This window comes from Thermobia domestica, chromosome 18, assembly GCF_964235325.1.
Source record: "Thermobia domestica chromosome 18, izTheDome1.hap1.1, whole genome shotgun sequence".
NCBI lineage: Eukaryota > Metazoa > Arthropoda > Insecta > Zygentoma > Lepismatidae > Thermobia > Thermobia domestica.
Genome location: NC_137471.1, coordinates 77462161 through 77606339, shown reverse-complemented (window position 1 = coordinate 77606339; position 144179 = coordinate 77462161). Strand labels below are relative to the sequence as shown.

General features: G+C 35.4%; 3 protein-coding genes across 5 annotated transcripts in view; 1 reads left to right on the top strand and 2 right to left on the bottom strand.

Annotated features, from left to right (window-relative positions):
• The window catches only part of cue (Low-density lipoprotein receptor repeat domain-containing protein cueball), a 65565-nt gene extending 33062 nt beyond the window's left edge, over window positions 1-32503 (top strand). The window contains exons 2-6 of the mRNA XM_081745188.1: window positions 10044-10253; window positions 13452-13635; window positions 16317-17399; window positions 20822-21152; window positions 25983-32503. Coding sequence (XP_081601314.1) covers window positions 10044-10253; window positions 13452-13635; window positions 16317-17399; window positions 20822-21152; window positions 25983-26102 — 1928 coding nt within the window. The 3' untranslated portion in view covers window positions 26103-32503. The remainder of the gene's footprint in view (window positions 1-10043; window positions 10254-13451; window positions 13636-16316; window positions 17400-20821; window positions 21153-25982) is intronic.
• Window positions 32504-41002: 8499 nt separating this feature from the next.
• Tgs1 (Trimethylguanosine synthase 1) lies at window positions 41003-143977 on the bottom strand. 3 transcript variants are annotated; one of them, XM_081747075.1, is made up of 10 exons: window positions 143848-143977; window positions 134432-134570; window positions 101410-101590; window positions 89623-90626; window positions 76503-76838; window positions 74192-74444; window positions 66820-67384; window positions 60167-60298; window positions 58645-58940; window positions 41003-52497 (listed from the first exon to the last, which is right to left on the bottom strand). In XM_081747075.1, exons 2-10 carry the CDS (start codon window positions 134539-134541, stop codon window positions 52390-52392), a joined length of 2985 nt encoding a protein of 994 aa, XP_081603201.1. In that variant the 5' UTR covers window positions 134542-134570; window positions 143848-143977; the 3' UTR covers window positions 41003-52389. The 3 variants fall into 3 exon arrangements, with proteins under 3 accessions (XP_081603201.1, XP_081603202.1, XP_081603203.1); XM_081747076.1 differs by lacking the exon at window positions 143848-143977 and adding an exon at window positions 143549-143841; XM_081747077.1 differs by lacking the exon at window positions 143848-143977 and adding an exon at window positions 143799-143822.
• Window positions 123578-127924, bottom strand: LOC145674877 (uncharacterized). The gene is made up of 2 exons (XM_081745119.1): window positions 127648-127924; window positions 123578-125962 (listed from the first exon to the last, which is right to left on the bottom strand). Exon 2 carries the CDS (start codon window positions 125945-125947, stop codon window positions 123683-123685), a length of 2265 nt encoding a protein of 754 aa, XP_081601245.1. The 5' UTR covers window positions 125948-125962; window positions 127648-127924; the 3' UTR covers window positions 123578-123682.
• Window positions 143978-144179: the final 202 nt, after the last annotated feature.

Sequence of the window (144179 nt, the reverse complement as noted above, 5' to 3'; positions counted from 1 at the left end):
GGAATAATGATGCTGAAAACAATGCGATCATTACTTATTATGCAATGGAAATTGCGCCATATATATATATATATATATATATATATATAATATGTATAACAATCATATGCATATCTAGGATGTGTAATTAATCTGTACCGGTCGTTTTTATGCTGTGTAATTATGCTTTTCGTTGAAAAATACAATAAAGATAAAGATGAAAAAAAGAGCCATTACGAAGTACTAAAACTACATGGTGGTCCAAAAGTAGGTATACAGCACCGTACTGATGTGCATATGCCATTTTATATAGTTTCTTATTGTTATCCATACAGATGTTGATTTCATTCCTTTTATTGTTTGTTCTTAACTTCTTTTCACTTACATCTTAATCTCGGAACAGACCTAAGAAAATAAAATTCATATTTTAAGAAATTATAATGTTGTTCTAGATCAATGCAGGGCTGTCCTGGGCCACCCTGTAGCATAATTAGAGAAGTTTTTTTTCTGTTACTGTCCAGAAATATGTTGATGCTGAGGTATTTTGTCTCAATGGCAGATTACTTGCCGAAATCTGAAGTTTCCATGCATTCAGTTAACCACCTCCTCTTGACGCAAGGGTTTGTTTTAATATCATCCATAACTGTGGCTCCTTTTACTTCCTTCCTCCTTATCCTTCCACCATTTTAACACGTTCCTTATGATACAGTTCCTTCTGTCCCAACCAGTTTTTTCCCCTACGCTTTCCAATTACATCTAAAATGACTGTTTTTCTCTCCTACTATTTCTAACATTTCTTGATTCGTTGTCCGTTCGACCCCGTTTATTTCATCCATTCTTCTCTACACCTAAATTTCGAAAAAATATTTTAAAATAACGTTTGCGTAGGATGATCATTGTCACATTTTTAATGGTATTGTCACATTTTTTTTTCCAGAAAGTTGTCCGGTGTCCCGAGAAAAATACAAACGGGACGCAAAATGTATTTTTTTAAAGTAAACGTCCCGTTTTTGGCTCGTAGTTGCCATTTTGACTTTTTTTGTATAGACTTTCATAGCTTTTTTTTTCTCCAAGAAGGTTTGATCTATCCTTTAAATTATCAAAAACACTAAGTGTTAGTCGATGCCTCTAATCCTGCTAAAGATAATGTAAAAATTAAAATTCGAATAAGATTAAATAAGTAAATCGGGTTGTTTTGAAAAGCTAGCCTTCTTCGTTACTGACATGAATAAGTCAGAATAATAATTATAAGTGGATTGTCAAATTATGTCAGTTTGCAGAGTGTCAAGATTTTTTACTTATTTATTTATTTTCTAACTGTGGTCATCCTACTTTGGCGTAAGGTGTATGTTTCTCATAGTGTATAATACTCCATACGACGCATCAAAAGAAGAAAAAAATTACCACCTAAGTGCTTGTTTCACCATCCCTAGCCTTGCGTTTACTTGAGTGTGACATTGGCAGGTGATGGGGATCTGACTCGTCCTCCACTTTTAGTAGGGTCTGCGGTTTCTTCCCATTTTTTTTTTTTTTTTTACTCTGCCACTTCTTTCATTGTCTTTCACTTCATTTATTCATTTTTTTTTTTTAGCAGGATTTATATATTTATCTGGGTAATGAAAGAAAATGTGTACAAGAAATCAGTCAAATTTTTATTTGTTTCTTATTTCTTTATTTCATTTATCTTATTTCATTTTATGTTTCTGAGATATTAATCAACATATTTTATCGTGTTTTATTATCGACCTTAGGGAACAGTTAAACTGAATACTAACAGTTTACGTAATCATAGTATAGAAAAATAAATATTTTACATATCTGCGTTGTTTTAATTTTTAATTGTGATCCAGTATTTCCCTTTCTTAACTGGAAGTTTCAGGAAGCGGAGGGGATTTCTGAACGAAGTATACTGCAATTACAATAATTTTTCGCTAAATATTAGGAAGAACTTTTGGTTTTAAAATTGAGTTTTTAAATATAAGGAAGAACACAGCGTGGGAATTATGCAAATTGCATCTTGACATTGTCTTCGGAAGTCCTCCCCGAATTAAAGATTCCAGTGTAAGAAAAGGAAATATCAACTCATTAAAAGGTAAAACAACCCATTTATTATGTGAAGTAACTTCTATACTGCATACTAACTTGTTTTATGTTGGCATAGTTCTTATCGAACAATAAAAAACGCTGTTTTTGCGAGATTAAAAAAAACAAATGTGTTAAAATACTCTCACGTGAAGGACTCACTTACGTTAAAACTAATAATTGTCATAATTATGTAGCATAGTGCTTGATGTGTTTGTGTGCTCCTCCGATATGACAATTATCAGATTCCTTTTTTTTTTTTCCTTTTCCGATGAATTTTATAGTTGTTACAGCTCCTTTTTCTTCCAACTACCATTGCTTTCGTCACTTTAGTATTTATCCTCGACTTTTATGTTCATCAGATATTTATTTATTGGCAAGGTTTCTAACTTTGTTAAATATATCGGTTCAGTTCCGACAATAAGACGTCGTATCATCCGCAAACGAGAACACTTTACTCGTCTACAACCTAAGGGAATATCTTCATTAAATTGCACTTTACCATATACCTAGGTGCAGTGGCTTATCCAGAAAAGCATGGGAGAGATTAATAATGACCATGTCAGGACACACATGTATACACATACATACCATATATATATATATATATATATATATATATATATATATATATATATATCTCGAGTAGGAGTAAAAGTAAGGGGATACGCCGAGGGACGCCGTCTTCCACAGGGGACATCGTGACGTCATGCGTCCCTCCACCTTTTCAGATCCATTTTTATCCCTAATCCCAAGCATTATGTAACAAAGCTGCGCTTTCCACATGAGACGTTAATCGGTTTTGAATAATTAAGATCAACAGATTGATTAAAGAGCTTGAAAATTGGGCGATTTTCGCTGCTGTGTAACTTTCCCGATATGAAACAAGTTATTCATTTTAATTATTTCTTACAGTCGATAATGAACACTATAAAATATCTAATAAAGCTAAAATAATTTAGACAATTATGTCGAAAAATCTGATTTGCGTCTTGTGCAGTACTCTTCTTTCAATTCTCTGATAAAACTTGAAAATAACAAATTAAATTCAAGATTCCAAAGATGACATCCTTGTTGCAAAGGCGATTATGATGAGTAAAAGAAAATTAACCATAACGGATAAAATGGTAGAATAAATTGTTGTAGGAAACTAGACAAAAAGGAAGAGGGATTAAGCCAGCCAGTCCCCCTTGCTTACGCCACTCCCTACATAGTATTATAAAAGCTAGTGGTAGTATTTTTTAAAATTCTTATTTTAATAGTACGAAATATGTTCATGGAGTCAATAAGTTTTGTTTCACAATTTAAAGTAACATGGGGAAAACTTGCTATTTTATGATCTACATCCAAAGACGCTATTTTCTTTATGGTGGTTTTGGTAAAAGTTACATTAAAAGAAGGAAAAGCAATGGCGTGCATTATACATTGAAAGGTTCCAACCTTCAATGAACATTACTCAATCAGAATACATTTTATTGGAAGGAGTTTATCAATCTTCGTGCTTACGTTGATGCAACATCCACAGTTCACCATCGAACTCAGGAGTACACCTACGCATGCTAATCTAATTAACTGCACGGAATCAACTGATGAATCCTAATGTCGCAAACCTGATGAACATAATTTCTCTCTCTACAACAGGTTGCAAATAATCCACGAGGGATATTCCTAAGGTTAATATTTCTCTTTCTATATATATAAATGAAAGTGACTGTTTGTGACTTCATATCTCTTGTACCACCCGATCAAATTTTCAACATAGATTAGGTTCGTGCCTGGGGTTGTTTTTATCATTTCACTTTAACGGTGCAACTTAGGAGAGGGGGGTACATATTTAAAAATGATCGAAAATGACCGATATTAGTGTCGAATCTGTGGTTTTCGGGGTCGCTATAATGAACAGTGACACTTCCGACGCCGTTTAAGTCCAAATTCAACCTTGCAACTTTGGGGAGAGGAAGAGAGGAGACAGGCACGTAGCCAGAATTTTATAACAGGGGGGATTTTATAACAGGGGGGGATTTTGTAACAGGGGGGGCGTGACGAAATTCTGTGGTTATCAGGAGCTCAACCATTCTAAACTATTTTACTGGCAACATATATTGGTTCGTTTAGTCAGTATTTCGTAAGGGGCGGAAGGGGGCGTGACATGAAATATTGTGGTTATCCACAAGAGGCTCGATCAATCTATTTTACTGGCAACACACCCATATTGGTTTGTTAGGACAGTATTTAGTAACACGCTATGAAGAACTCCCCAGAAGAATACAAAAAGGAATTGAAAAAGATATAATCCTCCGAGGTCATTCGAACGCGGTTCTTCTTGTCTTCTTTTTTCTTTTTCTTAGTTTAATATCGTCAAGGATAGCAACAAGATGTCTTTCGGCAGGATCCTATAAAATGGATTAGTGTTGAAGCGAAATTGAAAATTTCTTTAACAAGTTTAACTGATATTATGTTGCCATGCTTAGGCTATATTATTGGTGATTGTGGGCATTTAAGTTCTACCTGAGTCTATCTAATCGAATCGGTCGTCATTTGTAGTCCATAGGATTAGCATGGAACTACATGGAATTCGGAATGCTCTATCACAATAATATCCATTTTTAATTTCCCCCCTCCCCCTGTTTCCTCCATACAAAGATCCTCATAAGAAAGAGTAACCAAACGCTTGCTGTAGCTTTTTATTTTTATCACTAATTCTTCTTTTTCTAGTTTCTTTTTGTTTTATCCTTATTTTTGTTAATTTCTGGTTTCGAAGGGGGATTCTGACCCCCTGGACCCACCCTTTGGCTATGACCGATATTAGTGTCGAATCCATAGCTTTCGGGGTTGCTGAGACGAACAATTAAACTTTCGATTATGTTTAAATCCAGATTCATCCCTTTATGTCCAAAATGAAACTTATTTTCCCCTGCGAAGAACGGGCATACTACTAGTATGCAATAAATAATCACGGATGTTCCTGTTCTGCAATCAACCTTTCTTTTCCTGGAAGCAAAGGATACTTTATGCATTGTGCGTTTTTGGGAACTTTAACATTGGGAAGTTGAAATGTTTTCGAAAGACTGGTTTCCTAACTTGTATACAAAATCAAATAACAAGGAATTTTTTTTTTAAAAAAAAAGTAAATAGCAAATTACATTAAAAGTTAAGTAAAATAGCTGTATTTCGTAAAGTTACTGGATCAAAAGATCCAATATATTTCAATCAAAAATTTTCTTGTAGGCCTGGAGAATTACATATAGTGTGGCCAAACCCAAACTAAACTCAGTATGATGTGCTTATTTCGTAGAAAATACGATAATTCGATTTAGGGGCTGTTCAAAAATTTTGTGGCCCCTGATCTAAAAACTAATTCTTGGCCAAGATCACAATCTTTTGATACTTTTTTTTTATTGTTCCTAAAATTCATGTTTTGCTGATTTTGTTCGCGAATTGAACTAAAGCGAATTTTAGACTAACAGATCTTTTAAATTGGTACTTACACTTGCTTGTATAAGAACTTTCTCTCAGAATCTGTAAGCGACATTCAAACTGTTTTCGATTTGATGGCAGTTTCCAAAATCGTTAGCCGTGATCACTTCGCTGTTTCACCACTGAGCACTGAATTATTATTAAGTTCTACAAGGATGGCATTTCACTCGTAGTGTTTTCGGGAACTTCCCTCGTGAAGCATTCAGACTTCCTGCATCATTAAACCGTACTTTCCTGTTCTTGTAACGCTACCGAAAACTTGTATGGCGTCATCATGATCTAAATTCATCCGTACGTAGATATATGTTCCACTCGTTTTCTTACTCATTGCGAGAGTATCGCGAAAATAATATAATAATTATACTCAAGCTGATGTAATTATGCCTTCGTCTCATACCATATTTTCAGTTCTTCTATTTGCTAAAAGATAGCTTCGTTCAGTCACGCTACCTCCTGTAATGTTATGCAAACCGCAGTGCATTTAAGAATTCGGATTGCATAAACACTTGGGCGAAATAGTCTTAATAGACTAGTCGAAGATTTAAGGGAAATTGAGTAATGCTTCGTGAGCGCATAGACTCCTGTTAATCCTTATTATAAATCAAAGTTTGTGAGTAAGTTTAAAATGCAAACTTCAAAACATTTAAAAGTTGCATAACTATCTGGCCGAAAATATTTATATATTCTTGGTCCTTATTTAAGATAAACAAGACACTTCACCGTCAGCCACGCCAATTAATAATAGTTCAGCCAAGTTAATAGTGTCGCCATTTGCGCTGCCTCGTACCTGATACCAGGAAATGTTGCTGGCATAATTCCAAAATGAGCCTGAGGTTTTAGGGTAGGGTGGGGGAGAAATAGTTAGGGTAATTCCAGCTTTCATCATAATGCTGGACTAACGTAGTTCTGTCTGTGTCTACGCTAACTATTCAGGTACAAGGAGGCATCATTTTAATCGGGCACTCTGCTAGTACGTATTCAAAGAATGACTGCAAAACAAGATCATTAAAATAGACGGCGTTTTGTAGAAACAAAACAACTCACGAAAGTTGAAAAATAAAGTTAGCGTAGTTGTTAGATGGAAGAAATTTTTTATTATTATTATTATTATTATTATTATTATTATTATTATTATTATTATTATTATTATTATTATTATTATTAATCATAAATTAATATTTCTTCCATAATTTTTGAGTGAATCAAAGTAAAAAAAAAAAGTTTATTGTGCTCAGTAATGACGTACGCAATGGAAGTTTCGGGGTTTAAACCCTCCTTAAGCAAGATATGGAAATTATATATAGTGTTCGAAGTGGAAAAAAGACAGAGACTGTATGTTTTATTACGATTTTGACTCGACATACTGGCTATCTAAATGTTAAAATACAGTGATGGTATGTTGCCTAAAAGATTGCATTTCTATTTCTATGACTGAAAGCCATTCGAGAGCTTCTCTGTAGTTTCAGGGGGGACATGAAGAGACTGATCCCCTGTCAACAACTTTCTGAAGAAAAGAATCTCCCTATGTTCTATTATAGAGAATAATACACGAAAATGCTCAAGAACCAAGTTTTTATATTAACTATTTCCTGCGGGAAAAGTCTCGGATACCCCACTTCATTGATGGGTATTCCAAACCTCCGGAAGATCCGCCCCCACAGGAGACAACCGCTAAATCCGCCCATGCTCAGAACATGACATTTATATGCGTTAAAGCAAGAAGACAATACACACACACACACACACACATAAGAAAGAAACAATTCAATATTGCACATCAAAATATAAACTTGATGAACTTCTTTGAAGACACCACTTTTTAAAAACAAAAGGTAGGAAAAAGATAAGAAAAATGTCGGTGTTGTCAACTTAGAAATTATTTCTACATAAGAAATAAAATATTTTTACGTGGAAAGCTATTCTTTTCGTTAATTACTGTGTATAAAAATGGATTTATTAAAGGTATTTTATCTATCTCCAGTGACGGCATGTCTTGATCACCAGAGGTGGTATGCTTTCATCACTGATAAACCAGAGGCGGTATGGCATACCAGCGCATACAGTCTCACTTCGACGGTCAAGAAATTTTGTACCATGTGAATTTCTGCAAGATATTGTTTGTCATACTCCAATATATCACCACATTATCAGTGTTGCCAACATACCATAGTTACATTTTTTCAGATTCCACTATCAAGTTATTACACATTTCAAGTCCACATGTTAGACGAATACTTACATCATCACATTTGTTATTCAATAATCCAAACGAAGGATGCTACAGAATCACAAACATACAACTTTCGATTACAGCAGTAATAATGCAACTGAGACGGACGGGGCAATACACATCTAAAGTAATTTAGTGGTCAGTATTATGATTAAAACTGTGGACTTCGAATTAATAGGAACAAAGTTACAAGAGATTTGAAGTTTGACTTTTTTCAAAAGCCTTTGTGTCGAGGAATTGCTTGAATAAGTAACTCTTCTAATCCTAGAGATGTGTTTCAGTAGATACAAAGATAATAAATTCCGTTTACAGGAATTTGATATCTGAAATCGTTCTGCGAGATACGACAAATAATGATAAAGTTTGCAACACAGCTCAGAATTGCGTAATTCCGAGAACTTGATTACACCTGCCAAAAACTCGTGTTAGGATATTATAAGAGCAGAAGCAAAGGCAAACAACAACGGTTTTAAAAAGCTCCCACAAATACGCCATTTTAAACAATATAGCAATTTTACTTTTTTTTTTTATCTCGAGAACGGTTTGAGATACTAAATTGGTATAAACGACATTATGATTCTTTGTTTATTCAAAACTATCTACATAATTGGAAGCACGGGCGTCTCTGGCGAAGGGGGGAAGAGGGGGACGCGTCCCCCCAATATTTTGAAGTACAAAATATTCAATATTTTATTCTAACTTAATTTATTTACTAACAATAGAATAACGTATAAATGATAATAATTGTACTTATTTGGTATATAATATTCAGGCTGTGAAACGATTATAACAGAGTACAGAGTTCTCAAGGGGTCCGTGGAGGTAAGCAAAGTGGTAATAAACGGAATCGAAGAAAACTGGGACTAAAGAAATGAATGAACCTACACTTGATACTATATTTCATGTAGTGTAGGCTGGGTTAGGTAGTACCATTTAAATCACTTTCTTTGATGCCCCCCAAATTTACGTGCCAGAGACGCCAGTGATTGGATGTGATACTTATCTCAGCACTTTCTTGAAATTGTCATTCGAAGAAAGTCAAATTGTCAATTTCTTGTAACTTGTTTCTACTTGTTCGAAGTAAATCATACGACGATCATAATATACGACACTAAAGTATTTTGGATATATATATTAAAGTGCCCGTCTGTCTCGCTTGCGTTATTACTTTTGTTAGAAGCCTCCAAAATGAAGTTGTTTCAGGACGTTTGTAGTACTGTAGCGTCTTCGTTTGCTACACTGCATAACAATTATGCTATTTTTAAGTTTTTATTTAATATGTAGATTTGAAATATGCAAAAACCTAACGTAATGCAATCTAAAAAAATAGAGTTGGCACAGTGTAATCTGATTGTATTGCAGGTATGTGAAACAATGCCCCCTGTCGATATTTGCATGGTACGAAATTTCAAGTTTATTTTATACATTAGCTTAAATGTTAAGGTCGTAAAAAAAAAAAAAAAAAAACACCTGTCTCCAGTTACAAGTCTTTTTTTTTCTTTTTTTTTTTTTTTTGCACCTACACTGATACCATCTGTGGATTTGGAGGGGGACATAATTATTCATTGAAAATAGTTTATTCAAAATGGAGAGTGTAAATTTGGAAGGAGAGAGGTTAGTTTGGGAGGAAGAATGGTAAATTTGGAAGGAGAAAGGTTCGTTTGGGAGGAAGAATGATAAATTTGTAGGGAGAAATGTTTATTTGGGGGGGAAATGGTAAATTTGGAGGGATAAAGGTTCATTTGGGGGGAAGAAGGATAAATTTGGAGGGGAGAAGTTTATTTGGGGAAAAGAATGGTAAATTTGGAGGGAGAAAGGTTCATTTGGAGGAAGAAAGGGTCATTTGAGGAGAAGAGTGATAAATTTGGAGGGAAAAGGTTCATTTCAGGGAAAGAATGGTAAATTTGTGAGGAGAATTGCACAGCAGTTGTTCGTCTGTTTTGTTATTCTGATCTCCTAAATAACCGAACAAGTCAACACTTTATATAGGAAACTGTAATACCTTTATTCAAAGTAACAACAGTGAACATGTGATATACCAGTTCCTCAAGCGAGGACTAACCATTAAATCAATTCAAATGCAGGGTGCTGCACAAGTCACTGAGTCGTATGCCGTCCTGTATATCTGTGGAAGATCTGTGAATACTTGTCTATCCAATGTTTTCTAAATATTGGTGATTCTAATCTAATTCATTCATAACCTGAGGTTTAACTATGTTTGACACGACGAACAATATAACATATTTTTTAGAAATAAAAATCTCTTTCATTTCAGATATTCTTCTTGCGAATGAAGATCAGCTTTCCTTCTTGGATAAGGAAGGGGACCTCATGTACAATGTCAAAGAAGAATTCAATGAGCTCACGGGCATTACCTTTGATTCTATGAATCAGCAAGTATTTGTTAGTGATGTGAAGAGTGAGAATGCGAGTGTGTTCAGTGTGTCATTGGACAAAAGCCATCAAATCAAACATATAGTTCAAAGTAAGTATTATCTAATTTATTTATCTCAGTAACCAGAAAAAAAATATAGGTACTCTTGTCAATAAGTTTACAAGACGAGTGGTGGAGTAACTTAGTTTATTTTGGGGTGAATTTAACATAGTGTGCAAATAAAAACGGTCTGTTGATTGTTAATGGAAGCATAGGGTTGGTTCGAAGTTCGGATGCCATGTTAATGATAGACCCACGTCCTCGATGGTGAAAAGGGACTTTACAAACTAGATTGATTCGGACGGAAGATAGTAAATAAATAATTTGTATTGTTTGAGTAAAGGCTTGAATGCATTTAAATCGATTACTTAAACTGTGATACTACGTGTATTTACAATTTAATGTTGCTGCAGCCGAACCATGTATATTCCCTAGCAACTGAATATATGAACAACAGTTAGCTGGACGACAATCAGAGCGTCAAACTATTGTAGATCAAGTGTTTAAGTATAATCAAACCAAAACCATTCGATAAAACACTCGAAGTACTTCAGATCATAGTTTGAGTGAAGATTGGAATCGTACCAGTGTAGACGTTAAGTAGAATTTATAAAAGGCGACTCAAGTCAAATAAGATGACTAACGTACACTGTATTCATTATAAAGAACATAAATGAAATAATGTTTCAGGTTACTGTAGAATTTCAATTATCTGAACTCCAGTTATCTGAATAGATACCACGAAATAATAATAATAATAATAATAATAATAATAATAATAATAATAATAATAGAAAATATTAAATAAACTTAAATCTGAACTGTGTATTCGTTAGTAAAATGTAATTTCCGCGAAATTCCTATTTAAACCAACGTTGAAATGTATATTTAATTGGAATTTTCTGTATTTTTAATCCTTTGTAGTAAAAGTGATTTTTTCAACACACATTAGGTCTACTTTTTCATTAACCCCTTCCTGCGATTTATTTTCTGAATTCTGATAATTGAAGTAGAAGTGATCAAAATGTATGATACATAGCTTATTATTATATAACTTTCAAAACATCAATATAGTAACCCTACGTGATGCTACAATAGTTTAAATTTTATGTCGAATGTAGCTCGTCATTGTGCAATTTGGCGCCGGGAGGCCATGACGAGCTACACTCATTTCAGTGCAAGGGGTTAAACAAAAGCTATTTTAGGATTTTCTCACATCATAACCTGTGACTTTTCTCAGTTATCCGGATTTCTGTATATCCGATTACTTTCAGAAGTCATTAATCTGGATAATTGAAGTTTAGATGTATTGATTTACTCGATCGAGTATCGTAACGTAATGATTAAATATTACATTCTGTGAAACTTAATTACCTGAATCATTCCTGATGTAGATGCATAACTGAAGGTTACTATTACTGAAGAAAGATACAACAAAAATCAATATTTCAGGTTAATGTGTGTGTAATTTTAAAGTTTGGGTTTTTAATCCATGTGTGACTTTAGGATTGAAATTAAATACGATAGATTTCATGTTTACACCGAATATTGCAGTTTCTTCTTTGTTCATAGCCGTTATTGTTGACAATAATAATACTCTATTTCATTACTTACAATAATGTAAAGCCCTCACTAGCACTTGTGCGTTTGGCTTACGTTAGGGTTGCCATATTTTAAAATTAGAAAAGAAGGTGACTCTAAACCTTAAGTACTGATGTGAACTTGTGTATTACAAATACTGATCTGGGATCCTTTGGACCATTTTTTTAAAAGTGATTTCTTTAAGTTACACTTCCAATGTACTTTTCTAACGAAACTAAAGTAAAGTAAATTTAGTTTTTCCCTTTAATGTTTTATTAAGTTCAACAAATGTGAGTCTGGAATTGTAAAGTAAATACTAAGTAAGTATTATGATAAAATATCCGTAATTGTAAGGAGATATGTAAGGCAAGTTTTCCCAAAGCGATATATGACAGACATTGTTCATACGGTTTTCTCTCTAGGAAACACAAAACAATTTTTAATTTTTTATCATAAGAAAGGTAAAAGATATTTAAGAGTCTTGGTCCATCTCTTATAAAATTTCACATAACTTTTGAAGATCGCTACTTCAAATCGTACTAAATACAAAATTACCACGGTTTCACAATATATGAAATATGTACAGCATAAACATTTTAAAAGAAAAAAAAATATTAATCATGAATCTAATCTAAACAAAATGCTTAGGACAAATGGATCACAGCCTGAACCTGAGCGAGAGTCCAAATTTAACTCAATCGCGATTGAGGTTGATACAGAGATGTAGCGGTTTGCGTTGAATGTAACAACACTTAATCAACGAAGTCGTCTTAGATTTTTCTCCAATAAAAAAAGCGGGTGGTTTTTGGTGATTAAGAGATGATTAAGCGGGGATGATTATAGGATTCGAAAATCGGGTGGACCCCGCTAAAATCGGTAATATGGCAACCCTAGCTTACGTGGTCCTGGGCTCGATTCCCGGTGGAAGAGAATTAAAATTTCAACTCATGACAGTGGTTTGGATTTCACTGTAAATTGTAGGTCCACGTACTCATATAGCTGAAAAGGGACGCTAAAACTTCAGCTACAACAATAGTATTCTGTGCAAATATTAAGTTTATTCTAAATTACTTCGTAATGTAGTAACATACGAGTGAAATTACTTGCCGGAGTTGGAAGGTATTCTCTTGGAATGAATTAAGATATGTATTTAAAAAAATAAGAAAAGAAAAACTTAGTAATTTATTGTTACTTTTTTAAAAGTACTTAGACCAATTATTGCGACCTTCATTTCTGTATTTTTTTTTAAAAAATAAGCTAGAACTTACGTAAATAAAGCTAACAATACAGCAATAATAAGGAAATAAAATGACAAGTAATGTTACTCTTGTCATCAGATACCCAAGAGTGTAAAATCAGTGAATTTCAATATATTCTGGATCCTTTTAAATTCTTTTCATTGCTTATTTTACATTATGTTAACCTTTTATCTTCGATAAAGGTTATAGGAAGTGAACGAGAAAATTTGAAGCTAGCTTTTCTTCCATTATTTAGCTTCAGTACACTGCGACATAAAGATAAGATAGATGTTCAGATTAAGAATATAATCATATAAAGAATCTTAAGTTTTGACTTTAAGCATTTGTTTAACTAGGAGTTTTTATTGTTTGTGTTCGTGGCTCAAGAAGTGTAGCTCAAGAAGTATTTAAAAACCAATTTCCTCCACAGGCAATGGAACCATTCAAGATATTGCATTTGATACCGTCACTAATACACTATATTGGACGGATCATGGTCAAAATGCTATAATGTTTTTTAAATTAGACGGTGACCAACAGAATAAGACGGGTAGCATTCTATTAAAATTGAAAGATGAAATTCCACAGGGTATAGCAATTGATAGCTGCGAAAGGTGAGTAGATGTAAATTTATATTTGATATTGTTAAAGTTGATGTTAATTTATGAAATCTTCAGAATATATTTTCTATCTCATAATCTTTGCAGATTATCCATATACCGGTACCTTTACTATTTCATAGTGTTTGTAATTACTCACTTCATTACTTAAGAACCTTGAAGATTCATCACCACTTAAGTGAATTCTTCTTTGCTGTGCCAAACAAATGTGATTAGTATAACTACGCATTACCCCGAGATTCTGTATTGTCATCGTCCAAACTTCTTGTTTACTCACTTTTTCTCTTTCTTTCCTTTCCTTTTCTTTCTTTCTTTCTTTGATTACTTTCAAACTAAAATTTAGTAAGCCTTGCAACATTTTCATTCTTAATTTGATTTTACCCTTTCTGTGATAGTAAATCTTTACGTGCTATACAAGCTCATGAAATATGGTTTTCAGACTTTCGGTTCGTAAGTTGTGTGAGATAAAATAAAAATCGTATGAAATATATATGTGTATATATATATATATATATATATTTTTTTTTTTCACGACTATTCATAAGTTTTAAGTAACGCTATAAGAGCATTGTCTCTCATATCCTAGGGGTCTTTAACTATCCGTAATACATTAGATCAATTCTGAAACGTATACAATTCACCTATTTGTTCACCTTTTTGGTCTCGAAACATTGCTCCATAAACTTGTATTCGAAAATCCACAGGCAGGGTTTTTTTTTTTATCACTCTGAGTTAAAACCAAACATTTTGAATATCTGTGTATACACAATATGATGGACAAAAATATATTTCCACTTCAAATTTCTACATAGTTGCCTTGTAGCTTACAGTTAATATTGGTATACTTTACAGACGTTAACCTAGTTCGTAGTAGGTAATTTTTCATATTTGTTACTCCATGACAGGCTAAATCTTACATTTTGTTTATGTTCCTTCGTTTCTAAACAATTCGGAAAAAGTTCGAAGTGATCAAAACCAAAGAAAGCATATGTGTAAGTTGGTATTACCAAACACGTTTCTGTGTTGTTAGTTAGTATATTATTTCACACATATTTAGAAGTAATACTCATGCATTAACTTCATATAGAACTCGATTTTAAATGTGTAATTCTGTTATAGGTTAATCTTACTAAGTTGATCATACTATTTTGGGACTAGGAAAATACAATTAGATTGGGATTTCTTTATTCTGAGTATTTCACCCGAAATCAGATCTAGCACATTTATCCCTAATGAAAGTTAACATTTAAAGCAGTATCTAATATAATTTTCTTTTTTTGTATCTAAGGAACGCAACTTTTTCGATTTTCTATGAAGGAAACTTCTATAGAAATGGATAATTTTGCTTATGTATTGACGTTCGAAAGTGTTTCACTTCTTATGTATTCAGGAAGACCATACGTAAGTACGAGGGGCGTCCAGAAACTAAGCTTTCCTAGGGCGGGAAACAAAGAAGACACAGGGATTTTGAAACATTTATTTTCACAAATACAGCTCAGGAATAAAAAAAAAATAAAGATACCTGAGTATAACAAGTGTCTGAATTCCGGCGTAAACATATCCGAGGGAAGCTTACTTTCTGGACGCGCCTCGTATTTTAAATACAATGGTCATTAATACTTTTTTTTGGCTTCATACAATTAACAACACTGTTCTAAAACTCATATTATTCTGAGTAAGTTCTCTGGTAATTATTCATCAAAGAATTTTTAGCTGCACAGAAAGCTTGGATTAATGTAGTATGGTAGGTTTATGTGGGAGCTAGAAAGTAAAGGTTGGAGTGTCAATAATGCTTGAATCTATCTTCTATGCCATTTGATCCATTGTGACTAGATGATCATTTTTTAAACAAATTAGAGTTGAAAGCCAATGGTAGCCATTCCCACTTCCTACGAGAACTGAGAAGTCAGAAATTGCTTCCATATAGTGTATTTATGTATTAACATTGAAATGAAAATTTTAAGGAGACGAGACTTTAATATGGTCGGTTTAAAGTTACAGTGGTGCAAGCCAGTTTGCTATTTAAAAAAAAAAAAAAAAAAAAAAGTAAGACTTAGATGCAGAAACCAAATCTAGATAAATCAATCTGTTAGCAGAAAACGTAAGTCAGAGAGCTTCAGTCAACTACCAACAGATGACAGAAGTAGTTCTACTGATAATAGAAACAGCTGTTTTGTTCTCGAATATATTACAGTACAATTTGCGTTTATTTCTGGCAGAAATAAAAGAAAAAATGTGACTTTATCATTCTCACTTTAACCCGTCCATATGCAACAGACATGTCGAACGTCCATATGTGACACATGTCCAAAAGCCAACATTACTTCAGCCTTGGTTGCAAGTACAGACTACCCATTTTAGCTTTCAAGCTATCTATAATTATTTTCCTGTATAAAATTTTCAGAGTGAAATAGATGCAAAATGTATGTTGAGTTCCGTTCCAATATTGAAAGATGCTGTTCCATGATGAATTTCGTTCCAATTGAGGAAAACACGTGTCTTAGCAGCTATTGTGTGAAGGTGAATATAAAAAAGTGAACGGCGTTCTCACTTGTAAATGTTATTTAGGGTACGCTGACATATTTAAACATATTTGTGTGTATAATTATGGGGTAATGTGTTTTTTTTTATTTTTGTATAGGTGTAATAAATATATTTCGATCTTGTCTTTGTAGGCATTTGTATTGGACAAATTGTAACCACCTGAAACCAACGGTCGAGAGGTTGAATCTTGATGGATCTGGGAGGAAGGCCATTGTAAATACTGATCTGTTTCAGCCTCTAGGATTAACTCTAGATTATGAAGAGAGAAAAATGTATTGGACGGACGACAGAGAGGGTATCTATTTTCGAATTGAGAGAAGTAATTTTGATGGCAGTGCTCGAGAACTGGTAGTCCAAGGGCGACACCATCAGCCTTTCGCTATAGCCATCGATCAAGACTTTGTTTATTGGTCCGATTGGATTAACAGAGCTGTGTGGAAGTTACCAAAACATAAGACTGATGTAGATTTTCATTTAATGTACAAATCTGAAATGAATCCAATGGGACTAATAACGCCGATACCAACAGACTTCCGAATATGTGAATTCTTAGGTGATAAAGCTGTTGAAGTGGTTACATTGGATAATGTATCTGACAAAACAAAAACGGTGTATTTAGTGAAAGAAGAAACAAGTGCCGATTCGCAGACTGCTGCCGCAGTCACAACGCGAACAAAATCTAACTCTAGTTCAATGATTAGTCAGACAGATAGCACTGAAAATTTATCAGTTAGTATAAGTGCTAATGTGCAAAATATGGGAAACCAAAGAAAAGAGGTTGAAGTGTCCAGTAGTACAAGGGGACCAATTGAGGAAAACACGTGTCTTAGCAGCTATTGTGTGAATGGTGAACATAAAAAAGTGAACGGCATTCTCACTTGTAAATGTTATTTAGGGTACTCTGGACATAGGTGTGAAACTAGTTTGTGCCACAATTATTGCCTCCACAATGGTATTTGTAAAATCAGTAATGGCAGACCAGTGTGTACGTGTGACGGTAGTTATAATGGCGATCGCTGTGAACGGAGTGTGTGCGACGAATATTGTTTGAACGATGGTATATGTCGAATTAGACAGGGTAAACCAGTGTGCAGTTGCCCAACGAACTACCACGGGAAAAGATGTGAAAAGCTGAATGTGGAGCACCTTTGTAAGATCTATTGCCAGAATGGTGATGTGTATGTTCCACCTGATGTAGTGGTTCCTGTGTGTATGTGAGTATATTTTAAAATATTTAAAAATTTTGTATAGATAATTAAAAAATTGTAGTCGCTCTACAGTAATGTTTAATTGTATTGAAGAAATAATATGGCGCTTGTTGTAGAATCTGAAGATAAAATCAATAAGATGTTAGAAAACTTGAAGTGTTGTGGAGAATATGAGATGGAAATAAACATTAGAAAGACAAAAGCCATGGTGATTGGAACGAAGGGGTCGTGTCAGATATAGAAGTAGGAGGGGAGAAAATAGAATAGGTGACTAGTTTTCGATATTTGATACTTGGGTAGTATTATTAGTAATGATATGAAATGTGAACTTGAAATAAACACAACGATAGGAATGAAAAAGTAAGCCTTTAGGAGGAAGAAAATACTATTTTGTAGGATCTTGAATAAAGAGTTGAGAAAAAACTCATAAAATGTTTTGTGTGGAGTATTGTACTCTCTTGGTCAGTAATATGGACATTACGCAAAAATGATGAAAAACGACTCAAAGCTTTCGAAATGTTGGTGTGAAGAAGAATGGATAATTAGCTGGGTCGAGCGGAAAACGAATGAGAGGGTGTTTGAAATGGTGGGGGAGGGGGGAGAGAGAGAACAATTTTAAATATTATTACAAAGAGGAAGAAAAACTGGTTGGTACATCGGCTAAGAAGGAAATTTATCGTGAGGTACACTCATGTCCAAAATTATTGTCGCATGTCTATAAATATTTTTGTAGAAATATAATTTTATAACGGAGTTGTCCGATATTTCTTATAATGTTAGTATGTGTATAATCTGCAAAAATATGTATGTGGTAAATTGCATGTTAAAAGCAACATGTTTAATATCTTATTACGTTGTAAATAAATAAATAATAAAAAAAAAACAGATTGATTACAACGAAATAAAAAAAAATTGTACAAGTTAAAAGAACAGTAAATAAGAACAATAAAACGAAAATAAAACTTTCTTGTCCATTTAGGAACATTTTGTTTTACTCATTCTAATTTTCGTACTTATGAAATTTACAACAAATATACATTTCCCGATTATACATATAATATCGGTATTAAAAGTACCCTGCAAAATCATTATCAAATTATATTCTTACAAAAAGACAGTTATAGATATGCGACAATCATTCTGGACATGAGTGTACGTTGTAGAGGGTATGGTAGCTAGAAAGAGAGGGAGGGAACGAAGGAGACTACAATTAATGGACTATATCAACATAGAAAAATCGTACATGAAGACGAAAAGGTTGGGGGAAGATCGTGAAGCATGGAAGCTTGTCAATTGCAACAAGTGACCTGCCAATAATGGCGGAATATCTAGCGATGACCTTGAAGAAACACTCTTTTAAGAAAGGCGTAAGTAGCTGCTAGTTAACTTAGGTCAGACTTAAATATGGGTTGGTACTATTAGAGTTGTCATATCTTGAAAGAATTTATGGCTGGAAAAGGTAATTTTATTGCATGATTGTTTTATTACTAACTTGTTAAGAAACTGACATGTCATATATATTTGGAAACACTAATGAAAAGTGTAATGAATCAAAATTAAAATTTTAAGGTTAAGAAAAAATAAAAAAAATAATACCAGAAAAAAGTAACGGTTAAAATTAACATTAATATTAAAAATGTCAATTTTTACTATTATGCAATGAAAACTCTTTTCAGTAGTGAAAGTTAATGTAAAATTTGTTAGATAATTATTAAGGCCATGGGGAAATTAATGAATTATTATGAAGAGTTATGATTTTCAAACAAAACATAGTTTAATGTCGTAGAATTGAGGAAAAATCTTGACGAAATTTCGTATTTTTAATATATTTTTTGCAAATTTGTTATAAGAGGAACACAATTATATAATATTAAATTAAACACACAATAACACAATTATATAATATTAATTAAATAATAAATTATTAAATATTAAATTAAATTAATATTATAATATTAAAATGTAGTAATAATAGTAAGAGTAACATGTCCAAGTTATATCAAATATCAGATGTATATGGAAATATTAATAGCCTTCAATAATGGCGATTTCATTGTTACAAAGACCGAGTTCATGACCCAGACTTTAAGCCAAGTTGAGCCATTTTGTGAGAGATTTGGATTAATCTATTTTTCTAATGGAACCGCTTGTGAAGTTTTTCGAAATAAACCACAAAGAAGTTCTTGCAGAATATCTAGTTCACATTGTTTTCGAAAAAAAAAAAAAAAAAAACTAATTAAGATTTTTTTGAACAATTTTGATTAGAAAGTAACTTATATAAAATTTAATTGATTAAATTAAAACTAATATTTTGTTAACAGATTAATTGCAAGCCTCTATATATAGACACAGCCGATGGTTGCGTTGGGAATGGGCAATATATAAAAGTGTCTGAACGGAAAGGACAGGTGTGGTATGTAAACTTTATTTGTCAAATAAGTTATTCTGTGTATAGCAATATAATAAAAATTCATTTTGAAAATTTTTTTTTTCTCTCTTTGAAGAAAGATCGATTTAAAACAGCCGCCCCTAAAGAATTAATAATATTGAAGCGGATTTTTTCCTTTAAAAATCTCAGAAGTTTTTTTTTTTTTTTTTTTAAAAAAAAAAAGCTTCCAATGACGACTGTAGTAACATCTAGTGAAAGTTCGCAAAGTCTTGCAGAGAAACGACACCACCAGTACATTCAGAGGCACGTAATGGTCCTATAAATAAACTTATAGATATGTTTCTTCGAACTCAAGTACTTTCTTTGTGGGTTTGCTTTCAGTATTCTGTGAACTTAAATTCAAATCTTGACTTTAGTTTATTATTACATTTTGTCTTAATTTTAAAGGAAAATTTTAAAATAAACAGAACAATTTCGTTAATAATAATAATAATAATAATAATAATAATAATAATAATAATAATAATAATAATAATAATAATGGGAACCATGAAAATACCAAAGGCTATGGATTAACCCAGTCATCTTCAAACAGCATTAGTCTTTGTCATTTCAGGAAAGAGGAACCTTAGATTTTTGTTTGCATCTCGGGAAAGGCCGATTGGTTGATACATTTTCATGTAGGTCAAATATGAAATAGCATTGTACAGTTTGCCTTTTAGGGCAATATTTATTAATACTATTGTAATTTTACATCAGACCGGTAAAAAGCTGGCATCAACAAGATACCAAAAGCATTTAAATAACGATAATTCATATTAATGGTGTATTTGCAACGTAAGAATAATTCGCAATTTGCAGAGGAGAGCTGCTTAAAATTTTTAAGAACACATATACATTGGTATTGCAGACCGTGATTAGCTTAATCATGTAGCCATTAAAATAAGTTATCAGTTACATTTGCGAGTGATGTTTCTAGATGTTAACATATTTTTATTTAATATTAAATACGATTTGTAATTTCTCTATTCTGTTTCAGGTGTTCTCAATCTTCGACCAGTTCTGAACACTATGAGGTACTACTTAATAAAGAGAACGTAACAGCGGACAGCTATTTTACAAGGGGGCCTTGTATTCAACCAGATTCTAATGAGGTGTTGGCAATTATTTTGGGAGGTGTAATCATAACCCTGGTAGTAGTGATAGTGGTCCTAAGCTGTCACATATGCAAGCTTAGGAAGCGACCAAAGTGGAAGAAAAGATATGTGGTGAACAAAGTCAAAGGAAAAGTGGATTTAACTAGTCGTCCAAAGCCGGATCATTGTGAAATAGCAATTGAAGATTGTTGTAATATGAATATTTGTGAAACGGTAAGCATTCATTTGTATATTTTTGGAATTACTTTTTAAGACAGCGGTACAGTATATACTTCTAAGAGAAAAAGTTTGAATCAAATGGTAAAAATTAAAGAAAAGGGTGTAAACATTGTTTCCTTACTTGTCGAAGATAAGCTGAAAGAAATCAGGGCCGGATTGACATTTGCAGCATAGACTATTGCAAGACCGCTCTCAAAAATATATATAATGTAATTTCAGATATTTATCTGCTTTCCCGTATTAGAAGGTGGTGCTGTTGAAACCGTTGCCTATTTTGTCTTATTGTAGCAAGGAAAATACATATTTTGGACTTAGTATGCCCAATGCCCTAGCCGCGCTGGAATATCATTGGATATCGTGATAACAGCAAAGTCAGCTAGTGTCGGATTTGATCCGAGGAAAGGTTGAGTGACCGTTCGCACTCATCAGATGTGTTGGTACTGCGGCGTCCACCCAGCATCGTGAGGACAAATTGGGAAGCTACTTGAAAGAAGTAGCGAACTGTAGTCTGGAAAGAAAGCATTAACCTTTAACTTACCGCGTGACACGATTGTACCAAAAGAGTGTATTCGTTGGTTATCGTGTGTCACATTTGTGACACATGCGATGGGATCTTGTGTTTCATGGTACACTGCGTTATAACTCTCCTATTTGAACTTTTTCGTCCGGTTTTGTTTTTTAAGTCCAGATGCATTGTAGAAGACGTTACGTATGGTTTCACACCTTCCTGCGTCGAGACATAGGAGGTGATGACGTCATAACTTTAAACAAACTTTTTATTTTCTTTTATTAAGCCTATGTTCATTATTTTTGGAGAGCTTACTTTTGCACCTAGAAGATTGAAATTGTGCACAAACATTCAGTCCACCGAGTAGTATTTAACAGATCTCTGCGTTAAAACAGGGGGGGGGGGGAGTACAGAGGGGCAAAAAGTTGAAAAAAGGGATATTTTAACCCAAAAAATTCCTTCGGGATTTTTCCGCCTTAGATACATGGAGACATGTGAATGGTACCGCCTGAAAGGCAGTTCTATTCTGAAGAGAATGATTGGCGGATTATAATCCTAGGGTAAATAGAGATGTCTCAGGATTTTTTTTTTTTTTTTTTTTTTTACCTGAGATCAGGGTCTTTTGCAGTAATTTGGGGCATTGTGGGGATTCTTGATAAAATTTCTCCCGCCCTTACTATTCAAGATAGAAACTTGAAATTTGGTACACACATTCAGTCTACCGAGTAGTATTTATCAGATTTTTTTGAGATCTATACGTTCACACAGGGCCGTTCCAAAGGGGCCCAAAGTGTAAAAAAAAAAAAAAAAAAGTTTTCCCCCCGTAATTTTCCCTTTGACATCACTTTTCCCCTCTCCTGGTATATGGTATGGGCATATAAGTGATACCATTTGAAAGCCTGCTTGACGATGCAGTAGCTGCTTACTGAAAGTCTAAAAATATCCCAAAAACCCAAGATCCTAAAAGAGTATGACCCGTGGTATGGGGAAGATTACAGCCTGCTGGCCGGCGGTAAGTTAAAGGTCAACGGCAAGAGAAACCGATGTGGTGACCATATATCATCCCAAAGGCACGAATGGTAGAAGCTGACCAGTAGGCCCTGGCCCCTGAAGGCTGTTACGCCAAGTGTCCAATTTTAGACTTAGTTTTAGGTTACATCGACCAAACTGTCGGCGATAATGGATCCAGCACTGTCACCGCGAGGTTCATAGCCAGAACACTGTCAGCGGGCAGAGATAATTTTTCTAGGGGGTAACTCGAGTTCATCCTTGTATTCATACACATATAGCAACTAATAACTGAAATTTCAGGTCCTATCTACGGTCCTGGTCACGACTTCACAAGTTTTATTGTTCCATACAAATTTATACAACAGAATCACTCAAAGCGAGAAAACCAGATTATAATCTGTAATGCAGAAACGCTCATATGGGAAATTTCTAGTACAAAGAATTAATTTATTCCTTAATATGTGAGGAGGAGCCAAATATATCGCCCTAGGCTCTAGTAGTTTATTTAGCCCAGGATCTATCCTACTCAGCTTAGTCATTAATCGGGGATGCTGACTCTTCTATTAACCCCCATTCATTCATTCATTGATCGCCCCGGTAGGAGGACATTTTGCAGTCGGACTCAGGCTCACTTCCCTAAAGGGGATCACGCTTATTAATTTCAATGAGGCTCACACTAGCTCACTCTTATTTGATCGAGCTCAGGCCCATTTACCTCTTTCGGGTTACGCTTACTAAGAGCTCAATTTCACTCTCCTCAATAGGGCTTGCATCTGCATCTCTCTCGCTCTCTTTTCATTTACAGTACCTGTGCTCATATGTGCGTAGACTCAGTTACACAATTCGAAAAAAATGAAATGAAATCTTTAAGTTTTACGTCCCACGGTTATGCCGGTTAGGCTAAAGGAGACGGTGGTGATGAGTAATGAAGAAATGGTGGAATGAAGAAAGTGGGAAGAAACGGGAGAACCCCAAGAAAACCCACGCACATGGTGTTTGTCCACCACAAAGTTTACTTGGCGGGGGCTGGGATCGAACCCGGAACCCCAAGCACCAGAGGTGAACGCTCTACCACTGAGCCACCGCGACCCCTACACAATTCGAGGCTGAGATTAGTGCTTGCGAGTTTTGATATCTTTTACCTTTAGAATTAAGTACCGTTTAGTATATGATCGTTTTCGATCATACTTTTGCAAAGTTCTTTGAACAAATAAACGATTGCAAGCTTATTTAAACTTTTTTTCCCTCTTGGATTGGTGTTCAAGTCCGGAATATGCTGATCAATAGATAATCGAAACTACACAATTCATCATCTTGGTTCAGCGTACGACTTCAAAAAAAAGTGGTAGTTTCAAATTTTTAAGAAATTATATATTATGCCAGTTTAAGGGGAAAGTACATACTACTCTGAGAATACACCAGAAATCACACATAGGTAGATCTCTTATAAAAGGATTGAATTATTCATTCATTATAGTGAGCGAAACTTCAACTCTGCTGAAAAATATAATATAAAGATCACTACAGGGTGATTCTTGTTTCCGTGAATTTTATGGTTTTGATTTCCCACGTCTGTCGCGTAATCGGTTTGCATGCATGGGGGATGGCTTCAAGAGATTGCTTCTTCAAAGACTTGGAAAAATAATTGAAGTAAGAACAGACGCATTTTAAGACTACAAGAATATAATAATAATAATAATAATAATAATAATAATAATAATAATAATAATAATAATAATAATAATAATAATAATAATAATAATAATAAAATGATGATGAACACTGGGCTCCTTCATTGCTATGTTGTTAATATCCGCGCCTTCAGTGGAAATCGGGTTTGGTTCAAGGTGGGAGTTTACGTGATTCTGATCCTACTTTAAGCTTTAGATCCCAAGCTTCATATAGCCTCAGTAATGGAAAGACATCAAGGAACAAAGCTAAAGTGAATTCATTTCTTCACTAACTTTATCACCGTTGTTACATTCATTTTCATGGTCCTGAACATCTTCAGACAACATGTAACGATAAAATTTGAAAACGGGAAAGTATAAAAGTGTCGAATGTTACATATTTATTTTGTTGTTTGTACCCACTCATGAAACGTAGCATATACACATCATTAATACTTATTGGATCACGATAGAATTAGGATTTCTATGGGTAAGGTCTCATTTCAGAAAAAATAAATCATTTGTTTTTAACCTGTATTACTCCACATATTTCCAAAAATATATTTATTTTCGGTTTTAAATATAGAGATTGATTTATTTCCCATATATTTTTGATAGTCTTTAAGTTCAAGTTACGTTAAACTAAACTCATTATAGCAGTGCTGCCAGTGCCTTTTATCCAGCCTTTGTAGCTGTCAGTTTTACAAATTTGTCTGGTGTATATGACCTTTTTTGTCTTTATTTTTTTATTTTTATATAAAGTTAGTGACGTTGTACACAACTCTTCGGATCTTGACCAAAATTGTCTTGTAGGTAGACCTCGACTAGCGGAGTACGCATATTAAATATTTTTGTGTGTAGATCTTGGATTCTAGTTATTGGCTATCACAACTAGGGTTTGAATTCGTCAAAATTCCAGTAGGGAGGGGATTCCTAATGCTATTTAGACTAAGACTTGGAGCATAATACATTAAACAAACCTTGTGAAGTGATAAGTAAATAATAAGTAATAAAGATTGACTAAAATTAATCATCAAAGACTAAATTACTAAAGTAGTAGGATTAGTGTTAATAAAGTTAAAATTGTACTTACATAAACATCCAAATGGCAGAACTACGTTTCAGTGACCAATTGTACTTTTTTTTTTTTTTTTTTAAAAAAAAAAAGTAAGAAATTATGTTGCTTGTAGAACTTTCATCAATTTCCTCTATGGTAGAGAAAATGTTAGTGTTCCTTGAATCAGTGTATTGAAATTTGTTGTTAAAAACGACTCTTTCCTCTTATCTTTTCTCCCTAAGAACAAATCATATTAAATCACTTGACAAGAATGCTTTTTATTCTGGCCTTGTTTTTCGTGTAAAATCTCTAATATTCAACAAGAACTGACAAACAAGTGTATCTGTGCTCCAATCTAAATCAAATCACTTCACTGTGCAATATAAAACTGAATTTCAGTTTCAGTTTTTACCTTTTTATATATATAAAAAAAAAAAAAAAAAAAAAAAAAAAAAAATTGCATGTTTACGTAAGTACAGTTTTAACAATGGAGGAGGAATGTTTTCATTACTTGTTTCTTTGACAACTACTATGTGTATTATTAAGCGTTTATATGTTGTTTCTTTTTTCTTCTACAGCCTTGCTTCGAACCTCAGTTCCGTCAGTCCGGTATATTGTCCAAAAAAGAAGAAAGAAAACTGTTAATTAACAGCATGGAACAGACATCATGTCTTCCATGCACCACAGACGAACAATAGGTGCCTGTCAATTCCAGGATTGAGATGAACTTTTTTCGTAGCTGCCATCTTGTGCACAAGATGACATAGAACATTGTTGGTAGAAACTTTATAATATATATTTAAAGACTGGTCCCAAATCAGCCGTTGAAAATGTTTCCTATTGATTCAGGAAAGGATGTTGTGACAGTCTTCCTCACAATGCTGTGTTCAAAATGGTACATACTTCCCGTGCCAGAAGGCAGCACAATGGTGAAGTGAGGTATTAAAAAAATGGGTGCTTTAACAGTATTACTAGAATAATTTTGTTTTTTGTATCTTTTTGTTTCCAAAAAAACAGTTGTTTTTACTTGTTCCTTAAATTGGTATAAAAGAAGTTCTCGATTGTTTGGTTTTGAGGAAAACATAATACAGCAGTGAGCAATAGAAGGAAAATATTCGTGTGATAAATAAAAAAGTTTGTAATAATTTTAGGTAAAAATTTTAAGAACTTTTATTTTTATCAGTAAGCATGAAATTGATTATGGATTAGTCAATGTATCCGTCAACCCTGTTACAGTTTCTAGGTTTAATATCTTGAATTGTTCACGTAAAGTATGAAATTCTCTTTACGTTACAAAAATTATTCGTTTCGATCCATCCATTTCGAAATTATAACAGGGAGAAGGTTTTTAAGTTGACTGCAATGATTTCTTCGATAATGTGCTGTCTATTTGAACTGTATGTCTTTAACATTTCATGATCTAAGAGAAAGGCACCGCACAACAATTTATGATTGAAGATGCTTGTTTTTATGAATTTATCGTGTAATTAATGATAACGTTACAATAAGTACTTTAACCATATTAGCTACAATTGGTCTGATTGTTTTAAGTCTTCCTACTATATAAAATAGATTTTATATAAAATAGATTTTTCGGAATGGATTATCTAAATAGAAACAAATAACTAAAAGGAGTAAGCGATACGCATGAAATAATAAAGTAGGCAATTTTAATAGATCAAACTTTTTATTAAAATCTTTCGTTTAGGATTTATAAAATTAACATTTTATTTTTAAAAGGTATTCAATGATTGCTTGTATATGAAGTGATTTAAAAAAAATATATAAACAAATTTTTGAAATACAATTTTTATTGTAAATTCTTCCGATACTCAGCAGCCTTCTTCTATAAAGTTCATTGTTTGGGTATCGCCTTATTTAGAAACCTGGGAACTTACCCATAGGGAAATATTAGGTGATTCCTGAATGAATCCTCAAGTTGCTTTGTCTGGCTCCCATAGTTACCTTCCGATGCCTTGCCTGTAACAGCTTGTATAATCTTTGTCATATTTTTTGTAGAAATGTCTAAAAACCTCTGATAAGTTAATAATTTCCGAAGTTTCGTAAAACTAATTTCGAATTTATTTCTGTGTATCGGTAAAATTTTAATTTTAGTTTGACTTAGTGCAAATTGTTTAAGGGAAAACCAAATTTAAATTTGTGATAATACGATTCCAAATAAACCAGTTTTAATTGTGTGTGTGTGTGTGTGTATGTAGCACATGATGGAAGTTGAATACTTTTGCGTTCTTTTTATTGCCCACTGTTGTATTTTCTAATTTATTACGTTTCCTAACTTGTTGCTCAAGTGATTTCTTTCTTTTGTAAATAAATACTATCTATTAATCGACATTCATTATGAATAAAAGTGAAAAGATGTATACGCGCGCGGAAGTACCATAAGAATGTATATTACTTAAAAGTTGTTGAAGAGATTGTCCTTGGTCAAGTGAAGCATGTGTTAGCTCTGTGTTTTCACGGTTGTGAAAGAAAGTATCCTTGATCTCAGATGTAATTATTAAGGTGGATTTATCCTTTATGATGTTGAATTGAGACAGAAGGTTCGAAGACTGAATTTCGAATTAACATTTTATTATGTCAAACGAAATGTATATATAGCCCATACCAGGCAATGCGCAAGTAGTTGTAAGGAACTCCCTCGGTATTTCTCTACTTTTTAAAAATTAAAAACTGAATTCGAAAGCTAGTAATATTTTAGATTGAAGAAATGACAGTTATAGAAGGGTTTTTGAAATAAAACTGAATCCTTACAATGCATACAGTTTGTAAAGTGTGTCTTTTAGTGTAGAGCTAATGAGTTGTTAATAAGTGACAATTGTTATTTTTAACATAATAGAGATATATAGGTATTTAAGAATCCATATTTCTTCCCGCAACTTAGATACCTTTTGATCTTTATGATCGTATCATTTATTCTCATAATTACAGTTAATTTTCATGCTTCATTTACATTCTTCAACTTTTTTTCTATTTCACTTTTTTGCTTCTTTGTTTTGCTCTTTATGGTCATGTTATTCTTCATTCTTTAGTTTACCCTTAATATTCATTTTCTTTACTTTTTTTGTTTCCCTTGCTTCCAGTCACTGTTTTACCGATTATCTTTCATTTGCTTTGTTTACATTCTTCAGTCTCTTTACTTTTGTCTGTGTGCTTCCGTTCTTCTTTTTTTGTTAATATTTTCATTTCAAATTGTCCTGCCTTTTGTCAAAATTTTTGATGTTTTACTTTAACTATTAATGTTTCGTACGTAACTTCATCTTCCTTACCTCATTATCTCAGTATAGTTGTCATATTACGCAATAATAATAAATTTATTCCATCAAGGAAAAGCCACTTTACATGATGAAAATTAGTTGGAGGGGACAGTCATCATATGAGTTATAACTGAGTCAATTCCAAGCAACTACTGCGATGACGAGCCTAATTTTTTTCTGACCTGACACAAGGAAATACGTACACTAAACTCGAAAGTAAATTATAAATCGATTCATATGCTTGTTTAATGGGTGAGTTGAGTAGTTTCATCACTTCCAGTGATAGCAAGATGCAAATTTTCAAAAGTTCTATTTTTGGTTCAAACGGTATGGCTGCTAGGTACTTAACCTTTAATTTACGTATCCTTTAAAGTTTCGGAAATTCGGACAAAATACAGTTTTCGCTTTCATTATAATGTTGAGGCCAACGAAGAACAACCATTGTAAGTTCCATATGTAGCACATTTTCTTTGAAACTCACCGGAAATAATATTAGAAGTACGCCAGGCTTGTGACCTATCCATTACAATATCATTTTTTATTATTATTATTATTATTATTTTTAAGTACAAACTATCGTATATAAGTACGGTTTGCGCTAATTTATCACTTCTTTTAGCACTTGATCGTTAAGCAAAAATCTCATTTAATTACTGCCAGAAAGATAATTTCATTAAACTTTATCTCAATGCCTGAACAGCTTTACTTCCTGTAAAGCAAATCTATTTAGAAAATTACGGGAATGACAGACACTCACAAAGGTAGCTGTTTTTTTTTAAATTACCATTCTGTAGAACTCATTAATTTTGATTGTAGAATATAATAGTTAATGTAATTTAAACATAAATCCATTTTTTGTCTAAGATAAAACTCCCAAATAAAAAGGATGTCTAGGAAATCAGCGTCAAGATTTTAATTTGCACACTTGACAACTTTGTTGATTAGATAATCGTACCCCAAATGTACCACGTTATCTACTTCTAGTTGATCGTGCACTTCCTGAGTCGGCACAAGTAATAATATAACCGAGAAATTTGATTTTTCAAAGTGTAATTTACCCTTTACTTCACACTCGAAAATAATGTTAAAATGTTTAGATTGACACTTTTTATTAATAGGTAGGAAATAAACTCACAATAACGCTATTTCTATAAAAGTTGTTACCAGGGTTTACATTCGTTATTTGAAAAAAACAGTTGACCGAAGTTCAGTTCAGTGGAGGTCAGCGAAAGAAAATATTAGAATAGGGATTGCCTCACTTTTCTTAAGCGAGAGCAGAGTACGGAAAGTGTTACTATATACTGTTTAAGGATAAATGGACCGTTCCTCTCTGGATATACACTTATTTAAACTAGGAATAAGGTGAAGTATCTGATTATCTACTTGAATTACTGGAGAACAGATCAATTTCAGCTGCTTTTCAAAAATCTGTATATTCCTAATTTCAAATCTGAGAATTCATAGTGAAAACTTCAATATCCAAGATATGATAATAATATTTTATAAACATATAAAATAAGTTCTTACTAATTTTTCGATTTTTCTCGACTTGCAGAGGAATTCTAGTTTTTTTCGAACTTATTCGGAGTTAATTCCCAACTGCTAGATACCCTATTTCATTCTCGACCTTGAGAAGTTCTTATGGTCAATTGATTATTTTCTGAAAGTCATACTATCTTGTTATATGTACAAAAGTCTTAAGTATTTTAAAAACTCGTACTTATTGACGTGAATTGTATCTCTGTGAATGGTATGATGAACGGTGTTTTAATAAGTCAGAATATTACATATTCTCTCTCCATATAGAGGAAAGATTTTTTATAAACAACCTATTGGACAGATCAGCAACTTGACCATGTTTCTGATTAGGTAGTGAAAGAAACTGTACATCAAAATATTTGAATTACGTGTAAAACATTCTCGTTTAACAACAGTTTAAGAAAGTCGATTTGTTATTTGTCAATTAAAAACAGCAACACTGCAATTTTGAAAGGTACTAAAATACAAAAAGAGAGAGACTTCAATTCGTGAATATCATTTTAATGCAAGTTAAATTTGTTCAATCACATTTTAACGATAGTAACAATATAGTAGAATACAGAAATTCAGATTATTCTTGTTACTTGTCAATGAAATGTTAACGACGATGTAAAAAAAATAATGTTTTAAGAAATGCAGAAATGTAAATCGTAACTATTACGGTATCTACTTTAAAGGAATTCTTGACATTAACGTGAGCATGTAAAAGACAGTTGTAATTTAAATTGTATATAATATTTTGTCACAAATTTAATTTATGGTTCTTTACTGATGTTTTCAGTTATGAGAAGGAGTATAACTTTTACAACTTGACGCTTCCTCCTCCCCCTCCAAAAAAAAAAAAAAAAAAAAAAAAGCGCAAATGGTTCTCTTTGAAAATTTAGACTTAATTTTGAAGCTGTAAAGTAAATCTTGAATTTGTGTACTTTCTTGTACGGTGAGTATTATATAACTCTTAATATGTAACAATAAGCTGATGCAATATGATGGTGTGATTATTGACTATATTGTAACTATTTACACAGATTTATGAGAGAGAAGAAAAGGTACGCAAAGAATAGGCTATCATTCTAGTATTAACAAGGTTTCAACCGCTGTTATTGTTCAGTTTGAAAAATTAACGGTTTTCAAAACCATTGGATATGTATTTTTTAAAAAATAATACAAATAGTTTTATGCGATTATTCGTTGTGCTTAGCACAGAAAGCTGGATACTAAGCATACATGTAAACTAGTTCGAATGAGAAATAATGTTCTAGTATGTGGGGACCGTGCAAATTTGCTACTGACGTTTTCCTCGTGGAGAAATATGTTTATACAAAATCTCGAACTGCAACTTCGTTTGAAGTGCATTTATAAGAAAGAAAAAATGGTGCTTTAATCAACAGTAAAACTCATGAAACGGACGTGCAGAGTAAAAATAACTTACAAGTTGAAAAAAATATGGTAGTTTTTGTTTGTTTCTGTTAGTGATCTAAAATATTCTTCGCAGCTTATTCCAGAAACACATATATGTAAGTTGGAGTGAAGATAAAATTGAGAGTTAGAAGAAGTTTTATAATGAAATCCTCTTATCTCGTAAAATTTATTAGATTTATTTTGTTGGTGTTTAGGAATATAGGAGCTCAATTTTAAGGAAGAAATGAATAACGACCACCACGATAGGAATTTAAATATGGGATTTACAAAAAACTATGGAAAAGTTTAGCTTCCGAATACCATATTCATAATTAATCTTCCAGTATTTCACTTAACCCTTTCAGTTTTTTTGTCCATTCCAATTAACATGCAGTTTATCGTAGTAGTACTTATTCTCATCTTGGAATGCTTTTGTTGATAACGTTTTGTATCTTAGATGAATATCAGATTATATTACTAATAAGATTAACGTTTCATCTAACCATTTTCTTTAGGATTCTCTGAAATACATATTTTTTGTAACGATTATAATATAATCAGGTTTGAAAGGGTTAAATTGAAGTTTTCTTCTTCAATAGTATAATCACCTGTTTTGCGATATTTACGATTTCTTATTCATCAGTTTGCTTTCATATATATATATATATAATATGCCAGAAACTATCTAGTTATAGGAGCACAGGACCGCAAGAGGCGGATCAGATCGTCCTGTTAAAAGCTAAATGCCATCTTTGTTTCAAAAGCCGTATAATCATAAGTAGGAGTTGTATTTTGCAGATAATGACTATTGAAACTCGCAACCTACGCAAATACCAGTTTATTTATTTAAACGCATTAAAAATGTATACATATTAGAAAAAAAAAAACAGACTATTAAATTATAGAAAATTGTTCAGTTAATTTTGAAAATTAGCTTCATACCTCCGAAGATAACAACAAAATAATCTTTCTAAAGATGTTAAGAGGAATGTGAATGTATATTTGTACTTCTTCTACAGCGCCATTCAAATTCGTTGTTTAAACTTAAACCAAAAGTCATTTTTCATAAAAAAAAATATTTTTTGTGTTATTTTTGTAAGAAAAAGAAGTTATTATGATTGTAAAAGCAGCTTTCTCCCGCACACTCATTCTGAGAAGGAATAGTGGATTTATGGTGGAAAAGCTGTTTTTCTCTAAGTGATGTGTTCCTCGTGTTTACAAGGTGATCTGCAGAACATTTATACACACTAAAATCCATGTTTGAAAGAAAAAATAATAATAATAAACTGAAAACAAAATGTATAATAACATAAATCAGTGTAAATACATAGTTCTGTAATATTTTGAGAGTATAGGCGGTCCCAGAATTTTGGAATAGGAGGCACAAAGCCTCTGACTCAATATTAAACTGAAATCTCATAAAGACCAGCAGTTGTGGCAAAATAAAACACAAAAGATTGCGAAATAAAATTTAAATATAGCAGTTTATATTGTAGAAAGGAATATATTCCTTGTGTTTTTATTAATTTACCGAAAGCTCCTGTTAAATGCGTCAATCCACATTAAAGGTTGTAAATAGGACTAGTTAATAAGTATGACTGAAAGCATTACTAACCAGAACACACACAACCTGAGAAAGATTACAAATTATTGAAATATTAATATCATAAATTTCCAGAGACAGTACTTTAATGAATACCGTACTACCCCCTCAAATAATCTTTTTTTTAAAAATCAGGTGAACCCTACTTTGGCAGTTTTCTCAGCAGTCATACCATAAAGAAAATTGTTCATTTCTATTTGGACGATATCATAAGCATATTCTTAGGTTGTCAGTACACAACTGTCCAGTAGAAAGGCTGGACAAAACTTAAGCAACCATAAAATGGCAAATCTGGTCAATAATGGCATGTTTATTCATGATTTGTTATAAAAATGAAAACTTGACATTTTGCCGTAACTGCTGGCTATTACTCATGTTATACATTTGTCGCTCACTGAACATAATCAACAAATAAAGAAAAATCAATCAAGTAGGAGATATAGTTTATATTTTGTATATTTTAGTATATTGTACAATGTTATTTTGTGTCAACAGTGAAGCTTACATGACAGTAGTTTTTATTTTTTACTGCTAGAAAATTCAAATTAGTGTAAGATAATCGCTTCTATGTTTGGCACATGCTGCACCTGGCTTCTGTCTTACAGGAGAGTCTTTGGAGAAAATATGTTCTGCCTTATTGTTGTGATTGATACTACCAGATGAAGTTCACCGAAACAGATAAAAATCACTACACAATCAACATATTGATAGACTTGGTTAAATCACAAAGGGCAGCTTGCGTGTATCTTTGTGGGACCGCCTATGTTTGACAGTATGTATAAAATAGTTATAAACGCTATAAGAGGATGCACAAGTATAGCATGTATTTTGTTACTAGTCATTCATGTTCTATTTTGTTGCATTTCTGGAACAAACAATTCAATGTATAAATGCCTGCTTGACCCTTGGACACATTTGATTTTCAGATTCTGGTGTTTTGTAGTTAAAAAAAAAGAAAAAAATAAATTTTTTGAAGATAAATTTTCGTTTTTTTCTTTCTTGTAAAATCATGTCTTAGAAGTAGATGTGGGTATTGCCAGAAATTTTGGTAAAAGAAGTAAACTGAATTTCTCAGTTTTCGTAGTTTATGACGTGTGTTATCAAACTAGTTAGTGTATATTTCATAGATAACAATTTTGTCTTTCTTCAAAAATTCTTCCCTTTTAGCAGTTCAATTTGTCTAAAAATATGGATTTTCTCTGAGGTACAGAAAAGGATCTGGAGGTAGGGTCTTGTTTCTTCACCACGATAGTAGCGAGTTCTGTTTTCGATGTATTGAACTGATTATAGTGTGTTTTTAATTCGCACACTGTAATCTAAAACCTGGCACTCTTTCCTTAGAAACTTTCTTCTGTTTAAAGAGCTTTCATGCTGTGCACACCAACCCACCACAAACTAACAACATTCTTCTCTTCAAACAACGCAGTTTGACAGAAGGTTACACATGGGACTTCGTCGAAAATTTATGACCATAATGTTCAGACTATTAGTATAATTACAATATTTGTTTTCTTTTCAAGTTTGTTGCGCTTCCTGAAGGATGTAACAAATCTAACTACTGGTACTGTAGATGATCTAATAGGGTCGTAATAGTGGTTTCATTTCGACAAAATACTAAACATACGATGAACAACAGCATCGCAGTGTGGACTCAATAGAAAGTGAAAACTGACTTTGTGAGTGTGGAAACTCGTAGGTGACGTGCCAAAGTAGTAGTAGGGTGTGTTTCCAAGACTACAATGTGCTTCAAGTTTGGAATGAATATGGAAACATGCCAGCGCGGCGTATACAAACTCACTTTGTGTAACTAAGTTTCAAGGCATATCGCGGACCAGTGGAATCCCGCGACATGTTTAACAGAAGAAAGTATCTTATGTGATCAGAGTTACACACGTCAGCCCTATTTCGAATAACATCATACGGATAAGCCCTTGGACCGGTGCATCATAGTTTAGGGCTGATTCCGGACATAAGGTGTCAGCCAAGACCATCTGTAACAATTTGTTGGGACTCAAGACTACGATTACGGATAACACACACTAACTTCAGTGTTCACTGTGAATCCCGCTTGCATTTGTGCCGTGAAAGAAGCAATTGAAGGAATAAATTACACGTCATTATGCTAAGCGGTGAGAATCGGTTTTGCTTCCGCATTATTCTCTCGCGTAATTTTATTTACAGATGAACCGCGTATCGAATAAGCAACTCCTTTCATAGTGTTGACGTCAACGATATACAGGACCCAACCCAGGCACCATGGTGGAGTCATGACCTACATTGACTGTTCTTTGGTATTCATACATGAAATATTGACCATTACAGCTTACATCCCAAACAACATCCAATCATTGGTTCTCATACAATCAGGATATGCTCTTTTAACAAATTAATGCTCTCCCTGTGCACTTCAGTAACCTAACCTCTCTAAGATATGCGTTACTCCTGGTCTATACGATCTCCAAACCTGTTTCCCATTAAGCATGCATGGGGTTCTATTGGACAGGATCTGATCCGGTATGCAACAATTGTGCCAACAGGTGGAGGAAGAGTGGAACGACGCTCCCCACCTTTACGACTACCACCTTGTGAGAATGCAGGCCTGCATCAAAGCTACATGTAGTGAATAATCTATTGACATGGTTATTTTATTTGCACACCCTGATTTGGTTCATAGTTGGACCCAGTGCGCATGATTATACGCTGTATAATGCATGGAGTTTATATATAAAACTTCATTCACGTGGGACTATGGTTTCTAAGAGAGTTCGTTGTTTAGTTTTATTGTGTTATGCGAAAGTTTAATGTCCTAATGAACTCCGTCTTCTTTCTTGGAAAAAATAATAATAAATGAACAAATTTCCCTGGATCAGTTCAATGGTATTGCTTCCATTACGTCTAGTTTATATATATATATATATATATATATATATATATATATATATATATATATATATACAGACAGGGTGTTAATGAACTATACCGACAAACTGTAAGAGATAATTCCTCACATCAAAATAAGAGAAAAAGTTCCTATGGACCTATGCCAAAAATTGCATAGTTTCAGAGCTAGGGCTGTCAAAAATTGCGAAAAAAGATACATGTCAACGGGCCCTATTTTGAATTCCAGAAACGGTGAATGGTGGTCATTATCAGCGTAAAGTAAGCCATGAATACACAATCCAAAAGTGTATATTTCATCATTTTTCTATAAGCGTACAGGGTGTTTCCTACAGGGTGTAATTCTCGGAACTGCTCTCATTAGTTTTCAGATATATCCTGATTTCAAGGAGGGTCCAAAGGAGGCAGGAGGTAAATCTTGGCAACAATGGACATCCAATGCTTCGGAGGGAAGGCGGAAATGTCAGGAACCGACAGCACCATGTTTTTTTTTTTTTTTTTTTTTTTTTTTTTTTTTTTTTTTTTTTTTGTGTGTTCAGAATAACGTGCAATATGCGATGTATTTCGTCACGGTTTATTTCACGTTTTCTTTACTTATAAGCGTGAAAGAAAACATTGCAACATGCGTTTTCCCGAGTACGAGAGGCCGTGCTGCTGAAGATCCTTAACACTTCCAACATAGCGCTAAAGGATTCCGTGCTCACTGCTATCAAGAATTATCGTTTGCCTTCTTCGGAACAATCATAAAGTCATAGCATATCTCAAAATTCGGTTGATGGCATGTCTGGGAATTGCACCCTATAGGAAATACTCTGTACACCCACGGAACATTAATGAAATGTGCATTTTTAGACTGCGTATGCATGACTTTCTTTACGCTGATAAGGACCACCATCCAGTTTCTAGAATTCGAAATAGGGCCTCTAGAAATTTGGCTTTTTCGCGATTTTGGACAGCCTTAGCTCCGAAATTATGCACTTCCCCCCACAGGTCCATATGAACATTTATTTTGATGTGAGGATCACCTCTTACAGTTTGTCGGTTTTCATTAACACCCTGTATATACTAGCCTTCGGTTCAGTTCGGTTCGGTTAACCATTAACACCAGACCCTCGCATCTCTTATGTATCAGCATTTGCATCAACACTGGATTTCCTGCATTTGCTCTTAACATTTCCTGAATTTGGACAGGTGGGGGCTTCTCCCCCAGATCCCCGCCTTTCCTCGGCTTACAGGGGAATTCTGTGGGGCTGAACATACTGCTTACATTTTTAACGAAGTAATGTGTAGTCGTACTTTCGAATTCTGAAGATGCCGTTTTGTCATGATCTGTACGTTTTTGCTTCCCTTCTCGTCACTTTGTATCTTACTTGTAGCGCAATAATCATCATCATCCCCTTCAGACACATTTCTGTTTTGGACGCTGACGGACACAGTTGCGAGTGGTCCATAGATTAAAAAAAACCTTTCGTGGTGTTTTGTTGTGTACATTACTTCCAGACGCTGCAGTCGGGAATCCCCATTTGCACGTTCCAATCGACCAGTTCATTTTACGTTTGGTACATATTCATTTTCATGTCCGGTACTGCACCCCATTTGGTGAATCTCCTTCTCCCTTTGGGGAGTTCCCTTGTCCAGTTCGTTCTGTTCCTTTGTTTGCACCAAACCCCTTTAAGTTTTCTCGGGCTATCAGCCACGTGAAGATACTGAAATCCGACGTTTCGAGTGCAGACATATTTATCTTCAGGGATTGTAATGTTGCAGGTAATGTCGGATGTCAATATCTTCACCTGGTTTTCAATTAACCTTCTCAGTTTGCGTGGTCGGTTTCGGTCACTTACCCTGCGGCTTTGTTCACTATACTAACTCTGGGAGAACCAAGAGAATTTAGGTTTTTAATCGTGAATATGTGAGATTTCGCACTCTTATCTTCTTACTTGTGTCCAAATCTTTCTTTTCTTTCCTCTGTGAATAACAAGAACTCAACATGTGAGGGAACTCTGAATGTGTAGTCGTACAAAAATATCAACAGTTGACTTAAGATGAACAGTTCCATCAAAATTAGCGTAGTGATGTGTTAGTATATAGTTAGGCAATTCAAAATGCTAGACTACGCGGGAGAGGCAGTGTAAGTCAAAAAAGAGGTTTTCAGGAAGCGATTTCTTATATTTCCAAGCATAAGTATGAATCACTTATACTAACAGTACCAAGACGCGATTATTCAACTCACATTTAGAATCTATTTATACCAGGTTAACCGGAGAGGTGGAGCATGACATGTGTCTCCAATTTTGACTCATCTCATTTTGGTCAATTTCTGACATACTGTTTCACCCGCGCAATCTAGAACTAACGTAACGAAACAACTGCCATGTTTATGCATCTGTTACTTGATGCACTAATTACGTATTATGGTTTTGGAAAGATTCTTGTATTGAGTAATACCCGGATTAATATGAATTGCACATACAAGATAGTCGTTTAACTAGAATATTACAAACCGGTTTAATTGATGATCTCATTACAATTTTGAAATGTAGAATGTGTTTATAAAGTGATTCAACCTTCATGTGAATGACAATCTGATGAACAAGGCCAGACCTTAAGTGGTCGACACCATCCTGAAAAACTCTCAGTCGCATCAACGGAGTTCGTTTTATATATATCTTCGTAATATGATTACTGTTGCTTTTTAGACTTGAAACTATGCTATGCAAAAGTGTCAGAAGTCTTATCGAGCGGTCATGCTAAACAAATGACAAAGCAAAATCGTACGAGATATCGAATTGTTGTTTTTGTAATCGATTAAGCATTTCAAGAATAGGTTAATGGATGAGTTAGAACTTGTCATTTAAACCAGAAGAGGTTGAAATTAACCATTTCCGATTTCAACGTTTTCGCCGTAGAATAAAAAGAATAGTAATTATATATATATATATATATATATATATATAGCAATCGATTCAGCGTCTCACTAAAGCATATAATCACCATCTACAATACTTTGCCTAAATCGGAAGTGGTTGAAATGTACTTATATTTCCACTTTTAACATTGATTTTTATACAGAAAAAAAATATCCAGCTGTTTTTTGAAACTGATTCAATGTGCCAATAATAAATTTCACATCGTAAGCTAACCCGTAATTCAACCCGAAAGTGGTAGAAATCAACCATTTCCGGTTTCAATGTTTATCGCCATAGAACAAAAATAAGTTTTTTTTTCAATTGATTCAGTATCTCAATAAAATGTATCACCACCACCTGCAATACTCGACTGAAACCGGAAGTGGTTGAAATTTACTAGTAATTCCGGTTTAAATACCGATTTCCACAGAGCAAAAACGTTAAATCACATCGAGAAGCGGTTTCTTGCAATCAAATCAACGTCCGAAGAATAGGTTTCATCTCAATTAACCCTACTAGTAGAAATAATTTCCGGTTTCAATGTTCGTCGCTATACAATAGAAACGATAATAGCGACAAGCGTTTTTTTTTGCAATCGGTTCAGCACCTCAAAACACACCATCACCACTGGCAACACACTACCGAAACCGGAAGTGGTTGAAATTTCCTAGTACTTTCGATTCAAATATTGATTTTCATGGAGTAAAAATGGTACAAGATATCGGGAAACGTTTTTCTTCAAATGATTCAGCGTCCCCAATCTTCCGTTAACCTTCTATTCGAATCGGAAATTGTAGAAATCAAACAGTTTCCAATTTTAACGTTAATTGCTATAGAACAAAAACGGTAACAAAGAACAAGCGGATTTCAGCGTCTCGAGAGAACATATCTCCATGCGCAACACATCACCAAAACCGAAGTAGTTGGAACTCATTAATACTTCTGGCTTCAATAGCTATTTCATGGAGCAAAAGACTGTAAGAAATATAAAAAAAAACTGTTTTGACACAAATTCAACGCCCCCAAGAATGAGTTTTGTCTCAACTTTTATGTCTTGCTGTTGAAACCGGAAGTGATGAAAATATACGTTTATTATATTACAACACTAACCGCATTATGAATAAAACGCAAATAGCGACAAACAGATTTTTTTATATGGATTCAGTACCTAGAATATCTTTAGTCTCTGATTTTATTCTTTTTATTGCAACCAGAAGTAACAGACATCAATTACCACTTCCGATTTTAATGTTAATCGCCAGAGCAAAAACGGTGTGAGAGCCTCCGAGGAACAATTTCCATCTTTAATCTTATCTTCTATTGCAACTAGTAGTTACAGCTACACTCTTCAAGACTGAGTATTGAATTCATATTGTAAGGATCCCCACACCAGAACAAAAGCACACGTGCCATTATTTACAAAAGCAGACGATACACTAAAGAGGAAGACACGGAGGAGACGGACCACGGAGGCAACGAGCATCAGTCTACCACTGATCGCAACCTATCTTAATACCCTGGTGGCTGCTATGAAGCAAAAGGGTTCTTTCTCCTAACCACAACCTGGAGGCTGCTACGAAGCTAAGGGGTTACCCGTACAGAACATTGTAACCTACAAACCTTGGTCATTATAGAGACTGTTATAAGAACTTTTGTAGACAAAATAATTAATTTTATAATAAAATTGGTGAAGGAATAAATCTCGGTCCATCATTGACTCTACCCATAAAAACATTTCAATATAGTTTGAAAGTGTATCGTAGTTTTACAGTGAAACGAAACCAGTAGTTATAGCTCCACTGCTTCAAGTTTCAATTATTGAATTCACGTAATTTGAAAGTCTATTACAGTTTCACACTGTGAAACGAAACTCATTTATTTTACTATTATGCACGGGATTAAGGTTATGGTTTACTACGAGTTTATGAAAAAAATAAAAAAAGACACCTTATAAATACAAAAACAAATAAAACAATCAATTTTACTTTTCTCTTTATTTAGAAGGATCTGACTTAAAATCATCCACACCTTTGTCATATTCTAATGGGGAATTTATACACATGACTTTTCAATTTAATCTAAAAAAAATTACAACTAAGCTACATTTTTTCTTTGTCAATATTGTAGTTTTGGAATTTGTTTACTCTCAATAAAAAATATATATATGTATGTACCAACTTGAACATAAAAAATGTGCAAAAATACAAAATACTTTTTTCTCATTACTTGACAGTACCTCATACAATAAACAAGATTTTTAAAAACATTTCCTAAACAAAATAAAACCACGAACATATTTTTAAAAATCATGGTTCAATTTGACTTTAAATAATTGGTTTTCTAATATTGATGATTAGTTTTGTGTACCGTTGTAAAGATACCTATAGATAATATAGATTGTTTTTATCTAGTACATTTTATATATATATCTATTACATAAATTTCAGTATTTGGCACAAGACAAATTAGAAAAAAAGTAGGAATCCAAATATGTACGAAAAAAATATAACAATATTAATTTTAAAATACTATACGAGAGATATGTACAGTACGTTACTTCTACCTACTTCGAAAGACGACCGTATTTTCTAACATTGTTACCTACCACGCAAGTCTGCATTAACACAAACTCAATTCACTCGTATGGACTAAATTCCTAAAATAATGCCGTTTTGTCAACTTACATTAAAATATATTTTGCATCTTTTAGGCAGTCCCCGGGTAACGAACGTCTGATTATGCCAGTGGCGGCTCTTGAGGGAAGTCTCATGATAAATTTTAACATTTTATCGCTACAACCTAAGGGAAAAAGACTTACATAATGTATTATTTTATACAAGAATTAATAAGAGATTAGAAATTTTTCCCCCTTATTTTGTTAATACAGCCGTATGAAAATGTTACGAAAAATATCACCAGAAACTACCAAAAGGAAGTTTTCGCCATCGTGTAGACTTACAGTGTTGCCAAATCAATGATTTTCTTCTAATTGTAGTGGATATTATTAGTGTTTATCAAGAAAGGCAAATTTTATATTGTTCATATTTGGGCTTAGCAGATATCGATGTTTCAAGTATTCGCACCAAGAAAAGTAAATCTCTTTACATTAAAAAAGCATAGTAAATTAGCTGAACTCAGCAGCATTTTGCAATGAAACTTACTCCTTATGCTTTGTATGCTTCAATATATATATATATATATATATATATATATATATATATATATATATATATCGTTTTGCGCTTTTATTTTCCGGGTGGCCAACCTCATAATCGAATACGGTCCATCCTTAGGTAACTATTTTAGTAACTGGTTAGTAAATTATTCGATTATTGATGGAAACAATACAAGATTCAACCTCACTTTCATTGTTAATGTGTGATGTAGATGGGACAGGAAAGTTTAACGCAGAGATTAATGACAAATGTGATCGTGAGTGGTTGTAAACAGAGAAATATAGCAGGGAGTTGTTTATAATAAATGTAATTCAAGAACGAATTACTCCGGAATTATGAACTTACATTCTTGATCTTTTACCGACTTCTCCTGCATAACTAGCAGGCAAATTAAATGAGCTAAAATTATTCTAGTAATAGCTAACTAAACTTTATTTTAGTTTAAATAATGTAAAACGATTTCAGCGCTAATAATTTCCATAGAAATCCTGAATGACTTATCAACGCCGAGACCAAATCGCTTACGCTACTAACTTCAAATTTAGACAGCATATAAGATTTGTGGCGTAGAGTACCAAGGGTTTTTGGAAACTCGACGAGAAGGGTAGGGTAGGGGGAGAAATAAATAAACAAATAAAATTCAGGGCTGTACAAAGTACCCACTATTTTTTCAGACAAACCACAAACTCGAGTAAATAATACTAGGAAACTGAATACGTTCGTAATCCGGGGATTCTGTATGCACAATAAAGGATAGAAGGACGTTATGTTTTGGATAATGCATATTATTCTACATGTAAGACGAATGATCAAGCTGAAGATATGATTTTGATACCAGTCTACTTTTACATGTAGTAACATATTGGCAATTAACTTGTAGATTGCAAAAGCATATTTCTTGAAAGACTAACCGATTTTTCAGCTTTTTAATCTTAACGCAAGAAACAAAGAACACTGTCACAAATTTGCCTTCATAATAGCAGACTCAAAATTTCATAAATTGTGAACTATTTATTTATTTATTGATAGGGATACCCTTCCCTTTTGCGAATTTAATAACTTGAGTATTCACTCGCAAATGTTGACATTTACTAGAGAATTTAGCATGGAAACAGTCTTGTCATTTCTACATTTAAATCATAGCTCTTTCTTGATACACTCATGACTCCTATTTTTCTTTCCCATAACGTTCTTGTTCGATTGGATTTGAGTTCAGCGTCCTGTACAGCAGCGAGGCTATTTAAGGCGTTGACCTACAGCTTAACGTGGGATCCGAACCACATGAGCTCCTCCCGAGAATTGAACACGGGTCTCCCACGCCGAAGTCGCGTACGCTATTCAAATAACCACGCGGGAACTCTCAAAACGTTCTTGTGTTTTAATAGATCTGATGTGGCTATAATGAATTTTATATTAACACGACTTTAAATCAACTGTTTAGTTTCAATTCCTGATTGCTTCACCAGATTCATAACTATATACAACTTAATCAATTACGCTTTCCATATGCTAATTGCTGGGATAGTTTAGTATAAGTACTACAGTTAATATAAGTACTAAGTTGTTTACTCGTCTTGAAACTAGCAACATCTGAATGTGGAAAACTTCAAAATTTAGGAAGTTTAAACATAGCTTACACAGTGTTTTGTTAATTTTTCAGGCATTACTGTAATTATTCAACTCACTAATTGAACATAATAAATTGATGCGCGCACGTATAATTCTCTTGTATACCAGAAAGTAGCCCATTTACCACTACAGAAAATCGCCGTGAAGCGGTTAATCCTGTTGTGGCTCCTGATGTACATAAATTTTTATCTTATCATGAACTGATGTATCGATTTTTTTAAAGAGAAAGAAAAATAAAATTCCGGAGTATTAAGCTGTTGTACACATCTGACATCACTAAAGAACTTTTAACGCTTACTGCAAAATTCTCCCAATTTATAACACAGTTCCTATGCAATAAGCAATACCTCAAAACGATTTTCAAAATCCTGTACATGCATTTCAAGGTAAAATTGTGAAATCGTTCTTTGTTCTCTATGAACACATATTTTTATGAAACTGGCCCAAAAGCTACATATATCATTTGCCACTTTCGGTTTGTTACTTGTTAAAACATTGGTACAATCCGCGGCAAAAAACCTGCAACATGAGCATATAAGTTTATTGTGAAATGACGAAGTCTTTTGCTCCAAAATAAGTGTGCACGGGAAGAGGCTGAGATTTATTCTGGCGTGATTCGTTCCACTTAGACGTTATGTTCATTCCCTGTGCTGTTAGGCGTAGTTTCACAATAAACTTACATCCTCATGTTGCAGGTTTTTTGCCGCGGATTGTACAAACTAATACCATCTCAAATATGAGTGCACAAGAAAATAATATGAGTACTAAACATTATAATTTCACCACTTAGCATGCCAAACACTTCAATTTTTGGTTCTTTTCCTATATTTATAATTTTAATTTTCTGTATTGTATCCTTCTGAAGAGAGAAATGGTTGTTTTCGAACGATGCAAAGGAAACACGTAAGATATATTTATACACACACACACACACATGATTGCCTATTCCTATATCCTAAGTACTATTTTGAGAAAAATTGGCACAAAGAAGAGATGGACTGGAATATTTCTAGTCTTCGGTGTTGATAGCGATACATTTATATAGACAGTATATATATATATTTATTAGAGAAAGAACATAGTGTAATAGTGTGCCTTTGTGTACTTTTCGATAACATACGGTCCAGAATCAAAAATTTAATGTAACTGGGCATGCTAGTCATAGTCTAGAAGAATACCAAAAATATTTAGCTTATGACATTCGTAATCTTTTATGTAAATCGATACATTGTAGCATTCGTACGGTGCATACGGATAGAACGAGCACAGAATGGCCGAAAATACTGACTTGCCAGACCTTATTTCTTTAGAACTTTTGTGAATAGCAGTGTCTCATTACCTGTAGGTAAATCAAAACGTGCCTACTGTAACTTTTCAGACTGTCGAAGGCATCACTCCAAACTACAAATTGAGCATCTGTACTCCTTCTTTGGATTAACACGTCGAAATTTAAGTGCAACAGAAACCCGACGAGTTTTCGCACCAAAAGACCATTAACTTACGGTATCGTTCAATTTTATGAGTTCCTTTTATTAAAATAAAGAAGTCGGGCACCCTGCATAATACACATGACTTTTTTTTAACTATGTAAACTTACTAGTCAATCACACAAAGGAAATACTAAAAATCAAGCAAAAGACAAGAACAACCTGCTGCATATCTGAATCATTCTGAATATAACTTGATCTATGCTTAATATTCTTTGGGTGTACATTGCACGAACTGTCTGTCACTTTTCCTTAGGACATATTCAAATAGTTATTAGTGAAATAAACAGGCATCAAGTTGGAACGATAAATCCTGTATTTTGGCATTAATATTCAAATTCACAAGAGCAGCATAGGAGGGAATACAATCCACTTTATAGTTCAATACATTATAGATTTATATTTGTTATTGGTGTTTGTATTCGTATACTTAAATGCAATAAGCTTTCATTCAAATTTTACATGGATATCATTTGATAGTTTCCTTTAAAAATCTTCTCTCACTTATAATAAAATCCTATCAACACTTCTAGCAACTTCCACAGCTGCCTGAAGAAGTACTATTAATAAATAAAACAAGAAACCTGCTTTTCTATCCTGTGTATTAGGTTGGTTCCTTTAATTACAATCCGTCCAATTTTTCTCTTAATTTCGTCGTATGCAGTGGTGTCATTCTGTCAGTTCGCCACAACCGTTTGTTAAAATTTTCTCAGATTTACAATTTTACTTTACAATTGTCTTTTTACCTCTCGTTTCAGTACTTAGGGAAGAAAATTAATTGTCTAATATTATTTTTGAAAATCAATATTCAAAATGTCAATATAAAGCTATTTGACTTAATCCTAGTCACCATTTCTAATCTTTGAAATAATAATAAATAATACGATCATTAATAATAATATTAACACTGATCACAAAACTGTTTTTAAAAACTAATCACACAATCGGATGTTAAATAATCTGAATGACACCACTGGTCGTAAGCATTATATAAAGACAAAAGATATCACTGAGGGTTCAAAAAATAACTTAATATTAAAGTCTTGATTGAATACTCTGAACATAGAATGAAATAATATAATACAGGGTTTTCATAAAGTCTGGACGGATTAAATTTGCTTATAATTTTCATAAAAATGATCATAATGAAATCAAATAAAGTGCAAACGGTAGCGGAAGGATTAAATTTTTAGTTGGCAACACTGTTAGGTAAGCGGCAACTCTGAACACGTTGAGAGAGGGAGAGGGAGGGCAAGGGTCAGTTTCTTACCAAATTCCATCCATTGTTGTTTTCATTGTTGTTTCAATGTTGACTGTTAAAAGTAAGTTGTAAGCTGTATTGGTGTGTGTGTCTTTTAAAGAAATAAATAAATGAAAAACTCCTCTGAGAAGACTATTCCGTAGGCTGGCATTTCGGATCAAACACGGCGGAACGCTGTGAGTGGATTCCAGCGCCGCCTATGCGAATGTGTGGACGTAAATGGCGCCCAGTTGGAGGTGTGGCGGTGAATAAACTGAGCTGGTGCAGATTACAGGTAAAAATTTAATCCTTCCGCTACCGTTTGCACTTTATTTGATTTCAATATGAACATTTTTATGTAAATTATAAGCGAATTAAATCCGTCCATACTTTATGAAAACCCTGTACAAACACTAGTATTTTCCTGTTTTTAAAAATATTTGTAAAACGAACGTCAATATTAAAATTTGAACACCATACTGCTATATAAAGCATACATGTATTATGAAATAAGTGCGGAAAGTGTTTTGAAAATGTTATTTTCAACTAAGAAATACGTATCTTGATTACATCATAACATGAGTATGACATTACTTGCTGAAAATCCAATATTCTTTCCACTTCATTTCACATACTAAGTATCCCTACGTTCTAGGGTGCTATAGTGTCTAAGTGTTAACATTTTTTTTTTTTAAACTATAAAACAAAAGCCAAAGTCACCTTCCACCAAATAGAATTTTTGGCTATGCTACTGCTTAACATTATTTATTAATTTCTTATCTTTATTTTCAAAAAAAAAAAATAAATAAATAAATAAATAAATAAATAAATAAATAAATAAAAAAAAAATCAGAACAGATTTTGAATCAGAAAAACATGTCAAAATGAAACACATATTTTATATATCAGAATTCTAACCAGGAAAAGGATTACAGATAGCAAAATAATTACTCACATTTTTCAAATTTGATTTAGGCTGTCATTTATCATTCATTCACTACCCACATTTTCGACAATTTGTACCTACTGACTTTACGCGATGTTGCAACGTTTTCATAACATTTTTTTTTCAAGGAGTTACTGATATTTGTTTTTTTAACAAATTTCAATAAAGTAATCATAAAAAAGTTACTTAATTAACCAGTACTGTGATTCTCAGACGATTTGACCTTTACAAGGGTACGATGATACGGCAGATGTGTCAAGTACGAGGTAACTTCATTTCCACAACGGGGTTATATTATTACAACACATTTTTTTTTTTTTTTTTTTAATTTCTTTTCACCTTTAGAGACAAAAACTACTCTGCGAGTTGTAATGCTCTAAAGACTGTATTACATATATTTCTTTAGCTCCATTCTCGCCTGAAGACCACAGAATTATTACATACTATGTAGAAATAATTCTGAACTTCTTGCACTGAAATCCTACCACTGAAAATTACTTCAAATTATGCATTTTATGTATTTCACATAGTATAGATATTAAAAATCTGTTACACATACCAAGATTTAAATAAGTAAACTACAGTGTCATGTATAATATAAATTCAACGATATGTCTGTAGTTCGTTACCATTATTGCAATTTTCAAACCTTCCAATATATTTTCTAAATTAAGATATATTATCTTGTATTATGAAGTTTTAGAGTTACATTATGTAGACTACAATAAGATGGCTCGGCTCAAGCAATATAAAGAAATTCCTCAGGATTGAAAATTCTTTAAGTGAAACTTAATTATAATAAACATAAAAATCCCTCAATATGGGAAAACTGAACACTAACTTCTGTACATTCAGTTATGGAATAATAATAATAATATAATAAATGCCAATTGATATTTTCTACTTAATTAAATGAAAATATTCTGTATGAATAGTGTGTCCCAACAAAGCACTGTGATATTTGGTTCTATTTTTAAATAGTAACGCAAACTGCATTACAATGGAATTTGATTGAATTAAGATACGAACTTACTGTATATGATAACTGAAGCACCATTTTTATACCTACTTCTGTGTTTGCAAGTCAACTTTTCAGTGAAATTACATCAGGGCCTCTTACTGATAAAGAATGGGGTGTATTTCTTCTCATCCAGAACTTCGTGTTTTCAGAAATCCAATTTATAGTCCTAGAAACTGTTTTCTACAGATGCCACGCTACCCATGCTACATTTAGGATGCTTCTGTTTCTGACAACCGAGGACTCGAAGATCACAATTTCCAAGTCATGCCTGGACGTCAAAATGGCCCATTCATTGATTTGTGCAGAACTTCAATCCAACCCTAAACACTTTTCCTGAAAGATTATGCTAGTGGTTGAGAATAATGCATGGGTAGAAGGATTAGGACAGTGGTCGATTCCACAACAGGCATCAATGAATATCAGTTCTTTTGATGATTGCTGTTCTGCTACTGAACCACACATCAAAATGTACTACACCAGTTCACGAATTTAGTCAAGGACTGACTGATATCAAAAACACCACTGAATGCATCTTACGTTTTTATCTACAATACCCTCAGAAAACTCCACAATTCTTTTTCGGACTTCCTGTTTATATATATACACACACACACAATGGGTTTACAACTAATTAGGAACAAAATAAATTACCAATGCATTATAGTAATAATACAAAAAAAAAAAAAAAAAAAATGTCGGAACGCTGTCACCTAAATACTTACTAGTGTGAAGAATTAAAATATTAGCAATGCTCAGTGTCTCCCTATTAGTTACTTGAAATCAGAAGTACGTTCTGACAAAAATACGCCAAGAACCTTCAGAACACCAAGGAAAAGTCTGGGAACTATTGCATAGCAGCGCAATGCACTTGCAAATACGGAGTAAAGTCTCCCTGATTAAATTTCGATGTGTTTGGCAGTGTGTTGCAAATTATTAATCGCGTAAACTACTTTTATTTCTTCAACACGAGAGGTAGAATGAAATTTCTACATTATCACTAAGATAGCAATATAATCTGAGAAAACTTTAAAACATTTTCACTCCTGAGCATTGATTACGTGTTTTTTTACACGCACATATTTTCTATTTATTGGAACAACACAATACATCTTCTGTAAATATTAAGAACAATTACACAATTTTTGAAGTTACTTTCATTTTCTATAGAATAAAACCAGTCACGGTTCGGTATATATCATACCATCATATGAAGATCAAACTGATTACTATTCAAGATTAACGAAATTACCGCATTGGCTCGAATATAGTACGATTTTTTTGGTATAAAAACAGTTTCGTAAAAACCTTACTCATAAATCGCAGCCTAGCCTTTTACACTTGAAATAAAAATATTTACTTCATACCACACACAACTGTACCATTTGTATTACTCTCCCGCGATCCTGCCGTGCCGTTGCGTGACTTGTCAAGGTCAGAGGTATATAGGAAATAGGTAGTGGTAGTGAGTGATGTTACGTTTCGATTTGATTGACACCTAAAATTTGCTATTAATTATTATTATTTTCACTACACTTCCACGGGATATTTAAATCGATCTGAGTATACCATTAGGATATTGAATACGAAGTGATAACCACTTAAAGAAGAAGGTGTAATAAAGTCGAGAATTTAAATCTTAAAAAGAGCGTATTGTTCATCATAGCTTCAGACAGCATGTGCTAGACCTTTCATTTTCTGTTTATATATCTTACTTTAGACTGTAGCTTCAGAACGTATCCGATGAGGGCAATGAGACTGTCACGTAAGTGTTTTCAATATACTTCGTTCTTTGGTCAGTGTGTTTTTTCTTAAAAAGAGCTTTAAATTGGGAAGTTTTCATTATACATAGTGAAACTTCTGAATAACGGACACCAATGGGTTATGATTATCCATAAACGAAAAGTGTCCGTTACAGAGAGGTTACATAAATTTGGATAACAGTTCTTCTAGTTATTGTGTGCCGTATTCAGAAATTTGTGTTAGTTATAAATGTAAATATAGGGTAATATCGAAATTTTATACTCAGTGTTCGAATTACTATGGAAGAATTATAAAAAAAGAATGACAGGAAACACTCATCCTTTAAAGTCTACCGTAAAACAAACTACATCTGTTCATTTATTTTTGAAATTGAATGGGAAAGATCAAGGGAAAGAGGAGTGAATTTGTCAGGACAGGTAAGAGATTTCGGATAGAATTTGCGGGAATAAGACTAGCTCTCCACGTTCGTTTTCACACACTGACGGTTTTTCAGAAAGCAATTTACTGTGGACAAGGAAAGAATAACTTGAGTTTCAACTTGCAACTGTTCTGTATGGTAGTGGTTCAGCAGGTCTTTGACTTATGACGAAGTTATTTAAGGGGTATGGATTTTCTGTCTACTGTACTGTCTCGCAATATCTATTCTATCAGGCCTTGTTTCCATATTGCCAAAGAGAGCAAGGTTAAGTGATAAAAATATATAAAGAACACGAACACGTAACAGTTTCAACACACTTGCTGTGCCTTCATCAGACTTCCACTCCTCAACAGAAGGAATGGAAGTCTCACGAAGACACAGCTAGTGTGTTGAAACTTACGTGTTCGTGTTTTGTTAATATATTTTTGTAACTTAACCTTACTCATTGTGTTGCGTTTAGGAAATATCTATGTTAAAACGTATGAACTGAGAATAATTTCTGTCCGTTATTAGGAGGTTACTAAAAGATTGGGGGAAAAGAAATGGTTTTGTCCCACAATGCTACATTTTTTTTTTTTTTTAAGTCCATATTACGGAGGTGTTCGTTAAGGTAGGCATCACCGTAATACAGATTTTCGAAGTGTGTGTAATATTCTTATTTTTCCATTAAAATAATCTAATAATAATAATTTTGAGATCGTAGTATATTCAGGTCAATACGATATATTAAGAGAATTGTACCATTTTTGTATTTATTTATTATAAAAACATACTTAACAGAAGTATATCAAATGACAAATTGAACTTATACCTTATGTACGTGAGATTTAACAGGAAATGGCAATATACATACTGTTGATATAATCTTAATTCACATTGTTCACTGACAAGACAAACGCAACAAACTTCTAAGAGTACTCCGATACAAATAAATATTATTATAATTATGCTTTATTTCTTTTTCATACACACTGAAATTATGTTCTTTGCAACACCTTACAAGATGCAAACATACGACTTTGAACCGAATTTAAAAAAAAAAAGATCGCTTCTTACCTGTGTAAGTCTGCAGTTACATCAAACAGACTAGATCACGACTATTTCAATATACAGAACTCTGCATATAAAATACACAACAGACGAGATACGTTGAACGACAATAAAAAAGAATAACGCAGTAGCATACTGTGTTCCTTTCTATACTTCAAAAGGCATGAAAAAGAGTTTTTATCCTTATACTAAGCAGAGTAACTTACAACTACTGTTGGCGACTGAAAATTGGATATAAAAATGATAATACTATTTTGTAATTAAAAACAAATTTGTTCTAATATTCGATTCAAATTACTTCTTGTTCTGGGCAATACGCGAACAAGCAAAAATCACACAACGATGATTTTTTTAACAATTGACATAATCACTAATTTAGCTATATAAATATCAATGAGGTAACATGTTATAATGAAGTACAACTAATATTGAGCGTTGTATGAAAAAACTTCACTTGACCAACATAGTCTGAACAAAAATCTTACTGGAACTGTAGGTTCTCTGTATGTGATAACCCACTCTGCTTACAACTTTGCCATTATATAAAATAATATAATTAAATTATGCTACCACATGAATTGGGCATTTTACAAACAATGGCACTTTCTTTCACATTTTTTTAAAACTCCAACATTACTTCACTCTTGGACTAATTCACCATAATACGCTGTTATGGTCATCAGTTTCTTGTCTAAAAAGTTTTGTTCAATTTCTACTTGCCCACCTGGACCAGCCAACCTGACCAGCTAGAAGAGAAGGAAAAAAAAAAAAAACAACATATATTAGTTTTAAGTGAATTATTCTAATGAAGGAAGAAAAAAAAAAGTTACAAGTAAAAATGAAGGAACTCATATGTCCTGGTATCGAACCAGAACTCTTTGCATCAGAAATGAAGATCTACTAGTTAACCACTGCCTCTCTAATAAAATGACAAAAAATAAATAGATATTTAGCGCTCTTCAGTTACGTCCTGTAAATCAGCGCTTCTTGAACTTATATCAAGTGGGGGCCATTCCTGTTAATGTTCTACGAACCACCCTCTTCTTGTCCCCCCTTTGAAAGCAAATTTATCATATATACTTTTTAATATTTTAAGTATATAACACTATATCAAAAATCTTTAAGTTTTACGCTAACACTATATCACTAGACTTATATTTTTAAAATAGTTTTGAAAATAATATATTGATAATAGTTTATGTAAGTTTTTTTTAATAACTGAAGGATATCATAATTTATATCAATGCATTTGTATGAAAATTATTAGAATTTACATACGATATTTTTTAATTTCTTAATTGTATAATATACGATTTGAATAATTTATACCTGTTTGACATATTCAACTATATTATGTGATGTACAACTCATTTAAATTTTATTTTTTCTCTTTTCGTACTAATGGTCAATGTTAACAGGATCCTATCTCGACGGGCACGCTGATAACTATTCAAGAAACGCCCTGTAGACTAAAGGGTACAGCTGATAAATGCAAGTACTTTATTTTTATTTACTTACTTTGAAGTTTTGCGTCCTACGATTATGGTTTCTACGCTAAAGAAGAAGAAATGAATGGAACTGACACTTGTGACAGACAGATAGACGTCTTGCGATCGCTAGTCTAAAACAAACGAACGGCTTAAGATAGTATCTGCACCTTTTTATACAACATATAAACCTCAAACTGAGCCGCCGTATCCTTAATTGATAAGAAGTCATTCTAACTGACAATCGGATAATTAGCTTAACGTTTCTTTAGTGACATTATGGCCTAAATCATACATAACCAGAATTCTGCTCGTTGAGTGCCCGTTCGAAAGCGATTTGCTCAGGTAACCAGTTTCTCAATTAACCAGTCTTAGTCAGCTGTGAGAAGAAAATTCCTGATAACAAGTGTTTCAATTCGATACTTCTGACACCATATGCAGTAGTTGGAAGTGTGGAAAGTTTGTCAGAACTATAGGTAGTTAACTCGTACTCGGAAGCGCAAAGCATGATAACAGTAAAACAATGGGTATGAAATCGGTAAGATTATGACAATCACTAATACGTATTTCATCAAACCCAACTTCATACAGCCCTTCTATGGAAGATTAGATTCTATTTATTATATTAATTAATTCTAATTTATTACTACCAGTTGCTGCTGATACTACTACTATTATTATTACTATCATTAGTATTATTGTACGTAGACGAAAACAATATTATTAGATATTTAATATACCATAAAATGTTAAATTGTGCAAACAATATGAAAATGTTGACATTTGACGTTTCGAATGCAGACATCGCATTGATCTTACGTGAGCATGTATATATACTGACTATTTAGGGGCAGAGCTATGAATGGGGGCTTATGATTGACTGAGGGAATTCTGATTGGTTGAGGAATGCTAGCTCCTAACTGGCTGTTGTGACTACGAGAAATGGCTTTTTCTGAATGTGTTTTTGTTCCTGAAGAGGGTCGATCAGATAGGGCTGAGTTGAAACTCACTGTCTCTATTCAGACTCTTCCTTTCCAGTGGGATAGCTATGCCTTCCTTTATTGTTCTGTCCCAAAAATTGCTGGACTTGGCTACTATGGTCGTATTTGTAAAATCAATTGTCTCCAAACTCTAGGCTGTGCTCTGCCTGTCCTGACTTTTCTAAAGAACACAAGGGGTTACAGCTACATAAGATTTCAGCAGCCCAAAAAGTCAGGAGCCATAGCTATTTCACGGCAAAGAAACAATCTGAATAGACAATGGATTTCAAGTCAGCCCTATCTGGTCGGACACTTTTCAGGAACAAAAACAGACATTCAACAAAGCCATTTCTCGTAGCCACAACAACAGTCAATCAAGAACCAGCATCCCTCACTCAATCAGAAAACAACATTACCCTCAGCCAATCCCAATCTCCCATTCACAGCTCTGCCCCTAAGTAGTCAGTAGATATATACATGCTCACGTCTCCGGTCTCTTCATTAACAACCCCAAGACATTCTGAACTTCCAGTCATCACCAACAAAGAAATCAGTGACCAAATGCAAACTGAACCTCAAAAGGACCAGAAAGCAGACAAACATCCAGAAGAAATTAGTTCTGACCAGAACAAGAAGGACTACACAACAACCAATCACGAGAGAGTGGATCCAGGAAGCCATCAATCAAGCACCCAATAGAATTCTGGCATGGGTTTCATCGGTGCTCGCTATTTCAACGAAGCCAGAAGATAGGGAGACGCTCACAAAAACAATACAGTCCACTACAAAGAAATTCTTCCATGCAACAATAAACATCATACCAACTACAGATGGCAGACGACTTATAACAGAAACGTCGTATGCAAAAGAACTTAAACGAAGAAAATAAAAACGCCAGACAAGGAAACAAGCAAAGGAAGCAGCGCAATAAACCAGGGGAAGAAGGAGCTGCAACCTGCTGACAGATGACAACCTCAGCAATGGACAAGGATATGGCCAGATTTTACACGTTTTAAAAATAGCAGATATCCTCACTAACAATACACCTCCCCACTACAGACAACAGAGATTTGTAAATAACATATTCCGATATGTCGCTTATTTCACAGATATTAAGTAACTTATTATTACAGACAAGTTTACATGGATTTTAGTCACCCTTCAAATGTGGTTTTGCCATGTAAATACTTAAGCATGCAGCATGACCAACTACGGGGTTCTTTTTTCTGGTTTCCAGTTTTTTTATTTAATTTTTATTATCCCTTCATCAAACAAAAATAACTTTTCTTGCGCTTTCCTATCTTCTTATTTATCCTTCTTTCTATCTTGCACAACTACAGAATTGCGTGTAAACGTCTTTCGAAAAAGATAGAAACCGCAGCATACACATCCCCCGATAGACACTTTAGTTTACTAGCAGCATGGAGGAGAGACATGTAGAATGTTGGTTGATGTCTTACTCACTATCCAGGACGCGGGTTTTCCCGAGGGACGTCCTTTATTACCAATTTTCCGTTTCTGTTTCGGTCTCTTCATTACAATCCCTGAAGATGAATGCGATGTCTACATTCGAGACATCGGATGTCAATATTTTCACCTGGCTGATAACCCGAGAAGACTTATCACGTCGCCAGGAAACATTCAAATCTTTCTTCGTACAAACACGTTTAAAATCTAGTGGTATTATTCAACTTATAATACCAACGAATATGGTAAGTTTGAAACCTCGATCAAGTAGCCAGTCCATAGCTGAGTGGACTATCGTGTTCAGTTTCAGATTAAGATCCTAAGGTTTGAGTTGCTTTGAAGAGGATGCACATTTTTTAACTGTCCTCGATCCCTGTCGTTAGGGTATATAAAAAAGTAAAATAAAGTAACTAAAGTAAATGTGTTACGAGAAAATGCGAAAAATTAGTTTCAAAATAAAGCGACAAAACGGAACAAAAAGAAAAGGTAAATGTGCATGTATTTGGTGAACAAGGCCCTGAGTTCAATTCCCAGTTAGAGGGCATCGAAAGCACTGAAACAGTTTAGATTCTACTTTAAACTATAGGTCTCGTTCTATATAACTCGACTGATAATAAAGGTCTTAAATAAAATACAAATCAACACATCAAGCAGTAAGTTTGAAGGAGAAATAAGAGCCTAAAATCTGTAATGACACTATCTACTGTCCAATTGCTTATCCTATGTATCGAAAACTTGGTATTAAACAAAAGAAGTTATGGGCTTCAGAGATCGAATTCAATTAAATTAAGACTCAAGGATTTTGATACAGATTACCTGTGATTTTTCACCATTATTATTATTATTTAATTACTAATAAAATTATTACTAATTATTATTGAGAAAAAGACTCATAAAATGCTTCGTGTGTAGTATTGTGCTGTATGGGTCAGAAATATGGACATTACGCCAAAATGATGAAAAATGACTGGAAACTTTCGAAATGTAAGTGTGGAGAAGAGTGGAGAGAATTAGCTGGGTCGAGCGGAAAACGAATGAGATGCTGTTAGAGATGGTGAGGGAGAAAAGAACAATTTTAGTTATTATTAAGAAGAGGAAGAGAAACTGGTTGGGACATTGGATACGAAGGAACTGTATCATGAAGGATGTTTTAGAGGGTATGATGGCAAGAAAGAGAGGAAGAGGGCGAAGGAGACTACAATTAATGGACGATGTCAAAACAGAAAAATAGTATGTGAACAAGAGGTTTAGCAGAAAACTTACTGGAACTTACTTTATTTATTTTAACACAAAGTGTATGGATATTTTTCAAGTATGAGGAATATTTGACATTACTTAGTTTTTAATATTTTTTCCTGAGGGAACTTGCATCACTGCGCCCAAATTCGAATGCTCCAGTAGTTTGAGGATACTTGTTTTTTATTCATATTTTTTCACTTTTAGGGTATAAATGCATGTGCACATTTTCAAAGTTTTCAGGTTATAGAAATCCAATCTTTTTTTTTTTTTTTTTATTTAATATCCCACGATTACGCTCCGAGGCTAAGGGAGAAGGTGGTTATGATAATGAACGAAATATGGGAGGAAACAAAAGTACTCCGAGAACCCACCCACACACGGTTGAGTTGATTTTAACATCCCTTTCAGCAGCGAGGCTATATGAGACGGGACTTACTAATTAACGTGGAATCCGAACATGAGCTTCCGCCGGGAACCGAACCCGGGTCTTCCACACCACAGGCGCGCACGCTAACTGCTAGCCAGAAGAAGCTCAACCCATCCACACGGTATTTATTCCCTATAAAGCCCACTCTGTGGGAGCTGGAATCGAACCAGGGACCTCACTCACAAGAAATCCGAGTACTACCACTCTCATTCTCCCAAACGTACTCGTAATGAATGATGTACGACATACCAAGTTCGAAATTCTCGGAAGAACGCTACATAACCTAGAAATATGAAAGGTTCTTACCTAGTTTAATATTTCGAAGAATTTCTCTCTGTTAAATTATTGAATTATACAGGCTAGGTTAATCGACAGTCAAGTAAATATTCCAAGCTTTTGTTTCTTGTCCCCTTTCCTGTTTGCCTCAAGTATCATTTGCCTGCAAATCCAATCTCAACATTGAGATTTTTCACGGTTTGCCAAATTAACACTCAATAAGTTTGGATCTGTGCATTTCATCAGGTCTGAATTCACACACTAAATCAACTTTTCTGATAACATCAAATAACTGTGAGATTATTGGTATTCATGTTTGAAATCTTTGTACAAAGCGCCGGAATTCAATACCTAATCATCTTAGAAGAACAACAGTTTGCTTTGTGTAGAATAATTTGCTGATTTCTTTAGAATTCCTACTGGTCTCGACTCTGAATGCTGTACCTGTAGAAATTTTATTCTCTTTCTCCGACCCTTCCTAACCATATGTCTTTTCCAGTTTGTAGAAACCCTACATATAAACAACGGAATATACATTCGTTTGACTCTTAAAAATATTTATTTTATAGTGTTTTCCTAGAACTAAAAAAAAAAAAAAAAAAAGCTTAAGTTTTACGTCCCACGATTATGCCGGTTAGGCTAAAGGAGACGGTGGTGATGAAAAATGAAGTAAATGGTGGAAAGTGGGGGGAAACGGCAGAAAACCGAGAAAACCCACGCACATTGTGTTTGTCCACCACAAAGTACACTTAGCGCGAGGTGGGATCGAACCAAGTAAACCATGCACCAGAGGTGAACGCTTTACCACTAAGCCATCGCGGCCCAAAAAAAGCTATAAACAAGTAACACAAATTTACTTAACTATGAACTTGTTGCCATGCTTTCCAGTTTATAGAGTATCTTCATGACCGCTGCGTAAGCAAATTAAATATTTGGGCACCACGGAATTTTAATTATTTCATTTTTCAATCAATTATCTCATTTCCGAAGTGCTAAACAAAAAAATTGCGTTCTTACCTGATCAACATTTACGTTCCTTGGTAAGAAATATGCAATATTGTCAGTTATCTGACGACTAACTTCAAATAGTTTAAATCCTCCTAATGAGATCATTGTATCTAGATCAAAGACATCACATGATTTATATCCAGGCCCACCCCACGGAGGACTCATGAACACTACATCGGCTTTTAACGATGGTGCCAGGTCCAAGTAATCACCCACTATGAATTCAATGCGATCTTCCACTCCGTACACAGCTGCATTGTTCCGAGCAATTTCAATCTTCTTTGGATCAATATCAATTGCTATCACTGAAAAATAAAGAAGGAATCACATACTCAGTTTCTTAAAATAAAAATACAAAGATAAGTAGGAAAATAAGTTTCCACTGGCGGCTATGGACACAGGTGTTTACGTAAGGCAAATAATATGCGAAAATAAAAAAGCCTTACTTTATTTTTCCACATAAGAACCAAGGACGTTGATACATTTTCATTTCGCTTTATAAAGTTTAAATATCTTCTTAGAAAAAATGCGTGTCATGCATAATGGCAAAACCTGACTGTCTTCGTCACTTGTTCTAAAATACCTTCCGCTGACAGCACTTTTCATTCCCGAAAAGAGATGGAAATTGTTGGGCGTGAGGTTGGGACTGTACGGGGATGGACAAGGCCTTCTCAATTGTGCTGGCAAGATTGTTTTGCATTGTCGCCGCCGACTGTGCTCCTGCATTATTGTCCAAAAGGGAGAACGCCAGATGTTAGAAGGTTACGACGCTTTCTGCGAATAACACACTTCAGTCTGGTCAGTGTCTGACAATATCGCTGAGCATTGATTTATCCAACCTTCACACTTGTTGAGCATAGAATGTGCCGCTCATCCGGACTTTCTGCTAGAACTGCGATTCCGAAATCTGTAGATCTTGGCTGTACATCATCAGATGATGTTGATAGTTCTTGTATTAAACCGATGCCCTATTTGCGAAATTGCTTTGCGATTTCTTGGGAGGAAAAAATAAGGGAAACTTATTTTCCGACTTCTCCTCGAGGTAACAGATTAAATAGTCATTGTTATTAAGAAACTTCGTAAGAAAATATGTGATAATGCTTTCAAGATTTCTTTTTTCGTTCATCGATGGAAACCAGGCATTGACTAGAACGTAGGAAAAGTTTAACAGATTTTAACATCTTGTTTTATAGTTAATTCTTATTTTTAATGGTACCAATATTACTTTGAAAGTCTTATTAAATATTTATAATCATTACTATGGCTACAAATAATATTGTTTGAAGTTCAACGTTCCACTTCAACACTGAAGGCTAGAACAAATTAATTTAACGTAGGACTCAAATCTATAACTATTCCCGTGCCAAGGCGGGGACGCTCACCATTTAACCAAAATGAAGCTCTCATATAATATACTAGATTACATATAGCATTATAGCAAACATGGCAGTATATCACTCTTCTTATTTTATTAGACATCTTTATTTTATTTATTTATCCTTAATTGGTTGTTCATATATCGACAGCTTACCTCTTTCACATGTAAATGCAAACTGAATAGCACTGCCTCCAGCACCACAGAAAGCATCTATTATGAGATCACTCCGACAGCGTTCAGCAATGTGCTCTGCTATCTTCTCTGGCGTTACGGAAAACCACGATTCTACAAGATTAAAAAAAAAAGTAATAAATATTTCACTAAAAACAGCAAAGCATAGGGTCGATGATACCAGAGTTTTGTTGTGAACTTTTTTTTTTCTGTTATAGAAAGTACACTGAAGATTCTTACAAAATTTCATTTACATCCGATCAATTCCATAACTGAACATTCTTACACACTCCAAGTTCCAAATATTTACGTAGTATTTAAATTATGGATCATTCTCTTAACTGTTTGATAATTTAAGATGGCACAAACACTGATAAAGCGAATTACATACTTTAAATTATTATTGACATACTCGTGGTTCCTCACAGCACAGTCCAACCTGAACTAGCGCTTAATCATCTTCGGTAAACTGAAGTGTATACTATGAGAAAAAGCGGAAAGGCTATCACTCACCGCAAAAAATATGCAGCAGAATTTTCTTCTACATATTTTTTACGGTGAATAATAGTCTCTCCGCTTTTTCTCATTGAATATAATCACCGCTCGCAATATTGTGAACTGTATACTTTTTGTTGGGTCATTCCACGTCAATTCAACCAACATTTTGGGGAAATTTAACCCACTATCTCAGATTTGGATGAAATTTGGTAGAGTTATAAAACTTTTTATGCTAATTGCAAGTATGTAAATTTTATTGCAATAGTATCAGCGGTTCAGAAGTTATTGTATTTCAAAGATGAGAAGAAAATTCATTTTTAACAGTCGTGACAGGATATTTCCCCGTTTTGTAAGAACACTAAAACAATCATATTTCAGTTCCTATTACTGCCAGAAACATGATTCTTTTTTTATTCAGACTGTCTTGAAGTTGTTTACCATTTGAAAAAAAAAGATAATTTCCATAGAGCTGATAGAAAATTTATAAAGTCATTGGAAAGGTAACATTTTGAGAAAAAACCTAGAACGCCATTTTGTAAACTTCAAACCTTTATTTCTCAAAATCCTCATCATGGATTTCAATGAATTTGTTTTTGTTTGAAATCTTACATCTAGTTTCACATATACAAAAATTGTAATGGGCCATCCAAGCACTGAGGAGATATCCCAGTCAGTGTTGCCAACTGATTGAGAAAGAAAATTTTTCCAATAACTTCCATACGATTTAACATATCCCCCCCCCCAAAAAAAATGGTATAAGTACTCTTAGGTATCCTGGAAATACGCCTGTGAGCTTTACCACTCCTCCCAAGCAACCCAGTCATCAGGGTTGCCTGTCACAGCGTTAGACGTATCTGTGCCCACACTTTCCATTATTACGTGCGACATTACAAATATATAAAATTGTGTGAACCAAATACCCCTTAGTACTGAACTACCAATTTCGTAAAAAAAAAAAAAACAGTATATATGAGGCGCCTAGTATCAAACTCCGCCACATCCTTTTCGCTTAGATTCGAGTAATCTCGCAAAACGTGCAGTGAAGCTCCATATACATGTGTATAAAGCAGGGTTGGCTGTTTTTTTTCCCAAAAAAAAAAAAAAAAAAAAAAAAGTTTAAACCAACCAACAAAAAAAAAAAAAAAAAAAAGCTTTAAATCGTGTGAACTTCATGGTGACATGGTAACGTCTCCACATATGAAAGCATCTGCATTACGTTTATGTACTTTTCACCTTTTAATCAAGGGGTCCCGTGTTTAATTCTCGGTCGAACCACAACCCATCTTTCAAGTGTAAACCAAATAGCGATTCGAGGTGTCCCTTTAAGCGAAAGTCTTCTCCGTGATAACCCTGGTATTTCCTAAGGATGTTAAGCCTAAACATACGAAACGAAACCAAATTATATATTTCTGCTTGCCTGAATGCCTGTTGTTTTATAAAGAAGCCAAGGTTCCTTAAATATATTTATAGAAATTGGCAAAATTTATCAACTGCCTACGCAGCTTCCAACATCAGCTTGGATTTGACTTTGTTTTAATTTTATTGAATGATATCTACATACCAAATCTGTAATTTAATACCTCAGTTTTAGCGTAGTGATTATGATACGTTGATCTTAAAATTTTATATACAAATGCATTTAAAGTAATAACAGGATTTTCCCAATGACTAAGGCGGGAGTTTCCCGACTTATATATAATTGTATAATGTTTTTACTTGTGTAACTGTTTATCTTTTTGTCCTTCTGAAATGACTCTTGACAATTATATTAACAACTAGGCCTATGTAAAGGTCAGTACAACGTATTTTATCAGGAGTCCTTCGTGAGTGAGTCGGCAATCGCATTTGTGACCAATTAGTCCCGGTTTCGTGTCGAAATGGACAATTTTTCTTGAATGAAGCCGAGAAGCGGTTTGGATTCCGCTTTAAGCTTATGTGACCCCTTCCAGCATAACCTTGTTGTTGCATAATAACACCAAGGCGAAACAAACTAATTTCTGTCCATATCTAATATAAATACATAGAGTAAATTATTTAAACAAAAAAAAAACTGGTTTAAATTAAAAAAAAAACGGGTGTAAACAAAAAAAAACTTTTTTTTTTTTCAATAAAAACCATGGTTTTTGTCAACCCTGGTATAAAGTCCCATATTTGAACTATTTTTTTAGTATGAAATATTAAGATTTTAAACCTAATTCTGTTTCCATGGAATCCTTTAGATCAAACATATAACAAGCGATATATAACTCAATTTCAATAAAAAATGGATTTGGCGGCTTTTCATACTAGTCGCCTCATATATTCAATTAATACAGAACACTATGTATTCGACACCCTACTAATCTGTACGTAGGGTTCAAAACCGTATTCACTCTGCTCTCATTTCCAAAGAATAGCGAAATTAGTTTTTTCTTTCTTTCTTTGAAAATATCTACGACACTAGAAAAAATACTACATGGTTCAACACTCTAAATCTTTCCGAAAGTCAGAGTTAGTGAACGTATTTGAAGATCTTCCAAATATTGCTTAGCCCGCACAACGGAGGGCGTATCAGCTAGTATATCTATAACAAGTAAAGTCTTGTGCTGCTGTTCTAATGATGTATAGTTATTGTTAGAATTAAGGAAAGTGTTGTATCCTAATGTGATTCCCCCAACTAATTATGACTATTGAACACAAAAGTTACTGAATTCTTTCAGATGATACGGAACATGACGGCCAACAGTCTTTCAAACACAGAATCTGGTAATGTCGGATACAAAACAAAATTTTCCTCGCGTAAAGGAGTGGAATGTTTCACTGATGGATGTGGAGCCTAATATAAAAACTGCAAAGCCTTCTTAAATCTTTAATCCCACGCAAGTGATTTCCATTGTATGGTGGCAGTTTTTTTTTTTTTTTTTTGGGGGGGGGGGTTACCAGCCTTGGAAAGTCCTCATACGATGGAATTGGTGGGACTTTTAACCTGGTTGTGACAAAAGCAAGCCTTCAGAGACCACTGTCTGGTCAAATAAATACATGTGCCCTTATGTTTCATTTCTGTGAAGAAAATATTAGCACCATGTTTTTCTTTCTGCACAAAGAAGAAATGGCTGTTGTTCGTGCCACACTTCAACAAAGATTATTGAGAGCAAAACTATTCCGGGAACACGTGCAATGCATTGTTTTGGAAAAACTGGTCCATTCAAGATTGAAGCAAAGCGTACAAGTCTGGATGAAGATTTTAGTTAGTGAATAGTGATGAAGGCGATGCATCAGTAAATTTCCTACATCCCCATGGTCCATCTCCATAATTTTATTGGGCTGAAAATGATTCCTGTTGTGTCCCGTTTACTCACATCTTATGTAAAGAGGATATAACAACTGCTACTGGCAGAACATACCAGTTATCTCCAAAGTCTCTGCAAGTAGCTACTTCAATGTGGGAAACGTTTAGCAAAAGTACTTGATGTTAATATCTAATTACAGCAAAACCGAAGATTTATTTTATGTTCCATAAAATGTAGGCCTTATAATACTGTCAAGCTTATTATATTTGCTTCTTTGGCAGTTATTCTGATTAACATTTAAAAATGCTAATGCCCATATATTGTTCAGATTATTGTATTTTTCCCCTTAACTATAAATTTTCGAAAATCCCTATTTCTCCTCCGTGCTTGGATGGCCCATCACAATACTTGTATAGTGAAAATAGATGTAATAAGCTTACTGCAAAATGTGGTACACATACGTCTAACGCTGTGACAGGCAACCCTATATATATAAAAAAAAAAAAAAACTAAAATTGGTTGACAACCCTGATAACTGGGTTGCCTGGTAGACGTGTTTCTAGCATACTGAGGAATACTTATACCAATTTTAGGGTGAATATGTTAAATCGTATGGAAGTTATTGGAAAATGTTTATTTCGCAATCAGTTGGCAACAATGACTGGGATATCTCCTCAGTGCTTGGATGGCCCATCACAATTTTTGTATATGTGAAACTAGATGTAATAAGCTTTCAAACAAAAACAAATTCATTGAAATCCATGATGGGGATTTTGAGAAATAAAGGTTTGGAGTTTACAAAATGGCGTTTAGTTTTTTTCTCAAAATGTTACGTTTCAAATGACTAAATTTTCCGCTCTATGGAAATTATCATTTTTTTAAATAGTAAGCAACTTCAAGTCAGTCTGAATAAATAAATAAATAAATAAAAAAAAAAAAAAAATCATGTTTCTGGCAGTAATAGGAACCGAAATATGATTGTTTTAGTGTTCTTACAAAACGGGGAAATATCATGTCACGACTGTTAAAAATGGATTTTCTTCTCTGAACCGCTGATGCTATTGCAATAAAATTTACATACTTGCAATTAGCATAAAAAGTTTTATAACTCTACCAAATTTCATTCAAATCTGAGATAGTGGGTTAAAAGCTTTGGTTGAACTGACGTGGAATGACCCTGTTTCCTTATTTCTTTATATTCATTTTATTCTCCATGTGAAAGATGAGGACCACATTCTCCGTTTAAAGCCGATTTTGCCAATTCTCGGACGACGGTAGACAGTGTGTGTTGGAGTGATAAGCATACCACGATTCACCAAAATTTCACCATCCTACAATGAAATAGAGCGTCGTAACTGTACTAGTGTGAATCCGGTAATCACAGGCAGATTTTTTTTTAGACTGGCACATGAGTGCTTGAAATCCATCGAAGTACGTTACTACCATTCGTTTTAAAGAGGTGAACTATCGCAGGACGCAATTTATGGAAGACAGGGCACACGTGTCATACGGTAAAACTAATGACCCTACAATGTGGACCGGCAAAAAAATTTCATGAACCAGTAGTTGAAAAATACTGTTGTAGATAGCGCACACTGACCAGTCAAAACATCATAACCACCTGCTACTTTTTGAACTTAGTCGTTGGTGACGTGAGAGGCAAGGGGCATAGCACGAACAGCATGCCAGACGATGACAGGGCCTCATTCGATCAGTCAGTATGATGCTTGTGCGTAAAATGGGAAAGGCGTCGATATATCAAGGGTTTGATACGGGCCAGATAGTGATGGACAGCCGGCTGAGCATGTGAATCTCGGAAACAGCGCTCGGATATTCGCGAGCTGCCGTGGTTAGTGTCCTGGGAAGTGGGAAAGAGGACGGTGAAACCCGCACCAAACTAAAAGACATGGGGCAGTCAAACCTCACTTAAGCTTTCGAACGTTGTCGAGGTTAGTACAACAGGATGGGAGGCAAAATGTAGCACAATTAATAGCAGACTTTAACAGTGGACAAGGCATGTGTGTGTGTGAGCACACAGTTCACTGTGCACTGTTAGATACGAGCCTCCGCAGCCGACATTCCGCACAACATACTCAATAACTGGAATGGGCGGGTGCTCAGCGCCGTCGTTGGACCATAGAGCAATGGCACAATATTGCATGGACCGATGAATCACGATACTGTCTTCACATCAATGGGTGGATCAGAATTCGTCGTCTTCCAGGGGAACAGTTGCTCGACACATTCACAGTAGAATGATGACAGGCCAATGGTGACTACATTATGATTTGGAAAACCTTCACATGGTCATTGAAGGGCTCAGTAGTGCGTGTGGAGAACACCATGACAACTCTTAGCTATCCGCAAGTCAGTGCTGATCATGTACACCCATTCATGTCGGCCGTATTTCCAGCTAGGAATGGCATCTTTCAGCACCACAACGTTCCTTGTAACAGGGCTCTTGGTATTGCAGTGATTTCAGGAACAGAGTGGTGAATTTCAGTTGCTGCAATGACCCCGAAATTCATCCGATCTTAACTTAACTGAACGCCTTTGGGATGCCATTGAACGTCAGATTCGAGCTTATCGTCCACCTTCGCGGAATTTTCAGGAATTAAGTGACTTGTGTGTCCAGATGCGACACAATACCTCCAGTCACCTACCAAGGTCTCCTTACTTGCATGCCAAACGGCATTGCTGCTGTCCTGCAAGCCGAAGGAGGGCATACCAGATATTAGGTAGGTGTACATAATATTCTGGCTGGTCAGTGGATGTATGTACTAATTCTTCAGGAAACTGATCATCATTAAAATTCGTTCAATTGGCAACTTACAACAATATTCATTTCAATACGCGAACAACACTTACCATCGTCCATCTGGATTCCTTCATCAAATTTCGAGAAGAGTTGATACCGTCTTAGCCAGTATTTCACAAGACTAGGTTTACAAGCTATTTCAGGCGGAATGAAGTCCGTAACAGAAGTCCTCTTAGTCAATTTCTTCTTTTTCTTTCGTAACTGTTTCCTTTGTTCACACGAGCCACTTTCATTGTCAGGAAGTTTCTCTTCCTTCATATCACACGGAATTTCCTCAGATTCTATACAAATGGTATCTTTCAACACTTCACTAACACCACAAACAACATTATCATCACTTTCGGTTAATTCCACTTCTTTCGTTTCTTCACAACTTTCAGTTTCAACACCTTTTTTTGTCGCGCCAGCTTTCTGTTCTTCATCGGCATACGCGGCCAAATGCTTCAGTGTTTTCTCCTGAATACTTCGCCTCTTAAACCATGCGACTGCTGGAGAAATATTTTCATCGTCGGAGCTGGAAGCACTGGAATCCTTAAAATGTTTGTGCTTCTTCTGTAGTTTAGTACGAAAATGGTGTTCCAAATTGGTCTGCTGATCATCTACCGAATCATCTGCCTGCACAATATTAAGAAAACAAAATGAATATATGAAAAATAACGAGAAAAAGACAAAATAGTTTTACTTTACAATTTCCCCAAGCAACGCGCAAACAACACTCGTTTTAAAGTTTTATGTGATCACAATATAAGTTTACTATTCGTTACTATCACCATTACAGTAAAAAATCATATTCTTCCCTTTTAGCTTTAAATAAAGGAACTAAACTCCTGGTGCAATAGCCCTTAGGGGACCAGGTCCTACTAGCCGGCTTGTGGTATTTATGAGGCCTTGAGGTGATGTCTAGTCAGCATATCGGCTATCCTTGCCATTAATGCTGCCTTTCAAGACATGAGATTGCTATTTTAGACGAGAGAGAGTCAAGAAAAATGCTACAAAAGCCTTTAGGAGGAAGAAAGGACTATTTTGTGGGACCTTGAATAAAGAGTTGAGTATTGTGCTGTATGGTCGGAGACATGGACATTACGAAAACTTGATGAAAAACAACTGGAAGCTTTCGAAATGTGGCTGTGGAGAAGAATGGAAGGAATTAGCTGGGTCGAGCGGAAAACGAGTGAGTGTGTTACAAGTGGTGGGGAAGAAAAGAACAATTTCAGATATAATTAAGAAAAGGATGAGAAACTGGTTAGGACATTGGCTAAGAAGGAACTGTATCATGAAGGATGTTTTAGAGGGTATAGTGGCAGGAAGGAGAGGAAGAGGACGAACGAGACTACAATTAATGGACGATATCAGAGAAATCGTACGTGAAGATGAAGAGGTCAGCGGAAGACCGTTGAGCATGGAAGCTTCTCAGGTGCAGCAAGTGACCTGCCAATAATGGCAGAATACCTATATGATGATGATGACAATCAATAGAGGTCTATTTTTGCTAGTCTTTCCCTTGTGTTTAAATTTGGACGTCTGCCTTCGCAACCAATTAGAATTCGTACGTAGAATAACATAGTCATGGCGAGTACATAGACTTTTTTCCAGCGAGAGAGAGTGAGAGGAAAAAAACGTCCGTTTTAATTGTATAGATCAAATATTTCAATTATTAAAGTCTTATTTCAATGTCAAGGTTATAAAGACGTGAATCTACAATTTATAGGGTGAGAGGAATGCTTTTCTCTACTACTGCAATATAACACAAAATTCAATGAGTCATACATGTAAGAATTAAGATGAAAATTTGATTTATTTATTTATTTTTCGAAATTTAGAAAATTACTTTCGTATTTTAGAGTTTATTTCAAACAGAATTTTGCATTTGCTACATATTTTTATCTACACGTTCGTTACTATTATAATTTCGAAAAATACTATTTATATGCGTATGTTAGTTACGTGAGTGGTGATCCCATATTTTCGTACACGCATGGGTCGATTACTTAAGCACTCTTGACAAAATAAATATTCCAGCAGATTATTAACATTTTTTGCTTTTAAAATAAGAGAGAAGGCAGCTTAATCCCTAGAGGTACTTATAAAAGCACTGAAAATTTTACATTACGTCACTTATTAGAGTTTACGACAGACCGCCTCGTTAACAGAAGATAAAAGCAATTCAGAAAGAAAGAAAACTACTGGGAAAGAAAATAGATAATTTATTAAAATCGAATACTTATTCAGATTCTAGCCATGACACACATTCGCCCATCATAGTATTCAGCATTACTTTCAATATCACCGACTAACATATGAACGTATTCCCCTCCCTTATTTTTCTTAATTCAATGTGCACCCGGACGATGAGATGTCTGTTAGGGATACAAATATTTATTAGTAAGTTATTAGTAATGAAGGCGGGAAGTAATCTAGATTAGAGACGCAACCTTAAGTGATAAGGAATTGGATATTAATCGCTGTTCGAGTTTTTCAGATGCTTATGGACGTTAGTTGCAAATGAGATTTGGCTTAATATTATTCTTAGGATTAGTGGTGAGGCTAGAAGCATAAGAGATGTTTATTTATTAAACGTTGGCTTGTATGTGCCGAAAAGTGGAGGTTAATAAACACCAGTTACAGGTAATTGAATGATTACTAAATTTTTCATACATGTAGTCCTAACTATTTGGATGTATCTGACAAGTAAACCTTACGTTTGGGTGAATCGAGTTGCTGACTGAGACACATATGAGAAAGTAGTACTAAATGTGGTCAGTATTTCAGTGAAGTTGTAGGTGCGAAGCTCCAGTGGTTTAGGAGATACAGCTACCAGAACATCACATGGAAGTACATAATAGTCTTCATACAGTTGGAGGTAAAAGCCCTGTAAGACCTCTTCTAACGACAAAAGGTGAATAACAAATATATGGGTACAAATTAGGACTAGGGGGAAGTCATATAGTAAGAGTATACCTGACGGCGGCCATCTTGAAATCCGCCATTTTGAATTAAGGTTAAGTTTTTAAAATAGGAATAGGGTCATGTGATACATAATTTAAGGCGCAAATTTAATCAGATGAACAATGGTGACGTTAATTTTGATTTACGCGCAATTGGTAAAAAGTTACAGGGAAATTAAATATTGTTGCAGAATATGTATTAGTCCTTTACCCCACCTTGTAAATTTTGTGTTAATGATAATAATTAAATAAAAAGCATGTGGATAAATATTAGCTATTAATAAGGTGTCACTGTTATGCGTTTTGTTTAAAACTTTTGTCTGATTCAAAATGGCGGATTTCAACATGGCCGTCATCAAGGCAACTCTTACCATAGACCTAATATTTATCCACATGCTTTTTATTTAATTATTATCATTAACACAAAATTTACAAGGTGGGGTAAAGGACTAATACATATTCTGCAACAATATTTAATTTCCCTGTAACTTTTTACCAATTGCGCGTAAATCAAAATTAACGTCACCATTGTTCATCTGATTAAATTTGCGCCTTAAATTATGTATCACATGACCCTATTCCTATTTTAAAAACTTAACCTTAATTCAAAATGGCGGATTTCAAGATGGCCGCCGTCAGGTATACTCTTACTATATGACTTCCCCCTAGTCCTAATATGTACCCATATATTTGTTATTCACCTTTTGTCGTTAGAAGAGGTCTTACAGGGCTTTTACCTCCAACTGTATGAAGACTATTATGTACTTCCATGTGATGTTCTGGTAGCTGTATCTCCTAAACCCCTGGAGCTTCGCACCTACAACTTCACTGAAATACTGACCATATTTAGTACTACTTTCTCATATGTGTCTCAGTCAGCAACTCGATTCACCCAAACGTAAGGTTTACTTGTGAGTATGTTCAATTATTATATATATTAGTTAACGTTCCACGATTATGCACCGGGGCTAAGGAAGAGAGTGATGAAGATAATGAATGAAATGATAGAATGAAGAAAGTTGGAAGAAATGGGAGAACCCATGCACATGGGGTCTGTCCACCATAAAGTCCACTTGGTACGAGGAGGGATCTCACCAGGGACTCAATGCATCAAAGGTGAGCGCTAAAGCACTGAGCGATCGCAACCCCTACTATCATTCTATGATTTATACTGTTCCTTATTAAGACTACCAATCTAGATATCCTGAAAGATTTTCAAGTACAACAATGTTTACCTTTGGAAGATACGTTGATTTTATTTAGTGTTTTAATTGTGGTTTTCTTCGTAACTACTATGTAAGTACTTTTTCTTCTAATTTTCTTATGCACACGCAGGAATTTCTTTATTATTACTAATTTACGTTAGAGATTCTCAAAAATAAATGTGTTTATTTAACTATCCAAGCCTTAATTATTATTTACTAGCTATTTCTGTTTATTATTTACCAGACATTTCCTATTTCCTTATTGCTATTAAGCACACACGCGTATAATGCGCACTTTTTCCAAAATTTTACGCCTGAAAGTAGGTGAGCAGGGCACACAATATTTCCGATACCTATATGACGCGACGCAAGCTTTCACTGAACCACTGCATACATTATATAGATTTCGCAACAAATTGGACAAATATATAAGTAGCAAGTAATTAAGTGAAATAATTGGACTTTTATGTAATGTAGGCATTATGAGAAAATACATGGTAATTATTAACTTCTGTGTCTTCTGCCAAAATGGCAGAGGAACAAACAAATCGTTATGTAAACATAAATTAACATAACATAAATAATAGTCATGCATCTTTAGAAATAGAAACAAAAATACATCATGCATCTTTATTAGACTAGCATCGCACAACTAAGACTGTAAAAAATCTTTACATGCAGTTCACAATCACAGAAAGCTGTCGGAATAGTGGTGCTGTGTTAGTGATATCGATATATGAAGACCAGTCAAATAAAAACCAAACACTCGCATAAAAGTACCAATGAGATGTTTTTTAATTCAAAGTAATTGCCAGACGCATTAATACATTTATCCCACTGGGAGACGAGACAATCAATTCCAATCTTGTAGAAGGTGTTGGCTGTTAACGGATCCACAATCTCCTTGTCCGAGTGAAACTGACGTCCACGAATATGCTTTTTCAGGTAGCCAAAAATGAGACAATCACGAGGAAAGATCTGTGCCGCACGGAGAATGTTGAAGTGTTTCCCAGCCAAAGCTGTGAAGCGTATCCCTCACCAGACTGGCAGTATGGGGGACGAGTATTATCACGCAAAAGGATGATTCCCTCCGACAACATTCCAAGGCGCTTTAACTTTATAGCGTGTCTCAGTTTCTGCAAAGAGTCTTCATAGCGCCTCGCATTTATTGTGGCCTCATGTTCCAGGAAGTCAACAAGTAGAGGGTCCCTGCAGTCGAAGGTTATTATGACTTTACCGGAATTTGTGTGAATAGCTTTGGCTTTCTTTCGCGAGAAAGAATTGGAATGTTTTCATTGTTGGCTTTGCCGTTCGCTCTCGGGCTCAAAATGGTGGCAACATGTTTTGTCCCCTGTGACGATACAAGACAGAAACGCATACTCTTCCTCGTGGTGCGCGCAGAGCATCAGACATGAAGTCATTCTATTAATCTTTTGTCTCCCCGCCAGTTGATGCGGAATCCACTTCGCGCATTTTTTTCGGAACTGCAGGTGTTCATGGATGATGGTGTGCACGGAGCCATGGCTAATTCCGACCTGAACACGAATTCCTTCCTCTGTGATTCGTCGGTTTTATAAGACCACCAATCCGTGAAATCACATTAGAGGTAATGGCTCGATGGGATGTCCTGGGCGCGAATAGTCTTGCAGTGATGTGCTTCCTCCTCGGAATCTCTTATGCCACTCCTGCATACTTGTCAGTGACATGCAGTGTTCGCAATACACAGCAGACATGCAATGTGAGTTTTGCGTGTTCCAACACCTTCAGCCACCAAAAAACGAACCACATCTCTCTGCTCTTCTTTGCCTGCCTCCATTTCTAATGCTGGACGAAAGCACTTTCCATTACGTTCACCTATAGAGCAATAAACGAACAATTGTGTGTACCTGTGAGTTGTCACTATGCATTTCTCCTTCCGAGAGATGCCAGTACCAATAAGTAACAGTCGTGTTGCCAACTTTTGCAAGGAATGTGTTTTATGGAGGGTATTCAGTTTTCATTTGACTGAAAAAAACAGCCGTATCTCGCATATAAGACGCAGCACCCTAATTTATCGGCAGAAAATCCGAGGAATTCTAAAATAAAAATTCTGTAGAAATCTTGGCTCAGAAAAAGATCTCTAACCTAAAGTACCGTATTTACTCATGTATAATACACCCCGTTATTAAAGCACTGTAAAATTAAGGCTCTGCAATACGACTATTCTCCCACTTGAAGTTTCTTTTATATATACAGGGTGGCCCAAAAGTAGGTATAATCTCCTGCATTGATCAAGTATAACATTCTAGTTTATAGGTTTATTTGTTTCCGCTGTTCCGACCTTAAGATATAAAAAGACATTAGGAATAAATGATAAAGAAACTAAGCTTACCTGATGGATAACAATAAGAAATGATATAAAAAGCAATAAGTTGATCAGTACGGAACTGTATACCTACTTTTGGGCCACCTTGTATATACACGAAATTTCGTTTATATATATATCAGTATCACAGGATGCACATTAACACACTAAACAGCATGCTATTATCCATACCAGTTAACAGAAAATGTTTACAAAAACAATCTTAGTACCCAGTAGTCTTTGTTTCTTTGTAAGTTAATTTTCCTTTTATTTCAACCCTCACGGAGATTTTGAACGCGACTTTAGTTACTGCTAGCCGGAAAACTCTAATTTGGCACAATGTAATGTTTTATTGTCATGTAAAACAAAAAGGCCCCATTAAAAAAATATATTATAATCTTTAAAAGCTGGCACTGTGTCAATTCATTGCTAAGAAAATTGAGGTACTTGTCAGATAATTTTGGTTCTGTTATATAACTTGTGCACTTCTCACCAAAAGTTTACTCTGTTGTTAAAGTTATTATAACAAGAACAAACTTACCTAATGGAACTACCTCAATTTTCTTAGAATTGCACTGACAATACCAGCCTTCAACTGTTATAAGTTTTTTTTTCCGGAATACTTTGGGCCTTTTCTTTTTTTACAGAACAAGAAAATATTACTGGATGTCAAATTTAGAGTTTTCTGGGTTGCAGTAAATATGCTTACGTTCAAGAGCCCCTAAAGAGTTGAAATATTGACAAAAATGAATTCTTAAATAATAATAATAATAATAATAATAATAATAATAATAATAATAATAATAATAATAATAATAATAATAATAATAATAATAATAATAATAAAGTACTCGGTACTAAGGTAGGTTTAGTTTTATATTAAAATGTACCCTATAACATTAATTAGTAACTACTAGAAAATGCTTACCTTTTCAGAGGAGTCATCTTTTTTAGGATATATCGGGTTTCCATCATCGTCAAAATAGATATGTGTTGGTCGTTGCATCTTCAGATGTCTATTTTGACCTTTGATATTTTTCTTCCTATAAAACACTGATCCTCGCTTTATGTGATGGACTTCACTTTCATTTTGTTTTTTACCTCTTGCATACGAATATCCCATAAGAGAGAAGGCATGTTTCACTTTGTTTAGATCACCATCATCAGAATCACTTTCATGGCTGAAACAAGTTTAAAAAGTAAAATGTTTATTAGTTAACGTAATTTGTAAATATAATTTCGTTCATTAAGCCTGATATTAGCACTTAGAAATCAATATTTACACGATGTGTAGTCCGTTGGAAAGTTCCCTTTACTACGAAACTTATTTCTACTCACTGTTGGGCGAAAAGTGTGAATTAAATGTTAACATACCATATAGGAAGAAGAAAAGAATATATTATAAATATAAAGTATAATGAAATGTTATGGTTTGTAGCAGTGTGTGTTAACAGGAAATTCAAAAAAAGTAAGTGCTTAGATATCCAATTTATGCAGGAGTACTCGTTTGTACATGGCATTAGCGTCTTATGTAAGTTAACAAGCACATTTTCCTTGCAAGGCAGGAATGGAAATAATGAATTATTTACCAGAAAATGGTGAAAATATAACCGCAAATAACAGTGTCGCCATCTTTGTTTTTAGCTTATTAATTTATATGGAAAGTTATTTTTGTTTTCTTTAAATGAACTGGAATTTTAATTATGTGATTTTACTGACTTATTTTTCAAATCTATTTAAATGCCTCTTACTTCGTAAAAATTAAATTTACAAATAACGCAAATTTATTAAAAATACACATGATGACAATTCCAGTTCATTTCAAACAAAATAGATAAAATAACTCCCAATAATAAATCGATATAAATGTGGGCTAAGAAACAATAATGATAAGTACCCAACACCATTAAGAAAATAATTTCTTCATTCCGCTGCATGTTATAAAGGATATATATTCCTTGTGGGCGCACTTGGGGCATTTTATTTGACAGCATCATAATAAATGTTGCTACTATACGACAAGTTATTTCTTGAACACAAACGAATTCACCTATTTTCAAGTGGAATCGTCGGCTATGTGACACGGTATGTTTCATTTTCGTACACGGTTTAGTTGAGCAGTAACAAGTGGTTTAAAAGACAATGTTGTCAGTGGGAATTTTTGCCTCGTGCGCGCCTATTGTTCTTATTTCAACAACTTGAATTGTTTGTATCCTGGGCGTGGAACGTGAAGATACTTTCCAAGCTTCAGATAATGAAATTGTGCTTTCTATTATATGGTGACTCCGCACAAAATTGCAATGACCCTAAATCAATATAGAGCACAGAAAGTGATCTATACGAAATAATGTCGGAAGATCTAAACTCTACTGCTTTGAACAGTGTCTTAAGACATTTCTCTCGCCTTACGACTCCATGTCCATAAAGGAAAATATAGCATGATCTGGAACACAGAACCATCAAATGTATGATGCAGAACGGAACATTGTAACAGAGTAATCTAGTCTAGAACAAATAGCGTGAAATCTAAAAACAGCTATATAGACATAGCTGTTTATTAACATAGCTGTGTAGACGTCTATTAACGCAGTCTGTTAATAGACAAGACAGTAAAGCACAAATATTCAGATAAGCCTGATCACACCACATGCTTGAACCAAGGAGAGTGACGCCACACACTCGATGCAGAAGTGATCAAAACTTTTTTTTTTTTTTTTTTTTTTTTGAATACTGTATATTTGCGATATTACGAAATCTTCTCAATGAAACACCAAGGATATATGGAATGAGGATGGTACAGATATAGGAACTATAATATTACAATGTCACGAAATGCATCTGTTTTCTTATAAACTCGTATCTATTTTCTGCGTTACAGTCTCCTGAACCAGAATATTTAACCCAATGCACTCTTGAAAGATCATTCCAAATAAATATAGAAGGAATTTTATACCATAGAAAATAAACCGTGCGTATATTTTTACACGAATAGCCTGGAAAGTTAATTTGAAGCTGTACATTCAGAAATGATGAATATAGTCTTTAATAATGTTATAAAACAGTGTTTCAGTACATTGTAATTGATAGGTAAAAAATATCCCGCACGAGTCCTAATATAAGTCAAGTAGGCACGTCCTTAAGGATTCTATATAAGCAGTTTTCATATCAAAAAGAGGTGCGCATTACAGACATGGAGCCTATAAATTTTACAACTAAGTATATAGTGAAAGTGAACCTACCTTCTTTTGAGATTCGTTGATTTCTCTAGGTACGCATTACTTTCGTCGTCCGACAAATGAAAAATAGTTTCTTCACAATATGTTGCTACCACAGGATCCTCTACTTCAAATGTGACATTAGCATCTGAGCAGGTAGGATTATCTTCAAAATTGGTAATGGAATCTTCTGTTTCGTTTGACTTGGTAGCATCATTTGACATGAGATTGTTGTTCTCACTTTCTTCTCTACTATCAGGCTCTTTTAACTCCTTGGGATCATCAGCAGGTTCATTATTTACTTCGCCTTCTGACATATTCAAACTTTGCAGTAGAAATCCAACAGACTCCAACAGTTTCCTATACATATATACAAAAATACAGAAAATAATAATGAATACAATAATAACTTTTGGGACGAAATCATATTTACTTGTTTTAACAGGATATTTATCGCTTATACTTACATACAGACTCATTTCAATAAATAACTGGAAATATGTTTTTGCAGCGTATCTATCATATAGAAGAAAAAGCTATCTTGTGTGTGATCGAATCATTGGAAAACGGATGAACCGTTTGAAATTGCTTTTTGGATATATTTATTAACTACCTCGAACTGGGATTTTATCACATATTCTGATTAAAATTCATATCCTAATAAAGGGGGAGGGGAGCGGGGACTCATATTTTATATATATGCTCATCTCACGAGCCCATCGAGTTAGAAATATTAAACTCAGTACATAGATTCATTAAAAAATAAGAGGACACATTTCCTAACATTCCTGAAAAGTTCTGTTTTAAGGGAGGAACGAGCAATTTTTTTTATGTACATAAAAATAAAGGAATGTTTGCTTGGCAAATCCTCTTAGATCGCTGCATCAAATTTGAAGATTTTCAGTACATTAGCGCACTGGTTCTCAACGTGGGCGTTAACGCCCCTCACAGGGTGTTCTCATTTTCAAAGGGGGCACTGGAACAAAAAGGGACTATAGGCTATTTAGGGGGCGTTTGGGATTTCAGACCTGTTACCCCTTTTATTTATTACTGGACGAAACCAATTACGTACAAATTATCAAAAGTTTAGACTTTTTAAAAATTATCATCATCATTTAATTTTGTAATTATGAAAGATATCTAAGGGACATAAAAATTCCTTTATTATTATAGCTTTAAACTGTTGGTTAAGAAACGCTCATTGGTCCCTTACTTTTCGAAATTGATGAGACCAAGCTTGTTTTAAAAACGGAAAAAAAAAATTGGGGAAGTGAAGAATGTTAAAGAAAAGATGGCTAATGTAAGACAAATTCTAGGAACAAATTCACTTTATATATATAGGGTGGACAATTTATCTGGAACATCCATGATAACGGAGAAACTAGAAAAGAGAGAAAAGCGAAACTTTGCACGAAACAACTATGAGGAGGGGGACATCGTTTCACGTATCAACTACCACTACCCAGTGAACAGTGTTGCCATCCCAGTATAGTCACATATTTTTCAAACTGCTCTACGTCAGATTATCACATATTTCAAATCAACATGTTAAATGAAAACTTAAAATATCACATGTTATAATATCACAAACATCCAAAGTTTGGAACCTTCTACCACACATACATCACAACTTAGATGGACAAGACAATGCACATCGTAAGTACCTTAGCGTTGGATATTATGGTCATGGTATGACTTGTTTTGAATGAATAGTAACGAAGTTACAAGGGCTTGAAAATTGAATGCTTAGATAAGTATCATATCTAGTTACTTGTGTGGATTGCAATGGATGTGTAAAATATTTTGCCGTTTACAGCATTTCGATATCCCAAACCGTTTCGGAGATATGATAAACATTGGTGAAGTTCGCAACACTGCTTAAATCATGTAATAATTGCGAGGACTTGTAATTATATCTACTAAAAGTTATTCCTACAATGCTATAAAAGAGAAGGAAAACAACAATCAGTTTAAATATTGTCCAGAAATACGCACGAGAGATGAAACTTTTTCGCAAAAATTTTGATATTTTGTAGCATGAATTATCACAATTTTTGCATTTATGTCGCGTTTATTTTTTTAAATGTAGGACTTTTTTTTCTAATTAAGAATTATGGAACTTGTAAATAATATATTTCAGGTAGTAAGGTGTATATCTAATGCAAAAATGAGGATATACCTTGATTAGATGCACATTCTAGCTAACGTATTCAATGAAATATAGAAATTAATGCAAAAATTTAAACATTTCCTCTAACCTCATCCTTAGTTAAAGGATAACATGCTGCAAGACATTACCAATTCTTCTTTTAACCCTTAACGAGTTTTCGTTACCATTTGGCTACACATTTTTTGATTTTGCCTATTGCGTTTGAAAAGTGTTATATTCCGGTATTGTTCGTTGTTGTTATTTGTGTACATACTTTCTGCGATGGGAGAGCAGCTATTGCCCCCTTGTGACAACTCTGGTGAATTTTACGCGTGAAGTAGTTGGTGGATAAATTGTTGTTGTACAAGCAGTGCCGGAAGCAGACAGAAAATATTAGATACTGAAGGTAAGCAGTTTATGTTTTGTAGTTTTCTCGATATGTTCTTGTTTGTAAAGTATTGCCCAACAATGTGCAAGTATAAAAACGGCATAATGCCAACAATTGATTACTATTTACGATAAAAATATAGTACGTAACCATTCGGTTACACTGTTCAGTAATGGGCCAAATGTATACTTTGTACAGGAAAAATGCAATATATTAGATTAGCTTATAATGTTGCATTCTTTGATATTTTTATAGAAAATTTCACATGAGAAAGATATATAGTACTCTGTTTATTAGTCATATTTTAAATTTCATATAGGGGCTGAGTACGGCATATATATATATATATATATGTGTGTGTGTGTGTGTGTAAATAAGTTTTACTGTGAAATCTCGTCAGATGAGGAGAAATATTGTGATATTTACATTCTTGCAGGTGACTGTGTTTGTCCAAAATGGATGAAGAAGTTGTCTCCTTTTATATTTTCTATGGAAGGAAACTAAGAACCAGGCCAACAGTAGTGATCCCTTACTCTTCCACTCTATCGGATATCGGAACCTCGGATTCAGAACCCGATCTTACTTGCAGTAATTCAGATCCAGATTATATACCTGAGGTATAGTATTTCAAGATTACATGGTGACATATGACAATGTTGTTTCTTGCTTTTCAGAACAAATGTAGTGGGAAGAACCCCACTTGCTCTAGTGAATAGCACGCTTGCCTGCTGTGCGCGTGGTTCCGGGTTCGATTCCCTATGGGAGTACAATTGAACGAAAAATTAAATGAAATTTTTGAGTTTGACGTCCCACAGTTATGCCGGCTACGAGACGGTGATGATGAGAAATGAATGAAATAGTGGAATGAAGAAAGTGGGAGGAAACGGGAGAACCCCGAAGAAACCCACGCACACGGTGTTTGTCTACCACAAAGTTCACTTGCCAGAAGCAGGGTTTGAACCAAATGTCCTATGGTGAACACTCTACCACTGAGCCACCTATAATTGAACGAATATAGTTGTTCGGGTTCCACTACAATCAGTAGGTCCATGTCCCATTAGTAGGTCTATAACAAACAAACAAATGTGGTAGGGCTAAAATAGAAATTAGGAGGCATTGCATCTTTTGTAGATCGTGGCATATGTAGTTCTCTTTGTTATTAGAACTGTTTCTTTTAACAATTTTTGAGGTGTACTCTATCACTAAGTTGTAATATGTTGAAGATGTCGTAAGAGAAACAAACTTGTATAATGTACAAGTAACAGGAACGTCAATATCAACAAATCCTTCAGAAACCAGGGATTTTTTGGGAATATTACTATTATTGGGTGTAATCAAACTTCAAAGCTATGCTGATTATTGGGCATCCTCAACACGAATTCAACAGATTGCTAGTGTTATGTCACTGCGACGTTTCAAACTGCTTCGACGATATATTCATTTCAATGACAATACTACAGCTGTTGGGAATGGAGACAGATTTTTAAAAGTTCGGCCTTTACTTGAATCTGTTAGAAAATCATGTAAAGAAATTTAACACGAAAGAGATTTCTCAATAGATGAGGCGATGATCCCATTCAAAGGGACAAAAGCGTGAAATCTGCGACAATATGTAAAAGGAAAACCACATAAATGGGGATTTAAATTTTTTGTGCGTGCCGGCGCTTCTGGCATTGTCTACGATTTCTTACCATACGCAGGGAAATCGACATTCTTCTCAGTGGATTTTATGGAAGAAGAGAGCAGCCTTGGTTTGGGTGGTAATATAGTAGTGCTTTTGTGTAGAACAATTCAGGAGCCTGCGTTTTCAGTCGTGTACTTCGATAACTATTTTACAAGTGTGAATTTAATGCGATATTTGAAAGATGAAATGAAAATCTTATCTCTTGGAACAATGAGACAAAATCGTTTAGGAGGATGTCCTGTGGCAGAAGGTAAGATTTTATCAAAGAAAGGAAGAGGAAGCTATGATTATTATAGTGGTGACATCATTGTTGTAAAGTGGGTAGACAATAAGTGCGTAACGATCGGTAGCATGGTAGCAGGAATTCAGCCACTGGAGTATGTAAAGAGGTATGACAAAGCGGAAAAGAGTAAAGTGCGTGTTCCATGTCCTGCTATCATCAAATGCTATAATAAGCACATGGGAGGTGTAGATAAGTCAAACATGCTCATAGAACTTTGCCGTACACCAATGAAATCCAAACGATGGTATCTTAGAATTTTTGGATACATATCAGATTTAGTTGTTGTGAACCGCTGGTTACTTTACAAAAGAGAATGTAACGCACTTGGGCAATCATCCAAACATCTTAAAGTGTTTCGGGCTGATATTGCATCTGCATTAATATCATGCGGAAAGCCTAAACGAGGGAGACCATCTTTAGAAAGCTTGGGCGAACCTCAAGTGAAAATATGCCGATTTGTTGCTATACGACCATATGATGATACAAGGAAAGATCTTGTTGCTCACTGGCCAGTCCACACATCTAAGGGAAGATGTCGTTATTGTAAGTCGGGAGTAACAAGAATAGTATGCGTAAAATGTGACATCAGACTATGTCTGACCCAGCAAAAGAAAAATGAAACCTTTGAGTTTTACCTTTGAGTATTTTCAGCCAATCGTAAGGTTTAACATTTTTTGTATGTGAATTCTTATAGCTAGTACCTTACGTTTTCTTATGCAGTTAATATTTCAGATTTAAATATTAAATCCTATAAACTAAATAACTCTTACCATGTTTCATTTATTTGTCCTTTCTTCTGAGACTACTATTCTTCACTGAACAATGTTACCATATGGCTTAAACTACCCACAAACACTTTACGGAAAACTGTACAATGTAACCATTTGGATACAACTCAGTTCTCGAAAACTATTGGCGGTAAAATTTTGAAAACTACTTTCAGATGATGTAGAGATCAAATAGATAACATACTGCAAATATCATAATTTTTCGATAATTTTAAAAGGTAGTGAACTGTTAAGTTTGTTCCCCTGTTAGTAACAATCATATTACACAACTTGGAAAAAGAATCTTTAGGCATCAACGCTGGAGACAGGCAATCATATTGAACGTAACGAGCTGTGGTTAACTTTTAAACTGTTTAACAATGACACAATGTCAATTTTGTTATCCTCACTGTTGAGAACTTCAATAACCTTACTTTTAAATTCACGGTAAACAACCAACAGATTGTGAACATTTCCACCACAAAACAGTGAAGGATTTAAACAACAGTTCAGTTTTGTTGATGTCTACAACTTTTACGGAGTGAAAGTTTCTGGATCAAATAACTCGCAGAGCTTTTTCGTAAATGCAACGTTTTTTAAGTTAAATAATATTGGAAATGTGCTTTTTAGTAATTATTAGCAATAATTAACAAGAATTTCACTTTTTCGTTTTCATTCGCAATTATCGCAAGTAATGTCGACTTTCGCAAAAATTCGCGATAATATAAACGTGATTTCTGGCTCTGAAACGAAAAGTATGAGGTTTCCTGAAACATATACGCATTTTTTGAATGTTTCACACATATCGCATTAAAGAAAAAAATTCGTCTCTCTCTCTCTCTCTCTCTCTTATATATAACTAGTCTAGCCATAAATACTGTTACAATTGAAAAACTGACTAACGCAACTATCATGAGAGATATTTTAATTTGCTTTGCGTATGTTGTTCTCTCATGCATTCGCTACATACAGCACTAATCACTGTTCGAAATGGTCACTTTTTGCACGGACACAAGCTGTCAGTGGCCACGTCTACGGCGGAATGGTTGACATTCAGGGAAAAATCCGCCACTGCTGCCAACAAGGAATGCTTTAAACTGCTAATGGTGGCGTGTCTCTTCTTGCAGACGATGCCCTCCAGCACTGACCAGTCAGCAGTCCAGTGGGTTCAAATCCGGAATGCTACTGGGCCAATCTTCAGGCGAAATGAAGTTAGGGACATGACGCTGAAGCCACCATTGAGTTGACCTGGCGTTGTCGGCGGAAGCAAACTCTGCTGGAAGGTCCAGAGTTGGTTGTGAAACAATGTGACACTTAACTTCTTCACAATAGGCTTCAAAATGGTACTTTCGTACACTCGGGCGCAGGTTTTAACTCCATTTTTGCGAAAATGCAGCTGAGTAAAGCAGGAATAACTCACTCCCAACCACAACTTCACTGAGGAGGGATGCTATGACCTCTGAACTTTTGGAACCATTTTACGAGCTTCCTGAGAGATTGATACACACATTTTATCGTTTTGTCGATTGAATGACTGTTCAATGGTGAATATTTCTCATCGGTGAAGAGGAATTTCCGATTACCATTATGGGCGTACTGCTGCAGGAAAAGTCTACAATTATCACTCTCAGGTTCGTGTGTCAAGGTAATGTCATCTACCTCGGCGATAAGCCCGTAGTCCAAGGTCCTCGGACAGAAACCTGAACACTGAACGTTTCGAAATGGTCATTTCACGGGCCATGATATCATGTTTCCTTATCGCATTTCTCTGCAAACAAGCTGCCACCGCTTCTGTGGTTGCTGGAGTCCTGACACTGCGTGGACGACCCGTTCTCGGGCGATCCTTCACAGTCCCGGTTTCATTGAAGCGCTCAATGGTAAGATACACAAACATACGACTGATTTGGAGCTTTTATAGCGTCTTGAAAATGTCATTTGCAGATTGTCCAACTTTATGTAACGCTATCACGGCAAATCGGTTTTCATAGTCGCTCCATTCCATGGTTTCACCTGCAGCTCAATGCTTCCTCTTTCAGACAAGCACACAATGGTTCAAAGTTCCCATGAGCACACTGGTGCTTCTCCCTTCCCCCGGATGTACAGCGTGAGTAAAAAAATTGTAGCAGTATTTATGGCTAGACTATGTATATATATGTATTCTTCAAGAGTGATTTTAAGAATTGAAGTCTTAGATAGCTTCGTTGGTTATACGTTCAACCTTGTGCATAGGTGGATTGCGTTAAGATGGCGGGAAGCGTTCAGAACAATTGCACTCACACAAGGGGGCGCTAGGCTCGAAAAGATTACGAACAACTACATTAGTGGAACATGGTGTAGTTTCGGGATCGCTGAGATAAATAGTGACACTCCTAATCCGTTTAAGTCCAAAATAATTTTCATCGGCATAAGGGGGTGAGGAGAGGACGACGTGTAAAAAATATTCCAGAACAACCGATATTAGTGTCAATCTTTAATTGTCGGATCGCTAAGATGAATAGTGACTTTCCCGATACTGTTCATGTTCAGCCTCCATTGGCATGGGATGAGGGATGACATTAAGAATTTTTATAATTACACGTTTAATGGAATGCGTATCCCAAGAAAGGGAAGATGGTTTAAATATTTTCTACAAACCTTTTCTCCACATATAAAAAACAGGTATTTCAGATACTTCCCATAAGCACCAAAATAACCACATTACTATTTTTCAACATAGTTTCCCTTCTTCCCTCCGCATGGAATGTATTGGCTCAGTAGCAGTGAACTTGCCTCTGGTGCGAGAGATTCCTAGTTTGATTCCAGGCCAATTGAATTTGTCCAGTGTGGATAAGTCCGTATCTGTGAGTTTTCCCATTTACTCCACATCCTCGTTCCACCAGTTCTTTTCTAATCATTTACTTTCCTCTCCTTTAGTTTAAAATGCATAGCCGTGGGATGTTAAACTTGAAATTTAATTTTCATTCACCAACCCTAGTTTCATGCACCTGTACAAACTCGTGACAAAGACACTGATTCCACAAGTTTTTATATTATGGTAATCACTCATGCGCCGCTGAGTAAACTTTTTTTGTTATTCCGGAACATCGATCTATTTAGTCCATCTTTAAGTGGGCCAAAAACATGGAAATCTGAAATCCTAACTTTCATTTCCAGCAATATGAACAAGAAATGCCTCACGGTCTGCTTCACACCGACGCAAAAGTTCCCTATATACATCCAAATATCAATCGTTTCGGAACTCACCTAGCACATACTTTGGTCAATTTCAATACGTTATGAATGATATGAAGGATGGAGAAAAAAATTACTGAAAAGAATTCCCTGACTTTTCCCAGTTTACCAGAAATAAATGAAATTTTCTCTGATATATAATTAGACCAATTAGAGCAAAATTCACAACTCTAGCTGCTGTATTACTATCTAACCAATTATTTAAACTAGTTCACCTAAAAGAGACTTCATGTGATTCACTTCAACATCAAACCTTGCAGAAACATTAAGATCCAAACACGAAAGAGCCCTAGTCAATTTATAATTTAAAGGTGATTTCTCCACAAGTTTAAGAACAAGTTTCTGCAGACACTTTCTGCAATTTCGGTACAAATCAAAAATGTCTAAATCCGTTATTGGTTGACATTTCCAAAAGGTACTATGAGTAGCAAAACCAATGTTAACGTTTTTCGCAGGAAGAATTTCTTTCTTTTCTACAACATTCACAACAATTCACATACATGAACTCGAAGAACTTAAATATTCTGGTTTTACAAACTAATGTTGCATCACACTCGATAAAGTGATATGGGAAATTGACTGAAACGAGAATCAGTCTGAAATTCAGTACGGAAAGGTTCTACTTTTGAAGCAAGTGCTTTAAAAATGTAAGTTTAGGAATAACCATGTTGTCTTCTTTGAACATACCTGATACAATCTGATAGCTCGAAGGGCTCGAAACTCTTTTATCCTTTCTGACACTTTAGTATACAGATAAATGTCAAACTCCCTGGGCAACACTACTATTTTCAAGCCAACACAGAACAAAACTTTACTCGAAAATTTTCTTACGCTCTATGAAAGTGTACTTCGCACGGTGTGCTGGAACATCCATAAATAAGTTAAGCAGAGCTCTTAGAAATTTAACGATTCTCCAGTTCGTTACCTCAACTGAAACCTTGAATGCTCTACGTAAAGTAACTCACAGTTTCCTACATCAAGTATAACAGGATCATTTGGCAACTTGATATCTGACTGGACAATATGCAGGAAAATTTACACTGAAGCCATCAATTGAAATTTGAACAATGTTTTCTAAATTGAAGGGTGATAGCTTCTCTTTGAAAGCGATTAAAAAATCAAAAACTGGAGAATTAAATAAATAAATGAAAAGCTCATGTCGAATTACGCGTGTACATTTGCCTTTTACGGAACTCCAGAATCGAACATTTATGTCTGCTGTAACATCTGAATTAGTTCACTTCTAAAGTATGGTGATAACCTATACAATAAAGTGTACTTTTTTTTTTTTTTTTCACGCTGAAGCTGCATTTACCCGCCAACTTCACCTTCTTGGAACTTAAGTAATACTTTCACAACTTTAGCAGCAGTGCATATTGATGTATGTCATTAAACTATGAATACATCATAATAATTCTGCTTTTACAATGCTATCCTTTACTAAGAATCCCTCTAGCACACTGCAGTGAACAAAACATTTGTTTTCTGGTACTTCTCGAATCCACAATAAAGAATTATTGAGCAACGTAACATTGGAATACTTGGAAACTGATATGTTTGTTATCTGCACAGGAACACTGGATAAAACGAACACAAAACACCATAACTACAACACCTCTTCACTTTCGATCCTGCCTCTGCAATCTGATGAAACCACGGTAAATACGCAGAAAGCTATTATCTATCTATCCTTACATCTATCTATTCTTTATCACGCAACCTTGTGAACTTCTGTAACTGGGATTGGATTTTAATGATACTTTGCTGATACATTAAGTGCCTTAATACCGCGGTCCAGTTATACGATGGGTGTCGTGGGTGCAAGGGGGAGCTAACCCTCTCAATATAAACGGGGCAGTGACCATGGAACTAGAAAGATGGAACAAACGCCACTCGCAAGCTTTTGCACAACTAAACATAAACAAAAGCGGGCCTAACTGCTGCACCATGCGTAGTTTTTGAAATCTAGCATGAAACGTATCTAAACATTTGAATTTTTCCGGGCTACGACCATCGTCACGCACGTGCTTTCTTCGCGTTTTTACCATGTCCTTATTTTTTTTCACACGTAATATCAGTTATGACTTTTTTTCGCAATAGTTTATTTACATATAGAATTACTTTGTGGGCTAAGCAGCAATGTTTAGCACTTTGCCCTCCTGAGATATTACGCCTCAAAAATTGCATCAAAATCATAAACTTCAACTTTCGGACCCTATAAATCTACTGTGCCAGTAGTATCATAGCTATGAATATTTCTGAAGACTCTACATGCAATAATATTCGTCACAAAACTTATGAACCCCCACTTTATGCCATTCCAAAATATGCCCCCTTTGAAAGTGTAATTTTCTGTAGTTTTTCTGGTGATTTCATGTATTGGTTTGCAACCCTGCATATTTATTTAGAAGCAAGAGTATATATTCTCCATGTAGCTCAATCTCTCTTGTAAACATTAGTTTTTGTTTGGTGTTCGTCTGATTCGTACGTCCTGAGCAACTATAGTTTTCGTAAACGCTTGTAAATGCAAAAATTGGCACTCCACCGACAACAAAGATGGCCGCCATTTAGGAACCGTTGTACGTACAACAACATGAATAGTGTTATTGACCTTCTCATACACAAGGTTCGTCACACTCCAATTTTTATAATTTTCGGAGATGGTTGAGCAACTTGCTCTGGACCACTTCATATGGATTGACCCTTCGGTATGTATAGACGTACCCCATATTTAAAGATAAAAAGAGTCCGATTAAAATAATCTAGCTATTCACTGAGTACTGATCCAATCCATACGCTGGTGTAACTTTACCAGCATTTTTCGTGAACTCATAAGCACATGCGTAATGAGCCTCTTTGAAATACATAACAATGAAAAACACAAGCTAAAATACGAGTAACCGTGTTCCAAAATCCTTTCATTTGTGTGATTACTGATTAGCTATCTTTACATAATGAAAGACTAGTAACTCCGATAGAATCGAAACTAATGGGAATGAAAATGGAAAAAGATCGGAATTATTCATGCATGAAAAGTGAATTTACCATTGGATCGTTGATCCAACTGTATTTTCACCAATATATTAGACTGATGATTCACCAATATATTAGACTGCACAAACGAAAGCAAAAAAATTATGCCCACAACTACAGAACGTAGGTTTGTTACACATTATTAATGGAAAAGACGAATAAGTATCTGAAGATAGCAATTAAAAAAGCACTGAACCATATCTACAATTATTTTAGAATTTTCATTTTAAGATATAATAATTCAAATATAGAGAACTGCGGTGCCTAAGAGCGCGAGTAACGAGTTACTTCTACCGAGTACAAGTACGCATTAATTTGAGAACTAGAAGCGTTCTCCGCATTTGGTTTGGCTTGGCTAACAGGAAGGAAAAATTCCCGCATCGTTCAAAGGGATTGCCAAGACAGTTTACAAAATGTTACTATAAAGTAGACAAATGTTAATATAGGACGATATTTCTGGATTAACTTATACATTCTTGGCAACGTCAGTCTACACAATTATCCAGTCTTTCTTGAGATAACCGCGTATTCGCACAGTACGAAATCAACATTTCCAAACAACCTTAATGTAAAACGGAATACAATTATTGTAGGAAGAAAGAAAACAGTTTGTAAATATTTGGCAATTCTAAACAAAACGGTTGGTTGTCTGGCTTTGTCATACACATCACACTATCAGAAGCGTTATTTTTCCTTATCAGACCGGCTGGAGACAGCAAGTCGGCGAAACACCTGTATCGTTTCCAGACGAGACATTGCGCAGTCCATTAAGGGGGAAAAATAAATAAATAATGTTCCTGTAATTTTAGTCTTTCGTAGCAAAGAAAAAAATATATTAAAGAATGAATGTTTATTAAAGTGTCTTGTACACTTTTGGTAAAAAGTAATTTTGAGCCACGAATTGGTTATAATTTCTTCGAAATTCCCTGACTTAAAATTTCCTTTTTCAGGTTTTCTACCTTAGTCACCATCCTGCTACACGTAACGCTGTTGTACACTGTAACGAAGCAAGAACGAGATCCAACCACATAACACAGGAAAAACTTATTGAAATAATCAAAATCTCTGTATCGGCATCTGAGAATAAACCACAGCAGCATTCGTACTGATCTAGAGAAATCTATTTTCCTGACTTTCACTGACCTTTGGCAGGAAATTCCCTGACTTTCATGATCGGATGACGCTGACATTGTACATAAGGAATAAACAACGGTGAATATTTATATATATGAGAACATTTATTCTATAATAGAGACAAATCAATTGCTCAAACCTACATTCCACTTACCTCCCATAATAGCCATAAAAATAGATATTATTATGGTTGGCTAAGCTGAAATTGGTGTACAATTACTGTTCGAAAAAAATATATTTTATAAAATTTCTCTGATTTCCCTTCTTTTTCCCTAAGCTTCTCTGACTTGCACCATTTTCCCCTGAGTTTTTCCTGACTTCCCTGTCCAGTACGAACCCTGCACGGACTATGCTCGCAAAAAAATGAATGTGCTAACCACTAAGTGACAGTACCGTAAAACAAAATGTTATTTGTTAAATATGCCCGTTACTTAAGTTCTAGTTAACCAATAAGTTCTATTTTCAAACTACTAACCTCTTAGCAGAATAAACCCTTCTCCTTGGCTTCGCTGACTTGTTCCGACTGCTCGACTGTGCCTCATTCTTATTACTCACACAATTATTATTGACTTTACATTCTGACGATACGACATCACCAGGAACATTAGAATTAGCTGCTCCACATTCTTCACCTTCAATACTATCACACAACGCGGAATTTTCTTGATTCTCTCTCAATGTAACTTCTTCCCCATCCTCACTAGGTTGAGCCGAGTGTTTACTACTCCTGTTGTCAGTATCTACCGTTTCAATCGAATCATCATATTCTTTTAAACTATCACAGCCCGTACCGTAAGTAGACATAAATTCATTATAATGTATATAATATTGTTCCTCAAAATGTTGTTTCCACAAATCTTGCCAATATGCATCTGCATCATTGGAATCGTTTTCGGAACTTGTGCTGAGTTCTGAAAACTGTGAACTTTTCATTGAATCATCATCACAGTCAAGTGATGACATGGTGATCTGGGTCACAGTTGTCATGGAATCAGTATTAGATTCAAGTCCGGAACATCTACTAGAACGATCACTATCGGTCACTGATTCACCAGCTGCCAAAAAGCTATTCTCTCCAGAATTTTTGTTCACTTGATGGTTACTCTCGGAAGAACACTGGTTGTCGTCAACGGTAGCAAGAATATCATTCTGTCCAGAAATATCTGCACTTCCGCGTCCACTTAAATAACCAGGGTTAATGTAATTCCCATACTTGTTAATCCAACTCTCCCATATGAGTCGTTCCCCATTAATGGACCAGTATTTCTCCCAACAACGATATACTTCCATATTATCATACATTCCTGCATGAGTGCCGTGCAATAGTTCACCGCCTTCCGACAAATCCGCTCCACTATCGCTTCCGTGAATTGTCATAGTTCGGTCTTCCTCTGCATGCTCCCGAACGCTATCATATTCATCTGTCGAGTAATTATTGTCGGTATGTGAGGCACTCCAGTAGCAACTTACATTTTCATCCTGAAAATATAAAGAAAAAAACAAAAGAATAAATAGTACAAATTATATACATCTTTGAGCGTAAGTCAATCACTACTAGAGATTAGAAATAAATTATGTAAAAAGGATTAGAAGCATTTTTCGTCTACTGATTTCTATAGTTTTGTTTTAATTTCTTCTTAATCCCTTGAAAACTTAACTTAAGTCAAGTCTGAAATTCCGCTCCTATACCTATTTCTCCGTGTTACTTCGTGGGTTAACTAATTTTCAGCTTCTCTTTTTACCTGGGTGAAAAGATGCCGTCTATCGTCACTTACATGCCTATTTTGTTCAACAGATGTCTCTAAGCGAAAGCGGTAGCACACTGAAAGAGCGCTCGCCTCTGGTGCGCGCAGGGTCCCTGATTCGATCCCAGCTCGCGCAAAATGCCCATTATTCAATTCCAGTTAATACTGTCACATTACAAGGCAATATTGTTTCCGCCATGCTTCTGGCTCATAGAATACAATACTCCACAAGAAACATTCTGAGAATTTTTCTTAAGTGTTGATTGAATGTCCCATGACTTTTCTTCCTCCTAAATGCTTCTTTCGCCATTCCTATCCTTCCTTTTATTTCACTTCACCCTTCATGTTCACCTTAAATACTTTTTCTCAGCACTTGGGCAATAACACTATATGTATGCATTAAAAACTAATGTAGATGAAATTATGAATCCAAAACTATACAAGTCTATATAGTCAACCAATTCGTAAAGGACGTCATTTGTAAATCTTACAAACTAAATATGCACTGAATACGTGGTGAAGGCAATATATGTATGTGGAAACGTTTTCTCTCCTTTTCTTCTAACACATGCAGTGGTGACCATTGTTTTCTATCACGATTTCATTACATTTCATGCCCTTGCGCGTGGAAATAGTTTGATACAATTGTTCCTTATGTAGATTTTTTTTTCTTTCTTATAAAATCCAACATTTAGCGAGATGGCGCAAATAAACGGTCAGTGTTCTCGCTTAACAATCGTGAGTTTAATCACGCAGATAGCTATCCTATTTCCAAGATTATTTAACACTTACATCCTAAAAATTTATAGAAAGCTACAAACACTTTCGTCGAACCAGTTTCAACTTGTTGAGTGTACATAAAAAACTACAGCTGCTTAATCTGTCACACTGCTAGTTGTCTCCAGTAAGAGATAACGGAAATATAAGTTATTACCCAGCATATTTTTTGCAGCAAAGCATCTGATAAATGATTTTAACTGATTATGATTACAGAATTGCCATTACATATAGTTTTTTGTTTTAATCGCCATTTACTGTGACTCGTTGCTGCTTTGTGGTAACAGCGAGTGGCTGTCGTTAGTGTGAATGCGGTCCGCGTTGTTATTTTTGTGTGTGTTTGTCAATTTATCTCCCCTCCACCGAATCTGTCTCCTCTACTGACCTCGTCCGATATAAGAGTCTACTTCTAGAACTGTTACCGCCTGAAATGTAGAGTTGCCAATTAAGCTTTTTACTCACGAATTTCCCTTTAGGAGCTCTATAGCTTTCTCTATTTGCTGTATTTCTATTCCTAAGGATAACCACTGAATAAGCAACTCGATGTGCATCGTACCAAAATTTTACAGAATTATACTTCTCTCGAACAACTGTAACTCAAGATATGACACTGTACTAAAAACTAATGTAACTTTCTATAATTTTCATATACAGTTGTACCTCAAACGATTTTTATTTGGTTTTACTTCCATCTTTATATGTAATTTATCTTATTTTTTTTGACAAAGGGAACATTTACACATGATGCCCATTATTCAATTGCAGTTAATACTGTCACATTACAAGGCAATATTGTTTCCGCCATGCTTCTGGCTCATAGAATACAATACTCCACAAGAAACATTCTGAGAATTTTTCTTAAGTGTTGACTGAATGTCCCATGACTTTTCTTCTTCCTAAATGCTTCTTTCGCCATTCCTATCCTTTCTTTTATTTCACTTCACCCTTCATGTTCACCTTAAATACTTTTTCTCAGCACTTGGGCAATAACACTATATGTATGCATTAAAAACTAATGTAGATGAAATTATGAATCCAAAACTATACAAGTCTATATAGTCAACCAATTCGTAAAGGACGTCATTTGTAAATCTTACAAACCAAATATGCACTGAATACGTGGTGAGTGCAATATGTGTATGTGGCTATATGTACGACTTTATATAAGAAAGAACTTAACCACCAAGATGATATTCCCAATCTTTCAACCTACTGGGATGTGTTTAAGAAACAGAACCTTTCATTCCATCATTTGAAAAAGATCATTGTTCTTTCTGCGTTAGTTATTACCAAGGAGATGATCAAATTAACGCAGATGTTAGAAAAATTTGAACCATACATTGCTGAAAATAAAAAAGTACGGGAATTGAAGGAGAAACGTAAGCAAGCTGCGATAAAAGAAAACAAAACTTTTGTACTAACTTTGATCTGCAGCATGTTTCCCACCTACCACTTACAAAGGAGACCTCTGTTTTCTACAAAAGCCGGTACAATGTTTTCAACTTGATCACTTATGACTTAGTAAGCACAGACTGTTCTTGTTTTGTCTGGCAGAAGACAGACAACTGGAGAGATTCATCGGAAGTGGCTACGGTAGTATATAAGCTTTTGCAGAAAAAATATGAAACGAGATGTGTAAGGGCTTACTTTTTTTCCCCAGACGGTCGCGGAGGTCAGAAAAACAAGAATTCTATTACTGCATTCATTGTGTACAAAACAAATATCAATGAATGAAATATCCCTCAAGTATTTTGAAAGCTTTCGTGGGCAAAGCGAGGGTGGTGCTGTCTACAATACGATTAACATAGCTAAAAAGAAAGCAGGAAATATTCATGTTCCTTCATAACTGTGTCTGTGTTCAAACTAGCTCCTAAAAACTGCCTTTTGAGGTAATGAAACTACATCATAGTGACCTTCTCAACTTCAAGCAATTCCGAAGATTGTAGAGTTTTACAAATTCGTGAATCCGATGTAAGGAAATAAATAAATAAATAATAATAATAATAAAAAGACACGAACAAAAGAACATGATGGAAATAAGGGTTTTGAAGAGGTCAACGACAACTATCTGCAATCAAACTACAAGAAACTCCAACTGAAACTCCTCAAGAAGGATATGATTGATTTTTAAGTAGGAAAGCTTTATCTAAGAAAGCTGAAGGTCGTAGAAGATAAATACGCAAATTTAATGTGTCTTTGCACCAGAAGTTTTACTTACACCTCGACCATTAACACAGTTTGAGACAAAAATGAGTTTACTCCTATGTGTAGTTTTGTTAATCTCAGGCGTTTTATTTTTATTATTTTTTGTTTTTGGCGAATTATTTTATGGTCATTTTTAAAAGTATTGTATAAAGGCACTGTTAACTGTACTTATTATTTTATTTTTATTTATACTCATGTTTGCTACCAAGAATTCTATTACACTTAGTTTCGATTTCTTATTTTTCATTTCATCCTAATAACTTAATAGTTTTAATTTTCTACTCTTAATTTCATAACGTCATGTTTTATTTTGTGATGAAAGATTAGAGGACTTTTAACTTTATTATTTTTATTATTTATTTCATAAATATCATGTTCAGTTATTTGATGAAAGATAATAAAAATTTTTAGTATAATGTACGATTTTACTATTTTTTATAACTTACTTATATCGAAGCTGATTACAGCATGGATTATCTAATAAAACTGCAATGGAATGTGGTTAGTGAAACAATACAAATAAACACTAAGTATGCGCAGTAATTATGGCACCGATTCAACTGTGAAGGCGTGTTCTGCTTTTAAGTCTGAAAGATGGCTGACATGAATCCCGGTTCAGCGAGTGTTGTGGTGAAACATCAACAAGGTAAACCTTTACTCACTAAGCAACAATTGTTTACCAGCGAAATTAAAATATATATATTTTTTTTAATCTTTCGAGTTTTTTTTCTTTCTTTTTTGCTGCTGCTGTAAGTATCTGGACAACACGAGACAGTATTGCCAAAATACACGTATATAATTTGCTCCTCCCCGTGGAGAGTGGGAGTGATACATCACTAGCCAATCGTATTTGTGACAAGCGGAAGGATACAAATATTTTGTTTATCGGAGTTTAGAGCTTACGCTGAACAGGGAATAGATCTACACAAATATACAGATTTACAGTTCCACTATACTTTTCGCATTATTCTCATATCCCAAGAACTGTGCAAAGTGACGTAACTCACTCTTACAGTATACATATTCTTTTGGAAAATGACATATCTTAAATAATACTAATTTAATATGTTCAGGTTTTATATAATTTGCCTATGTGTTATTAAAATGTACATTTTTGGCTTCCAAAAATTGGTAAATAAATGACTGAAAACAGAGTGTAATAGGAAAGTGAGCAAGATACAAAAATTCAAATCGCTCTCCTGAAAAATCAGAAATACTGATATACGACACTTTGAAAGAAAAAATATTTTGGTGTAGTCACTGCGACAGAATGTGACGTGGTATGTGAAAACGAACAACGAATTCGTGTTCAGCGACCCAAAATTAGTTAAGATCACCTATCACATCTCTTGCAAAAAAAAAAAAAAAAAAAAGTTGGGTAGTGTAATGTAGCAAGGATTCGTCCAGTCCATTTGTTATACGAGGCATGCTAGGAAAGTAATGAGACTGGAAACATTGTACTCGAACCAACAACGTCGCTGCCTCCACCTTCACATGCAGTTAAGTTAACCTTTCTTATTGATTCAGTACAACTTAGCAATTGTGCAGCAACTGGAGCAAATTCAGAGAGCCCCTTAACTGATGTTTGTGATGTGCGTTACGAAAATGCACCGACAGAAGTTACAGCAACGTTTTGACATCAAATTTTGTGTAAAGCTTGGCAAGCTAGCTACTGTGACTTATGAAAGTTACAAAGGGCTTATGGAGAACATTCCCTATCCAGGGTACAAGTGTTCAGATGGCACAAGTCCTTTTTAGAAGGCTAAAACAAGTGGGAGACGAATCTAGTACGGAATGACCTACAACCCCAAAGATGGATGACAAAGTGAAAAGAGTGAAGTCTCTTGTGAGGTCAGATCGTCAACTGACGATAAGATGATCAGCAGTGAGTTAAATTTAAACACATTTACTGTCCACTAAATTTTAATACAGGATTTGGACGTGAGAAAAGTGAAAGAGAAGATAGTTCCAAAGAACCACGTCACACGGCAGTCGCAGTCAATGAATTTTTGGCAAAAAAAGGATTCCTGTGGTTCATCAGCCTTCCTATTCACTGGATTTACGTCCGTATGACTTCCTTTAATTTCCCTTGCTCAAAAACTACTTGAAACGGCGGCATTTTGGTACTCTGGATAATATCCAAAAGAGTGTAATCGACGAGCCGAGTATTCCAGCAGAAGCCTTCCAGCACTGTTCCAGAAAAAAGAAACGCCTGTATCCCTGTGTATCTGCCCAAGGGAACTATTGTGAAGGGAATAACCGTGATTTGTAAAAATAGTAAAATTCACCGATAAAAGAAAATCAATCTCATTATTCTTCTAAAACACCACGTACAATTTTCCATCACCTCGTAACTGGATGCAAGTATGCAATGTGACGGATTAGTTTTGTACACTGACAAGTAAACCTTACGTTTGGGTGAATCGAGTTGCTGACTGAGACACATATGAGAAAGTAGTACTAAATGTGGTCAGTATATCAGTGAAGTTGTAGATGCGAAGCTCCAGGGGTTTAGGAGATACAGCTACCAGAATATCACATGGAAGTACAGAATAGTCTTCATACAGTTGGAGGTAAAAGCTCTGTAAGACCTCTTGTAACGACAAAAGGTGAATAACAAATATATGGGTACATATTAGGACTAGGGGGAAGTCATATAGTAAGGGTATATCTGACGGCGGCCATCTTGAAATACGCCATTTTGAATTAAGGTTAAGTTTTTTAAAATGGGAATAGGGTCATGTAATACATGATTTAAGGCGCAAATTTAATCAGAAGAACAATGGTGACGTTAATTTTGATTTACGCGCAATTAGTAAAAAGTTACAGGGAAATTAAGTATTGTTGCAGCATATGTAGGCCCCTATTAGTCCTTTACCCACCTTGTAAATTTTGTGTTAATGATAATAATTAAATAAAAAGCAGATGGATAAATATTAGGTCTATGGTAAGAGTTGCCTTGATGGCGGCCATGTTCAAATCCGCCATTTTGAATCAGACAAAAGTTTTAAACAAAACGGATAAGATTGACACCTTATTAATAGCAAATTTTACCATAAATCCAACGGTATAACCATTTTTGCTTTATCATTAACCAGCACAAAATTAAATCGATCGCTCCTTACAACTACTTCTTTGACGGAATTGTTAACGACAAATGTGTCAAGTGTAACTCGATTGCCTTTGTCAGGTGTGCTCACTGTGAGCAGAGCATTTGTGCAAGTCATGCATTTTCTGAAGTACATATTGATTGTACTAATTGAGGACTTTTCTGGAAGAAAGACCCAAGTTCAATTATGACTCAATTCCACTTTGGTCATTTTTCCTTAAATTAGCAACTTGTTTATGCGATTACAAATGCTGGTTAATGATAAAACAAAAATGGTTATACCGTTGGATTTATGGTAAAATTTGCTATTAATAAGGTGTCAATCTTATGCGTTTTGTTTAAAACTTTTGTCTGATTCAAAATGGCGGATTTGAACACGGCCGCCATCAAGGCAACTCTTACCATAGACCTAATATTTATCCATCTGCTTTTTATTTAATTATTATCATTAACACAAAATTTACAAGGTGGGTAAAGGACTAATAGGGGCCTACATATGTTGCAACAATATTTAATTTCCCTGTAACCTTTTAGCAATTGCGCGTAAATCAAAATTAACGTCACCATTGTTGTTCTGATTAAATTTGCGCCTTAAATCATGTATCACATGACCCTATTCCTATTTTAAAAAACTTAACCTTAATTCAAAATGGCGTATTTCAAGATGGCCGCCGTCAGATATACCCTTACTATATGACTTCCCCCTAGTCCTAATATGTACCCATATATTTGTTATTCACCTTTTGTCGTTACAAGAGGTCTTACTGAGCTTTTACCTCCAACTGTATGAAGACTATTCTGTACTTCTATGTGATGTTCTGGTAGCTGTATCTCCTAAACCCCTGGAGCTTCGCACCTACAACTTCACTGAAATACTGACCACATTTAGTACTACTTTCTCATATGTGTCTCAGTCAGCAACTCGATTCACCCAAACGTAAGGTTTACTTGTGAGGAAGTTGAAAATGGTTTGACAAAACCGTTTCTAGCTTTCTACACATTTTTAAGAGGTAAGTATATAATTTTATATATATATAATGCGTCCAACAGCATCTCTAAACCAGTTTCCAAATTGTTTCCACCAGAAGAATGCCGGAATGATAACTTTTTGTATATAAACATTCAACTTCCTTCCCTTCTTTCATTGTCAGAATATCCAACGTAAAATGGTTTCTGGCTGAAATTGAAAATTGCACAATATAGCAATATATTTTCCTTTACCTTTTATTTTTGAAAATTACTTCTATATAAATGCTTTTTATATATCCCCATCCTCTCCCCGTGTTGTAGGGCACGGCATTCGAAGTGTCATTGTTTATCTCAGTGACCCCAAGAACTAAGAATTCAACACTGATATTCATCATTTCGATCATTTATATATTTATATATATATATCCCCCTCCCCCAAGTTGCGGGGCTGCATTTGAATTTAAACGGCATCAGAAATGTCGCTGTTCATCTTAGCGACCCCGAAAACTACGGATTCGACACTAATATCGGTCATTTTCGATCATTTTTAAATGTTTCTCCCCTTCCCTCCTTTAAGTTACACCGTCAAAGTGTTATGACAAAAAAAATCTCTGGTTTAAACTTCATCTAGGTTGTAAATTTGATCGAGATCAGTCCGATGGTTCAAGAGTTATTAAGTATATATCCTTATATATTTCCCTCTCCCCTAAGTTCTACCGTGAAAGTAAAATGATAAAAAAAATATCATGCCCGAACCTCATTTATGTTAAAAATTTGATCGGACTGATCGTTTGGTTCAAGAGTTATTAAGTTTTATTTATTTTTTAACTCCTCCCTCTCCTCCCCAAAATTCTATCGTCAAAGTGAATAGATAAACACCACCACAGGCCCGAACCTCATCTATGTTGAAAACTTGATCGAGATCGGTCTGGCAGTTCAAAAGTGATTATGTCACAAAGACAGTCACTTTCATTCTTATTTTTTACATATACCTCCTCCTCCCCTTCCCCTACATTGCACTCTCAAAGTTAAATGACAAAAATTATCCCAGGCTCAAACGTAATCTATGTTGAAAATTTGATCAAGATGATTGGGTGGTTCGAGAATTAAGTTTTATTTATTTTTATATATAAATACCCCTCCCCTAGGTTCTACCGTCAAAGTGAAAATTTAAAAAAAATATCGAAGCCCGAATCTCATCTATGTTGAAAATTTGATCGAGATCGGTCGGGTGGTTCAAGAGTAATTAAGTTAAATTTATTTTTATAGATCTCTCTCCTCTCCCTTTCCTAAGTTCTACCGTAAATGTGATATGGTAAAAACCATCCCAGGTCCGAATCCCCTCTATGTTGAAAATTTGGTTAAGATTGGTCGGGTGGTTTAAGTGTAATGAAGACACAAAGACAGTTACTTTTATTTTTTTAAAAATATATCTCCCCCTCCCCTACGTTGCACCGTAAAACTGAAATGACGAAAACATCCCAGGCTCGAACCTTATCTATGTTGAAAGTTTGATCGAGATTGGTCGGATGGTTCAAGAGTTATTAAGTTTTATTCATTTCCATATATTTCCCCTCCTCCCAAACCCTAAGATCTACCGTCAAAGTGAAATGTCAAAAAACTTCTCAGGTTCTAATTTCATCTATGTTGGAAATTTGTTTCAGATCGATTGGGTGGTTCAAGAGTTATAAGTCACGAACATGGTCACTTTTATATATATATATTGACTTTTGTATATCTCCCCCTCCCCTACGTTGCTCCGTCAAAATGAAATGATAAAAGACATCCCAGGCCCGAACTTCATGTATGTTAAAAAAAATTGATCGAGATCGGTCGTACACCGTCAAAACGAATAGCTAAAAACACTCCCAGGCCAGAACTGGATCCACGTCAAAAATTTGATCGAGATCGGTCGGGCGGTTCAAGAGATCAAGAGTCACAAACATATGATTCATTTAATTTCATAATATAGATTGATATATACTATATATATATATATATATATATATATATATATAGATAGATAGATAGATAGGTATATATAGATATAGATTTTATAAATTGGTATCTACATTTCTTCATTCTATAGAACTGAAAGTATTTTAGTTTTCATATTCCAGGAATCCTTGCATAACATGGGTTTTATTATTACACGTAATTATTACAAATTAGAAATAAGTCTGCTGATTCAAATTTTTAAGATTACGAAATAAAAGCAGTAAACAGCACGTATTCATGTATAAATGGAAATACTGCAAAGTTAAATCAAGTATTGGCTAATTTTATGACTATATTAACTACAGCTGAACAACTTGCTGGGGAGCTCGGTGATAGGAATGCTGAACTCTAGGCGTAAATAGTTAGTCTCTGATTCAATCTTAGTCCATGTGAGGTTGTAGTGGGCAACATCGTGTTCGTAGGATTTCTTGGAGTTCCGTTTCCTCCTACATTCTTATTCCATTAATTCTATTAATAACCAGCTGAGAATACTTCAAGAGCATTGCCAGAACGAACTTAAAAAGAATGGAGAGATGGAGTGGGAAGGATAACTGATTTTTCCTGCATATAAAAGTAAATCTTTTTATCCGCACCTTCTGTTTCCAGCAAAAATTCGCAAAATATCACATCTCAATGACTTACGGTTCCCGAGATATGGCTCCTTAAATCTCCCGAAATCCGAACTTGTTTGGCCAATATTTGGGGAACGGTGGCCAGTTGACCAGTACTATTTGGTGCCAAAATGTCCACCATCCTCTTAGGTATTGATCAACACCAATATCATCTCTATATAACTTATGGTTCCCGATATAAGGCTCCTTAAATTTCTGAAAATCGGCCATTTTTTGGTCAATATCTCGGGAACGGTAAGATGATGCAAAAAATTTAATTACTTGCTCAGATAGTTTTTTATGCTCTGTCGAATGCAGGGTTCAAAACTGAAAAAAAATCGCAAATAACAGACAAACGGACAGACAGACAGATACAGAGAATTCAGTAACTAACTTCTTAAGTTCGTTGATCATTCACTCTCACTAATTACCCGTTTCTTTTAGACTACAGGGCATAATCGTGGATCGTAAAACAAAGGTTTCATAGCACTACTTGTTGGTCTAGTGGCTAGTGCTCGTGCCTTGGTGCATGATCTCAGGTTCGATTCTCATTGGGAAAAAACAAAAAAAAAAAATCAATTTCACAATCATTCATTATCACCCATCTCCTTCAGTCTACGGGGCATAACCATGTGACGTTAAACTAAAATTTTCATTCTTTGAATGATTTATTTCATTATCATCATCATACATTTCTGAATGAATTGTAAACAGATTTCAAACAACGCGGCTTTGAACAGTGCGGACGTTTTTTTGGAACTAGTTAACTGTGTTATGCAAGGTATTTCTGCAAGTGCCAGTTTACAAGCCTACAAATCTGATATGTATTCAAAAGTAAGTATACTTACATCATGTCTTGCGAAGAGTTTTGGTGTCGCAACTTCCATAAGAGGGTGGTACTGCAAGGTGTCATTACTTTCTGCATTACTCGACATTTCGTGGCTTTGACCCTCTTCCTCTTCTTCCTCCTCCTCCGCTTCCCCGTCGGCAGATTTCTCGTTCATTCCTCCAGACGAGAAGTCCGCATTGCTAACCATTCAAATAGACATAAAAAGCTTATCTGTACAAATATAATGGCAACTATTACTTTTCCCCACAAATTTTGAAAATAGGACATTTTGACACGTTTTCACTTTAGAATGTAAAGAATACACTGGCCAACAAAAGAAAAGTTTTTCTCTGTCTCAACAACTCCAATAGGTAAGTCTAATAGTATTGTCAGCGGTGATTTCAGATCTGGTTTTAGTTTTTCCTGTCACCAACAGTTTAGTTGAGACAGGGGAAAGAAATGTGTACTGCGGTTCATGTAACTTATGCATGTAAGAAGGTGCTTTTGCAATGAAAACTTACCTCTAAAATGTTTTGATGTATGATTTTCGCCTGTATTTGGCGTCAGTAATATCCCTCTGCAAAAATCCAAGTATAATCAGCTAACATGGAAGGGGTCCAATCTCCCCAATAGCCTGATGTAGCCTTTCACCATGCCTACCACTCACAGCTCTGAGGTTGAAGGGGGGGGGAAGAAGTCTATGTGGGAGTCGAAGATGTGAATTTTAAGGCTCATGATTCATCCCAATGCCTGATAGGGACTTACGAGGACGGACACAACGTCGCGGAAATTGTCGGACATATGATTCAACAAAAATCTCTGCATATTGTTCTAAATAACAACCATAAGTTTTTCTTGAGCTCATTAAGTTCGTCCACAGGGTGTCTATTAAAATTCCAAAATGAAATTTCGTGACCTTTTCCTTCCCAAACCATAAAATTTAGTTACATTCTCAAGAGCGGATTTGGGTGCGAACTGGGCCGAATTTTCATGCATGCGATAGAAGTGTGGTTTGTTTGCGATTTGGCAGCATATAAAGGCGATCAGAGACATTTTTGGTAGTGAATTTTGACGTTTTATAGAATAAAATTTTTCAATCTATACTTATATTTGCACAGATTAAAAAAAAATCGTGACCCAAGAGCTAAATTTCGTGACTTTTATGACCGTTTTCTCATTTCGTGACTTTTTCATGACTTTCGTGACCGATAGACACCCTGGTCCATGAACTGTACACCACAGAACAGTTTGCTGATCTGAGGGCCTACACAAATTGCCCGCTTTGATTTTACCATCACTCACTCTGAGAAATTTAATTCTTGATATTGGAACCCCTGCCAGTTCTGTCCATGTTTAGCGCGTTATCATCAAGTTCCCTGTGCACGTACATCATGCAGACATGTGCTGTGCGCATGGTTCTAGTTCAAAGTTTGTTTCATTCTGAAGAGAATGACGTACGAACCACGATTTGTGGATGAATAATGAAGTATTGGGAACTGTTTCTGTCGTATTTATTCCTTATTTAATACATTTTGTATTGTCAACGAGGACTGCGAAATATTTTTTCCCCTCATAACGATTCAAGATATTGCAATGCAACTTAGTACACAGATTACCTCTAACCTATAGTATTTTTCAAGATACATCATATTTTAGTACCTGTAGCCGAGGCAGCTTCATAGGAGCTAACTTTAGCAATAAGAATTTTTAAAGCAGATTTCCTGCATTATTTTATCCTTAATCTTCCTTTTTGGGTACATCATGCATATGATACCCTTGGAAAGCTTGTTTCATTCTGAAGAGAATGACGCACTAACCATAATATTCGGATGGATAGTAGTGCAGCAGTAGCTACTTTCTTATAAACCTGCAGTGGGTTCACAGGTATATATCTGTACATCTTCCCTAAATTTTGAAACACTGCTATTATTCGGGTAATATAGTTTACACTACTTAATTTTGTTATTCACGGGTCCTTTCTGCAGTTTTGGGAGATTATTTGCTCGACAGAAAAACGAAATAATAATGTAACACTGACTTACAAAGTTTTCAAAAGCCCTCCTTGCTGATGTAGTGGCTAGCGCGTGCGGTCCCTGGTTCGATTCCCGAAAATAAAGGGATCATAGCACAAAATCTGATAATTGAACAAATTTTGCTTGGCTTGCACTACTCTAGTTGATCAGCCAAAGTTAGGCGGGCCGAAAATAATTGATTCCGAGGTCGTGCGCCAGTACAGAGGCAAACCTGATTGACTGAAGTTGAAGGTTATTAGTCGAACTTGGTGTCTCACAGTTGTGTAGTTCGTAATTTTCATACCTCACCACAGCATCTACAGCTCCTGAAAAACCAACGTGATTTGAGATTCCTGAAGAGCAAAATGCGACAACTTTATATTTCTTTGAAATCCTAACGTACATAAGAAGTGGTTAAACAAGGGCTAGATGCCGAAATCTGTCGCCAACCACGCGTTTCGATCACAAGGTGATACTATGCATCCCGTGAAATTAGGGAGTAACTACGAATTCCTTTCGAACGTTCCAACCATCAACGCCAATCTGTTTAATGAGCGGCTGAATGAATGCATGCCACTGTGCGTCCAAAGTACCCTTCATTAGTGAGCAAGTGAGCCTTTCTGTAGCAAAACAATCCAAAACTTCAATATCTTTCAAATGAGCACGAATAAACTCCAAGAAATTAAGCGAATTTAATTGAAATCACACCCAAAATATAGTTTGGACCTCGTATTCACGTATTATTACTTGATCAGATCTATGGTTCACTTCTTGTGTCAATGATCCTTTACGAACAAAATTTTACGTTAATGTTACCCTATTTTATATACATTCAATATATTATAAACGCTTGTGATTGACGTGTTTGAGTTGTATGTGGGTATGCATGACGTTTCCCAGGCGAAAGTGGTGAAATCCATTTTAAAATTGGATTTGTGTTTACCTTATTATAAAAACATGAAAGAAATAGGCCTATTGAAGTTATAATCTCGAAATCTTCTATAAGTGAAATCCAGTGCAGCGGAAATATTTCAAAAAATTCTTATAAATGGAAAACACTATTAGTCAAATAAATTCATTTACAGATATTTCCATTGCAATAAAGAATGATGAAATTTCTTTCCCTCAATTTCTAAAAAGGTTTCCAACCAGGAAAGGTTTGAATATACACAAGGAGAGAAAACATGTGATACCAGAATCTGAAGTTCTACACAAGATTTTGCTAGAGAACTTGCAAAATTAAAGTCAACTGTATGGTTAATAAAGAGAATTCGAAGAGGAGCTCGAAAGGCAGTCGCAAAGAGATTAGCATCTTTAATGGAGGCATGCATAAATAAGATTGATTTCATCTCGCGGAAAAATTTAATAACCTTTTCGTTTGTTCATCTAAAAGTCCCTAAGGATCGCAGTGCGAAATCCATTACACATATTATTACACACAATTTAGATGAAACTATGTCAACAGATTATTCATCTCGTCTAGGAAAAAAACGCACTCCAAACTTAGCGAAAAGAATAGAAGCAAAAATTGCCGACTTTGATACCAGAGGGGCCCTAAGGTTGTTAAGCTCCGATGATATTTTGGCTTCAATAAACGAGGAAACATATCTCCATCTCAAAAACAAACACCCAGCTCCTTCCAGGGATCTTAATTTACCGGATTCTTCAAACGACCTTGACCCTAAAATCATAGTGGATAATGGAATGATGTCAAAAGATATTTATAGTTTCCCTAGTGGTTCTGCATCAGGGATTGATGGTTTGTCACCTCAATATTTAAAAGGTCTTATTTCCAAATCAGCAGGTGATACGGCATCATACCTCCTGGAACAGATTATGAAGTTAATAAACCTCACACTAAGCGGAAATGTCAATCTTGAAATATGTAAATATTTTTTGGTGCAAATTTATGTGCACTTCGAAAGAACGATGGAGGTCTTAGGCCAGGGCGCAAAATTTCCGGGCGCCAGGTCGCCATTGGCGACTAGAAAAATAGAGCTGGCCACCAGTGTTTAGTAGGAATGGTTTCTGCCTTAACTCATTGGCACGAGATCGAGAGTATAAGACGAAAGTTAATCAAGAATGCAAAAATGTATATAACAGAACGTTGCAATCTGTATCATCAGAGATAGTTCTGTCCCATCATACATTTGACACTTTGGGTTGGCTTCCTAAAGGAAAAATGTTGGATTTGGTGTGAAGGAAATAAAACTGCTTTTTAAGTATTTGCAACCAGATTTATACAGTGAAAAAGTGGCTTAGCAAAGTGGGCAAAATATAAACTTTCGTTTTCTTCAGTGACGCAGAATCAGACAGAAAAAAGATTTACAGTGAAAATTTCATTATGAGATTCCTGAATTTGTTTCCAATTGTCACATTTTCTGCAGTTTTACCTGTGAGTACTGCTTCATGTGTGAGAGGCTTCAGCAGTCTCAACATACTTCCTACAGTAATTCACTAAAGACTGACACACTGGATATTTTGCTGACAATTTCCTTCAATGGCCCTTCACTTAAGGACTTTAATTCGAAAACTGCAATCTACAACAGGTACTTCAGTGCAAAGAGAGAGCGTTACACAAACGCGAAGTCTTAAGGTAAGATATTTGTTTAGCATGTATATGAATTGTCCAATTCAAAATTGATTATCTTGAATCCAATTGTCTGCTTTTGAAAGTCTATACCTGGATGCAATCTCTTTCTTTGTCAAAAACAAAGGCCATGGGGAAAGCTCTCATAATTTGTACGTGAGAGATACTGGCGACTATCGTTTTTGGATTGGCAAGTGCGTCTGACTTTCAAAGTTTGCGCCCTGACTTAGACATTTAGCAGCTAAAGCAGCAGATTCCTCTGTGTAGGCCAAATGCGCTTCTTATTTGCAACCTCACCAAATCGGATTTGCGACGAAAAAATGAAACGACGCTATTATATATGCCACCCGCAGTTACATACAAGCACATAAGAATTCTAATAACGTCTTTTTAAAGAATGATTTCAAAAATGCTTTCAATTCTGTGGAAAGAGAGATTATGCTACAGCAAGAAGTACTGCCTCAATTATATTCATTCTTTTGGCAAAGTTATGCTCAACCTTCAATCCTATTTTTTGGTGAACGAACGATTCCATCACAAGTTGGCTGTCAACAAGGTGATCTAACGGGTCCAATGCTTTTTAGTTTGGCCACCCACCCAATAGTTTGCACTTTATCATCTGAACTAAATATCTTCTACTTGGATGACGGTAGCTTAGGTGGTTCTCCACAGTCAGTTTACCAAGACATGAAGACTCCAATAGAATAATAATAATAATAATAATAATAATAGACTTGGCATTGAAGTTAACCCGTCTAAATGTGAACTTTTTTTTTTTCATATCTGGGAACCCAAACAAAGAAGTCGAATCCCAGTTTCAAGAATTGTTACCTTGGATACGGACGGTACTCAAAAATGAATTCTCTCTCTAGGGATCACCTCTCCTTGAGGACGGATATGAGGAACATTTTGATGAGCATTTAAATAGATTAAAAATAATAACTCAGCGTCTGAAGACTTGACCAGCGCATATTGCCTTTTTTCCACTTAAGAATTGCCTGGGAATACCGAAACTTATCTATTTTTTACGCACCACTCCCACATGGTCCATGCCTTCCAAAGTACTTCAGCTTGATAATTGCCTGAAATATGCACTTCAGTCTATCATCAATTATTCTTTGAATGAAAATCAATGGACTCAAGCAAGCTTACCAATTCGCTTAGGAGGTTTAAGCATAAGAAAAGTCTCAGATTTAAGCCTTCCAGCTTTCCTGTCCTAATGTTTTGGAGTGAAGCCACTTGTCTCCAACATACTAAACATTCAAGTTTTCAAAGTGGAAATTCATCACCTGACGGAGGGGTTGGAGATATGGAATGGCATATACAATGAGACTCTTGCTGTGTTGGACTCAACAGAATTGGGATAAAATATTAACAGCAATAATTGATTAAAAAAAAAAAAAAGTTCCTGAAAATACATCTGATATAGCCCGTTTTAAATCCTTACAAAGAAAAAAATCTGGTGCATGGCTACAGCCTACACCGTAAAAAAATATTGGACCTTTCTTGGAGAACAACACGTTTCAAATTTGTGTCGCTCTACGTCTCGGTTTAAATATCTGTCATAGTTTCAAATGCATATGTCAGGAACAGGTTGATGAAAAAGGCTTACATGCACTAAGCTGTTCTAGGAGTGGAGATCGAATTTCTCATCATGGAGAGCTAATATAATAAGACGAGCTCTTGCCAGTATTGACATCAAGTATTTTAAAACCATCCGGAATGTCCAGAGATGATGGGAAACGACCAGATGGAGTGACATTAACCCCTTGGAAAATGAGGCAACGACTGGTATGGGACGTCACATGTGTTGACACTTTTGCACCTTCTCATTTACCCTCATCATGTAAAGAGGCAGGAAATGCTGCTGAGACAGCCTGTAAGGGAAAACACACGAAATATTCAAAATTAAAAGATCATGTGTTCATCTCCTATGCTACAGAAACTATGGGAGTTTTTAGCCGGGAAGCAAGGGAGTTCCTAAAGGAAATTGGGTTGAAATTAAATCTCAATACAGGTGATACGAGAAGTGCACAATTTTTATTTCAGCTTATTAGTTTAGCAATACAAAAAGGTAATGCGGTCAGCATTTTAAGTTCCTTCTATTCTTCGAAAAAGGAAGAAGTTAAAAAAAAAAAAAAAAAGAAAAGAAAGAAAGAAATGAACTGGAATTTATGAACACTTTCGACTGAAAAGTTTGTAAACTAAGTTTTATCAACTCCATGATATTTCGCAAGCTACTTACAAACATGTGGAGGATGGATTTATTCACTATTCTTAGTTATGAAATTAATTTGTTCTATATAATTTTGTTTTGAATTTTCATTTATTCGAGTATTAACTCAAAATCAAATCTGAATCGACTATGTAAAGCTTTTTAAAAAATTTTATTATTGAAACTGTCAACAAGATCAACATGTACGTATAGCAGTTATGTTACTTTCCTTAATCACAATTTATAAACGCTTGAATTTAAAGTTTGGTAGGTCGAGAAACTAAATCGGTATTTTATAGCAAACATTCAGATATCTAGATAAAACCCACAAGGTTGAAAAACTTTTCTTTCGTGATGTGGCCTGCAATTTCTTCTGACAAGCCACATTACTTTTATGTTTTAAAGTTAGCGTTTTCTAATTCAAATAGATTTTTTTAAATACATACTCGTGATTAACTTCATGGGTACATCTTACATTTTCGGATTCTGTACAGTTTAAATGACATAATTTATTATTCATCAGCAGGGTTTCCACCAGGACTTCAAAATCAGGGGGTGTTCAAAAATTTAAGGGGTGTGTGGCTGCTTGACTTTATTTTTACCTTTCTCGTATTATCCTAAAATTTTGCAATAACACAAAAAATGACACCTTTCCACTGCAATCCTAATTTCAACAAAGTAGAAAATGTTGAATTGACCTTCATTTCGTTTTTTTGTAAAAGATCCAATACATTTCAGCCAAAAAAAAATTTTTGTAGACCTTATATCTGGAGAACTACATATAGTGTAACCAAATTCAAACTATCACTTAACTTAGTATGATGTACTTACTCCGAAAAAACACCCTCGATTTAGGACAGTTCAAAAATTTTGTGTACCTTGATCCAAAAAATCCAATATATTTCATTTAATCAAACATTTTCTTGTACGACCCATGTCTGGAGAACTACATATAGTATAGCCAAACCAAAACTATCGCTTAAATCAATATGATGTGCTTATTACGTATATATATATATATATATATATATATATAAACTTGATTTAAAAGCCGTTCAAAAACTTTGTGGCACCTGATCCAGAAACTAATTAGTGGCCTACGTCGCAATCTTTTGATCCATTTTTTTGGATCATTTCTAAAATCCTTGTTATTTATTTATTTTTATTTTGTGTGAATACCCATTACAATCAAGGTAAGTTATAGTATTAACGAATTAATTCACTTGACTAATGTTGAACAAATCAGGTGTTCTAAATTTATCATTTCTCCTTTAGTTCTTACATTTGTTTGCTCTGCCTAAAATGGAAACTTTTTCGCGACTGAGATCCGTCAGTCGTTAGGTTAGGTTAGATGAACTCGATCTGATATCTGAAGTGTTAAAATAACAACATGATACACTAGAACATTTATTGCTAATTGCAGATATTGTACACTCATCTCCAAAATGATTGTCGCATACCTATAACTGTCTTCTTGTAAGAATATAATTGGATAATGATTTTGCAGGGTACTTTTAATACTGATACTATGGTGTACAATCGGGAAATGTATATTTGTGGTAAATTTCATAGGAAAAGAATTATAAATACGAAAATTAGAATGAGTAAAACAAAATGTTGCTAAATGAACAAGAAAGTTTTATTTTCGTTTTATTGTTCTTATTTACTGCTCTTTTGACATGAAATTTGCCACATACATGTCTTTGCCAATTATGCACATACTAACATTATAAGAAATACCGGGCGAATTCGTTATCAAATTATATTCCTGCATCAACATATTTATAGACATGCGACAATAATTTTGGACATGAGTGTACCTTTTTATCGCAACATTGTAGGTAACTAAATTCGTTTAAATTTACAGGCAATTTTGTACTTTGTAGTTTTGTAATTTTTTACCAATGTGACTCATATATTCACGAATGTATTAATAGTCTTGATGACTACCGTATGCATATTTTGACAAACTCTCCTCTGAACCGTCATTAGGCTTCTTCACATTTTCACACATTGTAACACCACTTTATAACCTATACATGCCTTATGCGGGTTCGTTTAACAGTCAAGTTAAATGCTCTTTGTGATCCTAATTTTAAACAAATGTATTGAAAATATATTTACAAGCATACTTGTGAACCGGGCCGCAGTCTTACGAAGATTGAAATTCGCTGTTCCAAGTTCTTTAATGTTCTTTGAAACGCAAATTCATTTATTTTGATTCACTCATGGCCCAACTGAACCGATGCCACTCGTATAGGACTTCTCAACCATTTCTCGTATGCACAACAAGGCCGGTAGCCAGCCCGAAGATGTAGGGGGGTGGGAGGAAGAAGTTAGAGATGGCCCGATCCAATCATATTATAGTTCATTTGCACGCCTACCGTGAAAATTTTAGGGGGCAGCAAAAATTTAGGGGGGTCCGGCCCCACTAGACCCCCTTGGATACGGGCCTATGCACAACTTATAAAATTTTCTAAATCAGCCTCAACACTTTTATTTTCACTTCAAACATCAGGTAAACAATATCCTTCCAAGGACACCTTCATCAAATTATTAACGTGTTCCGTAGTGATCCGGCACCGTTCTGAAGTTAAAATTCTATTCATTGTTGAAGATGATCTCTGCACTGAAGCGGTACCGATTGGAAGAAGCACACATTTTGTTGCCCGAGCTGACAAATTATGAAATATAATGCATTTATATTCTTCACAGGAAAGCTTCATTAGAAATCTCTTGAAGAAAGTTATTCTTTCAATCGTTTGAGAATTCTATATTCAAATAGGACTTCTCGCACAAAACATGAAATAATTGTGAAAAATTGCCTATTCAGGCTCGGATCAAGGCAGAAATTTAAAGGGGTGACCACCCCCCATTGAAGGGGGGGGGTCTGGCGGAATCCCTGTTCATTAGTGATCGATCAATTCATCTGTGTTTACACCCGACAGAAGTTTTCTTGCTTACCTTTATATTTAAATTTAAGACCTTGTATATAGAACCTATCTACACAAGATTGATTTTCTTTGAAATTTCACTTAGTTTCTTTACGGTTTCCTGATAAAAATATTTATTATTCGTGACTAAAAGAACATAATTATTTTATTACACTGAGTAGAAATAAAAGAGAGAGCGAATGAAATCCAAATTGAATAAAAACATTGTTTTTCACCAAATTTTCCATCCTCTATGCTTTTTAAAACACTTGTTAAAGCATATAAATATATACTGTACTTACAAATCAGTTTAGTACCTTTGTTTTATGGCTGTATTTGTAGTACCTTGTTAAAACGTTTGTCTTCAAACTGTCAATATAAATCGCAGTAAATTATGTAATCTGCTGTCACAAAAAAGTATCCTATTTTTCGATTGGTATAAGGAAGAGATACTATACTATTTTTCGATCGGTATGGAAAAACAATATTTCTCCATACTATTTTACCGTAAATTATTAATTATCAATAAAATTTGTTACTTTTAAATGAATGAAGCGAGATAATTTTACTATGATGTTTTAAAAGCTGGTCATCTGGGGTGGCCAAGAAACAATTTGGGGGGTCTGACCCCGATGGGCCCCCCTTGGCTACACCCCTGACTTTCACCATCAAGTATCTCAGGAAGGACACAAGTGAAAAATCCCAAATTTGCACAAAATAGACGATAATTGTGCAGTAACAAGTGGGTAAAATTGCATCACTTGAGTAGTACAAGTTGTTGCAATGATGTGAAATTCGCGATTTTAACAGCTGAACAGGTTTTGTGTTGATAGTATCTCAGGCATACAATTTATGTATGTTTTATCAGAAGTGTAGTCAAAGAGCAAGAAATTGGAGACCAGATTTGCTACTTGTAAAAGAATTGTCAATACCAGGTCATATATTAGATTTGTACCTCTAATGCAAACACAAATTAGATGTTACGAATATTCACAATTAGATGAATTTATTGACTGCGCAGTACTTTAGTACGTCCAGAACATAGAATGTCATTCGGACCTAATGATACCGTAGCCTGTATTTACGACGAAAAATGGTGGATTGGGAGAACTGAAGACATCAGTCAGGAAAATAACAATCTTTTTGTTCACTTTTTCCATGCCCATGGCCCAAAAACCTCTTCTAAACTATCTACGAATGACAAAGTGTGGGTGCCAATCAGTAAGGTTTTCCAGAAAGTGACACTCACAAGAGTTCACAACTCTTACATGTCATACTTTCAATATCAGTGCCAAACTCTGTACACAAATTAGTCAACTGTTTATCTCACTGATGTCTTAACAGCAGCGCTATAGGCAGAAAAAAAGTAACAGATGTGATTTTATTCTCTGTACAAGATATGATTCATAAATTATGCACACTTTGCCCGTTTAACATTATTGTCATGTTATTTTGACTTTTACTACAAAGTTTATATCCACGCCTCATGGCCCTTCATGATATTAAGTCCCAGTGAAGAAAAAACTTATAACTCAAAAACTACGCAGTAATGCAATAGTTACTGCAGAACTATCGTCTATTTTGTGTAAATTTGGTATTCTCACGTGTGTCCTTCCTGAGATATTTGATGGTGAAAATACTCTATTTTCGAAAATTTGCAGTGTTTAAACATTTTCAAAAATCAAGTACAGTATATGGTTCTCAGTTCTGAGACTTATTTAGAACGTTGTCTGCTATCTAGTCTCCATGTTGACAAAAAATTGAAGATGAGTCTCATTTATTTCGTTTCAAAATTACATTCCAAAATGGTAATTTCTAGGTTTTCAATCTCAACGTTCAGAGTACTTTTTTTTTTTTTTTTTTTCGACGTTCTAAAGTACGTCTCAATGTGCACAGAACATAGAATGTTGTCCATTACATTATTTTTCATATTGTTTTGTTTTGAACTCATTGTCTTTAAAAACTAAAAAGTTACAGCGTTTAACGGAATCCTCTGGAAAGTTCAAAATACGCTCAGGCGCCTATACAAAAAGGCCACTACGACAAAACTTCCACGGCTAAAAAATAAATAGATACCGTTTTCAACTCTTTGAATGTGATATAAAGTTAGGTAAAAAATTAATAAATACCTAAATTTTGTGAGCAACCATCATTGGTCGATTTCACTTTGATTGCCCCATCCCAGTGTTACAACTTTTCTATTTATTATTATTATTATTTGGAAAAATAAAAACACTAATTAAAAATAATTACTAATTTCAACATTTTGAAAATTTCTTCTTGTGATATACCACGTTTTTAACTTTTTTAAAAAACATTACAACTATAACATTTTCTATGTGAAACACTAATAGAAATAAAAGTGAAATTCATATGTGAAAATACTCTATTCTACAAGTGCAATGGTTTGAAATTAATTTTTACTGATTTGTCACAAGTACACAATTTTCCCAAAGAATATGTATTCGACACTACTTAATAGCCTTTTCACACTGTCTTCCATTTTACGTGAAGACAGATAAAGTGCATAAACATTTGCAATTCTTTTTTTAAAAAATCGCTCTTTCGCCATTATTAAAATTGCTTAGATGTATGTATCTTCTGTTAAACGTACTAAAAAAATTGTCACTTGGAAAGTAACTTGACGTAACTGAATCTATAAAATAAAATTACAGTTTTTCAATAATACTGATTTATGTGTTTAAAACATTTTTTTTCCTCTTTTCTTCCTAGGTACACCTAAAAAAAATCATCACTTTTTAAACTTTAAAATAAACATAAAAATATTGTTTACAAAACCCTAAAAATATTGTTTACAAAACCCCCTGATTAAACCATTCTGTAGTATTGTTGTTTGTTTATTAGCTTTTTCTTAAAAGTGAGAATGAGTCTAGTTGTTTGTGCACTTTATCTGCCTTGAGAAAACATATAGGTGAGTGTGAAGAACTGAACAACTGCTCCTTATGTTTTTAAAGTAACTATACTTAAATAACCTTATTTCAAGCAACCTGGTTTCAAGTTGCAGTTTGCACACCTGTTTAATTTTCGGTGTTCTTCCGAACTAACTATGAATGAGTAAAGTTCTTTTCGAACAGATTTGGAATATAAAAGATTAGATCTATAATCTATAAATACTTGGATTAATTTATAGAAGCTTAATGCAGTTTGTTATATTTATTCTCAGTTACTGGTTTTTGTTTCCTTCTCTTTTTGATTTCTAAATATGCTTTGCCAGATTTAGTAGTTACCAACTTTAAATTGAAACAATTCTCAGGTACGAATCTGTGAATGTAACATTGTAATTTATGATTAAAACAGATAATCAATATGAACGTTGGTTTATTGAAACTTAAGCTTATAATGTTATCCATGTTTTCTTAGGATTGTCATTATCTGTGTTCAAAAAATTGTATTTGGTACCTACATAGTAAAATTCGTAAATATTTCTTTCCATTTACGAGGTGTAGACACCGCAAAACTTTCATATCCGAAACTGTACATAGATTTTCACCTGAATGTTTGGAAAACTACATATGGTGGTTTCAATACTTCTTGAAAGTCTTACATATTCTTTCACCCTGGTTACGTATTTTGAATTATACTTTAGGGAAAAAAAAATAAATGGAGATGGGAAGACATTATAAGCAAGTATAATCTCAAATTTGAGTAAAAATTAATTAAACTAACTAACTAACTAACTTCATGGCTCATGGAACCCAGAGGTTCAATGCCGCGATCACAGAAGCTCTCCACCGTCTTCTATCCTTAGCCAACTGGATCCAGTTTCTACTTTGTATTCGTATCTCTGCGAGATCCATCTTAATATTGTCCTCCCATCTGCGCCTAGGTTTTCCGAATGGTCGTTTTCCGATAGGTACTCCAGTCAAGACTTTGAAAGCGTTTCTACTTTCTTCCATCCTAGCTATATGACCTGCCCACTTAAGCCTCCTAGACTTGATGACCCTAATAATGTTTGGTAAACCGTATAAATTATGTAGTTCCTCGTTATGGAGTTTCCGCCATTCCCGTTCCTCTTAGGTCCGAATATTCGTCTCAGGATCTTGTTCTCAAATACTTTCAGTCTATGTTCTTCTCTCAGAATAAGCGACCATGTTTTGCAACCATATAGAACAACAAGCATGATTATTGTTTTATATATATTTCAAGCTTCAAATAACTCGACAGAATTCGCGACAAGAGATTTTGAACTGAATGTTAACACGAATTCCCTGGTTTTAGTCGACATTTAATTTCTTCGTAAATATGATTTTCGTTTGTTAACCCTCGGTTAGTCGCAACATTTAGATTCAAGGTTTTTGTCGCAATGTATCAGATTGATACATTCGCTTTTCCCTTTGATTTAATACTAGTAGTTATTTTTTATTATCTTTTTTTAAAAGAACATGAAAGCATTGGCTTATGCTATGGTGATTAATTACGTCGCATTATGTTTTAAATGTTCTAATTTGAGGAAAAAAATAAATTTTGAAAACATTATGAAATCACAGTAGCTCAAGAAAAAAATAGTCACGGAATAAGTCGCAAGGTATCAGACTGATAAACTTCTGGAAGCTTTCTTCTTTATATTCTTTTGTATCTAAAACACAAACATATTACATATTGCTTTTATTTATTCACAATCTAAAGCACTAGACAATTAAAGCAAGATTATTATAACAACTCAATCCTCCGTGAATGATATTGCTAAGCACAAATACTGCTTAGGAATGTTGTAGTGTCTCTAAACAATATAAGTATAGGAGAGTATATAGAAAAAATGAACTTACATTAAGTCATTATACCCCTGATATCATGCTAGTTCGAATTAAAAAAAAAAAAAAAAAAAAACAGAATATAAACAATCACAAATCATTTACTCGTCACTCGATTCAACTGGTATTGTTTCTAATCGAGGAAAGCAATCGGAGCACACGGGATCCATATGCTGGAGACAAATTGGTCGGCTGCATTTCTTGCATTTAGTTCTCGTCAATCTTCGTTTTTTGTTCTTCCTACATAAATCGCAGCTCCGTCGCTTTTCTGAACTTTCAGTTCCTTCACCAACCGATTCTTCATCTGCTCCATTTGCTGGTCGATACTTTTCCAGACTCGCTTGCAAAGCAGAAGGAATCCCTTGACTTAGAAGACTTCTCTTCCAGAGCTGCTCATGCACAAGCTCATGACTTAGGTGTTTCAAAAAACGCCTCCTAGTAATTTTAGCCTGACCATTACCAAGAAAGATTATTTGTGAATTTATACCAGCTATATTTAGCATCGAGAAAAATACAACACACGGCCAGCGCTGTGTATTTCTGGCTACATTGAACGAGGCACACATTTTGTCCAAAATGTCAACACCTGATTTCGTCTGATTATAAAAGGTAGTCATTTCTGGCTTTGCGGCAATTCCACTTGTTTCGTCTATAAAATCATCAAACTGCTGGCTTGATACTACTAAAACATTTCGGTTTTTCTTCGGTACATAGGAAACGAGAGTAACATCATTTGAAAATGCAAACATGCTTGACTTTTCAGGCCTATACTTTAGATTCAAAAGTTCCAGTGGTAACTGTCTTTTATTTTTCTTTATGGTTCCCACATACGATAATTTCCGTACTTTCAAGTCAGCAATTAGGTGCAAATCGGTAAACCAATTGTCCGCAGTTATATTTCGTCCTGTTCCAACTATGGGCTGCACTAATCTCTTGAAAGCATCAGCCGGCTTGTTACTAATGGAATAAGGTCCGTCAGGCATTTTTCCTGCATAAATTTCCATGTTGTAAGTATAATATAATTTTGCATCAACCAATGCATAGATCTTAATTCCATACTTAGCAGGCTTTGCAGGGATGTACTGTTTGAAGCGGCAACGGCCGCGGAAAGCATCCAGCTTTTCATCTATAGTAACATTGGTGGACAAACAATAGTTCTTTTGGCAGTTTTCAACAAAACATGTAAACAGTTCCCGAATAGCAGCAATATTGTCCATCTGTTTTCTTTCGTCTCGTGTAGTATGGTCATCAAACTTGAGGCATCTGATCAGAAATCTAAATCTTCGGAGACTCATAATCTGTCTAAATATTTCCACACCATCCCCATCAGTTCCCCATAAATCATCCAGTGTCAGTCTATTTGCGTGCAAAGTTCCGGCGAAATAAAGAAGACCAATGAACCCCCTTACTTCACACAAATTGGTATCACCTACATCACGTTCCCTTTTGAAACTACCCCGCACTATATTTATGTATTGATTAGTATATCGAACAATGTCTTCAAGCATTTCTTTAGTGAAAAAATTTTGCCAGCACTGTAATGGAGTCTTACTTTCTTTAGCAACACCAATCACACCGGGAAGCTTTACAACTATATTTTGGGGAGGCACTCGTCTATTCATTTGCCGCGGAACAATTTGCCACTTTGTAGTTTTATCTCTACCAAGGTACACTAATTTCTCATTTGGGTCACGTTCTTGATTTGGTTCACTTTCTTCTTCAGTGCCACTCTCTTCTGTTCCAGAATCTGTTTCACGTATTTCTGGCGTACATTCTTCTGCATCAGTGTCGGCAACGTCACTAAAATCTTCGATTTCAGCTGGATGATTTGACTCATCATCATCAAACAATATTTTCCGAATTTCTTGAACATCAATCGAATCAGTGAGATTAAATACACGTTCACGTTCTGCCATAATATACAGTAGCAACTGTGAGCTTAAAACTTGAAATACTTGTCTAAGAATAAATGAAGAAAAATTGAGCTAACTGAAACATAAAATGCCTCTCTTATAACACGATTAGTCGCAACCGTTCTATCTGATACACAGCCGTAACTACAGCGCCATGTGTGAATGTCACCGTGAACTCTACTACTCATAGGTTTGTAGAGTGGAGCTTGAGGAATACACAGAACGGGCGCCGCGAGCGACATCGCAGTCAAAAATGTGCGTGGAAAAACGTTCAGCTGTATCAATCAGAACCCCATGCGACTAACCGAGTGTTAATATTGATCCTAGTTATTTGAAAGTGTTCACTTTATCAAACGTATTATTTACTATTTTAACATATCCATAATTCGCCGTATTACGGTCCCGAAGCACTTCCATTTTCTCTGCATTTACTTCTAAATCCATGTCCATGTAAGCGTTTAATAAGATCTCTGCATTTCTTTCTATTGTTCTCCTGTCATCCCCTATTAAATTTACATCATCAGCGTACTACATAACCTGATGAACGCCGTTCAACTCTAGTCCCTGGTTATCATCTTTGATTTTCCTTATGGTATATTCCAGACAAAGTTGAATAATAATGGCGACAACGCATCTCCTTGTTTCAGACCATTTTCGACGTGAAAGCTCGTGGTCAAAAATTTTCCTACCCGGGCTTTACTTTGGGATTCATTTAAACATGCCTTAATTAATCTAATTAGCCTTTACGGTATTCCAAATTCTGTAAGAACGTTGTATAATGTTTCTCTCCTAACCGAGTCGTAAGCCTTTCTAAAATCAATAAATAGTTGATGTACCGGGATATTGTATTCCCACTGCTTTTCGAGTACTTGGCGAATGGTAAATATTTGGTCGATAGTTGATCGATTTCGTCTAAATCCGCACTGATACTCTCCAATAATTTCATCTGCGTATGGGGTCAATCTTGCTAATAGAATATTTGAAAGGATTTTATAGGATGTTGACAGAAGAGAAATGCCTCGATAATTATTACAGTCAGTTTTGTTGCCTTTCTTGTGAACTGGAACAATGATTCTTTCCACTTTTGTGGTAATTCTTCCTTGTTCCAGATAAGGAAAATGAGTTTGTGTATCTTGTTCCATAATTTTTCGCCTCCAGCTAAAATTAACTCAGCCGGACTTTCGTCTACAGTAACAATTAACTAATTACACTCAGAAATTTGTACAGTTAGTAGATATTTAATTCAAGATTTAAACTTTAAAATAAAATAAAACGAAAACAAGAAAGAACGGATGAAAACAGCAGACACAAACTAAAGTTCAATCCAGTTATTTGTAGATTTAAAAGGGTGTTCCTTTATATTTCTATAAAGGTAACCAAGAAAGATCTGTCGCTTTTTGTGGAGGTCTGTGTTCCATTGGTCCTCACACCGTGAGTTGAATGCGAATGGAGATAAGGTGAAGGTGAGCTGTAGGTATGGGTTTATCCAACATACTACCTGGTTGTGGCAGTTCAGTTACATCGTGACATTGCGTAAAGACATGGGACCTCCACAGAGCGTCATAAGGGCCTGTATACTGTACGAGTTCAAACTGGGGTCAAAAGCCGCTTCAGCGGGGCGGAAGATATGCCAGGCCTTTGGTGAGGGTGTCGTAACTATGCGGACAGTGCAGCGGTGGTTTAACAAGTTTAAGGAACGTGACGAAACACTCGAAGACGCACCACGTGCCGGAAGACCAACACATATACAAAATGAAGATCCTCAGGCAGCAATTGAGGCGAACAGTGGCCAGACATGTGAGAAACTGAGACTACAATTCAGTGTTAAGTGGAAAAACCATTCGGCAGCACCTCCATCAACTTAGAAAGCACTACTAGTTGGGTCGATGGGTCCAACATGATTTGACTCCGGGCCAAAGGCAACGCGAGCAGACACCTGTGTTTCTTTGCTGTCTCGTCTGAGGAAGGAGCCATTTCTGGACAGGGTGTTGACGTGATGAGAAGTGGGTCCTGTTAGCATACCATGAACTGGTTCCAAAACAGCCAAAACTAGCACTGCACCAGAAGGTCCTCATGTATGTTTGGTTGACTGCTCGCGGTATCGTGCATCGGTGTCAGAGCATCAATGCAACTGTGTACTGTCAGTAGTTGAGCCGTTAAAAAAATCAACTCTGGCACCAGCACTTCTGAATCGACGCTCTCTTACAGAACAACGCTAAACCCCACGTGGCTAGGATGAGCCGGGACACCGTTCTATGCATTGGATGGGAACACTATTGCATCCGATTATCACCTGTTCCATTCCGATTATCACCTTTGAGGACGCCAGTTCAAATCCCTAGTAGAGGTGCAAAATGCACTTGATACGTTCTTCGCGTCACGGCTCACTTAGTTCTACCGCGATGGAATCCATGGCCTTCCAGAACGTTGGCAGGAGGTCCTCGATACTGATTGGGACTATTTTTTACCTTCCAGGAAAGTCTTACGTGACACAACAATGTTCGAAGGTGGTGAGTGAAAAAGCGACAGAATTTTCTTGGTCACCTTTATATATACACGAGGGATTTTTTTGTTAAATCTTCGTTAAACTTCCACGGCTTACGATCACTTTCGATTACCATGGCTATCTGAGAATGAACGTAAGTTCAAGAACGGAAACGTATGCGCCTCACTGGATACCGATCCTAGCACCACACTGCAGAACGAACGTATGGTAACATTTTACTTTTTTTTCATTTTTCATACAATAATATTCCGATCATCAGTAGATATCTGCCACTTTCATACAACTCAAAAGTGAACGAAGCTCTATGTTATATGGACGTTCACACAAAGTGCATCTCGTTGTGCCTGACCCGTGTATAAATCATCATCATCATCATAAATTCTTTCTTAGATAAGCCTGGTGACTTAAAGAGGCTCAAAATTTATTGAACCAATTTCATGCAGCTGTAGCATCAAGAAGCTGTTCAAAAACATTTTAATGCTTAAAAGTAGTGACCAACTTTACCTAAGTGCAGTACCTTGTATTTATTCCAGCGAAATATTTTTTGAAAGGCGCGGCTGCTTTCATTCAAAAATTTATCAAGTTTGAACTTACTTATAAATTCACATTATATATAAATTCAGGAGCGCGATAATGGAGTAGTTGATCATAGTGTTCACAGGGTTATAAATGGTACAATAGGAGTGGGTTATATTCCGTGAAGTGATGGTTTGATAGCACATAAAGTAGAAGTTGTCGGATTGTGTATGGCTAAAATATCACAATTTAATTATATTCAATGTTAATTATGGACTCATACATATGAGAGTCTAGTCAATTCATGGTTTTTCTTACTTGAAGCGAGTAATGGTGACAGCAGCGGCTATCAAAAATATTTTCGCTGGAATAAATTTATTGATACTGTAAGGTTAGTTAACAAAAATGTACCACATGATTCCTATATTTCAAAATAAATAACTTTGTGAGACTAGAGATAAGTGACTTATCAGTAACATAAGACACTTCAGTTGATACACTTCGAACGAGCCTCGATGCTCCTCTTATCAGGACAGAACACAAAATATAGTTTGCACACTAACAAAACCAACTTTTTCTTTGGTTGCACAAAGTTATAAGTATTCATAAAATTTTTCTGCGTAACTGTTTTCACAGAAATAATACCAAAAAAGAGGATTCTAGAGGAGAGAAGTTAGATTAACATATTAAAATTGTTCTGACATCATTGTTTACCGTAACCACGAAATGATACAAGAGAAACTTCTATGAAGTGAAAAGAGTTTGATATTAGTTGCCCAGATTTGCTGACAAAGATGTCGGGTAACATCGAAACAGTACAATTAATAGCACATCACATATTACACGCAGTAAATAAAAGAAGCACGTTTACAAATTACTATCCGGAAAGACAGCTCTCATAATAGGCACGCAGATAGATATTGTAAACAGTATTAGAACATCCAGCAAGACAACTCATACCATAATCCATCGTGATCTAAGAGATGCGTCGAAAGATGTGTGTTCGGAAACTCCTACCAAAATATGTTGCAGAATATCGTACCAATTGTTGAAGGTTCTACGTGCACCATTTACTAGGCGACAGGTGGAAATACGTTGTCACACTATGCGAGGCACGTGTATCTCGATGGCTGTAACAGACTGAGTACAATTTTCTACATAGAACATAGCGCTAAAGATTTTCAAAAATTGTACCGTGAATGTAGGCAAATTTTTAACAAGTGTCTCACGATCGTTGCTGGTTTCTGTTACAATGGGAAGTTAAAAATACACTGTCATCAAAAATGCCAAGCTGAATTCCAATTATTAACAGACTAAAGTCGTGATATCATTTTATGACATACCGTCAACGATATGGAAGGGAGACAAATCGGGTATGGTTGTGTCAATTATTTGTACACTGAACTTCAGCGTCCCTTTCCAGCACCAAGACTATATGAGACATGGACCTACTGTTTAAGGTGGTATCCAAACCACCGTAATACGTTCAAATTTTTGTGTTCTACCACCGGGAACCGGTGGACGCGCTTACCACCACTACAAGAGCGGAGTGGACATGTGTACGTCAACACAAAGTATGTAGCCACATTTCTCACTCAACGATGCTCTTGATTAATGACGGAAGACATGTATTCATGCCACACCCATTATCCACATTTCATAGTAGGGGAGCTTAGGGGAAGTATCCTGCACTTTGTGTTAAAAAGGTGCCACTCGGATATGTTGTTCCCCTGATCCAACTAAGCAGGAATCGAAGTGGCCCCACTCCGACAGGTGGCCAGAATCCAATATGGCGGCTATCAAAGATGGCCGCCTCTGCGAATTCATAGTGTTGGTTTTAGAGGCATATATATCCTTAACTAATAGTCCAATCTTCATGATTCAAAAACTAAACGACGTAGAAGATAACAGGGTCTAACAAATTAGCAGAAAGTTTTACCTAACACTGAAATTAACACCTACAGAAATTATTTAATTTGGAACATTACATTTCTTGTGATGGAGTTTACTCATATTTTTTAAAATAACAAGTAAACGGCTGGGATTATCGAAAAAGATGTCGTATAACGTTTTAAAGAATGTTAAATTATCTTTCGTTTGGTGTATATTTCATTCAGATTGGTTAATAAAGAACGAAGTTATGACAATTTAAAGATTCGCATTGAGTCGATTGATTTTCCCAAATGTCGAGCGAGAGTTCATTTACTGTAATAAAACATCACTGATGGATGCTGCATTGTACGAAACAAATCATTCTCTTGTGATGTATTCTTCATAAGTCCCACTTTCACCAGAAGCACAAAGTAGCCTGACCAACAGGCCCGTATCCAGGGGGGTCTAGGGGGCCGGCCCCCCAAAATTTTTGCTTGCCCCCTAAATTTTTCACGGTAGGCTTGCAAATGAACTATAATATGGTGATGAACTATAGTATGGCTGGATCGCCCCCCCCTTTACATTTTTGGGCTGGCTACGGGCCTACTGACCAAGCCCGGTTGTGAATCCAATATGGCGGCCATCAATTATGATTAATAAAAATTAGTTTCTTTCTAAACATTCACCCGAGTATCTAGATTTGTAAACGAATAGGGACAAAGTAATATCACCTATTCTATTACTATCATGGTGTCTAGCAAATTTCTCTGAGCAATTTCCCGACCTTTTCCAGACTTTTCCCGACCATTTCCAAATTTTTCCCGACTCATTCTAAAAAAAAAAAAAAAAAAAAAAAAAAAAAATGTTTTCGTAAAATTAGGAAAGGTTGAATGTAATGAAAAAGTGTACAAGTTCTTACCTGATCATAGAATGTCTCCTTCTTCATATATACAATGAAACAATCTAATCATGCAATTTTTTGATCTCCTCCTCTATGGTAGCAACCTGTTCCGACAACTGATTTACGATTTTCTGTTTCTTTGCTTCAAGTTCCTTTCGTCTCTGTTCTGTTCTTCTTTTTTCAGCGGCCCTGCAATCTTTTTCCGACATCACTTTTCTGCGGTGTTCTTCGGCTTCCTTGAATCTCGCGTATGCGTTTCTCATTGATAGAATCATCTGCTTTGGGATAGGAAGGGCTTGTATGCCACCAGCCTCATTGACAGCATCATACACTACACGCTGCGCCACTAAAGAATCCTCTGACAAATTTTCAACTAATATTTCCCTGTTTACCGAAAAACCCCTTTCTAATGCTGCATTACCGTGGGAAAGAATTAGGCATATCTTTACTATTTTGCACAGATATACATCATTTGGTGGTAACACACTCACCCAGAAGTCATCAAGTCTGTGTTCATTTCTTTTGTACGACTCCATTTTCTTCCGCACATGTGTCTGATCTACTAGAGCATTGTATTCTCTGTCTGCCTTTTCTGCATCAGATGCTGAGACAATATTACTCTGCACTAAAATTTCGAACGTTGCTCTCATTTGTTTAACAGCTTCTTCCTGTGAATGACCAACGGTTAAGGGATTAAGAAACGTCAGCGCTTTTGTAAGGGAATATTTTAGCGGGGACCTCTCCTGCAGCTTGGACACTAAATGTTGATAACATTCACGTACTTGCTTTCGGAAACTCAACATTTCCTTTTCACTAACTTCTGTACATCTCCTCAGTGCTGACCTAGTTGCATACCCAAGGTCAATTTCTTTGATACGAATTAAATTAATATATAAGTTTTCACTTTTCTCCATAACATCAATAGCATTGATACTCTTCTTGTCCATTATTTCTTTTTTAACGAAGCGAGACATCAATACTTTCAATAACTGAGTAAGGCTACCATGTAAAAATGGAGTCATAGGAGTGTCTGACTGATATTCAGTCAGGAAAGGCTCACAGTCCTCAGCAAGAGATTGAAAAAACGCTAATTTTGCATAGAGCAACTTGTCGTTCAAATTTCTAGCTATTCTGAAACTGTTACAGTTGGGTTCTTTGTCTGTTCCCTTAACCGTTTCAACATACTTTCTCACATGCGGTAATATTTCTTGGATTCGCTTGGCTACCTTCGCATTTTCTACCCAACGAATATGGCAAAATGGAAGTGGAAACAATGACGAACCTGTTATTTCAGAATGCTGGGCACGCCTTGCTGGTACCATTTCGTACAAGTTATACAAGGCTCTAAGAAAAGAAATCAAATCCCATCCAGTTTTTTGTATACCAGTCTTAAAACCACCGTGAACAACGTGAAGACCACACGAGCCAAGTTCAAGGAGCTGTGGAGCGTCTGTACCAAGGGAGGCACAACGTTCCTCTTTCATTAGTCGTAAAAGCGCCCAATTTACATTTGGCCCATCCATTGAAACTTGCAAAAGCTTAAATGGATCAAGCGATTGCAATACATTCTGCAAACCTTGTAGTAGGTCTGTAGCTGTACTATGATCCATAAACACAGAATTCAAATACCGTGTTCTGACTCTGTTCGTGTTATCGTCCCAGAAGCGTACACTTACATCCATTTGGGTTCTTTGCGCAACACTATTTAAACTTTCATCAAATCCAATGACATAATGTTCGCACTCTTGTAATATGGATTTAAGTTCACGTTGAAAGTATGGACACAATCCGTACACGATGCTATATGACACTTTATCCTTGTGCAATTTCATCTCGCTAGCAATTGCACTGTCTGGAAACATCCTAGTGAAAAGAAGAACACTACTTTCAGCACTGCGTAAAGAGTTGTGATTCATCACCTCGTTTATACACCACAAAATCTCCGCCTGTGTGACTCTATCTTTTAGTTTATATTTGTCCAGGGTCGAAGTAGACCTACGAGTGGGAGAGCATGTTTCGCTGGATGAGCATGGAACAGGACCAGTGCTGGTGCCAGGTTGATCTACATTTAATGAAGACGCAGGAACATCTGAAATTTCTTTAGGTTTTGTTGGGAAATGATATGTCATTGCGTAAGTCTTCTGTCGAGTCGCTGCAAGGTTTTGATGCTTCTTGCTCTTTGAATGACTGGTAAGAGCTGTACGTCCCATGGTGCCAAACGAAAATGTGGTATGACACCACACACATTCTGCAGTTAACTTCGTCTTCCCTTCTTTTACCCAGGGAAATTCATATTTCCACCTTTCTTGAAAATTCGTTGACGGCATGATGTGCGTCAGACTCTGAAAACACAAAAAATAAATCATGGCAAAACTACACGAGTATGTTCGGTGCTGAGCTAGTTCGTGGCCTAATTGACGATTACGTAAATAAATGCTAACCTAACCTAACGTAACGTAAATTAAACTTACTTCAAACTGTTTACCAAACGTTTCAACCAAATCTTGCTAGTTTTTTTTTTTTTTTTTTTTGTCCAAATTTCCACGTGGTTGGCCTACACTCTCCAACATAAAAAAAAGAAAAAAGGTAAGATGGCTTTGAGTGTTTCTACATGTACAAGCACAGGAAAGATGAGTGACTTTTTCTTCAGACAGACATTAAATAAAGTACCTAACAAGAATTATAATATTTTTGAGATATTACGGGCACAGAATTGTGCTTGGTTCAGGGCTTAGAAATATGACCGGTTCTTACTAATATAGAGGCTCCCCTTATAGCTGGATCATTTTCGATGTTACCCTTAGTGTCACTCGCGTCACTTCCACTAATTTCATCATCGACTTCCGATTACACTTCAATATTGTCATCGGACTCTCTGAAATTACCTACAGAATCATAATCTTCTTCTAATGTGTTGAGTACAAAGTCTATAAACTTGCTTGAACCTGCACACACTTTCGACATCATGCAATTAAACAAATATGCACGCAAAGTATCTGAAACAAATTTCGTCAAAATTTGAATTTCACATACGTAAATACACAGGTGGGGTGCTGGAGAACCCCACCTCTTGAATATATTCTCTTCTGAAACGAGACAATTTGCTTCAGACCCACCACCGTGAATGTCATGCTTCAAAATGAGAATACACGGAAGCACCAACCAATGTGCCTGAGAACAAAGCCACAATGGCGATGAGTATAACGTCTGGGGTGCTCCAGCACCCCCCTGTGTATTCCAGGGTTAACGTTAATTAAGTCAGGTTTAAAATATACTAGAATTCTTAACGTTACACTTACTGTTCTGCACAAAGTAAAATCTTGCCCACCTTGTGTATTAGTTCAAGTTACTACATTCTAATAACTTGTTTTTAAATTTTAAAAAATGATTGGTAATAGTATACAACAGTACCTCATGATCTGTGCGCGTGGATACTTCCTACTGTTGCACTACGTATAAAAATGATTTTATTACATTTAGAAGTAGTAAGAAGCATCCACGTGCACGTGACATGCGATATATGTTTCAAATCCCCCACATATACTCATACACTACGTACAAGGGCACATTATTATTCTTCGCATACCATAAAACACAACGAAACGCAACGCAAACCGACGTACATTTTATTTTATATTACTCAGTAATTAAATGGAAGTCGCCTTGTTACCTCATTTTCAAGTTCCTATATCCTCAATGAATAATCCTTAAAAGACTGCACTTCGTGAGTCCTCGCTAAATGATGAGGCACTGTCGTATACTATAACCAATGATTTATTTTGAGCAGAATATTTCAAACATATTACTGTCTTTAGGTAAAACTTTGCTTAGGTCTTTTGTTGTTGTTGTTATTGTAATAGTTGGTAAAATAAACTTATTTATGACGGCAGGAATGTTGAATACTCAAAATTGACATGCCTGTAATTCATGGCAAAGAAAGAAATGGCAAGTGGTTTGCCGTGACATTAAAACAACTAGCCTTTAAAGTGTTGAATTATTTACAAAATCATTGCCCAGGTAAACTTACCTATACGTGAAAAACAATCCAACACGCAAAAACCTTTACTCTTGAAACGCAAAAACCCACAGACAAAGGATATACAGACCGCAAACTCCGCGGCAAACTGGAAATTTCGGGAACAGTAGCGCCGCTGCACCAACGACGACGGAACTAATCAGTCGATCTCACGCCACCTTCGAGGCTTTGTCTCACTGGGCGCGGGTTAGGATACTAGCACGTGGTGGAAGAGTGGCTGCGAGCACAGACAAAGGATATCCTTTGTCTGTGCACACACTCGCAGCCACAGGAGGAATTTCTATATTTTTATTCAAAACTATTACTCTTTGGCTCCTTTACTTGCATTTGGGGAACAGCTTTTTATGTTGACGTATTTTGCAGAACTTGGGCATTTTCAGTGAACTCGAAAAAAAGGGAAAAAAGAAAAATCTGATTTATACACACACACACACACACACACACACATATATATATATATATATATATATATATATATATATATATATATATATATATATATATATATATATATATATATAAGCTGGAAAGGAATGTCAAATCCAGAGGCAGTACAAGAAAAGCTGAACACAAGCTAGCTAATCATTCTGCACTGCGTCTAACACTTGTGATTCAAAGCAGACGAAAACAGTCCCCTGGTTACTATGACAACCCATGACGTCACGTTCACAGACCGATGGCAGCGCCATCTCACCCGGGACGACACATCGTTCCACCCACCCGAGCGCTGATTGGCTCTTTCGCTGTGCAGACGATAAAAACTGATTTCCATTGCACATATTGGAAGTTTGCGGTCTGTATATCCTTTGTCTGTGCAAAAACCTTTCTGCTGTCAGCAAACACTGTTGTCAACCACTCACTCACCACTCTTCTTCCCCCAGCACCACAGCAGGAGACAAACCGCGCGCCTCACATAAATCGCAGAAAATTCACGGTGTACGAGATGCAACGCGTACCACATGACCGCTTCTACGTAGAAAATAGAAAAACGGTTGAGATGGATCGCGGTGTATTTAGGAACACATTAAAAAAAAATAAAATGTAAAAGTATTACATCGCGATGCATTTAGGAACGCGAGGTTTATCGGAGTTGCTCCGACAAGCGTCAGCATCATTTCCAACATGTGGAATTTAATTCCATTTTTCCCGACTTTTTTCGCAAATTCCAGACAAATCCCCGAATTCCCGACCATTTTTTTAATTTAAGACAAATTCCCGACTTTCCCGATTTTCCCGACTGCTAGACACCCTGTACTATTCACTTTTATACATGAATCAAGTTTAAGAATATCTTAAGAAATTACGTGCGAAGCGTCATGATAGAAAAGTTTTATTGTTTCATCTGAATTGAAAGAGCACTGCACAAAAAGACTAAGAAATAAATTCATGTCTTTAAACCATAGACATTGGCTTTATATCCTTTGCATTATTATAATGAAATTACATAAAGCAATATATTGTTATAAATTAGAAAGTAAATAATTTCTTTCGTATTGTAAGAACAGAAACACAACACAAACACTTGGTTCGATAATTTGAAATTCACAATATATCTTTTGGATTGTCTATGTGTACAAACAGTTTTATGATTTCAACGAACAGTTAATATTACTTTTTGTACAAGCTATTCTATAAAGAATAATACATTTAAGTTTATCTATTTATTGATACGTTTCCAACGTGGTGTAAATTTACTGTGGATCAATTGAATTTTCAAAAATTATGAGTGCTACTTACATGAAAGTTCTATTGGTCTAGATCTTTGTTTTCAGTTTCCATCACCTTTCCACATGTTCCCCTACACATAGAACAAAAAAGCGACACGGGACGCTTGTACTTCTACAACGACATCTTGGGGTACATGTCTTGCAGGCACATTTCAAAAAGAGTTTCCTACATGCTTCGTATACAACTGGAATAGAAGTCCATGTTGGAGAAAGTTCACTTCCATTGTCAGTCCATCCCGTTTACTGGTGAAGGAATATGTGCTATCTTCTTTATTGCCTGGCCCCAGACTTGTCCAGCTTGGTATGCTGCACACTTGGTGTGAAGAAGCAAGGCATCAGAAGTTGGAGAAAGTGCAGTAAGAGGTCTGCCCTTTTCCAAAAAGAATTCTCGCCGGGCTTCATTAACTTTAAATTTTTCACTTGTTTTTGAATATAATAGGACAACATATCGTTGCAATGAATTAAACCAATCTTTGCCTATGTTGATTACAGGGTGTGAAATAGTTAGGAAAGCTGTGGTCACCTCTGGATGCAAAAGCCGTTTTCCATGCTTATAATTGTCCATGTCCGAGAAAGTATGACACTGTATCACATCCTGTAAACGCATGGAGGCCTCGTAATGCAGTTGATTTTTCTTTTCGTAATGCTTTTGAAATATGAACTGGGAAAAATCAATCATGTTTCTTGGTGCCAAAAGATATCCATAATTCTTCTAAACCGTGTCGCTCAAAGTCGTAGAAAAACGATACAGCAAGTATTACAACATCTGTGTCTACTGTGCGGATAACTATCTTGTGTGCATTTAGTGCTGCATCAAAGCAATGTAACATGATCCTACTATCAGCTTCTTCTAAATGATTTCCTGATGATGTGTTTGAAAATGTTGGAAGATTTCTTGAAGTTTCTATGTGATATCCATTACTGGTAGCCACCTCAAAGTTACTTCCTTCCTTTTTACACATAGACGTTTCAAGAAAAAGGAACAGTTCTTATTTATTTGCGTCATTACGAAGGAAATCGTTCCACTTGCTAGGAATTGGTGTAGTTGGTGTTACTTTTGTCCTTATTCCTACACCCCTGCTTTCTCTTGTGGAAGATTTTATGCTCTTTGAAGAGTATCTATCCCATATCAGATCCACTTGCTTTCTATGGAATGTGTCTGCTTCTCTTTGAACATATTCGAAGAAATTACACTGGAAATAATTACAAAATGTTTCTACTGATACTAGTTGCAAAATGTGAACCAAAATTGCTCCATCAAATAACAAAACATCACAAAAATTAGGAAAATGTTCTTCTTTAATGTTGGCTTCACTCTCTAGAAGCATAACTAAGTCGGACTTTTTTGAGGATTGTGAATTATGGCAGAGAGACTGTGGAATTGGTTGACTCTCATGCAGAAAGAATTCATCCAAGTCAAGTCGTCTTTTTTAACTGACGCGTAGTAAGCGAGAGAATAGCTCAACGTCCATCTTAAGTAATTTTATTTCATTTGTATTTGTTTTATTCTTTTGAAGGGAAGAATGAAACACTAGAGAAGATCTTTTCATGGGCGAAAAGAATGGCTTGGTACATTCTACTAATCTTTCTTGCACAAATTCCTTGTACATATTAGACTCTTTTTCTTCTGTTGAATATACGAATTCAATTATATCACCGCTATAGATGATTCTGGAAGCCACATTAACAAGTCCACTATTTTCTTCAAACGGATTCCCCAATTCGATGAAAACTTCTTTCATCTCTTCAACAGACGATTTAAATCTTTCTTGCATCGACGAGTAATCTTCATGGTGCTTATTCTCAGGATCTTATTCATTATGATATTTTGAATTCATTAATTAGTCTACTAATTTCTGGTCCCGCTGTCATCGATTTGACAAGAGCATTGTCGTCGTGTAAGAGACCAATCGCTCCGCCATCCCCTTTTATAATTTTGTTATTCTGTTCGTGAGCCTGATCTATAGCTATTGCAGAGAAATGTTTTGATGTCTTTCTTATCACAAAGTAACCCATTTCGAAAACATAATCTCAGGATGTGTTTCTTCCAACTTCTTCAAATCAAAAATGCGAACGGGAAGCTAACGAGCATAGTTAAGGTGGTCCATTGCGAAAAACAATTCTGCCATTAGTTTTAGTGTTTCAATGTAGAGCTTAAAATTTCCTTGACGTATGGGTCTGATGTAAATTAAGAGTAAAATCACGATACTGTAATATATTATCCAAAACTTAAACGTTGGACACGAAGATTCCTTTTCAGTATACCAGTCATTGAAAGATTGAAGAATTCTGATATGCATCACGCTTCAAATGATGTAAAAATGTCAGAGTAACCTGATGAGCAAAACGAGCTTTGGTAATGTGAGTTACTTTCAATATACTGTCAGCGGTTCCTGGTGTTGTTACATCTGACTTGTATAAAATTTCTACCCAACCACTTCCATCTAACCATTTGCCTATAAGATGCAGGAAGGCTTGTTCGATGTGCAATCCTCCCACCATCAGAATTTGATGATCTTCGCCATATGACTCTGGCCAATTCCATTGAATTCGTTTCCCCACGGCAAATAGTGGTTGATCCATTATAAGAACCGGAACTTGTCCTTGTTGACTTTGTCTGTAAGTTCTCGTAGAACATTCATTTCGTGCCGTATCATAGCAACATATTTAGAGTCTCCCTTAAACAACGGAAGCAGGCAGCATATACTTGGCATTTGCAGAGTTTCAGTTTTCGAGGCATGCAGTACAGACCAAGTACAAATAGTGTCATTTTTTAAGCATGCTTCAAGCCAACACTCCCAGTTATTTTCTTCTGCGAAAAATCCATTTCGTGGAAGAACTTTCTCTACGAACTGCGGATTCTGTTGAGGTAAAACGGGTTCCTTATTAGTGATATAAGCAGGAGGTACTAGAGCAGGGATGCAAATAACCACTCGCCCGGGGCAAGTGGTTCATCGGCGCGGGCGAGTATTTAATATCATAACCAAGGTAAGTAAATGATTTCTATTGTGGGATGTAGGCTAGTAGCTTTTTTCTTGGGTGAGTAAAATTTTGTTGCTTATTTGCATCTTTGTACTAGAGCATAATTATCGGGGAGAGCAGGAGCAGTTCTCATTTTTATATTCACTTATCCAGTGAGACATGGTCACGTCGAATGCCAGGGTTATCTTTAGAAGGATGCTGGAAAATAGAAATGCTCATACCATGAAAAGAATCCTTTGATATTGTGCTAGAAGGATTGTAGTCAATATTAGACGGGTGACAGATGAATCATAAAGTAACATATTAACAGCAGCTAGCAGCTATTAGTGAAGGAGGAACAGAATCTTCCTGTCAGTGATTCTCAAATTTTCCTGTAAAATGACTCTTGTGGTTTGCCATATCCTTTCCAAGCATCTTAACAACACGACTTAGTGCCATAGCATCTTCATCAATGTCTTTCTCCAGCTCACTTATTATGTCAGATCCTTCTGAAAGCAAAACATCTCTGCCGGACAGATGAGCTGTTAGCTCTGGCTTGTGACGAAGAATCCTTTCACCAAATCTTGTACTATGAACTTCTATTTCTTCTGATTCAGGCTTCTTCATAATCGTCATTAACCGTGTTTTGTACAATTTAAAAACATCGCTCATTTTGACTCGACGACTTCTTGGTAACACAAGAATTGCGGAGGCGCCTCAAACTTTTCCTTCTGTGTGTAATTCCGAAGTATTCCCGCCGAAACATTACACGGGATTTACGCCATTGTTACTTTCAATGGAAATACTTCGAGAATAGCGCAGTTGTTATTACTCCAACTTTTTTAAACACTCAGTTCTATCTGATTCTTTCGACGTATTTCGAAACATGATTTGGAGTTCATTCCTTCCCATACTTACTCTGTGGGGCAGAAGGATGGGCTAGAGAAAAATGTTTGTTATTACTTTGTCGTACTTGTTTATAAATCTAGATACTTCAATAAATATTTCGAAAAAGACTTATCTTTATGGATGATAATTAATGGCCGCCATATTGGATTCATTTAACTGAGTTCGGTTAGGCTGTCTTGTGCTCTGGTGAAAATGGGACTTATGAAGAATACATCACAAGAGAATGATTTGTTTCGTACAATGCAGCATCCATCAGTGATGTTTTATTACGGTAAATGAACTCTCGCTCGATATTTGGGAAAATCAATCGACTCAATGCGAATCTTTAAATTGTCATAACTTCGTTATTTATTAACCAATCTGAATGAAATATACACCAAACGAAAGATAATTTAACACTCTTTATAAAGTTATACGACATCTTTTTCGATAATCCCAGCCGTTTACTTGTTATTTTAAAAAAATATGAGTAAACTCCATCACAAGAAATGTAATGTTCCAAATTAAATAATTTCTGTAGGTGTTAATTTCAGTGTTAGGTAAAACTTTTTGCTAATTTGTTAGACCCTGTTATCTTCTACGTCGTTTAGTTTTTGAATCGTGAAGATTGGACTATTAGTTAAGGAGATATATGCCTCTAAAACCAACACTATGAATTCGCAGAGGCGGCCATCTTTGATAGCCGCCATATTGGATTCTGGCTACCTGTCGGAGTGGGGCCACTTTGATTCCTGCTTAGTTGGATCAGGGGAACAACATATCCGAGTGGCACCTTTTTAACACAAAGTGCAGGGTTTGGCCATTTTTTTGCCTTAAGCTCCCCTACTATTCAGTGAAATCTTTGGATATTTCACCGATGGACTATTGCACTTTCAGTCTTCTCAAACGGACCTTGACACAGAGGAAACCTGCATATCATCGAGGCCTGTGGAAAATAAAGATAGACGGTTGTCTCACCGGACATAACCTATTCTACGTGCTAGTTTTCTCCAATGGAAACTTGATGTCGGGTGAGAGTCAGAACGCAGGGGCACAATAACAGCATAATCATGGAGGTCATGGAATTTTCTCGGGTAAGTGCGCCTTGAAATCGTCACTACAGATCACAAAAGAACTTGTGTAAATGATATTATTCGGCATTACGGAAGGAAGGTGGTTATTAGATCATTTGTACTTACTTGATAAATACTCTGCTACAGACACAATGGATATATCTAAGATCTCGGGGCACACCAGCTAAAGTAAATGTAACTTCAGCCAACGGTTCCCAAGAATGATCACTCCACATGATAGCTTCAACTGGCCAGAAGTAGCACCCTGAAACAAGATATCATAATATTTTAGAATGCTAACAAATACATAAAGTTAATTTAAAATACCTAAGGAACACTTAATCTAGAATTTTTCACACACACGCACACACTTATTTATTCCCTGAAAAAAGAAAATATCCATAAAGATCAGGAATACTTAAAAAACTTACTCGAATTTTCTTCTTGCAGTAGTAATGACTATTGCATTTTTCACCTGTTTTTATTTATTTATTTTTTTACATACTTGATTATTGAGATTCAATACGTAGTTGCTCGATTCAGACACAGAACTGGCAGCAATCGACTAAAAAATAATGCGTTATTCAAACCGTGAACAGGACGACAAGCTATTCATGTACGGTCGTGCAGATGGCAATGGGCATGAAGCAGCACGATTCAATACAGGTGACAAAAAGTTCTGTCGCTTCTTGTGGAGGTCTGTGTTCCACTGGCCTTCACACCGTGAGTTGAATGTGAATGGAGATAAGGCGAAGTCAGTTGTGCGGTTGGTGTGCGTTGTCCACCATACTACCTGGTTGTGGCTGAATTGCATCGTGAATTTGCGTAAAGACAGAGTAAACATGGGACCTCCACAAAGCGTCATAAGGGCCGGAATGCTGTAAGAGTTCAAACTGGGGTCAAACGCCGCTTCAGCGGGGCGGAAGATATGCCAGGTCTTTAGTGAGGGTGTCATGACTATGCGGACAGTGGAGCTGTTGTTTAACACGTTTAAGGACGGCAACGAAACACTCGAAGACACACCACGTGTCGGAAGGCCAACATGCACAAAATGAAGATCTTCAGGTAGCAATTGAGGCGAACAGTGGCAAGACATGTGATGAACTGAGACTACAATTCAGTGTGAGTGGAAAAACTATTCGGAAGCACCTCCATCAACTTCGGAAGCACTACAAGTTGGGTCGATTGGTCCCACATGATTCGACTTCGGGCCAGAAGGCAACACGAACAGATATCTTTGTTTCTTTGCTGTCTCGCCTGAGGAAGAAGCCAGTTCTGGACAGAGTGTTGACACGTGATGAGAAGTGGGTCCTGTACGAAGCTCCACGGTGCAGTCATCACTGGTTAGCATCCCATGAGCCGGTTCGAAAACAGCCGAAACCAGCACTGCACCAGAAGAAGGTCCTCCTATGTGTTTGGTGGACTGCTCACGGCATCGTGCATCGGAAACTGCAACCAGCTGGTCAAAGCATCAATACAACTGTGTACTGTCAGCAGTTGAGCCGTGTGCAAGAAAAACTAAAAACTCTGGAGCCAGCACTTCTGAATCGCAAAGGGGCCTTCCTGTTACAGGACAACACTAAGCCCCACGTGGTTATAATGCCTCAGGACACCATTCTACGCCTTGGATGGGAAACACTATTGCATCCGTCATACTCTTCAGATACTGCACCGTTCGTTTATCACCTGTTCCATACCTTCCACAATCACCTTAGAGGACGCCAGTTCAAATCCCTAGTAGAGGTGTAAAATGCACTTTATAGCTTCTTCGCTTCACGGCCCAAAATGTTCTAACAGCGATAGAATCCATGGCCTTCCGGAACGTTGGCAGAAGGTCGTCGATGCTGATGGGGACTATTTTTGACCTTCCCGGTACGTCTTATGTGACATAACGATGTTCGAAAGTGGTGGGTGAAAAAAGCGACAGAAATTTCTTGGTTACCTTTATATTAGGGGCGCTTTCCTAACAGACACAAACCATCATACATGATATTTGCAGCAATTTATTGGTGTGTGTGTGAGATACAGGGACCGTTCTACCTGCCTATGTGGATGCTGGGCGACTCCATCTTGTACGAATATCTGTTACGAGTACAAACGAACTAAGCTGTGTTAATCACATGACTGTATGGAGTACGTTACATGAAAAAGCCTTTTCCCATACTAACTACAAGGGGTACAAGGACTGACAGAAGCGGATTCTCAATGAAGTGAAGCATTCTTCCAACGGTTCATTCAACAGATCACTATCATTCACCATGCAGTTTCAGGCATCAGTACTGTTCATTGACGAGGCCACGTTTGAAAGGGATGGTAATTGCAAACATGCATAACACATACTTGGGCAGATGCGTATCCCCATGGCACAGTTGGCACTGATCAACACCTATTGGGTCTCAATGTATTGTGTGGTATTGTCCATGATTAACTGATCGGCCAAGACATGCTACCCTGAAGACTGGATGGACCAGAGTATTTGTTCTTCCTGCAGGATACACTTGTCCGAATTACCGGAAAACTTCCCCCAAACAATTTGCCACAACATGTGGTACAAGCATGATGGAGTTCCCACGCACCTCAGTGTGAATGTCAACCGATGGAAGACGTTGAACCAGGCGTGGCGGTGCAAAACACTGACCTGCTTGGTCTCCGGACCTGAATCCACGGGACTTCTATATGTGGGGACACATTAGAAGTATGGTGTATGCTACTCTTGTCAACGACTTGGAACAGCGTATCCATAACACCTGTGCATCTGTTCGCCATTTTCGAACGGGTTGGCCAGTACATGATCCGGCGTTGTCATGCATGCATTGCTATCCAATCCATTACAGACACTTTGAACAATTCCTGTGATGTGCCCGACGAACGTACGTACGTCTGCATGTCGACATCTACCTCTTCGAACTGTTCCCTAGCTTTCGGCCGTCGTTAATTTGCCAATATGCCCAGTAACCTATAGGTACGTAGTTTTTTTTTTTTTTTTTTTTTTTGCTTCTACCTCCCGACGTTTCTATGGAAAAAAAAAAAAGATAGAGAGACCACCTGGATGCTATATATGGCTATTATCTGGGTGTTCTCAAAGGAAACCTCCAATCCACTCAAGTCGGGAGCTAAAATGAAGTTAGATTAAGAATAGTGATTAAAGATACCAAGTATCCAGAACAGAGTATGTTCAAAAATGCATTTTATACGGTGCAGTAGTTCGCGAAAAATTTAAACCTTCTTATCCCCTTACGATACGCAATACAATTAAAGGGAACTGATAAAATATTCATTTACTCACTTCGACCACTTTGTGTATACAAAAAGAGAAAATATTTTAGAAATTACCTAATTGCCTCCTTTAGAGTTGGAATTTCCAGAAACGCATGGAAAGTGCCAACCATCATTTAGTACTTAGTTGCATTTGCGTAACATGACGAGTTACTGGGATACTTAATCTATAGAATATATTTTGTATCCTCTCTCCCCTGATACGCATTTTAACGGAAGTAACATGATAAAAATGCAGTTCGAGCCAAGCGCTATATTTAGAAAATCAATTCAAACGGTTCAACTGTTTTCCCGTGATGAAAAGACGTGAAAAATATTATAGGCGAATTTTTTTAAAACCTTGAACACGTGACCATTTTTTTTTTTTTTTTTTTAAATAAGAATTTACGTATAATTTCCCTAATATGAGGCATACGTGATACTCTACTTTTGGCGTAAATGTTTCTTTCCACAGAAAACCTATTTTAATGAAAGCGAGATGAAAACATGGCTCATACCAAGTACTTACTATGTTGGAAAGATAATTCCCCTTAGGATATGCATTTTAATGAAAATATGATAAACACCAGGCTCAAGCGATTCAGCCGTTTCACATGATGATGAGACAGACGATGTCAAAAATACTATAGAAAATAGTCCAGTGTCTCCTGAAGCAGAAACTATTTGAGTTCCTCTTTCATTTGATGTATTATTTATAATTGTAAGTTAACTGTAATAAATACTACAAAGCCTTAATACACCGATATTAATTTTGAAACACCCTGTATGAATGGTGTGTGTGTGTGTGTGTGTAACTTGCCTGCGAACTACACGAGTTCCTTTCCGAAGGTTCGCTTCCAAGGTGTTCCCTAAGAAGCTCGTCAGAACATCCTGTTGATCGGTGGCCGTGGAGCTCATTCTATCAACGTTGTTTCATCGGCATAAATTTCACATTAAGTAGAGGTTCACAATGAGTATGGTTTGTCCATTCAGACAAAATAGACTGAATTAAAAAAAAAAAAAAAAAAAAAAATGATTAGCAGGAATGTGTACTCAAAGCTGTGAATAAGGTGGCTTTTATTCTGGAGGAAACCAATGTTTGTATACATCGTCGTTAGCCAATTGTTTGTTTTTTGGCAATACTTATCGCCGAATATCGTAAAAAATTCCCTGAAGTTCGGCCACTATTTTCCAACAATCGCCATTAAAATCCGTTGAAAATTTTAAAAAATCGCTAGCGATGAGATTCGGAGTTCCGTTCACGTTAGTTCAGCTGCCAAGCGTTTCAGAGACATGTCATTGTTCAGCTTCAAGGTGGCCACACAGGAAAGTGATATTTGAATGACACACAGTCGAATAGGGGAGGCAAATACATTTTATCATCCTATTGACCCGGTGTGCCAAACAGAAGCCAATTTGCTAGTTGTAAGACGCTATTACCCTTTTCCTTCTCCCTAATAAATGCCCTTAAATTGCAAAATGCGTACGTTTTGACATCACCACTGTTCTGGGCACCCCTTCCCCCCACAAAAAAAAAAAAAAACTCCCCGATTCCAAACATGAACCGTACATACATACATACACACACACACATATATATATATATATAAAGTTACTTCAAAATTTTGCAAAATTTGTTCAATTTTGAACTTTTAACGCTCGTAATTCAAACATGTTTGCGATCGAGGATTTCCCTGTTTGAATAATTGTTTCAAATATAAAAAAGAGACAATTGAGCATAGTATCGATATGAAGTCAGAGTAACACCGCGCGACCTTCCCTAGTTAATCACTAAACAAAATATAAACCAGCAACAAGTCTGTTTTTCCAGTCATTTTATTATAAAATTACAATCAATTTAAATATCGCCAACTCGTGCATGTTTTCTTTATTTCAAATACAGCGATTTCGTGGTGTGTTCATGGTTGAAAGTATTGTCAGTTTTCGTGCCTGGCACTACCAAGTAACGATGCCAAAGTAAATTCAATCTTCGTAACCTTCCGACATACGGACAGCAACTAGAGGAGTCTACTAAGATAATGACCATACTTTAGACGACATGTTACGAAAGTACTCTGAAGCGTTGAGCGTGCGAAGTTCATAATTTTAGATAATGAAGCCTTACGTTATCGCCATAATGAGGACTGTTACGGAAAGTAGTTCCATGAGTTATTACTGAGTCCAAAATCCTTTTGTCTTCGCTAAATCTGTCAAACAATTTGTAGCTACTTGAAAATAAAATTCTAAGGCAAATATTTGAGCACAAAGGGAACGGGAATGGCATTAATTTCATAACGAGGAACTGCAAAATTTATACCGTTTACCTAACATTGTTAGGGTCAAAGTCTACGAGGCTCAGATGGGCAGCTCCTAGAATAAATATAGGAACGCTTTCAAAATTGTAACTGGAAATTCAATCGGAAAAGACTATTAGGTAGACCAAGGTGCAGATAGAAGAACAACTTCACGATGAATCTCGCAGAAATAGGAATACCAAGTAGAAACTGGATCCAGTTGGCATGCGAAGTTCACAACTTTAAACAATGAGAAGAGAGACAAGTAGAAAACTTATGTTACTTTCATTGTTGGTTGGGAGATGTTATGGTGGCATAACCCTCTCAATTGTCTAGACTAATTTGTGATTTAGACTTTACATGATTTAGGTATATTCTTGAATTCTAGTATTCTGCTTTCGTAAACTAGCTTATATGTTAAACGGGAATCAAGATAACTGCTAGCTTTCATGTTTATAGGCTTGATCGTTTAAGCAGTTGAAAATTATGTAACTTGTTATGGTTGAAACTGAGCTGTTGGTTTTACCACGGTACTATAATAGATCTTTATTTTGCGTGTTGTGATTCGTTGGTAACGTAATGTTCTTGTAAAATGTGTGCATATTTTTGCTGTGAGAGCACTACTATGAGATACTCGGCTATACGCTATTGTTGCGGGTGAAATTCAAAAGAGTGGTATTTCCGTTTGCACTTGTCGGAAGACGGGAGGTCTCCGGATTTTACAATATCTGTTATTTTAATTTTAACATGCATAAAGAGAAGTGGATTAATCTGAATATTGAGACAGAGTAATTTTTAAAAAGAAATCGATGAAAATTAATTGTCAATGCCATGTTCCTTGTGAACTGTGCGACCCGGAATTAGTTAACTTTTTAAAATTATTCTCTCTTCTTTCTATATTTAATATTGGCGTTTCTTTTTCAGAAACACAATGAAATCATAACTGTATTACTATTCAGATACCAGCTTTCAAGTTTTCATTAATTTAGAGAAAACCTAATACAACATATATAGTACACGACAAAACATAACCAATTTTTTTCTTGAAGGTCAAGATCTAAGGGATTACTTGTCCCTATCATAAATCCTTCATTCTAACTAGATTCCGGCGTTGCCGCTCCAACTCAGGTAGAACTGTATAAAGCTCTCAGTATGGCTAACCCCATTACGGTTATCATAGAAGCCCGAGTCCGTGCAGACCTCTAAACACATTACCCCACAGAAATGAGTGCCGTAAGTCCAGGCCTTCTAAAGGCTGTTGCGCCAGGAATTTAGTTATCATTATTATTATTGCTAATAATAATATGTAATATTACTAATAGGCTTAATAAAGATTCTGTCTGTTTATCTGCTCTGCTTGTAAGTATATTATTTCTAACTTTAAGATATAATTATACAGGTCAATATATAATTGATCAGTTTCTTTCTAATGTGATTCGTCACGTGTATAAAAATTGGACAAACTACAAATTAGGATACTATACACAGGAAATTAATAATGATAGCATTATTACTCAGCTATTAACCTGCATACATTAATACATATGAGGATTTAGGTGCTTAATAGAATGCTTTTTAATCATTTCTTTTTTTTAAAAAAGTTTTAAATTGTCATTATAGACAGATGGCCTGTCGAATAATAATAATAATAATGTTAATGTTTTTCCAGGACATTGAACAAAGTTATCGTGTCTTGCAAAATATTTTTGATGGAGACAAAGATCACGTTGTCATCGAGATAGATCAATCGTCCTCAGAAACTGAGAGAAACGAAAACGAGGACATGTTTTGAACTCTTGAAGTGTTAAGTTTCAATTGTTTATTTTATCTATTTATGTGAGAATTTTCAAAATAATGTCCAATCAGGTCTGATATAGTGCTTTATGTGAGATTGATTCTAAGTTGCATGAAGGGCATAAACAAATAATAATAATAATAACATTAACATTTATAAAAGACTAACATTAGTGCATCACGCTAACTCCTAATAGTAAATCACGTTGATGCTCATTGCAATAATACAATACAATAATTTAGATTTGAGCATTTATATTTATGTATCCGCAAGTTCGTTGGTCAGCTAACTAAAAAATAGAAAGAAAAAAGTGAATGCAAACAATTAGAGCTCTTAAGTATTGACTTTAATCTATAATTAGTGCTTTAACTTTTCGGGTAAACTGTATCCGCCCAATACCCATTGCGTTTGGTTTACTCGATCCTTAGACCTGATAAACCCGCCTGACCCGTGTTTGGCCTGTTTGGACCGTTTGACCCGATAGACTCGTTATGAGTTGGTACATGATAATTAGAACAATTTGTGTTATGATAATAAAGTGAAACAACACATCATTTACAATAATGACAGATTAAGCTTGTTTTCATAAAAACGGGATTATCAGGTCATTCCTATTCATACGGTTCAATCGGGCAAACCAGATTCATACGGGTAAAAATACAATACCGGTCCAACGTGTGGTTCAGGATCTATTCTATTATCCGAGCATTACCGAAAATGCACGGTAGCCCGAAACGGCTCGGACGTAAAACTATCATGTTATTATTATTATTATATTAAAAGGAGAGAAAATTACTTGTCGAATGACGTGTATGTATTTTATTCCTATTTTAAATGGTTATTCTGGTTTTATGTATCTGCTTATTGGTTTGTGACACTCAGAAAGAATAGTTCGAGACTTCATTGTTTACCCTGGCGACAGGGAGAGCGGCTAAGCTTTTGTAATACCGGCAACATCCAACAGGTTGACAAACCGCACGTGGCCGCTAACAACCATATGACAGTTTTACTGCTGATAAGAAAACTTGGTTAGCTTTGAAAACCACTATATATTCGTAACTCACAATACAGGGAGGCTAGAGCGAGTGAAGGCAGCTCAGTACTACATGTGGTAACAGGAGCTGCGCTAGTCGCAGTCATTGAAAACAATACACACAAAATACGAATTAAGCTTCACAGAAGGGGTTCAGGACCCTAATCTAACGCAACCTAACCTACTATAATCTATCCTATTCTAAATCAATCTACGTATTATCTCATTCATGCGTGGACACTTTCTGTGAAATATTGGCCCAAAATAATACATTGCGGCGCTCTTTACAAGAGCTTAATATATCTGCTAAGATAGATTACTCATAACACGTAGAATGGTTTATGTGGTACTAGTGTTTAAATGTAGTACATACGGGTCAACTCCAAGTACTTTAGCTTAGAAATCTCATAATTTTGCACTTTTGGCATTCTGACAGGATTGCAAATCTTGTAACAACCATTTTCAATTATAGCTATATGTATTAGTCTTAACCGATAAAAAGAAAATATCAAACACACTCTACGTCTACAGAATCTTAAACTGTCCTTGTAATCATGCCACTAACTTACTTCGGTTAATAATCAAAACATTCACACTTAAGCTCAAATGTCACCCTCGTTCTTACCCCGTAAGAGCAAGATAATCTTAACAATTATAAAATTCGCATAATATTTTTGACAGTATTTTAATTGAGAAGCTTTCTACAAACACATGATTCAACGATCATTCACGAGTTACGCAATACCAGATTACCAAACCACCAATAATTATTTTCATACGTCAGCTGTGCCACTTGTGTCCGTTCACCGTAACATAAAACACAAAGTCGTACATAAAATATACAGTCGTAAAAACTTTACACTTACATTGAAATCATATATCATCGCTACGAATACACCAAACACAATACTGTTTATTCCAAATACGAACTATTTCACACAATAGCACGTTCAACACAAAGACCTTCGATGATCCTTGACGTCCATCATGCCACAATCTTCGCCTATCTCTCGAGCATCGAACTTTTACGAACGAGCTTGTGTTTATGTATGTCTAGCTAACAGACATAATCTTATACACTATCCACTCACGCATGTAATATTAACTACAACATACCTATTCACATACAAATTAGTAAAATTAATATGAAAAACTAGTACACTACCCTATGCCAGCCTAGACTGCATCAGACAGAATGCAAACTGTAACTTTTCAGTTTCTATCGTCTCGGACCTTCTCCATTTCTGCTTTTTGGTTAAAATTCTTGCTGAACAGAGCAAATAATCTCCCTTCGCAAGTATAATTGCAGCCTCATTTCGTACCAGGAGCTCATTCCATATGGTTTGAGTGGACCAACAAAAAATATGCGATATTTGCCAATATACGCATAAATTATAATTAACTATTCGATATTTTGCGTTTTATTACATCCCGCAATTTTGTACTATCCCATTTTATAGGTATATACATTTGTAAAATCTACAGAAAAATATGTTA

What these genes read in the sequence shown, in the direction of transcription:
- LOC145674877 (XM_081745119.1), bottom strand. Translation starts at nt 125,947, where the DNA reads ATGCCGTCAACGAATTTTCAAGAAAGGTGGAAATATGAATTTCCCTGG.
- Tgs1 (XM_081747075.1), bottom strand. Translation starts at nt 134,541, where the DNA reads ATGTGGAGTGATCATTCTTGGGAACCGTTGGCTGAAGTTACATTTACT. An exon ending in AAGATGACTCCTCTGAAAAG is followed by an intron (nt 67,385 to 74,191) that starts GTAAGCATTTTC and finishes AATATTGTGCAG; the next exon opens with GCAGATGATTCGGTAGATGA. An exon ending in GGAACGTAAATGTTGATCAG is followed by an intron (nt 52,498 to 58,644) that starts GTAAGAACGCAA and finishes CTTCTCTTCTAG; the next exon opens with CTGGTCAGGTTGGCTGGTCC.